Genomic DNA, 144,179 nt, shown 5'->3' on the forward strand with positions numbered 1-144,179 from the left:
TGCATTTTAGGTTGGGTCTCATTCACTTACTATACACTGACTATACTATAAAGGAAAAAAAGACTCCCAAATAATCTGCTTTAAGTAGGATGTGAGGGGTCTAACTAGGTGTTTATAATTATTCTGAATCTAATGCAAGCATTTTTTTTGCACAAAAAAACCTTCCTTGGGCTAAAAACACTCCCCACAAAACTGAAAAGTGATGACCCATCGGGGACTGCCCCATAGGTCGAACTCCCGTTCGACCTCGGTCGAACAGCGACGGCAGGTTAGATAATCACCCGCGAGCATCGGCAGGTTAGATAATCACCTGCGTCACGGTTACTGAGGTTAAGTTTAGGGTTAGGGTTAGAGTTAGGCATAGTTTTACTGAGGTTAGGATTAGGGTTTGGGTTAGAGTTTGGTGGTCGATCTAAAGGGTGTTCGACCTAATGACATGTTACCGACCCATCACTAAACTATCGTTCTGTGGGGCCGAACGATGGTTTATAACAAATCCATCAGTTTTCTGGTAATGTGGAATCTGTTGCTGGTTCTTCTTGCTATTATGTTGCAAACTGTCTGTTAGCGGGCTAAATAACATTGACAGCTATGCTCAAGCTTGCCCTGGACAAGCTGGCAGTTTAGCAACAGTTACTAAGCTATTATCGGACAATCGATTTTGGGGAGCGGCTTAGCGATGGGTCAATTGCACCTTTCTAATTAGTGTGGTTGCTTGTTCTAGGTCTGAGAATGTCTTGCCAGCAAAGTGAACCTGCTTTTTGTTAACCTTTGCATTAAAGAAAGTGAAGCTTTTGGTCATGCTTTTGATTGATTGATTGATTGATTGATTGATTGATTGATTGATTGATTGATGATTGATTGATTGAAGACTTTATTAAAAGTCAAAAGGTACAGTTCAGTCAACTACTGTAAAAGGATAAAAGCCTATGGCTTGTTTCAATTTGGGTCCTTTTCTAACTCATCAATCGTGACTCACGTCAGCACAAACCACACTCGCAATTTCCCAGAATTGCACCTCTCTAGTTGCCTAGATCTAGTTGTCTCAGCCAATCAGAATGCTTGTTGCATTCAAACTCATTGACTGCCCCTAAAAACGCAGTGGTCCGTTCCTGAATACAAAAGGCCCCATCTTAATCCATGTTAGCTTTGCTGCGCTTGCAGCTGAAAGTAGCCACAGAGAAATGTGTTGTCCCGCCCCCAAAAATGCATATCCAGTTCCGCTGTCAGGCCCAGAACAGAAGCACTGTCTCTAGGTTACTTAGTAAACCTGCAGCGGTGATGTGCTTTTGTATTGTTTTTAATCAAATCTAATTGATTAATAGCTCGGGAAACTCGGGCCTGGCCATGCAGAGACATCGGGAATAACTCTGGGAAACTCAGGCTTGGGCTGTAAATGTGTTAAAATGACTTAGACAGAACGTAAACAAGCATTCTGATGGACACAGGCAACGCGGCACAATGAAGCAAGCAGTGTTATGAGAGTAGCGTTAGACCGACATGTCAGTAGTTTTGGAAATGATGCAGTGAGGCTGACGTGGTGCTTTGTGTGGTGCACAGAGGAGGTCCTGAAGACACACGTGGCCCACTGGTGGTCCCCCGACGGAGAGAGGCTGGCCTTCCTGCAGCTCAACGACAGCCTGGTGCCCACCATGGCTCTGCCACGCTTCACTGGCAGCGCCTACCCTAGAGGGAAGCAGTACCCCTACCCCAAGGTACTGTACCCAACAATCAGTACCCCTATCCCAAGGTACCCCTACCCCAAACTGTACCCAACCGCGCCTTGCGGATCCCCAAGCTTGTACAAGTTCCTGTCCCCGCCGAGCCCCCTGTGATTGGCTGAACCGGACGTAGGGAGCGCTCCGTTGTAGTCACTTGGACCGCGCGAGGTGCACCAAAACCCAATTATCATTGCGTTTATCGTGCGCTTGCCCAGGCCTTACGGCCTGGGCATAAATATAACGATTGCATTCACCACGGCTTTGTAACTATAAAGGAAAAAAAGGCACTCCTCGCACTCCTCGCATCAGTTCATCAGTATCCCTACCCCAAGGTACTGTACCCAACCATCAGTACCCCTACCCCAAGGTAATTACCCACCATCAGTGCATCAGTACCCCTACCACAAGGTACTGTACCAAACCATCAGTACCCCTACCCCAAGGTACTGTACCTAACCATCAGTAACCTTAGGAGTAGTTCACCTGCAAAATGCCCTTTTCTTCTATTGATTACTCTGGCTCTGATTACAAGGTCAACTAAAAGGATACGCCCCCCCAAAAAGCCTTTGGCTTGTTTCAATTGAGATCTCATATTTTAACTCATTCAGTGCAGTTTTAAAGGAAGGAAGGGATTTCGGTACAAACCATCAGTACCCATAACCCAACGTACTGTCAAACTCTATATGCCATCAGTACCCATACCCCAATGTTTTGACGTGTTGTGAGCTTGTAGATCTACTATTTTCAGAGTTATTTAGCAGTTGCCGTTTTGTTGCTCAGTTGCCGTGTATGTGTGTGTGTGTGTGTGTGTGTGTGTGTGTGTGTGTGTGTGTGTGTGTGTGTGTGTGTGTGTGTGTGTGTGTGTGTGTGTGTGTGTGTGTGTGTGTGTGTGTGTGTGCGTGCTTGCAGGCAGGTCAAGCCAACCCCATGGTGAAGCTCAAAGTGGTCAATCTGTTTGAACCAATACACACACAGGAACTCAGCCCACCGGACAGCCTGAAACTGAGGTGAGTCAGAGGTCCTAGATGGGGTTCCAGGGGGTAACCCCAGAGAACACTACGTAATAAGGGTGTAACGATACATTTAATAGCTAAACAATACGCATCACGATACATGGTTGACAATACGATACATGGACAATATGGGTTAATTCATGGCGATACAATACGAATTAAATGATTTAAAATCGATATCGTAACTACAAAGAAACTAAATCTGTGTGAGAGGGAAAAATGTATTATTACGGATAACTAAAAACTGTGATTCTCCAGCAAATACATGGACATTATATTTCAACACATACCGGTATGGACAAACCTGCACCTTGACATGAACACAGAGATTACACACATTTATCAATAGACCAAGAGTAGCCATATGGAATTTTTCTTCTTAAAATTGCTAAATACAAGGCACAAATACTTAGTTTCCATACAATCAATTATGTGCATTGCAAAACAATTCGATACACATTATTTGCATTGTAAAACGACACGATACAAAGCCAAATGGTACAATATTTTGCTGTTTGCATATCGATATAGTAGATTTTTTTTAAATTAAAATGAATTTTTCGATTCAGTTACTGTATCGTTACACCCCTACTGCGTAACCATGGTGACTAGGTTGTTGTTGTTTACAGAGAACACTACGTAACCATGGTGAAGTGGATGAGTAAGACAGAGCTGAGCGTCAGGTGGATGAATCGAGCCCAGAACGTCTCCATCCTGACCGTGTGTGACATCACCAGGGGGGCGTGTGTGAAGGTAGAGTGTGTACACACTCTGTGTGCGTGTGCACGTGTGCATCTCAGAGACGTAGCGATACCATTTTGGAGCGACGTCCGACCGCTCCAACATTTGACCCAGTGTGTATGTCTGTTCGTATGGCTATACGTATGTATCAGTGTGTGTCAGTATGACAACACCAGCTGCAGCCATGCAGGGGTGCTGCTGAGCAGCCTGCACCACTCACTTTTTTTTATTTATATATAACGATACCCATAACGTGCATGTCAGGCGATACCGATGCCTGTACAGTATGTGTGAAAAAAAAGAAAAAATCACAACTAGTGTGAAGTGAACAGTGCTATTTCGATTGCCATAATTTTGCCATAACTAATGTAGATTAACTGCCAAGTCTTTTTCCTATTACCTGATTTTCGATGGCTCCGTGCATGCGGCGTGTGCACATTGTGCGCACAGCGGCTCCCATTCACGGCCGCGAAAGTCTTTTCTTTCACGCCGAGAAGAAAAAATACAGCCACGTTGATCCGTGTATAAGTTAAGGTCCATAGAAAACTGTCCGTTTTGACTAAATGGGAAAAGAAGCGGAGATATATATAAATTTTTCTGCAGCCAGGATGAATACAAGTGAATGGCCGAACTGAAGTTGCCAGAAGTGGCTTTCGCGAGGCATTTTAGAAAAAACTAAATTTAGAAATTTAGTTTTTTCCTTCGCTCCCGCCTGATCTACATGCATGTAGATCGGCTATTTTCACAATTTCTGTCTCTAATATTTCACAATTTGGCCAAGGTTTAAATTGTAATTATAGAAGTATTAAAAAGCCCTTAAATTGTCACTTTAGAAATATGCATAGGCCTATACCCTCTATAGTCTATACCAGGGGTCCTCAATAGGCGGACCGTGGTCAACGTCTGGACCGCGAGGCACCGCCGTCCTGACCCAGGACGAATTATATATAAAAAATATCTCCACATTTTGTTCCCACTTCTCGCTGTATTCATTCACTTCATTGCATGCGCTCTGAAGTCTGTGTGTGAGAGAGAGAGAGAGAACGGCACGCTGATTGGCTGATGCCGGGCCATAGAGTATTATGGGTTGTCATCTCTATGACAACGACGCGCTGACAACGACGCGCTGATTACTGTTACCACCTCTGTTCATTTCACAGACTGCGGAGTGCAGTCTGTGAAATAACTCTGAGTGGCCGTAACGCATGTTACTGCCAAGATAAGAAGGTGCCGCTGATCTGTCAGCGGCTTCTCCCTTTATCATCCCATTACTTGGGCTCTTATCACTTCTTATCAACCCATTGCAATGGCGCTACCCGGCGAGCGCTCGCCTACCTCGCTTCCTCCTTTACTGGCCAACCGCGGGGCTCCTCGCGTCCAAATAAAAAGAGGCAGAGTTCAATTGTCGCCAATGGAAGATCTCCCCCGCGGTGGTTTCTTTCCAATCAGAACGCCTCCCGTCGCACGTCCGTCCGTCTGCCAATAAAATCGCCGCAGTCCTTTTTCATTTCTCCTCCCCTCCCTCTCTCCCCCCCGATCAAAACACAACGTCCCTTGCTGGATTCCAACCAATCACACTCCGTCTTTTCGGGTCGCTGTTCCGGTCTGGGGCCAGAGCGGATATGGAAACGCTACTTGCTTTAATGTGGGCTTACACATTACCGGATACAGTAGGCGGGCTCTAGACCGCATCTGAGCACAGAGCAGCAAATAGAAACCACACGGGAGGGCTATGAACAGCGGTTGAAAGTTGAAAGCCACATTCTCTTAATGCAGCGTCCGACGTTAAAAACAAACAATTGTCACTCAGAGACCTTTGGATGAATGGACACTTGCTGACACTGGCTTTGTTATCCTAACACTCAAGGTAAGTTTCGTGACTTCTATAAATTACTATGGTAATGGTCTGGTCATCTGCAGACTGCAGGAAATGCATTACCATAAATACAATAACAAGTAGGCAATAGGCATGGTGATGGTGTCTGCTACTGTCTTTCATTTGATCCTTGGCTGGCCAATACTATCTAGTTAATGCTTTATTTGTAAAGACAGTTTAATAGATCATATGGATTACATAGCTAAGTTACTGTCCTGCTATTGCAATATTAGGCTATTATTATATATTTTTTTTAAGGTAGGCTATTTTCAGTGTCATTGAAACATTAATGATAAGGAGTTATATACAACTTTACATGTAGTAGCCTAGTATGTTAATGAAAGTGAAAAGGGGACTACATTTGGCTCATCAACAAAGCATAACAAACATATTATTTGTTTATATAGATCTATGTGTTTCTCTTATGAATTTTGTACAAAAGGACCCACATGTAAACAAGCCATTGTGCTTTCTTGGGTTTAAATCCTATTAGTAGACCTTGGATCTGATTCTGAACTGTACTGTGCTTTTCCTATGTGAACTGCTAACAAAGTATTCAATCAAACCCAGAAACATAAAGACACTCAGAGTTAAGGGTCTGTGCAAATAAAACATTTGAGAACCAGTATATCAGTGTCATACATATTCCGAAGAAAACCTGCATGGAGACTTGACATTCTGTAATTGGATCTTATGATCAAAATAAGAACATTATAATAGTGTGTAAATCTTTGCCACATACAAATGTCTGTGTACAGACATAGATGGCCCCTGCATGATGGCTGCTAAAAAAAGATAATGCCATGGTGGGATCTGATGTGTGATGGGCATACTGTATTATCACATAGGCAAACATAAACTGTGACACTGTGACAATGAATTTGTATTGATTATACATATTTCTCTCTATTTCTCCTTTGCTGTCTCCCAGACCTCAGCTGTTCTCTCTGCACCTCTTCACCAAAGGCGATGTGCCTCCACGGCCAGATTCAACAAGCGGACAGTGCAGGCAAATTCATGCAGAAAGTGGCCAGTTCAGAACACAGGAACCAGGACACAATACTGTAAACTGCCCAAAAATACAGACACCATATCAAAGGAGGAGTCGCTAGCAGGCAACAAAAAAATAAATGAGCAGATGTTTGCCTTTCCCTTACTTAAATTTGTGATGTCGTTGAGACTTGTTTTATTATTCTTGTGCAAAGTGTGATGCCACCAGAGCCATCAACATATTGTCGCTGTCAGGCAGAAACCATGTCCCATTCCTTTTATTTTATTGTAAATGAATGCCCTACTTTATCATACATGAGTGTTGCTTAAAAGTAGTGAAAATAGCAGATCTACAAGCCCACAACACATCAAAGTGTTGTCAGCGTGTAGATTTGTCACCATGCGTTGTATGTGGGATTAATACCCTGTTGTATTTGAATCTTTTAGATTAAAATTGTATTTACCTTTCATGCAGTTGCATTTTTTTACTTAATGAAATATGTTGTGCTTTTACCTCAATGGTTGACTTTGTTGATCCCCATTGGAAATAAGTCCAGATGTCATAATATTGTTGATGTTTGTTTGTTTGTTGTAACTCATACAGAGTAAGATTTTAAAAGAAATGTGTGTAGATGTCAGCAGCATTAGAATGAAATACAAGGTACTTCTAAGTGAATTTGTTTCAAACCAAGATGAATTAATAGATACATTGAAATACTGATCTGCATTTGCAGTGGATCTCTGAATAAGAGAAAATAATTATTATGTTATATAATTATATAAAATAATAATAATTATAAGGGTAACAATACATAAAATGTACAGTGAATATATAATACATATATACTGTGTACATCTATCACCAGTGAATATAAATAGATGTACAATACATCTATGAATGAAGTACAGTCGCACAAGGGTTATACTTAACAGGCATCTGTCAATATGTGCCAATGTACCGTAGGCCTACATGTTGTATTGTAGTAATACAATAGTACAAATAGGTTAGATGATGGTGAGAAAATTGATTTTGTGGTCCATTTAGAGATGGTTAAAACAATGAGGACGTTTCTTTCATTCATTGAGTTTTATTTTTGCATGGCGTAGGTGGGAATCGAACACCTGACCCGGCGTAGGTGGGAATCAAACCCACGACCTTCGGATCCTCACCAACCATACCTAAAATCGACAAAAGTCACAATTTTCATGAATCTATCATATATACTCATAAACTACTTGGACAGATCACTGGGGAGATGCACACGAAGACTGGCCTGTTGCATTTTTCATCCCTTCCACGCTCGTTTTCTCTTTCCTTTTCTCTTTCTCCCTTCTTCCCCCTTCTCCCCCTCTCCCCCTAGGTAGGCAATTGTTCCCCAGCCCTGGCGCAGGAGGGCCATGCTCTGCCTACTGAGTCAGTCAGAGTGCTAATATTTACACTTTTACTATCTCCCCAGTGGGAGGCGAACCCGGGTCTTGGTTTTAGTAGCCACCCTGCTCTACTCACTGAGCTACCAAGCAGCTGACCAAACACTTTTTTTTTGTGCTTTTATCTTTTATCTTTATCTCTAACTCTAACCCTAACCCTAACCCTAACCCTAAACCTAAACCTAACCCTAACCCTAACCCTAACCCTAACCCTAAACCTAACCCTAACCTTAACCTCAGTAAAACTATGGCTAAATCTAAAGCAAATCCTAATTTCCATCATGGATCCTGTGGAGTGAGCTGTAGTGTTGGGTGGCTGGGGAACACAAGGTTATGGGTTCGATTCCTACTCAATTCCCTTTTCTTCTTCTTTTTTCTTTTCTTTGACCACCAGAGGATGCAATTGCATCCCTTTTCTTCTTCTTTTTTCTTTTCTTTGACCACTAGAGGGTGCAATTGTGTCAGCAGTCTGCAGAGCATGGCCCTTCTGGCCCCATTCCTATGGGCTGATAATACATGATAACTGGCCATTGTATAACATGATAACATCAGAAGCGGGTGGATCTGTGAGCTTACAGATGGGATATTTTCCAGGCACCGAAACTAGCTGGATGTAAAGTCATGAATAAACATGACATCCATTGGAGACACAGGCTGGCAATAATGCAATTAAAACCAGGATAATATAGTTTTTTATGCCTCCAATTGGATCAATCATTTCTATCTCACAGGTTAACAGATGTCAGCAATCTGTCATCCTACCAACGACTACTTGGATTAAACTGTTACCCTCATCAGTGCCAAATGAGAGGCATTCAATTAAAACAATTAGCCGCTCTATTGTGTATAATTGCTTTAGGTGGCGTCGCTGAGCAAAGAGGAGGTTATTAAAAGGGGTTGCCATGGTGTCATTGTGTTTATTATCTCCCCAATTTATTTTCACCAGTCCATTATAACTTCATGCTCAGATAGTCTGGACTTTAGAACAGTGATTTATTGTTGCAGTCAGCTCGTTATTCAGCTTATTGACACATTGTTCATACTATCAAATTGTATACCATTTATTGATTGATTTATTCAGCTTATAACGCGTGGTTTATGCCAACAAATTGCATATTATTTATTGATTCATTAAAATCACACCTTGTGAACTGAGTGGTGGTCAAATAAAAAGAGTCAAATACATGTATTGCAAGGTTGTTGGGGTGTGTGTGTGTGTGTGTGTGTGTGTGTGTGTGTGTGTGTGTGTGTGTGTGTGTGTGTGTGTGTGTGTGTGTGTGTGTGTGTGTGTGTGTGTGTGTGTGGTCTGTGGTCTGTGTGTCCCTCTCCTGGTCAGGAGAGGTATGGCAGGCAAGTGAGGCGACAGACATACACTTGAGGCGGCGACAGACATACACGGCCAGCCAGTAACATCGTGAAAGCGAATCACAGGAGTGGTGAGACCACCACTCAAAAATAGACAATCTACAGTATATACATTTCGGCCATTTGAAAATATCTGATCTACAAGCATTGTGAGCTTGTAAATCTGCTATTTTCAGCTATTTTATACATTTGGGGAAAAAAATGCAATAAAATGCAAAATGCAATAAAACAAAAAACACAAGGGTCTTCAAAATAAGGTACAATCAATGGGGAGAGACACTGGCAAGGTCTACCGAACTAAATTAATACATACCTGGTATTGATTGTGTTCACTTTTTCCCTGCCAGATTATTTATTTATTTATTGGGTCTGGTGCCATCAAAAAGCTTTGCGACGTTATAGTAGATAGATAGACATTCTTTTTTTTTTTTTTCTTTTTTTTTGAAGTGCCTGGTCTGCACTTTCGCAGACCAGGCAGCAGAGGGCGGCGTCATGCCATTAATGTGAATTTGGCCGGTCTCGCTTGCCATACATTGAGAGCACTCACTGGCCACAGAGCCTCAGGGCCAGAGAAAATGAACACGGAAGAGAATTGGTATCCGTTGATGTTAACGCATAATGGATTTTTAAGACCATCACTGCGGACGATGTGATTACAGTACACGGCGGCGCGACCCCTCATCAGCTTAAGGACATCAACAAGGTAAACGAACGAACGGCCGTATTGGCGCGGCGCGACCTCGAGAATTGGGGCGAACGGGAACGTCCAAAGCAGTATAAGAGTTAATAATCAATACATCTAGTGATTCAGTGTCTAACAATGTGTTTTCTTTTCGTTTCAGAGACACGAAGAGACCTCTGAACTGTGGCTTTCAAAACAGGTACACTCGTTTCTCCTCCCAGTCAGTGTGTTTGTGAAGCCAACACCACTTATTACAATGCTTGATACTGATTGGTCAAAATCGCTGAACTCAGCGGTGTGTGTTATTTAAGCAATATTACACGAGAGGGTGTGTCGTATGCAATATCATCACGCCTGCGTTGTCTCAGGAACTTGTATGCCCCCTCTTTGTTCTGTGCTTGCTCCCAACTGTGACTCACGCTGAAGCAGGGACGTGCTGGGCCTCTGATTCAGCCCGGGAAAAAGAGTTGGAGAGGCCCTCATTGCGCGCTATAGAGAGAGATCTCTCTCTATAGTGCCATGCTGCTACTCAAAGATTTGCCATTTCAGATCATGACAAGTGACAAGCCAGTGGGCCACATGAGTTATATTTCGTCGTTGTCGGGTGGAAACCCTGTATGTCCAAAACCGTTAGTTTTGTATTTATCATTTAAAAAATTAATTAAACTAGTGAAAACAGCTGATCTACAAGCACACAACGCCTCGCACCGCGAGGCGTTGTGTGCTTGTAGATCTGCTGTTTTCACTACTTTTGTGCGACGGCCTTGTATGATGAAGCAGGGCTTTGCTTTGCGAAAAAAATGCACATTTGAAACTTGGAAATACAAGGTTTCTGCCCGACAGTGACGATTTACTTTGTTGGCCGCCTAGCCCCCAAAATGGAACGAAGGCCGACATTTTTTTATTTTTTTTCCCCAATGGCCAGCATGTCCCTGCGCTGAAGGCTCCAGTCGCTCCTCCCACGCATGTTTATTGTGTGCCTGTCAGATGAAACCAACGGCAAGTAAGCAGCTGTAAGTAACGCAGATGAATTGCAGCAGATTTGTCCAATGACGTTGATACGAAACTTAATTTAGCGAGTTAAATGAGTTAATAAAGAAGAGCAGAATTGACGGGTATCATGCACTTTGCACTGCGTGTAATGGGCATGTTTGATGTCAGCAAGGCTCAAAGGAAAGGTAAAACACAACAGCGTGCTTTGACTGACAGGCAATGACTCAATGTGAGAACTGCAGGTTTTCCTCCTCTCTTCCTCCTCAAGTCTCCCCCTCTCTTCCCCACTCTCCGTTTTATTATTTCTGATTACATATCAATTGGGACAATTTAACTCAGTTTAATAATTGCAAAAAATATATGTACAGTGTATAATAAAATACAATAATTCATGAAGGGTCTTTGGTTGCATGATAAATGAAAGGGGTACCCATACCCAGTCTTAGTTTAAACCACTTTAAACCTATTTACACTATATTTGAAAATACACAAACTAAAATCTATCTTTTTCAAAAATCTGGAATAAGCTTGGCGTTCTATATGGGTCCCTAGCTGGCACAAAAGAAGGGGGTCCGTGATTAAATAGGCTTACATATCAATTTGGGGGTCCCATTCAGCGTGCCCGGAAAAGTGTCCTCCTTTCTGAGGTCGTGCTGGTGGCCACCCTAGTCTGGTTTCATAGTAAACTGTGACCTACTGTCGCAAATTAATAATAATAATAATAATATAGGCATTGCTTACATATTATGAATTACTAATATAGGCTACTAAATAACTATGAAACATATTAAAATAATATTATGTATACATAACATGACTGAAGCAGACAGAAGCTACTGTAGCTTACTGAACCCGCCAGGCTGCTATCAGTGTCCATGCTGCTTCAACATGCTGAAATGAAATCAGCTGAACGGCTTGTTAGTTTTTGAATAGCAGTCAAGGTGAAGGACACTTCAGGGCAGCTCATCTGTTACTGTCTAACTATTTCTGTTATGGTCCACGAGTGTCCTTGAATTCCAACCAATATAGAAGGCATGCGTTCCATCTTAGCCAGACACATGACGGCTTCACAATGACTCCAAGGGTCTTCAGCATTAACCACTTGAACCCTTGCGTCCTTCTTCTGGTGAGAACATTCAGAGTAAAAAATAACTACGGCAACAGTAAGCTACACAGGGCCACTGCAACCCATTTTGTGTGTTTGTCGGCTGTTTTCACTAGTTTGAATCATTTTTAAAAAGTGGTTAACATGTCTCAGAAACAGACGCACGCACGTACGTGTGTGTGTTATTTGCGCGTGTGCGAGTGTGTGTTTGCACGTGTGCTTGTTCCTGCGCGTGCATGCACGTGTGTGTCGGCTCTCAGCGTTTTGTCAGATGCAAGAAGAGAGGTAAAGAAAAAAGGTTGGGACCCACTGTGGCCTAAGTGGTTGTGGTTCACAGGCCTCTTAATCTGTTCTGCATGAAAGGCAGTGCGTTCAAGCCTCTCTTCCTCTCTTCACGTAGACTATATGTTCAAAGCCAGCATCCTCGCCATGTGGATTAAAACTCACTGTCGTGGACATGACAGCTGATGGCGCCAGTGGCGTGACCACCTGTCACAGGCCTAAACGTGTGCGTTGACGCGAGGCGGGCGGATCGATTAGCTGCCAGTCTCCATTAACCACAGCACTGAACACAACCCAAACCGCTGGCTGTGACAGGGCTGAGCGCTAAATGTAAAAGACAATTACAACATGCGTGGGTTTGTTTTGATACCTTTTCTCTCTCTCTCTCTCTCTCTCTCTCTCTCTCTCTCTCTCTCTCTCTCGCTCTCTCTCTCTCTCTCTCTCTCTCTCTCTCTGTCCCTCTCTCTCTCTCTCTCTAGCTTTCATGCCAGCAAAAATAATAAATGTTTTATAGAACTGGAGAACATTTCCAGACACAATATGCATGCACAATAAGCATAATAAAGCATAATTAAATATGATAAACAGCACAGAGAAAGAACCTTTGTACATGGATAGTGGAGTCAGGAGTGATTCAATTCTTAAGTGGTTTTAAGAAGAGTTTGATCAAAACACAATCACATGTATTGTGTTCATTTGGGTTTATTGTTAACCGCTTAGATTTAAATAAACCTTCCTAACGAGGTCTACACGTAACAAGAAGCCATTGTATTAATTTGTATATCTTTTTGCATGTGTTTGTGCAGAACCAGGAGCCGGTGTTCTCCAGAGACGGTACCAGTTTCTTCCTGACGGTCCCGGTGAAACAGGGCGGCCGCGGAGAGTTCCACCACATCGCCATGTTCACCGCACAGGTACACAAGTTTAGTTTTAGTTGACTAAAGATTAAGAGTCGACTAAATCTGTTGATTTTGTTAACAAAAACAAAGACATTTTGTCGGACCTTGATGGCATTGTAATGGCGTAATTTTACACTGCATGCTGAAAATAGCCGATCTTAAAACATAAAATGACTTTTATGGTACAAGAATTATAGGAATTAACCTAGGACAAAAACCAACAGAAACCTTTTTTGTTTCTAAATATTTTGGTAACAACATATCAAAAGTCCTAAGAAATCCCAGTGGTGGGACATTGAAAAAGCTTCTGAAAGTTTGGGTCCCATTAACTTTAGTGGCATGTGAAGGGTCTAACTAGGGTTTTTTTTTTTGTGATTCTGAATTCATTGCAAACTATGAAAAGTGATGACTCATCACTAAACCATAGTTTTGTGTTTTAGCAGCATGAATGTTTTTCGTGCAAGACAAATGCTTTCAATGGATTCAGAATCATAGCTCTGTTTCCACAATGCTGTACCCCATCCAACTGTATATGTCCCGCCTTTTCAACAGTTTTAACTATATTTTGACACTTTCTTTGGCAATGCAAACATATGTTTTCTGACGCCAATAAAGCTCCATTGAATTGAATTGAATTGAATTGAATTGAATTGAATTGAATTGAATAGAATTCATTTCATTTCATTTCATTTCATTTCAATTGAATTGAATTGAATTCAATTCAATTCAATTCAATTCAATTCAATTCAATTCAATTCAATTCAATTCAATTCAATTCAATTGGATCGCCGATGGTTCTCTTGGTTTCCCGTTTTCCTCCCAGTTCAGAGCGGACCAGGACGAGGTTCGCCATCTGACGTCAGGGAACTGGGAGGTGACCCGGATCGTGGCGTACGACGAACACAACGACAAACTGTGAGTCATTCTGCACGGGAAAAAGTGTCGTTGTTTTTTTACTGTATATACTGTAGGTAGTTTTAGTCCTAGTCTTTCATTTAGTTTTCGTCATAATTTAAGTTGAGTAGCCCTGCTCTAGCTTATGTCTAGTCTCTCTGTCTGTCTGTCTGTCTGTCTGTCTGTCTGTCAGTGATTCATACTCCAAAAGTTCCAACCAAAAGTTATTTCTCAATCCTTTTTTATGTCGTGACATACTTTATTAAAGGGATTAACAAATTAATCCCTTTTGTGTGCGTGCGTGTGTGTGTGTGTGCGTGTGTTTGCATGCGTGTGAGTGAGTGCGCGCGCGCGCGTGTGTGTGTGTGTGTGTGTGTGTGTGTGTGTGTGTGTGTGTGTGTGTGTGTGTGTGTGTGTGTGTGTGTGTGTGTGTGTGTGTGTGTGTGTGCGTGCGTGTTTGCGTGCGTGTGAGTGAGTGCGTGTGTGTGTGTGCGTGTGTGTGTGTGCGTGCGTGCGTGTGTGTTTGTCTTCTTGTCTTCTCAGCTACTTCCTCAGTACAGAGGGTTCCCCTCGCAGACGGCATCTCTTCAGGTGATTCATTACCAGGGTCGCAGACAGCTTGTTTTCCTATACGTCTTGTGCCTATCAGCGCTTTTCCAAAACATGTTTTTCTCTTCTTTTTTTTTATGTTTTCGTTGCTCTCAGAATGAATCTGTCTCCGTACCATATGCCCGCTGTGATGGTTGATAAGCCCTGTTGTTCAGTCAATTCAGAATAATTATTCGGCATCGTGCACTGATGATTATTATATATATTTCTTTATACAGTATATATAATTTTATCCCACAATGTAACCCATTTTTCACCCAGTGCCAATTGCTTAAGCTGTAATCCTGGGCTCTGCTCTCCCCGCGTGGAAGGAACACGTTATTCCAATCAGTTCATTTCCCCTCCTTCAGGTGGCACTGATTAAGTTTTAACTAACTTTTAACACATTCAAAAAAAAAAAAAATATATATATATATATATATATATATATTATATATATATACCGGTGTGTGTATATATATATATATATATATATATACACAAACTGTACACATCGTAAAAAATGTACAGACCTTCCAGCATAAAGTGATTTATTATCAGCACGCCGTGTTTTCGCCAGGTGCTAAGTCACAGGCCGGCGAATGCCATCGATGACGATACTGTCTGACACATTTACCTTTTGTTCCTGTCGTTGTTTTGTTTTTGTTTTTTTATCTTGACTCTTGTTTTCAGCGTGAAGACTGTGGGTCGTTTCCAGCGTCACTGTTTAACATGCGAACTCCACAAGACTCACTGTCAGTTCTTCGACGCTGACATCAGCCCCACCAATCAGCACGTCCTCCTACACTGTAAAGGTAAGCTCCGCCCAGTGCTGGAACATTCGGGGTGTCATCAGGCACATGCACACATAGACATCAAAGGGGGCTTGAGCCCCTGCCCTTTTATCCGTCTGTAAAAAGTGCTCTCGAGAACCATGAATGCCCTTTTTACTATGGTGAAAGAAATGCAAATGCCCTTTTTCCATGCCATACCTGAAGGCAGCATTCAAGAGAATATACTGTAGATAGGGTTTTAGTGGTTAATGTATGTTTTGTAATAATAATCAAAATCTACAAAGTAACTACAAATAATTGTAGTGGAGTAAAAAGTACAACATTTGCCTTTTGGAGATGTAGTGGAGTAGAAGTAAATGTAGGTAGGTATTGGAAATTGGAAATACTCGAGTAAAGCGAAAAATACCTAAAGAATTGTACTTTAGTACAGTACTTGAGTAAATGTACTTAGTTACTTTGCAGCACTGGCCCCACCAATCAACACATCATCCTCCATATGGTAAAGGTAAGCCGGCGGAGCGCGACAGACAGCGTCTGGGGGAAGTGTGTCATCTCATCTCAAACCTGCAGCAGCAACACCACCAGATCTCTGTCTCTTTATTGTGTCTTTTAAGTATCAGAGAGTGTCACTGCGGAATCTGCTGCTGTCATGATGTCCCCTTAAACAAACAGACAACTACACAGACAAGACACTCTGCATTCACCTAGAGAGATGTTACGTTGGCAGAACATGCAGGGGGAATAAAAGCAGACATGAGGAGGCTGACAGTTGATGTCATGCCGTGTATATTTCTTTCAGTTGTTTTTGATGTAATAGTACTCACAATAATCATGCGACACGAACGTGTTTTTTTTACGTCTCTAAACAAAATTTCTAGTCACGTGTGTCCCCCAAAACCAGCAAGTCTGTACCGGAAATGATTTATTTAAAAGTAAATACTTAGCCTACCATTACTGATATCGTTGTATTTTTTTATTTTATTTTTCTCCACAATATCCTCAACACTAAGACCCCGCTGTGTTCCATTTGTAGTGGTATACTTTTATTTTTTTAATGTATCCACAACTTTCCAACGTCCCATCGTGCATTGTGCAGAAGGTGTGCGGCAGCTTCCGGCACCGCAGCCGAGTGTGATCTACAAGCTCACATGCGGCTGAATCTGCGACGCGACGTGAGCTTGTTGTCTGCTGTTAACCGGAAGTGTCCCACAGATAATGCTACAGTAAATTCTCACAGAAACAGGTGGATACATAAATTTAGGCCTATTTAGTTTTTTGTTCAAACTGAATTCTGAGAAACAGACAACGGAGTAAAAAAAGACTACTAAATTAATGTCACCAAAAACAGCTACATCTACATGCTATTTTCAATAAATCTATAAATAATATACAATTTGATGGCATGAACCAAACGTTGTAAGCTGAATAAATCAATAAATCGTATACAATTTGATAGTATAAACCAGACGTTATAAGATGATTAAACCAATAAATATTATACAATTTGATAGTATGAACAATGTGTCAATAAGCTGAATAACGAGCTGACTGCACCAATAAATCACTGTTCTAAAGTCCAGACTATCTGAGCATGAAGTCATAATGGCCTGGTGAAAATAAATTGAGGCAATAATAAACAAAATGACGCTAAGGCAACCCCTTTTAATAACCTCCTCTTTGCTCAGCGACGCCACCTAAAGCAATTATACACAATAGAGCGGCTAATTGTTTTAATTTAATGCCTCTCATTTGGCACTGATGAGGGTAACAGTTTAATCCAAGTAGTCGTTGGTAGGATGACAGATTGCTGAGGGCCCGATAGAGACCTCCTGACATCTGTTAACCTGTGAGACAGAAATGATTGATCCAATTGGAGGCATAAAAAACTATATTATCCTGGTTTTAATTGCATTATTGCCAGCCTGTGTCTCCAATGGATGTCATGTTTATTCACCGCCATCATGTGAACTGACTCATCGCACACGCACGTGAGCGGGCACACGCACACACCTGAGCAGAGGAAACTGTATCTGTGTGTTATGGGATGTCAATGGTCTTTTTGATTAATTGACTGATTTATTGGAGAATGTATTAGAAGTTTGCATTGGAAAAGGTACAGTTTCATGAAAGTACAGTTCACTGGTAAAAGGTCACTTAAAAGGATGCGCTCAAGATGGCTTATTTAAATTGAGATCCTTTTTAAACTCATATAACATTGAATAGCAGACAGATAGAACACAGTGCTATGCAGTAGATATCATCTGAAAATACAGTCGTAAAAAAACACAATGCAAAAATAGATGGTATTTACAACAGAAAGATCAGGGGAAGGTAAGGATATCCTATGTCTGCGTTACAATTTACAATTTAGGCATTTAGCAGATGCTCTTATCCAGAGTGACTTACTGCAAGGTAAACACATACTGTATAGAATGCAGAGAGACAGTGTAGAGTCTCAGTAAACTATAGGAACATAGAATGGAGAGAGAGTAGACATTGTAGTGTCTCAGTAAACTATAGGATCATAGAATGCAGAGAGACAGTGTAGAGTCTCAGTAAACTATAGGAACATAGAATGCAGAGAGATAGTGTAGTGTCTCGGGAAACTATAGGATCATAGAATGCAGAGAGACAGTGTAGTGTCTCAGTAAACTATAGGATCATAGAATGCAGAGAGGCAGTGTAGAGTCTCTGTAAACTATAGGATCATAGAACGCAGAGAGACATTGTAGTGTCTCAGTAAACTATAGGATCATAGAATGCAGAGAGGCAGCATAGTGTCTCAGTGACAGTGTAGTGTCTAAGGCTACTGAACAGTTAAAGTAGTGTTGTGTTAAAGTGGTGACCATTCTCAAGATGCACCGCAATCTTTCATGGGCAGATGTGAATTATGGGGACTAGTAGTGTTACTGTAAATGGTAGTAAAGAAATTGCCGTCTTATTGTGTCTAAAATTACATATTTAGCCACTTGTACGCATGCCCTCACCCACTGAAATCAAAATATTCTAAAGGTGCTAAAACGATAGAACAAAGTAAACGAGGACACTCACCTTTTCTTTAATCTAATTACAATCTAAAATATGAATCATAAAAAAAAGTTGCCCTTTAAGGCCCCAAAAGAAAAATAAATATGTTGTTGTTGTTGTTGTTTCAGGTCCAGCAGCTCCGTCTGTGATTCTTCACTCCCTCAACACTACCAGTAAGAACAACATTTATCTGATTTTTCTTTTTTTAAATAATACAAATAAATATACATTTATTATAACATTAGTGTGTATGTGCATGTTGGATTAGAACCCTCCGCTGGTGGCTCCGTAATGAGACATTTATTGATTCTGTGGTTTCTCCATGAGAAAATGTCATTTAGCCTAAGCTCCTCACTTGGTCCTGAATGGGAGAAGAAAAGAGGTCGTTGTTCACCGTGTGTTGAGGAAAATAGCACAGGGGGACGGACGGACAGATCGTTTTCAGAAGTGATCAAAAACAGATTTTTGGCTCCCCGTGGGTGTCAATCACTTTGGAGAAGTAGTTCAACAGGTATCGAGGGCACTGTCCCTTTGACTATCTATACCAATCCCAGTGATATTTGCTTAACCCTTCTTCTACCCTGAAGTCACCAGCTTGAAGTCTTGTGTTGTCTGTCCTTTAACACATCTACTGCCAAACCTGACCCATGCGTTTACTGCTGAACCCGACTTAAGTCAGGTTCTTTTATACCGGTATATTTCAGCTCAGAATAACCACACATACAGTACTTAGACTTACCATACTATTTATTGTAATGTTATTACCATGCAATTATATTGCATTTTAGTTTGGCGGTGTGGCTCAGCTGTGATGATGCAGATTATCTGCTCGAACATGAGACATACAGTAATCTCTGATATCACAACCCTCCAAGTAATATACAGACATAACATGCATGAATATGAACAAATTGCAGATCACGAACAATAATCATAGACACACAGAGTCGGACTGATCCATAATAACAATACATATCAACCTGAACTGCCTTCACAGGAGGAGGCGCGGAGAGGTGGAGGGAATTTTAAACACTGACAGCTGTCTGGTCAGTGAGGCAGCACACATAGACTAAACAGACCAAAGTGAAACTGCTTAACTCATTTGTAGCCGATCCCGAGTATACTCGTGAAATATACTCAAGTATTTATAGTGCCGATCCCGCGAATACTCACGAAATATACTGTATATACAGTAAAGCTGGCAAGGGCTACGTACCATCCGTTGGAAAGTGCTGGCACGGGTGGACTCGCTGATTCATCATCATTGTGCATCCACGTGCACACAATAGTGATCCCTTAACATGGAAGCCAACGGTCTTTCTCATCTTTGATGTCCATTTTCTCCAAAAAACACTTTTGATGCCAAGGATGGCATTGGATTCTCGCTAAAATAGTACAAGCTGAAAGGCATCGATCCGCCATTACTGTTTACGCTTTGGATGACAAGACTTCTGTCAAGTAAGGAAACATCGTCAAGTAAGGAATTGTGAGCGCGATCTACTTCCGGCCTTCAAAATCCGCTGTCAAAATAAGAGACTGGCCGCGGACGGAGCAGGCGAACGGCAGCTTGGACTTTTAACCCGTTCATGTCTGGAGCACTAAATGGGTTTTAAATGTACCGCCTGAGATGTCCCCACGTCAAGGCGTTGTGTGCTTGTAGATCTACTATTTTAACTATATTTAACTGTGGAGCCGAGTCAAATGCCTATTTTTCAATAGCAAAAATAATTCCAGATCTTAATGGGTAAATATCATTCCATCTTTGTTCCAGATTATTACTTCCTGGAGAACAACGCTCCACTGAGGGCAGCACTGTCGTACAAGAGGATTCAGCAGACAGAGTTCACCAGCGTCCACATGGAGAGTTTTGGTGAGCTCACAGCTCAGAGCTATGTCCGTTCACAGACAAATGTGTCCATGGCAAAGACCTGGCCTTGTCTGTGGCATATTACACACCATTATAATGTTCTTATTTTGATCATAGGACTGAATGTCCCCAGGTTTTCTTCAGAATACGAATGACACTATGACACTGGTTCTCAAACATTTTATTTGTAAGGATCACAATAACTATCGTTTTCACTTTTTTTTACCCAGAAAAGTAACAGTTTTGAAAAGAATGATTTTTTACAGAGTCAATTTGCATTTAATTGGATTAATTGGATTGAGGGACATATGGACAGACAGAGAGACAAATGGAGGAACAGACATGTACAGAAAGACACATATAGTATAATAATAATAATAATAATAATAATAATGATAATCTATGTTTCCTTTCACAGACTTGCCTCTGAAGATTTCTTATCCGCCAGATTTCTCTGAATCACGTAACTACGGTCTTCTGCTGATGGTGTAAGTACTGCCCTCTACTCGATGATCAATCAATCAATCAATCTTACTTAATCATTTCTTTCCATCAATGTGGAGTTCAGAAGAAAAATGCCTTGAATCGTATTTTTTTCCTCAAGCTCCCTTCAAGCCTAATGAACAAATCTAATCCATAGAGTCTTAATATTGGCCAAGTTAGGCCTACTTAACCCCTGCCTGTCGTTCTCTGGTAAAACGTTAAGTAGAATAGACACTGAATAATAATATAATTTGGTTTTCTAGTTTTGTTGATATACTACCAATCAAAATGGTTTGCAGACCTACCTAGCATAGAAACGGAATTGTGATTCGTGGCACATTTTGTGTTGCTTGTAGAGACGGCGCCCCCGGTGGCCAGACGGTGAGCGACCGCTTCTCTCTGGACTGGGACTCGGTTCTGGTCAGCTCAGACCATGTGATCGTGGCTCGTCTGGACGGGCGGGGCAGCGGCTTCCAGGGCCAGAGGATTCTGCATGAGCTCTACCAGAGACTGGGCTCTGTGGATGTCCAGGACCACATCACTGCACTGGAGTAGGCTCTGTTCCATTCATAACATCACTGCACTGGAGTAGGCTCTGTTCCATTCATAACATCATGCACTGGAGTAGGCTCTGTTCCATTCATAACATCACTGCACTGGAGTAGGCTCTGTTCCATTCATAACACCACTGCACTGGAGTAGGCTCTGTTCCATTCATAACATCACTGCACTGGAGTAGGCTCTGTTCCATTCATAACATCACTGCACTGGAGTAGGCTCTGTTCCATTCATAACATCATGCACTGGAGTAGGTTCAGGCTCTGTTCCATTCATAACATCACTGCACTGGAGTAGGCTCTGTTCCATTCATAACATCATGCTCTGGAGTAGGTTCTGTTCCATTCATAACATCATGCACTGGAGTAGGTTCTGTTCCATTCATAACATCACTGCACTGGAGTAGGTTCTGTTCCATTCATAACATCACTGCACTGGAGTAGGCTCTGTTCCATTCATAACATCATGCACTGGAATAGTTTCTACTTTCTACTAGAAAATGCAATTCCGTGAAATTGCGAGTGTGGTTGCCTATTTATAGTCTACATAGCCACAATGTCACGTGAAGCTTGACCGATCCTCAAGCTGGTGACGACACCGAGAATGTGGCTTCCTCATTGGTCAAAAAGTTTATCTAGAAATAAATCAAGTAGCACTAGTACTATAGTGTGTTGCCCTGTTGGGCAACCATACTAATTAAATGTAAAATACCACAAGATGTCCTGGTCAAAACACCTGACCAAAAATCTCCATCTGGGCCAGTCAGAAGCTGGCATCACTGAGGAGAGTAGCCAGTAAACTCACCCCGAGAGCCGAACAGTTTCGACAGTTTAGACAGTTTCTAAAGCTACAGGTCTACAGCGTCATGGAGTAACTGTCTACAAGCTACAGTGTCATGGAGTAACTGTCTATAAGCTACAGTCTACAGTGTCATGGAGTAACTGTCTATAAGCTACAGTCTACAGTGTAGAGGATGACATTTGACAGGAATTCTCGTGGGTCCCGTGGGATTCCCGCAGGACAGGAGTCAAATGGGCAGGAGCGGGAATCATCCCAGACCAGTTCATCAAATCGCAAATTGCACAGGAAAGTGAGGTCTTTGAACTGCGAACATTATAAAATTATACATTATATAATAATAAACATGATATCAAATATAATATGGATCAAAATAGAACAAAATCTGCGCGATTTTATTTTTTTATTTTTTTCCGGGAGCGGGATGTGAACGGGAGTGATTTTGACCAGGAGCGGGATGGGACCAGGAGTCATTGTACAGGAGTGGGACAGGACAGGATTTTTTTTTTTACTCTGGCCCAGGATTGGAATGGGACAGGATTTTTTCCGCGGGAATGGGATGGGACAGGAGTGAAAATCCACTCCTGTGTCATCCTCTACTACAGTGTCATAGAGTACGCCTCAGGATGAGCGCTCCACCTATACATCTTGGTCTACTTGACAATAAGGCCTTCAAAATAATTGGTGTTGACACCAGAACATGCTCTCAGCCTCCCAGGCTCCAATACGCACACTGGACAGAAGCTTTCTCCACACTGCTGTCCAGGTGTGGAAGAGCCTACCAGAGCATGTGGTCGATTCCATCACAGACAATGACCTCAAAGCCTTTAAGCACGTAGTTCATAGTTTAGTTCTCCTGACCAGCCCTTACACTGACTGTTGAACTGCAGTTAATGGATAGTGGATACATTATCTTATTTGGCTATTGTTCACAATTGCATAAAAATAAAAATAAAATAAACAATAGAGTAGGTTATTTTAATCCATTAAAACCAGGAAAACGGCCTGTCAAGATGCTTCAAAGAGCAGTTTAAAAAAACAAAACAACAAGAAACAACAAAAATAACATGTTACCTTTTTTTCTTTCTTTCTTTCTTTGCTTTTCAGATACATGATGAAATTTCCATACATTGATCAAACAAGGATAGCAGTGTTTGGAAAGGTAGGTTGGTTATGTTGCTAGGTGGTTGCAAGGTGGTTGCTATAGGTGCAGGGCGTCTTTAAAAGTGACATGTAAATGTTTGCTTGGTGTGTCTGTGACGCAGGGCTACGGAGCGTACGTCGCACTCATGATGCTGAAGTCGACAGACAGCCTGTTCAAGTGTTCCTGTGCCATGACGCCTGTGACTGACTGGAGGCTGTATTGTGAGTCCTCACAGCTAGAGTTTAAATCATAGCCAGGCCAAACTATTTATTGTTTAGTGGCACACACGCACGCACGCCTGGGCTGAATACGTTTTTATTTTCATTTTCTCCGGGGAACAAACATCATGTAAATAATATTACATCTAATGACAAACTAAATGCAGAGTCGAGCAGGTAAATAAAACCAAGCATCACATTTTACCAACACAGAAATACAAATACAAAAGAATGTTCTGTTTTCCAAAACTGATATTCTTTTAGATATGATAGAAAGACATCAAGTACAATTGTCTTTGCATGAGAGGAGAGACCTTTCTTTCTTTCTTTCTTTCTTTCTTTCTTTCTTTCTTTCTTTCTTTCTTTCTATATATTTGTGCATGCTAGCTAGTCTCTGTGTTTATTAACAGCAGGGAAGTAGCGAAAAAGTGGATTTTAAAGCGAGTTTTGCGTAATGCCCACTGCTGCCGTTGTGGGCTGTCGAATTGGACAATAATGCTTTTTTGGATAAAAAAACAACAAAAAAAACACCTAGACCAATTTTTTGAAGACTAAATAAGAAAACAAGGTAAAAAAGCGATTTACCATCAAATTCTCCTTTAAGCCCTGTGAATGTGAAGCCTCCATCTTGTCTTCCCCCCCAGCGTCGGCGCTTTCTGAGAGGTACCTGGGAGTTCCCACGCGGGACGACAGTCGATATCAGGTGCGTCGAGTTTGTTTGTTTGTTTGTTTTCCCTCACATGCTCTCGTCTTCCCGTGCGTCGCTCTTGTTTACAGGCTCTTTGAGCGAAACACCGATAACATCTTCGCCCGACACCTTCCACTCGTTTAAGCTCCCGCTGGTGGAGTAGCTGTCGCAGAGTCATGAAGCAGCCATCCAGGTGTTTTCGCTTTTTTCCCTCCTCGTAGTAGATGAGGAGACTCCTCAGCAAAAGGGATTTGTCAGTCATGCTTCTTCTCCTGTACGATGGATCTTTTTTTTTCTTTCTTTCTTATTTAAAAAAAAAAATACTGTCTACTGTCTGAATTCTCCTGTCTTCAACACTGTGTGTGTGTGTGTGTGTGTGTGTGTGTGTGTGTGTGTGTGTGTGTGTGTGTGCGTGCGTGCGTGCGTGCGTGCGTGCGTGCGTGCGTGCGTGCGTGCGTGCGTGCGTGTGTGTGTGTGTGTTTTGTAACGCTGGCTCTTTGCTATCTCTTTGCTATAAGGTTCTTTTATATGTTTTTTCCAAGGCCTCGTACAGACATTTAAGACACATGCTTTATGCTTTACTGGGGGGAGGCATATTTTTTTACCATCTAATGCGGTTCGCAGGTCATTTTGACCCAGGGGATATTTGGTTTCAAAAACAATACTAAAATAAAATGTAACCTAACAAATCATCATCATAAATTGACTTTGTCTCAATTCCAAACAATCTATACTGTATATGGTAAAATAAACAGTGCACTTAGAGTTGATGCATCTGGCAAGAGAAAGTGCTGTCCAAAAATGATGTCCTGTAATAACAGTAAAAATGCCTATAGCTCTTTCAGTGTTTAATGTGATATACCAAAGCACAAATGCAAACATTTACCATATATATCATATCAATTGTCTGGAATTGAGACAAAGTCAATGTATGATGATGATTTGTTAAGTTACATTTTATATTAGTATTGTTTTTAAACCAAAAATCCCTGGGTCAAAATGACCCACAAACCCAACTAAGGTGAAGTGAATCCGAACCACATTTAAGGGTGAAGCATGTCACTGACTGTTAGGATGGCTGAAGTAATTTGATGTGAAACCCATAGCGTTTTAGCTAATAGTCTGTGAACGTGTGTCTCCATTCTCTCCACAGTTCTCCAGTGTGCTGCAGAACACTCAGTCTCTCCGAGAACAGACACTCATGTTGGTGCACGGCACAGCTGACGGTGAGAGAGAGAGAGAGAGAGAGAGAGAGAGAGAGAGAGAGGGAGAAAAATAGGCTATATGGGAGGGAGAGAGAGAGCGATAATGGAATTATTAGTGGTATTACTGAGTGTGTGTGTGTGTGTATGTGTGTGTGTATGTGTGTGTGTGTGTGTGTGTGTGTGTGTGTGTGTGTGTGTGTGTGTGTGTGTGTGTGTGTGTGTGTGTGTGTGTGTGTGTGTGCGTGCGTGCGTGCGTGCGTGCGTGCGTGCGTGCGTGCGTGCGTGTGTGCTGCTCTGCCACCCATGCGATTGTCAAAGGTAATGAAGCAAAATGGGATTTCAGATTTTAATCAAAAAGATCAAAAAAGAGGGAGTGTGGGTTTGTCACTGTGTTCACTGGAAGAAGAAGAAAGGATTCCCCGATGAATCACGTATAGAAATGGTTTGGAGGTATATTTCTAGTCAGAAATGTGAATTGTACTTTCTTTCTGGTGTAACGTTAGTGCTGCCACCACGTTTCTGCTGTCTTTTCTTCCAGCTAACATTCACTTCCAGCACACCGCCGAGCTGGTCAAGAACCTGGTCAAGGTGGGAGCCAACTACTCCATGCAGGTTTGTCAACTCGCGTGTTTTCATCAGGCCATTCAGACCGGGAACCAGAGCCCTGCACGGGTCCAATTTTGACAACCCTCGCCCGCCCCGCCCGTCATTAATCAGCTCCGCGGACCGACCTGTTACCCATCATTTTATAAAAATCAAAACCGGATCCGTCCCGCCCGTCAAAAAATTGACCCGTTGCCCACCCGTCTACCCGTGAATACATGCAGTAAAGCAAATAGCCTACAGCCGCGCGTGGTGCTTCCAAATGGCATCGCACTCAATCGTCCCTCCACGCCGTCCTCAGTGTTTGCAACGCAATATACAGTATTTACATAAACGCCAGGTCGGCTGACACTCTCATAATTATAACCATTATCAAAATAGATGGGTGTGTTGCCAAATTTAGGAGAGCAATTAGCTGCCAGGTCTATGAAAACAAGGCCACAATAAGCTCACCATCGCAACCACCATTATTCACAAGCAACTCTGCATAAAATCTCGTCTCATTGTGTAAAGAGCACTCCATGTTTCTCCATACAACGGTATGTAGCCGAGAGTGCTACTGTATATATCGCCGTCCAACGGTGTGTAACTGAGAGAATGCTAGATGCTTCACATGAGCGTCACATATTGTGAAAACATATCCCCCTATTTTTTTTTCTTTGATTCGCGGGACAGACGGTCCAAATTTGGGACTGTCCCTTGAGATGCGGGACAGGTGGTCACCCTAATGTATGTATGTATGTATGCACATTTGGCTCATTGGCCAAGATAACTCATGAAAGCCACCACACACTTCACTTCATACTGGGTGTGATTTCTATGCACCTGTGGTTCTACAGATCTACCGGTATATTGCTTAATGTATTACTAGTAAAGGCCTCAGGGCGACCTCGCCCTAAAGGGGCCCTAAAGGGGCCCTAAAGGGCGAGGTCGCGCCAATTCTTGGCCATCTGGCCAGTGATGTATATCGGACCAGTTACCCATATACTGTATGGAGACCCCTGGTACCCATATATGGAGAACCATGTACTGTATATGGTACATACCTTTTATGCCCATACATGGAGATCCCTGTCTGAACCAGCCACACAGATATGGGCTGTTTTCCTCCATATATGGGCATTCGCAAATGAAGTCCTGTTAGATATGGGCTTAATATTGATGACATCAGGGATCTCCATATATGGGCATAAAAGGGATTCATGTTAGAGTGGTTCCCATGACATCCCAACATACAATCCCTTTTACAGTATGTCCATACATGGAGATCGCTATCTGAACCAGCCACACAGATATGGGCCATTGAGTTCAATGGGGGAGTGGTGCTAGCTTGAGGAGTGGTCAAGCTCCACATGACCCAGACAATAAATAGGCAACCACACTTGCAATTTCCCAGAATTGCATCTTTCTAGTTTTTGTATGTACCTGTGTGGTTCCTACAGATCTTAACGCCTCTAACCCTTAACCCTGTGTGGTTCCTGATCTTAACACATCTAACCCTTAAAGGAGTAGTTCACCCCCAAAATGACTTTTTTTCTATTGATTACTCATGCCATGGAGACTAGAGTTCAATAATATTTTTTGGTTTTTGTCACATTCCTAAGACAAAAATATGATTTGAGTACCCCCATTGATTCCGGATGGGGACCCGTTTCGAAACGGGTGCCCATCCGGAACGAATGGGGGTAAATTTATTGTTATCACATTTTTGTCTTAGGAATGTGACAAAAAACTAAAAATAATATTGAACTCTAGTCTCCATGGCATGAGTAATCAATAGGAAAAAAAGTCATTTTGGGGGTGAACTACTCCTTTAACCCTGTGTGGTTCCTACAGATCTTAACACATCTAACCCTTAACCCTGTGTGGTCCTACAGATCTACCCAGACGAAGGTCACGACCTGTCGGCGTCCAGCCGCCAGCACCTGTCCTCCACGCTGACCAGCTTCTACCGGGCGTGTCTCCAGGAGAAGCCCTTCCCCCTGGCCGAGGAGGAGGAGGAGGAGGAAGAGTAGGACACCCAGGAACGCTGGTGGACAGGACACACCCCTTTGTCTCCAGCAGAGGAGCTTTTAATGAATGCTTTAGGTTTGGAAGAGTTGAACCCCCCACACCCCCCCGTCCCAAAACCGATCAAGGCCCTCTGGCCTGGCAGGACCAAGTGGTGATTATACCCCCCCTCCCCCGAAGAGGAGAGACTGGTGCTCTAAGACGTGTGTGTGTGTGTGTGTGTGTGTGTGTGTGTGTGTGTGTGCGTGCGTGCGTGCGTGCGTGCGTGCGTGCGTGCGTGCGTGCGAGCGAGCGAGCGCACCACTGTGCTGTATGTGTATGTTAACATTGTGCGTGAGAGGCGAGAGCGCACGCCGTGTGGTGTGTATAAATGCGCTCAGAAGGACACCATGGGAGGACACATATCAACGTGGACAGACAGTGGACAGACAAACCATGCGTTACTGCAGGGGACTCAAAAAGGCAGAAAAAAAAGAAAAATCCTTCCACACATCGCCGACTCTGAGACGAAAGGAGGAAGCCTCCTCTGGGCTGAAGCACATCCCAGACTGCCTTCTTCATCACGGGCCAGTAGTTAGTAGTCATCCTCACTTTACAAAAAAGAAATACAAATAAATAAAAATAATGCATGGTTCTTTTTCTCTCCTCCCCCACCTTTTGGCCTCACTGGTTTTGCCATGTTAGTCTCTGTTGTGGTAGATATGTCGGGCAGAACCGAAACACACCTCTCGTCCTCTCCCCTTTGGTTATTGGAGTCGGTCACGCGAAGGGATAACGCTCCACATGGCCTGTGGGAGGCGCAGAGTCGCGCGGCGCTTCCCTATACAAACCCCAAAGGTGTCGTTGTTATGGACAAAGTGCGGTTCCTACTCGACGTCCTTCGTCCCTCGACGGAACACAGTCTTTGGGGTGACATTTTATTGGTTGTAGACACGTGCTGTACCGTACACTGCGCTGCCTTGTGGGGGCTGGGCGCTGGCCTCGGTGAAGTCGTCCGTCCATTAGGGCCGATTCATACGGTGATATATCGCTATTTCTATGTGTCATTACTACGACTACAGGAGGGTCACCAGCGTCGGCAGGTTAGCTACTCACCAGCGTCTGGGTTACTGAGGTTAGGGTTAGGGTTTGGATTAAGGTTTAGGCATAGAGGTTAACATTCACCAGTGTCGGCAGGTTAGCTACTCACCAGCGTCGACAGCTTAGCATTTCACCAGGTTAACATTCACCCGCGTCGAAATACTGGGACGTAGAACAAATGTAATGTTGAAATATCGACACGCACCCGATTCATACTCCACTTTTAGAGGTGAATTTATTTCGTTTTGGCTCTGTCCAAACTACAATATGACGTCATTCAGAGGTTCGGGGGGTGGGTACCGACATCAATTCGGCTGTTTGGTGCCACCGATATTTTGTGACTCCCCGAACCGAACCAAAATAAATTTGGCTCTAAAAGTGGAGTATGAATCGGCCCTTAGCCGTTTCACGCTAGCCGCTGCTGGTGCCAACTCAGGTCCTCCAGACGTTGCATAATAGTTATTTTAATCCCAGAACAGCTGTGAGATTAAGTCATGGATAAGTTATTAATCCTGCATATGATAAAGAATGGAACGTAGGGACACGATATCAGTCATTTTGAAAGATTCTCAGTAAACTTTGCCCATCTTTAAAAAGCATCGATCCGTTATTTTTTTTAAAACACAAAAAAACGACCGCTTCCTGGTCAGACATTCGCAGTGGTGAAAAAGTACTATTTTTCAAGTCAAATTATCAATACTGGTCACACAGCAGTTTTATTCTACCTATGAGGGCAGATCATTTCAATGGGAATGGAGTGTTTTTTTGTTTGTACTTTCTTTTTTTCTTTTTTTTCCACAAATGGCAGCAAACCGCTCCATCCCCATTGAAATGCATGAATCCGCCCTAATAGGTAGAATACATTCATTGTAAGCTTGTAGTTCCAAATGGCCGGAACGTATTCAGAGCTGAAGTTGTTATGTTTTGTAATAACAATGAAAATCTACTACCGGTAAGTAACTAGTAACTACAGTTTTCAAATAAATGTAGTGGATTAAAAGTAATATGTTTCCTTCTTAGTGGAGTAGAAGTAAACGTATAGAAAATTGGTAATACTCCAGTTAAAGGTCCGCTGTCAGGGGGAAAAGGTGTCAAGCCCCCCCCCGCATTTAGAGCCCCACGGCTCGGCGAGCAGCAACATCTCCTCTCGGTGAAAACATCGTGTTTCCCATTTCAACAATTAAACATAAACAAGCATATTCACATGAACAATGGTGAAGTAACAACCAGATTTGGGGGGAAATATAATTTTTATATGCACAGATTTATATATAAATTTGTGTCTTTAGCTTTAGCTTTAGTGCTAGCCCAGTAGCCCTGTAGGAGCAGAGAAGTTGCTTTCTGGGGGCTGCGAGAGCGGCCCTGCGGGCAATGGGAAGAGAATGTACATTGTACAGACATACAGTAAGTAACAGTCAATTAAGTATTGATTGGCTTATCGTGCATTCCCACAATGACATCAAAAAAATATTAACTTGTTTTTAAGATGATTTCTTAAGGTGACAGTACCCCTTTTGGTGACATAGCCCCTTTAAGTACTGGAGTACCACCTCAACATTGTACTTTAGTTCAGTGCTTGAGTAAAGTAATTAGTTACTTTACACCACTGTACATGTGTATGGCCGTTTCAGCTCCACTTCAATTATGTGCTTTTTTTTTTTTTTTTTTCATATTTGTCAAGATATGTCAAACTTATATGATATGTCCCAATTATTGTCTAAAATTGTGTCACTGTTGTTATTATTATTATTATTAATTGTCATCATTATTGGAGCTTAAGTGGTTAAAAAGATTATATTACAAATGGAACCGTGGCAGCAGATTGATTTTCACTAGTCTTACAAATAAATCAATACTTTTCTACAATCTAGGAACTAAATAAATGATGTTGATTTTATTATTTAACAATCATGATTACACTGGGAAACCGTTTATGAATTATTCACCATTTCTCACGTTGTTTCAAGCAAAACAAACAGGATGTTGGAATCGAAGATCGAAGGGGTTTGTTTCAGATGTATACATTTTCTAACAGTGTAAGTACAGTTCAAGGGTGTTTGCATGTCTACATAGAGAGCACATCAAGTGTCGCCACATTTTGTACAGTAGGATACAGCAGAGTGTGTATATACATATATTTTTGAGATAATGTTACATCTCAGAGAGGTTAGTGTATCGGGGTGGGGGGGTGGGTTGATTTGATGTCTTGTACATTACTTTTTATTTTTTTTGCTTTCTTTCCTGGTTTTGTGTTGTGGGATGGATTTTGTAAAAATGCTTGTTGTTGATTTTGCTGTTTTTAAAAAGGGAAGGGGAGGGGGTTAAGGTTTGAGGTTATTGTTACTGTCCTCTAGTGATGATATGAATAATAAAAAAACACAAGAGACAATGCATATCTTTGTGATGTATACTGTTGACTTTGGACTCGCCTAGCCTCGCCTGAGACAGACTCACACAGTGAGATCACACAGTCTTATCAAGCGATTATGCAGATGTTAAGCCTCCTCCCTGCTTCGGTTTCATCTTCACAGTCACGCAAATGTATCCAAACATAAATCGATATCATCTAAGCATAATTATACAGCTTGCTATTTATGTTAAGATATTTTAAGATATAATACATTTTAAAATATCTTAACATAAATATTATTTTTGTGAACGGAAATGACGAACAGGTGACAGCTTCCTCTGTCACTTTTCAGGAGGTAAGTAATTTGACATTCAGGAGGTGTAGTTCCAGACTCTATATACTGTAACATTCAGGAGGTGTAGTTGCAGACTCTATATAATAAGGAGGTGTGGTTCCAGACTTTATATAACATTCAGGAGGTGTAGTTTCAGACTTTATATAAAAGAAGTCTTTATCTTTATCCTTATATACAATTTAGAAGTTAGCCACTCCCTGAGAAGTTAATCACGCCCCGTGTACTGTATCCCGCTGCTACACTGCAGCTATGTTAGCACAGACCCACGGCCCAATTCCCAAAACCATTTAACTAACAGCACAATCATACCTCTCGCTTTTGGACCGTCGCTATGCATTCTCTTTGCCCCGCTTTTCTGCCTCAGCCGCGAACGGTGCTACGTCACATATCTTTCTTCCTGAAAGGTCTGTCCTTCTTCCTGAGACGACAATCACTTATCCTTTACAGTCTCTCCTTCTTCCGTGTCTCTCAAGTAAACGTCCCTGACGTATGCGGATGCGACGTGCCTTTGCGCAAGTGGAACCTATACTTCTCTGCCGGAGCCGCCGCTACGTCACTGACTCCACCTTTGCCTTCAGAACCCATGTCGCCTCTCGCGACCGAGTTTTTCCCGGTGAACCTAAGCGCAACGGTGGGGGCTTGGGAGTGTGGGGAACACGCACCACTGACTACTATTGCTGATGATGGAGAGCTGATATAGCTTAGCCTTTGTATTGAAAATGAGAGGCACTCTTGCCGATTTATTAAGAGTCGAGACTCGTCGCCAATTGCAAGATATTTAAAAGTTATTTGGGGCCATGATGATGATGATATCCTTTTCTTCCCACAACTAGACTAAGGATTTATGTGCGAACACTAGGATTCGCCCGCCAAAGGCGGGCGATATTCTAGTATTGAACATGTAAAAAAAAGGTTAAAATAAAATGCAAAATTAAACAAAACTAGAAAAGAAAATTCCTACGAAATTTTAAGTGTGCCTGCAGCTCGCTAAGTGTATGCATTAGCATTTTTAATATTAGCATTTGTAGCATTAGCAGTAACATTTTTTACATTAGCATTATCATTTTAGCATTGGTATTTTTAGCATTAGCATTAGCGGAAGTAGAGGTTAGCATTAGCGGTTAGCCGTTAGGTCTGTCGGACCACCCACCGAGTTGGCAACTGGAGTTATGATTGTTTAAAGGCCAGCCAATAGGAAGCCGGGGGGGGGGGGGGGGGGGGGGGGGTTATCAATTACAGCTCGTCCCTATTGGTCATCTAAGTACACACACCAGGTTTCGAGACACTACCATGCTGCAAACTGGAGTAATAGCTGTTTAAATCCCAGCCAATAGGAAGACAGGGCAGGTCTTACAAGGGGCGGGGCTTAAGTCCCTATTGGCCGTTAAGTCCGGACACCGAGTTTAAAGCTCAGCCAATAGGAAGACAGAGGGGCGGGGCTTATCAATTACAGCTCGTCCCTATTGGTCATCTAAGTACTCACACCAAGTTTCGAGACAATACCATGCTGCAAACTAGAGTTATAGGTGTTTAAAGCTCAGCCTATAGGAATACAGGAGTGGGGCTTAAGAGGGGCGGGGCTTGAATAATAAGTCCGTATTGGCTGTTAAAGTCCAGACACCAAGTTTCAAGGTGATACCATGCTGTGAACTGGAGTTATGGATGTTTAAAGCCCAACCAATAGGAATACAGAAGGACAGGGCTTAATCAATATACCGTTTGTCAGCCTTCTGATTGGTCCCTGAGACTCCCTGACTGGCCAACCAGAAAAAATCATTCACTTTTTGCTATCGGGGGTGGAGTTGTGCAGTGAGAGAATGTTGCTTCAGGCTTTCAACAACGGTCCGTTCTGCACGGCACAGCGAGCGTGCAGTACGGCGGCGCGAGGTGATAGCGATTTCGCTCATTATAATGAATAAGCTTCAACAAACTAGTTCACATGTAACTAAGAGTTTTGATTGGGTACATATATTTTAAATGGGCAGAATTACGAAAGCCAGCCTATTATGTGAGGAGAACTATAGGCTGGCTGTCATTTTCCTACCCAAAATGCACTGCGCTTTCTCTTTCTATTTATCTCCTGTCTGATCCAGAGGATTAAACTAATTAAAACATATATTTTCGGGGGAAAACTACTGTTTTGCTATGTAACTACTGTACTTTTTTCTTCCCTTTTTATTAATATCACGAAGATGTGTTTTTTTTTTGGTACTTTATATAGCTGTAATGAGGCTATGAACAATCTTTTTTCCCCATCCACTTCCACTATAAAATAATCTGCAATGGTGATTCTGTCCCACTGGGATTAAACAAATTGAAACATATATTTTCGGGGGAAACCCCCTGTTTTGCAATGTAACTACTGTACCTTTGTCTTCCCTTTTTATTAATATCACCTAGATGTTTTTCCTTTGGTACTTTAAATTGCAATAATGAGGCAATGAAAATACCCTCTCCCCCCATTCACTGCCACTATAAAAACATTCTGCCCAGGGTCATTTGTACCACCATAGTAACAGGGCAGAATGGGGCGGGATTTGCAAATGAGAGAATTACAGCTTGTCCCTATTGGCCGGAAAAAGTGCAAAGTCGTGTGAGCATTTTAAAGTTTAAATCATGTTGCTAGGCAAAAGTATGCCAGAGTAATGTGGCGCCAAAGTTTCTGGGTTTTCTTTTTCGGAGTCCCCCATTCAAAGTCAATGGGGTTTTTGGGCATAGTTTTTTATGAATTACGTCGCCATGATAATGCGGATAGGAAAGAAAAGTAATAGCACATAGGCCGAGCCGCATGTTTTGATGTAGATATTGCGGGGGTTTTGCCATTGCATGGCAGGCACTTAATAAGTATGGCGGTTTTGCCATTGCATGGCAGGCACAATTAACTAAGTATGGCGGATTACAATAAGGTAAAAAATATGTATATATATATATATATTAATACATCTTTATTCAAAAGTCATGACATACAAGACAAGACAGACAGTGAAAGATATAAAATGCTTTTCACTGGTCTTGAACCACCAACCTTTATTTCTCAGGGCAAAGTTATTTCCTCTGTGCTATAGAGCCATAGTACGTCTACAGGGGACTACAAATAGGATTCAGAAGCCTAAGCTTTCTTTTCATAATTTAAAGTTTTTTTGTTTCCTTTTAGGTGGACAGTGAGTGAAAGACAGAAAATGTTCATAAAGGTGTTAAACGAGATTAATTTTTACCCCTGTAGACTTACTAAGGCTCTATAGCACAGAGGAAAGAACTTTGCCTAGAGAACCAAAGGTTGGTGGTTCAAAACCAGTGTAAAGCATTTTAGTTTTGAACAAAATGCCTCAAATCATGAACACAGCGTGCAATTTTCGTGAAATTGTGCACGCACATTCAAAAACAAATGCCACGCTATAACAGGCCAATTCGTGTTTACTGATCAGTCTAAAATTTTGTATGGGCACTCCCAGTATCTCTATAGTGTTATGCTCAAGACGGATTTGTCAGATATTTCATATTCTATCCTGATTGTCTACCATTGGATTTTGATTCCAAAGATTGGAGGATTTGTTTAGAAGAAAATGTCTCAAATCACGAACACAGCCAGCGATTTGCGTGAAATCTTCCATGCACATTCCTACTAGGTCAAGGAACAAGGTCGACTTTTGCTAAACACATCTTTGGAACAAAATGCCCCAAATCATGCATGCAGCGTCCGATTGCTTGGAATGCCCAAGAACACATGGTACACTTTTCACATTGGCCTATTATAGGGCAACCAGGAGGCCACAATAACCTGACCTGGTGGAGACTTGTGCTCGGAAGAGCTCTGCTTCTAGTTTTTACATGTTTTGGACCCTTGCCTGTACCTGGATTTTCCCTTGCCTACTGTATACGCCTTTGTGTTTGGATAGACCGCCTGTGTTTGGGACCTGGATCGAACCCACGGAAAACGGCTAAGCTTAACCCCTCTCAACAGACACCACGCAGCCTCCGTCCTACTTTTAGGTCCTATTTTGTTTGGTGCCTGACAGGCAGTCCCCACTCTGGTTCTGGTGAGATAACTCAGCTTTCACGAAACTGATTCATGGGTGATCCTGGATAAATTAATCCAGGACAGATGATAAATTCCGGCTTAAACACCAATGTAGGTTTTGTGAAACAGCCCCCAGGTAATTAATTCAGTCAAAGAAAACAGTACAGTATAAAATGCTGTATAATTTAATCGTTTTATTTCAATGTACAAAGTTTTACCCACATATACAAAGGGAGGACATATTGGAATGATAATGTGTACCTGGAGCTGGTGAACCGTATGGTAGAAGCTAGAGATTGGTAGAACAATAGTATCTCTTTATGTCAGGGTCACAATTATGGCATTCAATGTTTTGACAGAGTGAAAACAATAGAACCGTCATGACGAGGTGAATGGAATGGTCTTAATAACGAATTCATGTACAAAGTCTTACACTATTAACATACCAATGAAACCTGGTTTATTTACCCTCCTTTCTCCCATTAAGTATTTTCTGCCTTTTAAAATAAAATAAATAATTATGTATTTCTTACTTCACATTTTCTGGGATGTTTGTTGAAATGTATACAAGTTTCTTTTTTTCGTTCTCAGCAGCAATGGAATCATATTTCCAGGTGAAATATTGATGTTTGAGTCTTTAGAAGGACACAACATTGGTTATCAAAAGACCTAGATAATAAACTCATGCAATGTCTGGACACTATATATAGTCTCTGGCATATTCTTATTCCCTGATGGTCACAGATGCTATACCTCCCTGTGCATACAGAATTAAAAACAAAAAACAGACCACTAAAGTCACTATTCATTTTTATTTTCTAGATGTAGCATCTGCAAATAATTGCTTAAACATTTATTATGAACACCATTCTCTTGTGTTACCGTGGGGAGAGGGCTCTATGCATATAGAACCTACCCCTGGGTGGGATTCCAATATAAATGTAAAGAGGATTTGTGTCTCTTGAATCAAAGTGTCCTATAATAAAAAGTTATCTTCCTTTCTCTGTGTGTGTTCAAATTATCAAGCTGTGAGTTGGTATGTGTGTGATTCAGCAGCAACACTGTGCTGCATTCGGGTTCAGTGGTGTAAACAAAGTAACTAGTAAATGTACTCAAGTACTGTATTTAAGTAAAACTTTGAGGTACTTTTACTTTCCTGGAGTATTAGCAATGTTTAGAGACGGAGACAAATATTGCACTTTTTACTCAACTACAATTATTTGATGCAGCTTTAGTTACTATATTACTTTATTTTACTATAATTGTGTAAAATAGATCTATTTTCACCTATTTAAAAAAAATGCACTTCATAATTTGCACTTTTGAATAATAGAATATTGACTTGATCCACCACTATGTATATGGCGTTATAACTGGTTAATCTGCATCTAATGTATATCAATTCACCCTTTGTCAAGTCCCGCCCATTGTCCTGCCCCTCTCCACACCCATTGGTTGCTTTGACTTGGAGGGACATTCAGTGGGACATTCCATCCACTGCCATGTTAATTCAGTTGCTTCATATTGTTATTCTGTGTGCTCAATTCTAATTTCAAACTTTGTTTCAGTCAATTGGAGCTGCTCAGTGGCAGCATAGTGAATCAGCATGTTTTTAAATGTTTTTATTTCTCCAAGAATTATGTTTTAGCTAATTCAACATAAAAAAGGCGGAACCAGGGCGGGACAAGGCAGATAGAGCCTGCTGGTTGGTCAGTCAGGGACCAACCAGGAGGCTAACAAAGGGTGAATTTACACATAGTGGTTGAATCATGATGCGGAGATGATGTCAAGGCACCTGCAGATATGGTTTGGTGATGCACTATAAACATGGAGTGGTGTCTACACATCTGAGAGATCACAGCAGATGATCTACACAGCTGGGTAGATCACAGTAGATGATCTACATTATCTGAGGAGATCACAGTAGATTGCGGCAGTTCTTGTCTTTCGATATGTAAAAATAAAAAACTATGTTTTAAAACTACGTATAATTCCCTGACTTATACCCTGTATATACAACATATAATGACGACACAATGTGACATAGCTCTGTTTAAAGGAGTAGTTCCCCCCTTAAAATGATTTTTCTTTTCTGTTGATTACTCACGCCATGAGGACTGAGTTGAATACTATTTTTTGAGTTTATGTCGCATTCCGAAGACAATAATTTGATAACAATAAATGTATTCCCTTTGATTCTGGATGGGGACCAATAATGCATTTCCCTCCTTTAACTCCTTTTCAACAGTTTTTATTACATTTTGACACTTGCTTTGGCAATGTAAACGTATGTTTTCTCATGCCAATAGAGGGTATGCATCATGCCACTCAGTCATAGAGCAGCATGAAGCATTAGAGTTTAGAAGCACTCGTTGGGAAACTCCTCATGACTCCTGCTGACTCCTGCTGACTTCTACTGACTCCTCATGACTCCTGCTGACTCCTACCGACTCCTCATGACTCCTGCTGACTCCTCATGACTCCTGCTGACTCTGTTTTTTTCCACTCAGTGGGTGTTCCCGCATAACTTCCAGGTAAGATGATGCCATATATGGCTCCTTTGAATTGAAATTGAATTGAAATCAGAGCTGAAATGATAAGGACCCCTTGGTCCTTAGGGTTAGGTAAATGATAAGGACCCCTTGGTCCTTAGGGTTAGGGTTAGGTAAATGATAAGGACCCCTTGGTCCTTAGGGTTAGGGTTAGGTAAATGATAAGGACCCCTTGGTCCTTAGGGTTAGGTAAATGATAAGGACCCCTTGGTCCTTAGGGTTAGGGTTAGGTAAATTATAAGGACCCCTTGGTCCTTAGGGTTAGGGTTAGGTAAATGATAAGGACCCCTTGGTCCTTCCGTCTAACAGAAAAAGGCTAGTCGTCTTCCTGTCCGTCTAACAGAACAAAGGCTAGTCGTCATCCTGTCTGTCCGTCCGTCCGTCTAACAGTACAAAGGCTAGTCATCTTCCTGTCTGTCTGTCTGTCCGTCCATCTAACAGAACAAAAGCTAGTCGTCTTCCTGTCCGTCCGTCCATCTAACAGAACAAAGGCTAGTCATCTTCCTGTCTGTCCGTCCGTCCGACCATCTAACAGAACAAAGCCTAGTTGTCTTCCTTGGGGGTGGCCGGGACGGGCAGCTCCTCCAGGAAGCAGGACCTGTAGAAGTTGAGCAGTGAAGTCAGCATGTAGTACCGGCTCTGGACTGAAGACATGTCGTGGTTTTCATCCGGGAAGATCTGAAGAACAGGAGGCAGGAGGACAAAGACACAAACACAGCATTGTTTTTGTATTTCATTATTTTCTATGAACTGAGTACAAAGGGCCCCAATGGAAACAAGCCATAGTGCTTTCTTGGGTTACATTGCAAACTGCTAATAAAGAATTCAATCAATCAATCAATCAATTGTCATAATTTCTCTTTCTGATATTTCAGTGCACAACCCCTTTGAAGTTCAAAGGGAGCAATTAAGAGCTCCGGCCAGCTCCCCCTGACAAAAACGTCCCTCCAAGGGATGAATATCAACATAAACAGTGGAACAGAAAGTTAGCTAGTTTCCCTTTAATCTAAACACGGAAAATCCGAGCCTTGGCAATCAATACGTTAATTTTACTTTTATTTGCTACCGTTTGAGTTTAAATGGAACACAGAGGAGGAAGGGTGGTTCTGCAGCGCGTAGTTAGTGTTGGCTCATCTGCAGTGTGCAGTTAGCATTAGCTCACCTGCAGCGTGCCGTGTAGTTAGCATTAGCTCAACTGCAGCGTGTAGTTAGCATTAGCTCAACTGCAGCGTGTAGTTAGCATTAGCTCAACTGCAGCGTGTAGTTAGCGCTAGCTAACATGCAGCGTGTAATTAGCGTTAGCTCACCTGCAGTGTGCAGTTAGCGTTTGTTCACCTGCAGCGAGTAGTTAGCATTAGCTCACCTGCAGCGTGTAATTAGCATTAGCGTTGGATGCAGACAGCAGTTTCAGCAGCTCAGCAGTATGCTGGAAGTGAACGGTAGCTGTGGGAACAGAAGACAGTAATTACACTGGATTCATCATAATCATCATGCTCCGGCACCGAGACCCCACTTCTCCTAGCCATGATTTAATTTACCCATTTAGTCCTGGAAAGCATCACTTTAGATTTTAACCACTTTAACCATTATTTGATAATCTATCTCATCTTTTACTGCCTATAAGCGCGCTTGTCAAATCCTGATTTGGTGCAAGACTGACTGCACAGGGGGGAGTGTCTGGGGGTTGGGTCTGGGGTTGCCACAGCAACCACAGTGCCTGTGCCTGAAGTCATGTGCCACGCAAACACAAACACGGTTTGATTTCCTTTAGGTTTCATTCTCACAGCCCTGGATCTGCTTTTCTCTGCTTCAGTGCTGGTGAAAGCAAGGCATAGTCCACTGGCTCCACTGATCTTTGAGACAGTCACACAGGCTGCCAAATACATATAGGCCTAACTGGGGGTCCTTGACAATGTTGACATGAAAACGTTTACCGACTGGTAAGACTTGTACAGTTCAGTGATTTTTTTCTCCTTTCTTTCTTCTTTTCGTGCAGTTGAGGAAGTTTTTACTCAGATTTCTCGTCCTGACTCATGTGTTTTTTTTATTGTAAACATATGAAATAAGCATGTTCTCACCGTCTGCAGTGCCGTGGATGATGAGCAGTCTCCGCTGGGTGGTTGCCACGGTGACGTTACTGAACAGACTGGAGATCTGTGGAGGACACAGGCTTTGACTCTGAAAAAAACACTCAATTCTTCTTCACTCAAGTAAAAGTATCAATACTGCAATGCAGGGACACTCTGTTACAAGTAGAAGTGCTCAGTGCAACGAGTGACTGAGTCCAGAAGAAAGAAAGAAAGAAAGAAAGAAAGAAAGAAAGAAAGAAAGAAAGAAAGCAATGCTAATGTTTTACCTGATATCTGCCATCCTGCTTGCCTGGAAATCCAAAGTATCTTTCAGTGAAAGCTGAGTCTTTACAGGAAGAAACAGAAGAGATGAGTTGCCGGTGTTCATGCTGTTCTGAACCTTTTAGAGGTCATTGTTCACACGTTACTTTCCTACATGTGATGTAATGGTGATTGATTCAAAAGCATGGCATTGAATAATGACATGAATGGAATTCATGAACAGTATTTCATTGGATCAGGGCTGATATTTCCAACTGATGCTAGATGTCTGGGCCTAGCCTGGACCAGGGTTTCTCAAAGTGGGTGCCGTGATGCCAGTCCAGGGGTGCCTCAGAATAATCGGATAATATTTGGATCAATATCACTACATCAATATCACTTCACGATACTTAGTAAACCAGACTTGACCTGCACTGTACTTGACAAGTTCTTTTTCCATCTACAGCCAACCAAAAATAGCCAATCTACAAGCTCACAATGTGTCACAACAGAATAGGGATGCTGGGTTTCAAGTGGTTAAACATCAAGTATAACGTTACTTTCAGTCAGTTCTGATGGAAACGGATAATTCTCTGTGTCATAGCCTGCCGTATCTCAGGTGGAAAGATGTGCATGTTTACGTCATCTGATATGTTAACAGTGTAATTTAGGGATGCCATGGATGAAACGTTATTTACAGGGGTGACCTGAGTCAAAAAGTTTGAAAACCCCTGGTCTAGACAACAGATCACCCACGTTCTGACTGCTTTTTGTAGGAAGCATGAACTTTCAGCATAGTTAGTATAATGCCATATTGTTCATTTTCAGACGTGGAGGGAAGTCAGATTTAAGCTGGTTGCACACTGCAGTTTCTTTTTTTTTTCGTTGCGTTTTGGAAATCCAAAATCCTCAAAAAAGGCCAAGGAGAGAGAGGAGAGAGAGAGAGAGAAAGGGACCCAGTTGAAAATCTGAAAGAAACTCAACCCTGGTCCGAAATGGGCGGTAGTGCGCAAACTTGATTGACATAACGTGAGGTCCATTTTTTTATTTATACAAACGTCCTATTGATTTTACTGTTTGAAGATCCGGATCCAGGTCTTTCTAACAAAAATATTAAAATCATTTAATAATGGTATTTACTAACTATGCTGAAAGTTTCATGATTCTTACAAAAGGTGCATGATGTTAGTGCTAATCCGCTGCACTATACTGGTGTAAGTGTCCTGATACCATAGAGTCTCCAGTCGGTTACAGGAGCCACTGCGACGCCACACTTGAACATGGAGCCACTGGACAAGAGCAACAGCGCGCTGAGGAATCCTCCGTAAGCCTGCAACAACAACACAAATAGAAAGAATACTTTACAGCATGTGTCTTGAAAGGTTTTTAAGCCCAGGGACCCCTTAGCTTAGAGAGATGAAGCAGGGTCCCCTTAGCTGAGAGAGAGAGATGAGGCAGGGACCCCTTTTTGCCCTCTACACCAAACCTCTTTGCCAAAAATAGACGATCTACAAGCTCACAACGCCTCGTGCTGCGAGGCGTAAGTAAGTCACTAAGTGTGTTTGTGTGTTTTTTGAATATTTAGCACAAAGGACCCCAATGGAAACAAGCCGTGGTGTTTTCTTGGGTTTAAAATCCTCTTAACATACCTTGTATTGAACTGTATTTTCCTGTGCTTTTGTTTCTGCAAACTGCTAATAAAGTATTCAATCAATCAATCAATCAATCAATCAATCAATCAATCAATCAACTTTTGTTTCTTCTGTTTTTCCCCTAGAAAGTAACAGTTTTAATCATAGCTACAAGTTTTCCACCCAGCAGTGACAATATTCAGGTTTCTTATGAATCAATATAAAACCTGAACTATTCCTTATTCCTAAATAAGACTCATAGATTCCACACCTAGGACTCCGGAGGCCCCAGAGGTCGCAGGTACGATTCCCCGCTCCAGCTACCACTGCTCCCCTTCCCCCTTGCGCTCCTTGTGGGCATCACTGGGTTGAGTTCAGCTGGGTTAAAGCTGATAAAAAAAGCAGCTGGGTTGGGCTGCGATATCTGAATTTCCCTCGCGGGATGAGTAGGTAACTATCATAACTATCAGATCAGTGTAACGAGCAGCAGCTAGATAAATAAGCTGTGTTACCGTACCTTCCCGTAAACTCCAACTTTATTCCCATCAACATAGGGCAGCGTGAGCAGGTACCTAGGAAATAAGAGAGGACTGGTGGTTTGGGACATAATATTTACAGATACTCTATATTTTCAAAGACCAAATAACCATCGATGGAAGTACTCGAGTTTTCAAATGTATAACAATGTTTTGAAAATAGCAGATCCACAAGCTCACAATGCGTCGCTCCATTTTGCTGGCGGCCGCGTTGCGTCATGGGATATGTAGTGTTTTTGCTCATCAGCGGCCAGAGTGGGAGGTGTTTACCTGGTAACCATGGTAACCAGTTAACTCATTCCTCAACTGAACCTACTCCAGTGCAGTGATGTTATGAATGGAACAGAGCCTACACCAGTGCAGTGATGTTATGAATGGAACAGAGCCTACACCAGTGCAGTGATGTTATGAATGGAACAGAGCCTACACCAGTGCAGTGATGTTATGAATGGAACAGAGTCTACTCCAGTGCAGTGATGTTATGAATGGAACAGAACCTACCGGTACTCCAGTGCAGTGATGTTATGAATGGAACAGAGCCTGAACCTACTCCAGTGCATGATGTTATGAATGGAACAGAACCTACTCCAGTGCATGATGTTATGAATGGAACAGAGCCTACTCCAGTGCATGATGTTATGAATGGAACAGAGCCTACTCCAGTGCATGATGTTATGAATGTAACAGAACCTACTCCAGTACATGATGTTATGAATGGAACAGAGCCTACTCCAGTGCATGATGTTATGAATGGAACAGAACCTACTCCAGTGCAGTGATGTTATGAATGGAACAGAGCCTACTCCAGTGCATGATGTTATGAATGGAACAGAACCTACTCCAGTGCAGTGATGTTATGAATGTAACAGAGCCTACTCCAGTGCATGATGTTATGAATGGAACAGAGCCTACTCCAGTGCATGATGTTATGAATGGAACAGAGCCTACTCCAGTGCAGTGATGTTATGAATGGAACAGAGCCTACTCCAGTGCAGTGATGTGGTCCTGGACATCCACAGAGCCCAGTCTCTGGTAGAGCTCATGCAGAATCCTCTGGCCCTGGAAGCCGCTGCCCCGCCCGTCCAGACGAGCCACGATCACATGGTCTGAGCTGACCAGAACCGAGTCCCAGTCCAGAGAGAAGCGGTCGCTCACCGTCTGGCCACCGGGGGCGGTGTGTCTGTAGAAATAAAGAAAAAGACGTTGCCAGTTTAGATACCTGCCACGTGATTCTGTTTGGTCTTTCTTGTCTTTGCATTAAAGTCACACAACATTCATTTTAGTACTCTGTTAGGAAGGAACATGTTATTCCAACCATTTCCTTTCCACTCCTCTACTTTTGCTTAATAAAACAATTTACACAGAATGACTTCAAATACATTAAGTATTTTGTTTGTTGTTTGATTTTGATAGTTTTATTATTATGCAAATAAAGTGAATCAAAAGGATCGAAATAAACCCAGTGAGTAGATAAAGATGCTCTTGGGAGAATGTGAAGCAACTCATTCTGTGCCACATGACGGTTTTGACGTTTTTTTTCCAATAGCCCTGTGTGCCAATGACGGCTTATGACGGTTTTTGTGTTTTTTACATAGAAAAAAAAAAAAAAAAAAAAACCCTTTTTTTTTTTTTTTTTTTTTTAAAGATGTCAAAATAACCTGAGATCAGAGAGATGCTTTTCTCTGTTTGTGTGTTCGCTCCCTCGTTTAGCTGATTGAGAAAATGTGTGAAAATGTGTGTCCATTCTAGTGGATGGACACTTTTTTTCATTCAAACAGCTCTATCTCTGGAACCATTTGTCCGATTGACAAAATTATTTTTGCCACTGAATCACAACAACTGTGTCTGTTTCTGAAAAATTAATAAAAAAAATCATTTTTTTTCATTGCATAGTAAAGAAAAACATACAAAATCTCGGCACAGCTACCTTGGAGGCATTTTGGCATCTGGCACAGAATGAGTTACAGAGATGACAGATGAAGCATTAATATAGGGATGACAAATGAAGCATTAATATTAGAGATGACAGATGGCTTCCCTAATCTAGCAAATTAAATTATTATGATTGATTATCAAATATTAACCCATTAAGACCTGGAACACATTATCACACATTATTACTTTAACCATTATTTAAACCTATACTGTGTAACTTTTTCAATTAAACAAATCTTAAATTTGATCTAACTATTAAATCGCTAAAGTTTTAGAACATCCACTCCATGAATTTCAGCCCGGAAAGCATTCTCTAAATATGTTTTCTATGAGCCGTGGTGGGGGCCGGATTTCGCGGGAAAATTACATCATCTCCCTTTTTCTGTATCCGCTGTCTCCCGGATCATACCGGCCAATCACAGCGTATCTTGCCGTCTTCTCCGGAAGTAGCTTGCGCCTCAACAACAACAGTGTTTACGCTGGTTGTTATCCTGTTGAAGTCGGAGCTGAACATCAACATGGATAGCAGCAACAAACAAAAAGAAAACGCCCGCAAAAAAAAAAAGAAGAACCACGGAATATTCTACAACAAAGAGATTAATATGCGAAGGCAGAAATCACAGATTTACCTTATCTTTATGCTCGTGAGAGGTGGCAAAAGTTGATAAAAGAACAGAGAGCACAACAGCATCACCAGTGATGTTCAACTGTCTGTTTTTCTTTTGGACTGTTAAGTTTACTAAAAATGAACGTACTAGCTCCTCTAATAATCTAATAATCTAAGATTACTCTAATAGGTCCCCAGGTGTGGTTATAATAAGCAAATACTGTATGTCTTCCCTGTGTGTTTTTGGTTACTTCCTGAAAGCTCAAAGCCTCTGAGTCAAAAGGCCAAATTGAAATACACTGATATATTGACATCATAATTGCATCCCCTCCCCCTTTTTTTTTTACCCCACAACAACACTGTGGGTGTGGGTCACCACCCACCCACTCTAACCTAACGCGGACCAGTTTGTGTAGGCAGATGGGCGGGCGTCTCTGGCCAATAGCATGTGTTCTCTTCCCCCCACCCCCCTCTGCTCCTCTGCTCAGCGCAGAGAACGCTGCTGCGTCATGACGTCAACACATTCGGTGTGACGCTCTCTGCACTCTGATTGGTTAGGGAAATTCTACACTTCCTCCAACAGTGATCATAACGCGATCGCCCAGGCTTCTTTTTCTTCCTATCGCCAAAGAAGCCTGGGTTTCCGAGGCTACCACCCACCTGACAACCAGGCATACTTAATGAGCAGGTGGGTGTGGCCACATAAAAACATATTAACTTCAACACTTCCTGTAGACTTTAAAAAATAAGTATAATCATAATACCTGATGATTATGTTGTAGGAGGGAAAAAATCATGGCACCCCATCTTTAATGATTTGACTGTGTGTGAAAGCTAGAGTTCAGAGAAGAGGATGCTGTGGAAGGTAGAGCTCACGTACAACATCAGGAGCAGAGGATGCTGCTTGCTTTCGTCCAGATGCGCCGGGACACTGATTTCCAGACGGAGAGCTGCAGTGAAAAGAGAAACAAAGCTTTTCAGATGACTTTGTCACTCTGCCATTTCATCCTCTTTCCCTGTAGCGCTGCAGCAGAACACCGTACTGCTTTTTGGAGCGCCGCTCCAACATTAGACTGTGTGTGTGTGTGTGTGTGTGTGTGTGTGTGTGTGTGTGTGTGTGTGTGTGTGTGTGTGTGTGTGTGTGTGTGTGTGTGTGTGTGTGTGTGTGTGTGTGTGTGAGCGCGCGCAAAATCATGTCCGTGTCTCCGGACAACATCAACGCTGATTGGCTGTCAGGACGCGATGGGTGGAATGGGGGTGAAGCGCTTCAGTTGTATTTTTCCAAGTGGGGCGAAGATACAGAAGCGGCCGTTCGCGCCGCCCCGTTCGGATCGTTCACGCCACGCCGGGTTTTGCCGCGCTTGGTCGCGTGTCGTCTCGTCTTTGCATTACTGTATGTAATCGCACCGCTCGAACAATCCAGGTTTGAACCCAGCTTAACACTAAACAATTTCAGAAGACTAAGACTAAAACTAAATGTTTGGTATTCAAAGACTAAGACTAAATAAGAATTTGCTGTCAAAATTAACATTGATTGATATGTATCTTTATCATATTCTAATTAATATATATTACCAAAGTTATTGATGTGTATGGTTCTCCTGACTCTCTTCGGTATCGTCGTGGAAACCAGTGCATCCTTTAAAGCCTCATTCTTCTCCACCATGACACTCTCTGTAAACAAACAACAACAACAACTCCATGACACTCTCTGTAAACAAACAACAACAACAAGATGACACTCTCTGTAAACAAACAACAACACCAACAACACCATGACACTCTCTGTGAACAACAACGCCATGACACTCTCTGTAAACAAACAACAACAAACAACAACACCATGACACTCTCTGTAAACAAACAACAACATGACATGACACTCTCTGTGAACAAACAACACCTTGACACTCTCTGTAAACAAACAACAAACAACAACACCATGACACTCGTAAACAAACAACAACATGACATGACACTCTCTGTGAACAAACAACACCATGACACACTCTGTAAACAAACAACAACAACATGACACTCTCTGTAAACAAACAACAACAACATGACATGACACTCTCTGTGGACAAACAACACAATGACACACTCTGTAAACAAACAACAACACCATGACACTCTCTGTAAACAAACAACAACACCATGACACTCTCTGTGAATAAACAACAACAACATGACACTCTCTGTAAACAAACAACAACACCATGACACTCTCTGTGAACAAACAACAACAACATGACACTCTCTTTAACCCCCAACATTTATGCTGTCTTCCTCCATATATGGTCATTCCCATATGAAGTCCTGTTAGATACGGGCTTAATATTGATGACATCAGGGATCTCCATATATGGGCATAAAAGGGATTCTGTTAGAGTGGTTCCCATGACATCACAACATACAATTCATTGTATGCCCATACATGGAGATCCCTATCTGAACCAGCCACACAGATATGGGCCATGTCTTGGCCATCTGGCCAGTCATAGCGATGACATCAGGGATCTTCATATATGGGCATGCACGAACAAACACGTGCGGGGGGATTTCATTCAAAAATTGTATATTTACTGGTGAAGCAATAAAAATGGATCCCGAACCCAGGGTTTGGGAACCACATTGCCCTAGAGGTTGTAATGATGCGTCTTTAATGGGTGGGATTAATTCATCATCGTCTTTAATGGGTGGATTAATTAATCAACATCTCTCCCTGGTAGTGGGAGGAGAACCCCTGGATGCTGTGTGCTCCTCAGGACCTCTGATCTGTACTTAACTGCATTACTTTAATTATACCAGTGTGTGTGTGTGTGTGTGTGTGTGTGTGCGTGCGTGCGTGCGTGCGTGCGTGCGTGCGTGCGTGCGTGCGTGCGTGCGTGCGTGCGTGCGTGCGTGCGTGCGTGCGTGCGTGTGTGTGTGTGTGTGTGTGTGTGCATAGTTACAGTTGTATAGACAACTGCTGTAGGCTACTGTTTGTTGTGCTGCGCAGTGACTCGCATGTTGTGAGCTTGTAGATCTGCTATTATCAAGTAAAGTCAAATTAATTTATGTAGCACCTTTAAAAACAACAGTGGTTGACCCAAAGTGCTTTCCAGAGACAAAACAACAAGTAGACCTTAGTCTAAAGCAATAACACAGGCTAGGCATATAACGTAGTAAGAAAAAAAAACAAAAAAAAAACAACAACACCAAACATAAACCTCAAACTATGTTAAAAGCAAGGGTGAAAAAGTGGCTCTTCAATTTGGTTTTGAAGATTTCAATGGTGGGGCTAACCTTCATGTGGAGTGGGAGGTTATTCCAAAGTAGCGGCTATACGGAGAAGGCCCGATCACCTTGTTTTGCAAGGTTTGAAGGGGAAACTAAAAGGAGTTTCTGGGTGGATGATCTAAGTAACCTGGTGGCACACGATCATTTAACAGATGGGAAATGTACAAAGAGAGATTTAAAAACAAAAAGCTAGAGCAACATCAACAACCAAAAAGAAAATGTATTTTCTTTTTCTACTGCTGTTCTACTGCTCTGAAAGAGCGCTGACAAGTTACAGACAGAAACAGAAACAGACACAGACACAGACACAGACACAGACAGACACAGACAGAAAGACAGAAAGACACGGACAGACAGACACATACCCGTCACATTGGTCAGTGGGTGTAAAGTTGTTTGTGGAATTCCGGGACCTGAAAAAAGAAAAAAAGATACAGTTTGTAAACAACGAGGAGAGTGGGTGATGATGGTGATGGTGGTGGTGATGATGATGATGATGATGATGATGGTGATGCGATGATGACGATGACGATGATGATGGCGTTGTTGATGATGATGATGATGATGATGATGATGATGGTGATGATGATGATGGTGATGATGATGATGATGATGGTGATTAAGATACGATCTGGTGGGACTTAAATGCCCCCCAAAGACAAGCACTGTGTGTCTGCGGCCAGAGGAGGGCTGTGGACGGTAGAGCTCTCAACGGGCCTGAAAATGAAGGCCCGGCCCTAACTGGGCCCTAACTGGGCAGGCCCGAGGCCCTCCCCGGCCCTACTAGTTAGCATACATGTTAGGCCCTACCCGGCCCGAAAACGTCGGGTCGGAAAAACTAATATTTCATTTTTTCATTGAGACCTGGCCCTACCCGGCCCGACTAATTAGCATACATTTTAGGCCCTACCCTACCCTAAATGTCGGTCGGGTATCAATGGTCGGGTTTCGGGCAGAATTTGAGAACTCTAGTGGACGGTTCAGAATCCTTGCCCACCACTGACATTAAAAGCAGTCTCACCTCTGCAGGTGAGTAGAACATGCTGGTAGTCTGGGCTGAAGAGGGCACTGTAGTATGAGCACTGAGGCGTGAACAGGAAGCAGCTCACACACCGTCTGTGGAACGGATCCACTGTGGACACTCTGGATATAGAGACACACACAATGGATCCACTGTCTGGTTATAGAGACACACAATGGATCCACTGTCTGGTTATAGAGACACACAATGGATCCACTGTGTTTTTCAGTTTTGAACATTGTTTTGGTTAGAGCAGGGGTTAAAGCCAAAAGAAATCCCAAGACTGAAAGTTATTTTCAGACCATGTCCCAATATGTGATGTTAGAAACATGGCGCGCGCAGCGCACACCAATAATTGAGGTGTTTCCCTGAAGTTCTGAACTGCCTTCACTGAATCTGTGTTCCAATCCATGCTTCATTTTATAGAAGTATCTTCTGAAGTTCTGTTGTATTCTATTGCTATTCTGGCCAATTCAAATACTCATATCTTGAAATTATAACTGCTTTTTAGTTTGGAGATCACTAGACTAGCATTTTGACGACTGTCATTCACACCGAAGCCATCGCTACACCTCCCCATTATTCTTATGTTTTTGCAGATCTGCACTGATCTCAGAAATAAACCCTATGCTATCTGAGACAGTATGTATGTAGCCTAGGCTGCCTAACTGTTTGATTGATTATAGCGTTTTCGTGGCAGCGCCGTCCCTTTGGTGGTCCGCCGGGGCCGCGGACCACCACGGCCGCCTGCGCCTTGCCCTCCCGCATCCATAGAGGGGCGGCACGTCCCTCTAGGATCAACCGTTCAAAACAAAAGTAGCCGATCTACAAGCAATCCCAATCCACTGTTTTTGACCCAGTCCACTGGTTCTCTGTACAGCAGAGCAAACACAAGCACGGCAGAGAGCATTTCCCCCATTCCATAGAAGCAGTAACAGTACAAACAGGAGACATCTCACTGAGAAGATCCATATATTATCGATGTATATAAAATAACACGTGGCTGTTGATTATGAAGACTCTGTAAAAGCTTCTATCTGCGCCCCCAAGTGGTCAACATCCGATATTACCGGTTCGGTCCGGCGAACCGGTATAAAAAAAATCAAACTATTTGGAAGTATTAAAATTGTAAGATTTGGAATTGTGGTTCATTTCTTTCAGACACATTTCTACGTAACATGAACATAACCATATAATAACCAATTCAAGTTAAATGCTGCACTTTGTCAAAAATGACATGACGCGTTGAATTTTTGTGGGACCCATAAAATATCCCTGGGACTCATCCGAAAGACCCTTCTTGGGTCCCGGGACTCATTACATTAAAAACCTATCAACATCACTGCCCTATGTAATCCTCGAGACTGAAATCAGTCCCCAGGACTGAGAACTTTAACCCCTGTGGTTAGAGTAGTTAGGTAGGCAGGCTTGTGTTTGTCACTATCGGGCTGTTAAGTCTGACATCATTTTGTAGGCAGAGGAGAACTCTGCCCCCAGCGGCCGTGAATCTTTTTACTATTTTTACTACAAATTTTTCTTCTCTTTGTTGTTGAAAGGAAAGTGGTAGAATTATACTTTAGTCGTTATTTTTGTCTCGGATCTGTTGAAATAGCGAGGGACAGATATTGATAATAAATCTGCTTGGAGGTCTGACTACAAAATGATGTCACGGCTTAAAAGCCCCATACTAGTTACTTGTTAGTTAGTTAGTTAGTTAGTTAGTTAGTTAGTTAGTTTATCTGTCTTTGTTTTACCTAGCTGCTGCTTTTGTTATTTTGGCAATACACATGTCTTGTTTTTGTTTGTATGCCTGTGCATACTTGTGTTTGAACATTTGTAAATATTTGTAAATAACCGTCAGTAAAAAGCACCTACTGTAGCACCTTTCTCACTCAAGACTGTGTTTGAATCCTTTATTTGCACTTTAATGCTCAGCATCTCTGTGTTTCAAATTTAAATATCTTTGTTACAAAACAGGGCTCCTCGCTGAGTCGGTAGGATACAACAGCAGTGACAACACAGAAATGTGTGTCGGGAGGAATCAATTGGCATAAAGACTAAATTGGGGAGAAAAAGGCATACAAAGCAAAACATGGAATGATTGTGTATGTGCGTGCGTGCGTGCGTGCGTGTACCTGTACAGCTGTCTTTGTGTCGGCCCATCCTCTGTACTCAGGAAATAACTGCAAGACACAGCAGTTAGTTAACAACACACACACACACACACACACACACACACACACACACACACACACACACACACACACACACACACACACACACACACACACACACACACACACACACACACACACACACACACACACACACACACACACACACACACCCTCCTGACACGCAGTATTAGGTTAGACTAGTAGCTGAGACCACATGAGACTGACACAATGGGCTCTATTTTGATTGTCTGAAGTATAAGCTCTTGTGCCTTAACTTAAAGGCCTGTCCATACCATCGCCGACCACCAAAACAAAATGATGTCACTCGCATCTTCTGAAAAACATTACCCCTAACAAGTTTGGTGGTCGGAGACAGTATGGACAGGCCTTTAAGTTAAGGCATAAGAGCTCGTACTTAAAACATACAGCCCATGTCCATATACAGGCATTCCCAGATACAGGCTTAATATTGATGACATCAGTGATCTCCAAAAGGGACAAGGACGGCCATATGAAGTGTGACATGAGGACTGACTGACTGACTGACACAAGGCGGAGGTTTTGATAAGTTCTCCCTATGGTCGCAATTAGCCTATGTATTTCATCTTAAACAGAGAAATTATGTCAAATCTGCATCATGACATTAACCCACCTAACACGCAAGATTACGATTAGCAACGTAAAATCTGGTTTCAATTGTGAGTCAATCATCAGCAGCGATAACAGACATTTATAACATCATCACCTGCAGCTATGACATGATGATGATAAAGCGTGCCGGTGTTAAGACGATGAAACTCACACACAGTGGGAGTCGTGATCGTAGGCTAAGATCTCACACACCTCCCAGCTGCCTGAGGTCAGGTGTCGAAGGTTGACCTCTTCACCTTTTGACTGCAGGGGGGAAACATGGAACAGAATCAAAAGTCAACAATGTGGCAGGACGGAACAAGCCTTGCATAGCCAGACAATATCATTGCGTGGATATTAGTCTGGTTCTTCTCAGCGGCTAGAAAAAGATTGGTTAATTGGTTAGACCTACAACCAATTACAGTAGCGCCCTTCATACATTTGCATATTGGTCCCTGGTTGGTGTCAATGATATTTTGTTTCTCCAAGTTGCGTTTAAAAAAAGATTCAAACCTACAACCAATCAGAGTTGTGCAAAGGTGATACGCCCGCCCCACAATTTTCATACTGGGCCCTGGTTGGTTTCTCACAACCTAAAGCCCGACCTACATTTGCATACTGGGCCCCCTGCTCACCACTTGTGAGCCGTGAAATATCTGAATAACTGAGTGGGGCCAGACCTAATCTTCTTTGCAATGGCAGTTTGTCTGGCTACGCGAGGCTGGAACCTCTCTGTCTCCATACTGAGCTGCTTCTCCTGCTTCAAGAGGCTGTTTCAATCTGTCTCCAAAGACACGCTTCTGTCTCCTAAGACATGTTTCAATCTGTCTCCTATCTCCAAAGACACACCTCAAACTGTCTCCAAAGACATGTTTCAATTAGTAATGCTTATCGCCAAAGCACTGAAATGATCGGATCACGTTACCGCTGTGCTAGCGAGAGGCGGATCACGTTACTGTTGTGCATTGCCAAAAAAACGGCATGGTTGGTAGTCCAAGGCTAACCCGCCATCACGGGTGAACACTATAGTGCCGACACTGGTGAACGATAAACTGCCGGTGCAGGTGAATGCTAACCCAAAGCCTAAACCTTAACCCTAACCCTAAACCTACCTAACCAGAGTATTGGGACCTCAAAACAACAACAAGATTTGTGCAATTTTTAGAAGCTCTGACCTGACAGTTGCTACTCGCCATAGGCTTGTTACTTGTCATAGTGATGTCTGTAGTGTCCGTAGTGTCTGTAGTGTCCATAGTGTCTGTAGTGTCTGTAGTGTTACCTGGTGAGTAATCATAGTGATGTGTCTGTAGTGTCTGTAGTGTTACCTGGTGAGTAATCATAGTGATGTCTGTAGTGTCTGTAGTGTTACCTGGTGAGTAATCATAGTGATGTGTCTGTAGTGTCTGTAGTGTTACCTGGTGAGTAACCATAGTGATGTGTCTGTAGTGTCTGTAGTGTCTGTAGTGTTACCTGGTGAGTAATCATAGTGATGTGTCTGTAGTGTCTGTAGTGTTACCTGGTGAGTAATCATAGTGATGTGTCTGAACGCTCCACTTCCACCATGTTTCAGAGGCATGGTGATGAAGAATGTTGATCCATCCTTGGAGAAAACAGGCTCTTCATTCTAAAAATAAATAAATACAATAAAATAAATAAATAAATAAAGACCATACAGGAAACAAGAGCAGCATCAGACAAGAGAAATGCAAATTCCCACAAAGAATGATGGGATAGATGGATTAGCAGGAGAACAGACATACTATCTCTGAATGTGTGACATTCAAATGGTGATTTCGCTGCGGATTCACAGCCAAATCGCCAAAAATCGCCATTTTGGGGGGGGGCTGAGGCAGCCAGATCGCCAAACGTCGCCTTTCTGATCATTTTCTGATTTTTTGGGTATTTTTTTTACATTTTTAGAGCAAAAACTGACCTTTCTAGGTTCATATAAGCTTAAGCAATGATTTTGCGATGGAAATGACGTCATCGCCGGAAACCGGAAATCGAGCGTTTCTCCAAAGTAAACAACCATATTTTTTTACATTGGAAGCCATTACAGCAACTCCGCTCTATCTCAGCATCAAAACGTCGGATTTTGATCCGGTTTGAAGTGTCTGTGCGTCTATTGCGCATCTAAGGCACATAGTCGCTAAGTTTTTTAGACCATCAAGCGCGCGTATGGCGTGCACGGGTCCCGCGCTGTTCCATGCTAACGCTAATGCTAAGTGGATGGACTGGTTGCTAATTTGAGGCCTTCTAGCAATCGCCAGAGACCTTAATCGTTGGCGACATCTAGTGTACACTATATAGACTACAGCCTACCAAAATGTCATGCATATGAGGGAGATCTACTGTGACTCTGAAAAATTAATAATATTCCTGGCAGTATAGGCGCACAAGCATATTGTAAATGGCTGTGAGTGAGTTAAGGTTTTTAACTTGACTTCAGTTCTATAAGCTGTAGTTTCACATTGTACATTGAACTTAAAATGTTTTTATTTTCACACAGGTCTCACCTGACGATCAAGCCACTTCTCTGAAGTCATCACATGTTTCTGAAATGGAAACATGCACTTTAATAAACAGTATGATTGAATAAACAGGAGCCCACATGTAGACTGATGTGGGAACCATGTGGTCCAGCCCACTTCCATCCCATGCCATTAGCCCTCATGTAGACTGATGTGGGAACCACGTGGGCCAGCCCACTTCCATCCCATGCCATTAGCCCTCATGTAGACGGTTGTGGGAACCACGTGGGCCAGCCCACGTGTAGCCCATGCGGGAACAATGTGGGCCAGCCCACTTCCGTCCCATGCCCAGTTAGCCCACATGTAGCCCATGCGGGAAACACGTGAGCCAGCCCACTTCCAACCTAACCTCGCATCACCAGGCTTTCCGCTGGGGGAAAGCCTGGTCTTCGTTTACTAAACGGGCCGTTTGATCCGGTCGGGAGCGGAAGAGCTCCTACGTTTTTCTGTAGTCCAAAACGGACTACACTTTGGCCGGAAACAACGACCGGAAACAGTTTCAACCCAGTTAGCGCATGCACAAGTAGTTGGCGCATGCGCAAGTACGGGTTAAAACCTGGTTAAAACTGTTTCCGGTCGTTGTTTCCGGCCAAAGTGTAGTCCGTTTTGGACTACAGAAAAACGTAGGAGCCCTTCCGCTCCCGACCGGATCAAAAGCCCGAAATTGGAAGCCAGCCCAGGCTACTTCCAACCCATGCCCACTTGTAGCCCAGGTGAGACAATCGTAATTTTCCCAGTTCAATCCCACACCCACTTGGTACCCAAGTAGCCCACCTTGTAACCATATGTGACCGAGGTGGGCGTGCTGGCTGGGAAGTCATCAAGTTTTGTGTCTTCGTGTTTTGGCATAGACTTCTACCATACTGGCGAGTTACGTAAAAAAAATCTGCATGGTTATCTGCGTGGTTAAGATAATGCCGCGAATACGCTTAAAATGGCGTAAGAAAAGAGAACCAAGAAGGAACCGAAGACCCCACAGCCACAAAATTCTACTTTTGGACATCCATGGACATACAAATATGACCAGAGACCACGCTATAGCCCTAAATGTATACTTAGTGTTGTGGTCCTCAAAGTGGGTTGAGTAGGGACCTTCAGGGTTCCTTGAAGGTGGGTCCATTTGGTTCCATTTGTACACACTCAAGAGTTATGGGGGTTCTTGAAAATATAAAAAGTTTGAGAACCACTGTGGTGGACTCCTAATAGTGCCATAGTGTCTTACATATTCTGAAGAAGCATGGAGACAGTATAATGTTATGTACAAACTAGGGCTGGGACAACAAAAAGAAGAAATCTAATTAGTTAGGGGCTTCGTAATTAATTAATCAAAATTAATCACATGTTTAATCGCTTACAAATATTTGACCTGAGAAGCAATTTTATTTAAATTGAAACACATTTTGGTATACGAGTGAGTTTTTTAAAATCAAAATGTCCCATCATCCGCCGAGCAAATAAGCGATCTGATCGGCGGCTCCTCCCATTTAGTGGACTGGGGTTTGTTGACTGTCAGTTGGTGCACCGCTATGATCGCTATACACCTGAAACTCCTCCAGTGAGAAAGGTTCTGTGGTGCAAAAGCTAAGTATGATTAAAATGTATAATTTTTTTTTATCTGCCCTAGTAAAAACCAAATAAAAAATGTGTCGATGTTGATGATGCCTGCATACAGCCTTGGCCCCTTAACAACAACAACATAATAATAATAATAATAATAAGTATAATAATAATAATGACCTTGATACAGACTCCTCTGATGACATCACACAACGTCAGGATGGACATGTTCTGAGCTCTGTTGACCCAGCGCACCGCAGCATTCTGATTGGTCACCCAGGTCACCATGGTGACGTAGTACTCACTGTGGGGGACAACAGCAGAGTCATCGTTACTTACAGTGTTCAGACAACACTGACAAGTTTAAACAGCAGAGTCAGGGCGCCTGCTGGCCTAGTGGTCCAGGTGCATACCACATTATAGGCTCTGATGCCTGACAGTGTGTCCGTGTCCCGACAATCTTTGCTGCGCGTGTCAATCCGCATCTCTCTTCCCATTTCCTGTCAGTCTACTGTCCTATCAATAAAGGTATAAAACTCCCCAAAAAATCTTTCACAAAAAGCAGGGATGACTTTACAAGGAAAGATCAGCACCTTCTAAATGAGCTGGCATCGCCAGACTGTCCACCTTGGAAAGCCTGGTGTTCCTTTTAAACCGGTGGGCGTCGCATTGTTTTTGTTCCCCTCATAATGCAAATCAATTGCTTTGTTCTCGCTAGTCTCGCTACGAGTTAGAATAAAAGATGAACATACCCTCATTATAATACCAAAAGAAACAAAATGATTATTACTAGGGTTTTCAGGCCAAGGAGAGAGAGAGAGGAGAGAGAGAGCAAGGGACCCAGTGGTGACACCCTGGTCCGAAAATAAATACCAAACAGGTGTGCAAACGTGACTGACATGAAGTGAAGTTGATTTATTTATTTACGTGCTCCGAAATTCGCTCTGATATTCGTCTGAAAAAAAAAAAAAACATTTTGGTACGAGTGAATCAATGAGTGCGTTTTTTAAATGTAAATTTTCCAACCACTGGGCCAAGCAAAGCCTTCAAGCACTAAAGTTCAGACATCGTTACCTTTTGTCAAAGCTGTCAGGAGGGGGCAGTTCAGTGGTCAGAGAGCTTCCATCCAGACTGACCACATACAGCCTGACCTCAGGATTCACCTGACCCATCTGCAACACACACACACACACACACACACACACACACACACACACACACACACACACACACACACACGTATGTACACACGCATGCACACATGCACACACACACACGCGCGCGCACCGTGGCTTTTGAACCGTGGAGATAACCTACGCATCACACAAAGTCTGACCTCACCAGCCCATACTTGGGCATGGACGACTTATATCTCCATATACGGAGATGGCCATATATGGAGATACGATGACATCACAGAGTCCACAGCTGATGATGTGGCGTGATGTCATACAATACACAAACAAGCCCTATATAAAGGGGCAATTCTCACCAGGGAAGAGAGCATTGCCTGGAATGTTGAATCTCCATATATGGAGATAACCTACGCATCACACAAAGTCTGACCTCACCAGCCCATACTTGGGCATGGACGACTTATATACGGAGATGGCCATATATGGAGATACGATGACATCACAGAGTCCACAGCTGATGATGTGGCGTGATGTCATACAATAAACAAACAAGCCCTATATACTGATGCGATACGATGACATCACAGAGTCCACAGCTGATGATGTGGCGTGATGTCATACAATAAACAAACAAGCCCTATATACTGATGCGGAGATATGAGCAGGGCAAAGGTGTGACGTGTGACGTGTGACCGACCGACCGACCGACCGACGGACGGACGGCCGGTGGAGGTTTTCATAGTAAACTGCTCCCTGACGGTCGCAATTAAGCCCATAGATTGGAATGCCCATATATGGGCATATTGTGTGAGTCTCATGTAGTCTATAACATAGATGTCAGACGTCAGTCATATCCACAACCGACCGCAACTCGAATCAAACTTGCAAATGAATTCCGTCCTGTGCGAATTCCGCTTTTCGACCTTAGACGTCTTACTGGTATTATATGATGTTGGATATTGTGCTTCATCAATGTTGTGAGAAGAAAAATGGAAGGAGGGTGCAATTAAATCCTTGCTTCATTTACTCTTTCAATATTGATTCTGCCTCTCAAGGGCATGGGCAACATTATCCTAACGTGTGCGTGCGTGTGTGCGTGCGTGCGTGTGTGTGTGTGCGTGCCTGCCTGCAAATTCGACTTAATCCCTACTCTTGTTACAATGAAGCCGTCTCTACGCGGCCCATCGCCAGGTCCAGTAATAGAGCTGTCGTCCGCTGAAGGTTTTTGAAGAAAAACCGAGGGGACATTTTTTGCTGTGTAGAGATCTGGCACCCATACCAAGCTGATGTACAGCCTGCCTACCCATGGCCAAGAACGCTGCGAGTGAGAGTGTTGTCAAGAGGGGCCATAACTCTCACCACAGGGAAATATTCTGCTTGGTTTACCTCAATAAAAGTAAATGGTAAAAGGTGCATTTATACAACCTTTATCCAAGGCCACTTGGCAACGTAGTAAAAGTCCAGTATTCAAAAATGTACTTGAGTAAAAAGTACAAATTGTTGGCATCAATATGTAACCTACTTAAAGTACCAACAGTAAAAGTACTCTTTATGCAGACCCAGAACCGACCCACCAAGTGGCCGGCGTGAGGTCGGCGAAAAAATAATAATAGGGCGAGCGTGTTTTAAGGCGATCATTCCGGTTACCATAATAGTAAGGCGGCGTCCAGACGAAAATTAATTTGGGTGATTCCGCAATAGTTCTTTATCGTTTAGACCTTTGTGCCACCCGGAGACGGCATCTTGGGTGCCCGGAGACACACATCTTTGAAACTGGCGATTCACCCAGAGCGAATCGATCTGAAGACGGTGCCGCAGCGTCTCCGTGTGTACAGCCAAATACGCATAATTCCTGAAGCTATGACGTTGCAGTACAACCTCTCCCTAACCAGCATGCGCCGAGCTCCGCCCTCCCCTCCCAACAACATCAAACATGTTGTGTTTCTTGTGCTACTGAGTGTGATAGAGCTTTTACAGCAAACCGTACTCCTCCCTCCTTCCCACAGCAACTCCGTCAGCAATAAGTAGACATGATAATAAGAAAGGCAAAAAAACAAAAAGAAAAAAACATTGTTCTCTCTTTTTGGTGCTTTGTAGCAGTTTTACAGCGCCACTCATGGGCCGGGCGTATGTACTACAACATTTTCAGTGGTTTTGTTGCGTTCTAAGTGGATTCATGTAGGCTGCGTTTTGGAAACATTTTGGAAACAACTCAAGTGTATGTATTTGTGTATATGGGGCCTAAGTCTGACCTTTGGGTAGGGTACAGGTAGCTGTGCCCCTTGGGGTACAGTTTGGGTAGGGGTAGCTGTGCCTCTTGAGGTACAGGGCTCCTACCTTTGGGTAGGGGTAGCTGTGGCCCTTGGGGTACAGGGTTCCAGTGAAGCGAGCCAGCAGCATGCTGGGCACCAGGCTGTCGTTGACAGACAGGTAGGCCAGCCTGGATCCGTCTGGGGACCACCAGTGGGCCACCTGGGTGTGGAGAACCTCCTCTGGAAGAGACAAACACAGCGGATGAGATTTACAGGGTTCGACGCCGGCTTGTGGGACATTTTTTGTCAAACTTCCACGTGTTCCATGAACATACAAATATGACCAGAGACCAGAGCTATCCACAAGTTTCCCAAGGAGCTAACTGTGGAAAGGGGGTTTGTTAAGGTGTGCTTCACTTCCTCCACACAGCTGATACAAATCACTTAACAAAGCACCAAGTAATCACCATGCAGAGATTCAGGTGTCACAGGCTCACAGCAGCAACAGCAACCAGTCACAATGAAACAGCTAAAAGGAACAGGAATTGATGCCCACCTTTCACGCAAGGGCTCATGGGACACAGGAAACTTGTGGATAGGCCTAAATGTATACTACTAGTGCTGTGGTCCCCAATTTGGTCGAGGGACCCACACCTGCGGGTCTATAAGAGTAATATTAACTCCATAGACACATACAAAACAGGAAAAGTACAACATTATGGCTCCACCTCTTTAAGAGTGGGGGCACGTCTGAAAGAGAAAGACGGAAAGTCAGGAAACACAGATCTTAATTAATTCATCTATCTTCGCATCCCGACAACCCCAGATATGGACAAATTCACTACTGCTCTACAGGATGCGAAACTAGATATATTCTGACGGGGATCAAAAGGACTACAGGAAGGGAAAAGCTGGACTTTCACAAATACATAAACTTGACTAATGATATCCTTCAACTTACTTTGGAGTACAGTACAGTAAAGGGGATGGTGACACACTTAAACAGCTACTCCAAATTGAAACATTTTGGATAATTACACTAAAAGTGACAACATTCCCTGGTCTCAATGATGATATTGACTTCTCTCCCTTTCTCTAATAGCAGTCTACTTAGCCTTTATAGTGTATTGTTACTGTTGCTATTTAGATTCTAGACATACATAATATATGTTTAGTCAGGAACACTCACGTCAAAGTAGATTTAACCATTTATTGCAACAAATGGAATACAGTTAAACTTGACGTTAAAGGGCGCCGCGTTCGGAGATGTTCCCTGAAATGTGTGCATGCTTGCTGTGCAAAATCATAGGGATACAATAGTAGTACCAGTAAGACTCCCTAATCGGGAGATAAGCGACCGTTGGTCGCTTATCTCCACAAATAGGCCAAAAGTTTGTTTTACCAATTATCAAGACATACAGGCAGTTGACAGTTTGCCATGGTTACACCTACGCATCACACTAAGTCTGACCTCACCAGCCCATATTTGGGCATGAGCAACTTATGTCTCCATATATGGAGATATGATGACATCACACAGTCCTCAGCCGATGATGTGGCGTGATGTCATACAATACACAAACGAGCCCTACAGTATAAAGGGGCAATTCTTGCCAGGAAAGAAGCATTTCTTCGACTCAGACCTTATCGCCAGGGTTGGCTTATAGCAGCTGTCGGTAGGACCATATATGGATTCTGTTAGTGTGGATCTCCTAACAGGGCATCATCTGGGATACAATCCCTTTTATGCCCATATATGGAGATCCCTAACATAATCCCTTTCATGCCCATATATGGAGATCCCTAACAGGATCCCTTTTATGCCCATATATGGAGATCCCTAACAGCATCCCTTTTATGCCCATATATGGAGATCACTAACAGCTAACAGAATCCCTTTTATGCCCATATATGGAGATCCCTAACAGAATCCCTTTTATGCCCATATATGGAGATCCCTAACAGAATCCCTTTTATGCCCATATATGGAGATCCCTAACAGAATCCCTTTTATGCCCATATATGGAGATCCCTAACAGAATCCCTTTTATGCCCATATATGGAGATCCCTAACAGAATCCCTTGTATGCCCATATATGGAGATCCCTAACAGAATCCCTTTTGTGCCCATATATGGAGATCCCTAACAGAATCCCTTTTATGCCCATATATTATGAAGAAATCCCTGCTCTGAGTATCTGACATCAGTGTGATGTCACCTGTTTATGCCCATATATGGAGATCCCTGCTCTGCGTATCTGGTTGCTATGGTAAACAGTTGGTTGCTAGGGTAAAAAAACATGGTTGCTATGGTAAACAGTTGGTTGCTAGGGTAAACAGTTGGTTGCTAGGGTAAAACCATGGTTGCTAAGGTGGTTGCTAACGTACACTAACAAACCAGCAACAACAGACTGTTGCCACAGCAACGTACACAAAGGTTTGTGTACACATGTGGTGTGATGTCATACTGATGCGGAGATATGAGCAGGGCAAAGGTGTGACGTGTGACGTGTGACGGACGGACGGCCGGTGGAGGTTTTCATAGTAAACTGCTCCCTTACGGTCGCAACAATAGCAAACATTGACATATTAGCTTGAATTAGCAGACAGAACACTATTATTATTTGAGCCTATGCCAGACTCATCAAAAGTTGGAGGCTGGGGTGGAGGAGGCAGCTAAGCAGCATGCAGAGGAACTGAGGCTTCAGTTCAAAGACAAGCAGACCTATAGTGAATGCAAGCCATATTTAAAGGAGCGTGAGCTCTGATTGGATTATGACAGTGTGATAGGGATGGAGCTCGAAACAAGGTTCCGCTACAAACTCGATAACACATTATTGAGTACTCAGGATCAATACGCTTTGGGTTTATCAAGCTTGTCATCGAGCATAGCAGCCCATGACGTCATGTTTAAACAATCAAGACAAGAGGCGATCAAGAAATTATTGCGACCGTAGGTCGCATTTACTATCAAAAGCTCCACCGGCTGTCCGTGCGTCAGTCAGTGAGTCCGTCACACTTTTGCCCTGCTCATATCTCCACAACCGTTGCCCCGATCCATGCCAGATTTTGCACACACACTCCTTGACTGCCAAACTACAACCTCCAAGGACCCCCGGAGCCCCAGGGACCCCCAGGTCCCTGGGGGACCCCCAGATGTAAAAAATGACCAAATGTGCTCACACGTCACACGTCACACTTTTTTCCTGCTTATATCTCCGCACCCGTTGACCCGATCCATGCCAGATTTTACACACACACTCCTTGCCTGCCAAACTACAACCTCCAAGGACCCCCGGAGCCCCAGGGACCCCCAGGTCCCTGGGGGACCCCCAGATGTAAAAAATGACCAAATGTGCAAAAATGACCAAATGACCACCCCAACGGGGCTGCTCACGGGGAATTCCCGGGGACCACCGACTCCTGGTGCTCCAGAACGGATGCAAAAGTGGTGGCGCCCCCAGTGGAGGACCCCCTGCCACTGCAGCGCACATACAATGCCGTAACTTGGGCTAGGAGCGACCGGGAGAGCCGGGGCCGGTACCTATTCGTCCGCCTCGGCGGCGCGGAGACCCCACCCCTCATTTCTCACATGGCCCTCTTCTAGCGCCACCATGAGGCCGATTCTTGCAAAACACATTTTTGGACACTGCTCCTACAATTTTGCCCCTAAAATCACTCAAATCGGTACACAGTATGTCTACACTCATGTCATCAACATGGATCTGTCCCATATAGCGCCACCTTCAGGCCGATTTTTGAAAGCACATTTTTGGACACTGCTCCTCCAATTTTTCCCCTATTATCACGAAACTCGCTACACAGTATGTCTACACTCATGTCATCAACATGGATCCCTCCACATTTTTTGGGGACACTGCTCCCTACTCTTTGTGTATACATGTGACCTACGGTCGCTTATCTCCCGATTAGGGAGTCTTACTGGTTATATTACTATTCATAATATAAAGCCGTTTAACACTTATTGCACAATAATGAATGATTGTTTTAATGATATTTAATGATAATATGTCACTGTCATCTTCATCGATAGTTGTCAGCCACAAACTCACAGTCACAACAACTGGCCAATAAAAAACAATTGCAGAATTTGTCGTCTCACGACTTTTCACAAAATGTTAGAAAACGCTCAATAGTGGGCTCGATAAAAGCCCGGCTAAATAAGCAGGATCGATAAGGTGCTCATTATCAATAAAAATAAAACAATAACAAATTAACAATAGTAATAAACTCGCAGACCTCACAAACGTTGATATGTGAGGGGTGCTGTCTGCCGCTGAGTGCTTCCCTTCACAAGTGCTGTGTGTGACAGTGTGAGTCTCCGCCTCGTTATACTTCGTCGTATGACGTGTGTTGCATGCCAAAAATAGCTGATCTGCAAGCACACAATGTGTTGCATGTAGATCAGCTATTTTAACCAACGCGGAAACATGCAGTCTGCACAGCCGTTAGAAACCTCTGCCTTCACAATAATGGTGCAGAAAGACTGGGCACCTAAATATTGTGGGCACCTTAATGTTAAGTTGGATGAAATAATTGCTGTGTGTGGTTCTATATTGGCTGTGTCAATAATTTTGACAAATAATAGCTTGCAGCAACGTCTAAAAAATAAATTTGAAAAGCCCAAAGTATAAAAAAATATATGGTTAAAAAAATAACTAAAAATAATTACATTTGTTCATTTGGGGGAACCATGAACTTTAGTTAAAAATGTCCAATTATGAACTATGAAATGAACCAGTTCATTTTAGATGTTTTGAACTTGAACTAGTTCATGTTTTAAGTGAATTTTCCCAACACTGGGAGTAGGAAAGGATCTGTCTGACAGCTGATTACAGCTGAGACGGGCGACACTCACGTGTCCTGCATAAACTAACGCTATATGCTTCATCTACTGTAGCAGACATTGCTATAACATAGTCATTGTACACTGACACTGCTCCAGCATCCAAACCCATCATTTCAGCACCAATTCCACGACAGAAATGAGCGCTGTGGTCCCTCAGAACTGGTGTGTGTGTGTGTGTGTGTGTGTGTGTGTGTGTGTGTGTGTGTGTGTGTGTGTGTGTGTGTGTGTGTGTGTGTGTGTGTGTGTGTGTGTGCGCGTGCGTATGTGTGTGTGTGTGTGTGTGTGTGTGTGTTGCGCGCGCGTATGTGTATCCACAATGAGCCGCGGAGGAAGGCACTGAAAACGTTTTCAGCTGACACGACTTTAATGCTACCAATTATTTTCCTCAGGAATGTCCTATTTTTCACATCCAAAAGAAAAGGCTGCCTGAATTGCTGTCTCTATACAATAGCAAACTGAATCAAATAGAAACCTCACATCTCCCCCCCAAAAATGAAAACTTTGGATTTTCCTCATTTAATGACCTACTTCTTCACACAAGGGTGTCAAGCAAAATTAACGGAAATAGCAGATCCACAAGCTAGACAATGTGTCGCGGCGCAGTGCATTGTGTAGCTTGTAGGTCGGCTATTTTCACTATTTCTGAAAATGTAGACATCTGTGATCTCTGTGAGCTCAGTCGGTAGAGCTTCTCGCCTCTTTGGACACCGCCAACTAAGCGTATAAGTAGCCCGGCGTGGGTGGGGCAAGTAGGCTACTGGGAACTGATGGTAGGGGTTGTTGTAAGTACTGGGAGCTGATGGTAGGGGGTGTTGTAAGTACTGGGAGCTGATGGTAGTGTTGTAAGTACTGGGAGCTGATGGTAGGGGTTGTTGTAAGTACTGGGAGCTGATGGTAGGGGGTGTTGTAAGTACTGGGAGCTGATGGCAGGGGTTGTTATAAGTACTGGGAGCTGATAGTAGGTGTTGTAAGTACTGGGAGCTGATGGTAGGTGTGGCGCTCCATCTCCCATGGGTCTAGTACAGTGGTTCTTAACCACCAGTGGTCCCAGGTTTCCAGGTGGCCCCGCCTCCAATGAAAGCCAGGGTGAATAACAGTCAGACCTGGGGAAGTAGTTCTGCTGGATTCGTCCACAACCCTCAACAATCTTAAAATGTTATAATATGGGGATAAGAGGTTTCTGCCCCACAGGAACAATATGAAAAGCCTCCCATACTTATATATATTATATAGAAACATTTTTTATTTGCCATTATGCTGTTTTAACATATTGGCATTGGAACTTTTGATGTAAATGTTTTATGCAAAATGCTGTAGTCAGGGGAAGGGGGTACTTGGCTTCAGAAATCAGTATAACGGGGTTGATAAATAGGTTTCTGTTTAAACAAATGTATGTATTTTGATTTATATTAATATGAACTGTGAAACTATATTTTGGACAAGACCATCTGTCACTCTGCAATCTGCTGTGACTGGCCTGAGGATGTCACACCTAGATGTAAACTTCTCTTAATCTATTGTTGTCTTCCTGTGTCCTTTGATCAACGTCCTGTTCGAACCATCTGTCTGTCTGTAGGCCATGATTTGTTTATTGGAAATACTGTATTTAAAGGTACTGTAAATTGACATGAAGACAGTATTCTGCGGTTCCACCGCTGAGGTGAGGTCAGGCCTGCGTGCTCTGATTCTCTACTTGATTCTATACTTGCCATTCCTGGACTATGTTTTTGATGCTTCTCTGAATAAAGCTGCAAGGAACGACTACCTCATTACCTCCGGATTCCATATTCTTTTAGTAGAAGTTCTATTTCTTTTATCTTTATTTAGTTTGTATTTCTTATTTATCAGGGGTACTGCAACCAAAAAGGTTTTAGAACCAGTGCTCTATAGAGTCAGTCATGTACAGATGTACCATTTCAACTATTCAGTATGTACTGCTCTTTTCCTGCAAATGCATTTTTCCACAGGTTCCTTTGACTGTTTTGCCAGTCAGTCAGAGATGTGTCAGAGTGTTGACTCGTACCTTCATAGAGCCAGTCAGAGATGTGTCAGAGTGTTGACTCGTACCTTCATAGAGCCAGTCAGAGATGCCGTTGAAGACGAGACCCTCCTGTCCACTAGAGGTCAGTCTCCACGAGCTGCTGCTGACGTCCGTCTGGTAGTAGATGTTGTTCTCAAAGATGTACATCTGCAACCAAACAAGGTCAGACAGCAGTGTTGACTTATTCAACTAAAAACTATGACGAGACACATTATATATATATATATATATATATATATATATATATATATATATATATATATATATATACATGATATATATGCATGCATCATCTCCCACCCATGCATTGTGCTATCGTTTATTTTTTATATATACTGTACTTGGTGAACTATGGAAAGTATTCTAAATATGTGCGTGTGTGTGTGTGTGTGTGTGTGTGTGTGTGTGTGTGTGTGTGTGTGTGTGTGTGTGTGTGTGTGTGTGTGTGGTGTGCGTGCATGCACGTGTGTGCGTACACGTGTGTGCACGCATAGATTAAGTGTGCCGCATTGGGCTTGCATGCATGCAGCCAGACAGTGAATAATATGAATATATTTCACTCATAACAGCCTGTTTTCAAATTCAAAATGATAAATTGATGTGTATGTGTGTGTGTGTGTGTGTGTGTGTGTGTGTGTGTGTGTGTGTGTGTGTGTGTGTGTGTGTGTGTGTGTGTGTATGTGTGTGTGCTGTGCTGTGCTTACACAAGCCACATACAGATATCATGCTGAGACTCTGCTATATCATATTAAAATGCTAACAATGTGTTTAATTACCCACCAGTCTCTCTTGCAGCTCTATATGGCCTTGAAAACCATGCTCTATCTAATTAATTTATAGGCTATGTCTGTATATGTGTTTATGTGTCTACATTGTCTGTGTGTGTGTGTGTGTGTGTGTGTGTGTGTGTGTGTGTGCGTGCGTGCGTGCGTGCGTGCGTGCGTGCGTGCGTGCGTGCGCGTATGTATGTGTGCTTGTACACTAAGCACAATCTTATACCATTGTGTGACAACGTCACGTGCCTGAAATAGCTCACCACGTGTCACATTCAGTGTCTGCTTGTTGATCGGCTAGGACAGATGGAATTGTAATGGCAGACCACTGGTGGTCCCTGAACCATTGTACTAAGGTATAGTAAGGCGCCGCTCACTTCACACTGGTTGGGATTTCTTTGTTTTGTTTTTGCGACCGTCAGGTTGCAGTTACAATGAAAGCCTCCAACTCTGTCCATCTGTCACGCTGCTCAGAGTCAGCTGTGTCTGATTTACGCTGCTCAGTCAGCTGTGTTTGTTTGGGGGGAACATCTGTCAGAACAGTTCATTACCTCCAACAGATGGTGCCAGAGCGCCACTGGAGGAAAGGCATGGGTGGGAAAGATGACAGCGCAGGTTTTCTTCATTCCCCAGTAACTTTGGAACCATTTGTCCAAATGAACACACTGATCCATGTTGATCACATGACTGTACAGATACTGTCTACCGATCGGTGTGATTTTTGGACATCTGTAGGAGTACTGGCCAAAAGTTAGTTTTGCAAACATCGGCCTCCTGGTGGGGTGCCATGGCATTGGTCCAAAGGTTCATTAGTCCAAATTTGTTAAGAATACTATGCCTAACCCTAACCCTAACCCTAACCTCGCCTACCAGGCTTTCAGAGAGAAAGCCTGGTGTTCGTTCACAACAGGCCGTTTGGTTTCCGCCTAAAGCGCGGAAACCACTAGAAGAAGCGGTGTCGCTTTGATTTGGTTTCCCCCCGTTTGTTTCCCCAATCCCTTTTAAAATGCTGGAGTAGCCTAGTGTAGTCTTGCCAGTCGCTAAACAGTTGGACTAAAAGATGCATATAGCAAACAAATTTTTCAAAAGCAAAACTACTCCGCATCAAGATGTTTATTAGGTAGGCCCTAAAAGTATGTCCTTGAGCGCAGGGGAATATTTTGGGTTAAAACTGTTTCCGGTGGATAGTTCCGGCCAAATTGTAGTCCTTTGAGTACTACAACATGACGTTTTGTGGTTTCCGCTCCAGACCGGTTACAAGCCCGAAAAGTGAAGTGATCCCAGACTACCCTAACCCTAACCCCAGTAACCCTAACTAAATTCCGACTAATGAACCTTCTGACTAATGAACCTTTGGACTTAATGGGCAGTCCCCCCTGGTGGCGCTATAGAACAGCTGCCCCAAATGTGCCCCAAATGTGAAACATTTGGGGCTGGGAATGGTTATTGTTCACCTTTGAATCGATACGATACCTTTTTCGATACCTGGGAATCGATACGATACCCTTTTCGATACCCTTTTCAATACTTTTTATTAAGTTTAACACGGAGCAGAGGTGATGATGATGATCACACAGTGTGGCGGAGCGGAGAGTATAGACGTTGGATAATCATCATAATAATAAACATTATAGGCTATTGCAATGTCGGCTATTTTCCACAGTAACGAGTGTAGCCTACTAAAGCAGTCATTAAACTCGTTTTTACGTGAACCGATACCCGATAGTATCAACGTCATGCAATCGATACCATTAAAAGTATCGCAGACGATACCCATCCCTAATTGGGGCAGAGGTTCTGAATTGGTATCCAGGGAGTGTGTGTGCACAGTTTGGCAGCGACCGGGCCAACAGTGCCGGAGATTAGCTAGTAACAAACTGGATGGACGGATGGACGGACGGACGGACGGACGGACGGACGGACGGACAGACGGACAGGGGTCAAAACATAGTCTCCGCATACCTTCGGCCTGTGGAGACAATAAGCCATGTGCTTTCCTGAGCGTATCCTATTAGATGACCTTGTACCTGTGAACTGTACTGTCATGAAACGGTACTTTTTCCTATGCAAACTTAAAAATTCTTCAATCAATCAATCAAACAATCAATCAATCAATCAATCAAATTGTAATAGTCAAAATATTGTACTAAAGTAGTAAGCTATGTGTACTTAGTTACTTTCCACCTCTGGCCAGCAGCCCGCCGCGGCGTGAAGACAAAATATGCAGTGGGAAGCGCATTAATAATGAAGACCACTTTGTCATCAGTGTCGGCGACGCACTGCCGCAGGGGATTCTGGGAAAATGGATCCCACTTGGGAGAAAAAAAGCAAACAAATATGCCATGGAACGGTTAATTACTTTCCCTGTCTAGACTCGGGGTAAATAATCGCGTTATTATTCAGTGCTTAGCACTCTGTTAGTGCGCGGAGGCATTCTTCACGCAGAAAGATTCGGTCCTCTAAACATTCATGTCTTCCAGCAGAATAGAAACCCTTGATTACTGGCTCTTTTGTTTGTTAGTTTGTTTTTCTTCCTTCACCGCAATCGTTTTTCTTTTTTTCTCAGCGTTGCCAGATTTTGCGAGATAAATGAGCGACCAGGCCTATGAAAACAAGCCCACAGGAGCACTTTATGACTTTACACCTAATCTATCTATAAATGCGACAAATCTCTGTCTGTTTGTTTGTTTGTTTGTAATCCGCGTATCTCGAGAACCGTTCGTCCCACCGGCTTCAGATTCGGCACGCGCGTTCCCCACCGCCGCGCGGAGTGCAGTGCCAGGCCTCGACCCGACTCGCGGTTTTCCGAAACCGGCGCGAAACGTTCGGAATCTCCTTATGCGGAGCTGATTGTTGACATCAGGCTGTTCCGGAGGAAATCGGCGCAAGCGCTGAGTCATTGTGACATCACTTCATAAAAGGCTCTGACATCACGTACGCCACATGAGTCAACACAAAATCTCTGTGAATGTGTATGTATGTATGTAATCCGCGTATCTCGAGAACCCTTCTTCCCACCGGCACGCGCGTTCTCCAGATATGGGCATAAAGTCTGACATCAGAGTTTTCCGCAACCGGTACTGTGTGTGCAGAGATCTTCATATATGGGCATAAGTGGACAAAGACAAACAGATGGTCAAAACGGGTCCTATGACAACAGGTATATTGGGGTTTGCATTAAAGGGTGGGGCATTCATGGGGTTTGCATTAAAGGGTGGGGCATTCATTCCCTATTTCAAATTCGGCACGTGCGTTCCCCACCGCAGCAGGTAGTGCAGTGCTCGGCCTCAACCCGACCCGACCCACGATTGTTTGAAAAAGCGACAGAAATCTCATATATGGGCATAAAATGGACGCAGATAAACAGATATCTCCATATATGGCATATATGGGCATACAATGGATGCAGAATCACAAAGATCTCCATATACGGGCATAAAAGGGACACAGACAGACAGATACAGAGATCTCCATATATGGGCATAAAATGGTTGCAGATAGACAGATATCTCCATATATGGGCATATATGGGCATAAAATGGACCCAGAACTATAACTGCAGTGATCTCCATATATGGACATAAAATGGACACCGACAGACAGATACAGATATCTCCATATATGGGCAAAAATGGACACAGGCAGACAAATGGTCAAAACGGGTCCTATGAAAACAGGTATAATGGGGTTTGCATTCCCTATTTACATTGTTCCGAGTTGGCCAGGTCGCCGACTAGACTAGTATACTAAATAGGGCATAGCAGTGGGCGTGGTTTTCTGGAGCCACTGAAAAATTGATTCTTCCCATAGAGATTTACACAATTATTTTAAGCCTAGAATCAAGCCATCCAGGATCCTGGTGAATCATGAACATAAAACCTTTGATTCTAACCTCATGTACATACAGATGTGCGATTTCAAAACTTCAGACTTCCTGCCATTGGCAAGACAGTAGATTTCCAGTGGCTTTGCAGAACATTGAGCTTGTAGATCAGCTATTTTTGCAATTTTCATGACCTTCTCTGACTTTGAAGTTTAAATCTAGCTATGAAGGTGGATTCTGCTTTTCAATGGGAATGGAGTGGTTTCTTGGGGACTGCCCATAAATCCGACCTCAACGCGAGGCGTTGTGAGCATGTAGATCGGCTATTTTCCCAATACTGTGTTATACAAAATGCAGGTCCCCCAGTCTCGGCCTGAAAAGGTTGAGAACCAGTGGATTATAAGGTTAATTCACAGGGGTGAACCTGAGACCAAAAAAACAAGGTTTGAGAACCCCTTGCTTTACTCACCAGCTGTTGACCCTGGACGCCCCACGATGCAAACTGAAGCACCGAGTCTGACACTTCTGGAGGGTTCAGCTCCTTCACCTCTCTGATGACGATTTACACATTTACAATTTAGCAGACGCTCTTAATCCAGAGCGATTTACAATAAGCAAGGACAGCACATGGTAATACATAAACATTAAAGGTAGGGTAAGTTCACTAAAAAATCACTTTAATACATCAAATAGTCTTCTAAAAATGTAGGTAGACCAAGAACCTATTCACTAAAATCAATAAAACAAAACAAAAGCCTGTTAACATTACTCTAATAAGAGGGCCTGGGGGAAAACGGGATGGGAAGAACAATTTAAGAATTGAAGAAATGAACTTACTTATTTACTCAATGTCATTTATTGTACAAATGTTGAAGGTACAAGGTACAATGTAACGTATGCAAATGATTAATTGTATGTGAAAAATGTGTGGGATAAAATGTATATGTATATATAAAAAAAAAACATTACTCTAATAGAATGCAGGGTGGGGTTATACTGTGCAAATTTGCCTTCCCTTTGTATTGTTGGATACTTCCTGGAAGCTGAAACTCTGAGTCAAAAGGCCCAACTGAAAAAACACTGAGTTATTAAAATGACATCATATAATCAACCCCTCCCCCTTTACCATACACCCAACACTGTGGGTGTGGCTAACTTCAGCTGGGTCACAACACACCAGGCATACACTTTCTGTACACTTTTTTGGAGAAAAAAGAAATATTCTTACTAGTATAATCAATACCTGATAATCATGTTTTGTGTTCTAAGTAAAAAAAAAAAAGAAAAAAAAGAAAAAGAAAACACTTTTCCCAAAGTCAACATACTAAACATTGGGTGTTTAGTTTACTCACCTGGTATGCAGGTTATAAATCAGATATGATGCCAGAAAGGAGTGTCTGTAGACCTACAGTAAACACAAAACACATTAAAATGTATCACACCGAGTAACGCTCATTTTAGTAGTCTTTTCATCGACATCTCTGATTGGTTTTAGGTCTAACCAATAGATTCCATTTGAAGGTTTTGTAACTGTTCCCGGAAAACTTTTTTGAATGGCTATGAGCACCAGACTATATTCACACAGTATGAAATTGTCTGGCTATGCGAGGCTAGTGCTGTGGCGGACGGACAAGCAAATTATCATAGCGATTTTGATAATTATGATTAATAAGCATAAACCAACTTTACGTGAACGATATCGATGTAACGAAGATATTAGATTGGGTACATATATTTTATATGCGCAGAATTACAATTAAAATACATTTTATGTTGAGCCCACTTCCACAATTTCTCTGTAAGTGCGAGTTCGCCAGAGGCGCTGCTCTCTGCTCTCTAGAGAGACCACGTGACATACTGCCTCATAATGTTAATTTTCCAGTGCATAAAAAGAAAAGAAAAGAAAGGGAAAATGCATGTATACACAAACACGTGTACGTAGGCCTACAACGTAAGAATATTTGAGTTCTTACCGGTCTGACATGGTATCCCAGCAGCACAAAGTTCAGATCTGGAGAAACCGCAAACTTTGTCGCCTTGAAGGTGGCCTGTGGATGTGGAAGACATGGAAACGAGGTCACATGACTTGTGGGAGACATTGTGGAAACGAGGTCACATGACTTGTGGGAGACATGGAAACGAGGTATCCCGGGGGTGTTGTGGGGAAGGGTGTTCCTCATTAAATCAGATGAAATGAAAGAATCCTTGTGCTGTAAAGATACCTCTCTAAGAGTTAACTATGGTTCAATAAGCAAGGGATAATCGACGCCCAGCCCATCAACTACCACGCTTATTACGCGGCTGCTTAATAAATTAACCCCAAAGTAACAACAAAACAAAGTGTTTCCTTAAAGATGGGGTGCCATGATTTATTTTCCCCCCAACACATGATGATCAGGTATTATGATTATACTAGGAGGAAGATTTGTTCCAAAAAGAATACAACGGCGAGTATCCGTGAGTGAGCTACAGTCCACAGAAAATGGGGCTGTCGAGCAATGTGGGGGAAAAGTAGCCAGAAGTAGCCAAAAAAAGCCAGATCTGGCTGCGAATGAGGAAGAAAGTCGGCTGTGGTGCATCATGGGATATGTATTTTCGGCCGGTCTGTGGACAGACACCACTCTCCTCCGTCGTAGCAGCAGCAGCGCTGAGGGACAGTTGACTCAACACTGCTGCAATGAGGGCGCGCTCCACCGGGCAGCGCTCAGGAAATCAGTCTATAGACGCTCGACAAAGCCGGACAAAGTGGTGGCCAGGCACTTTACCACCGTGCCACCCGAGCAAACGTTTCTGCCAATTTCCAAAAAATGTACTTCTTATCTACAAGCTCACAGCGCATCACAGCCGAGATTGTAGATCGGCTATATTTTCTGCATTCAATCAACCAAGTGCAAAATCAGGCATTACGACGCCATCAACTTCCGCCGAAAGTACATTTTAGTACATGTAGATTTACTCGACTAAAACTAGACTAACACTAAATCCTTTCAGGTGACTAAAATGTGACTAAAGCTAAATGGAATTTTATTAAAAAGACTATGATTAAAACGACATCAAAATCTGGCCGATGGGAAGGTTTAGAACTCACAAAGGTGGTGTTTTTCAGGAGGACGTCTGTGTGGTTGCTCTGCGTGTTGGCTTTCACAACATCTCCGTCCCAAGTCCGAAAAATGAACTCCTCATCTGAACACAGAGAGCGAGAGAGAAAGAGAGAGAGAGAGAGAGAGAGAGAGAGAGAGAGAGAGAGAGAGAGAGAGATAGAGTGAGAGAGAGAGAGAGAGAGAGAGAGAGAGAGAGAGAGATGTATTTTTTTTTATTTTCACATTTCTATATCATTTCTATATCATCTAGTTTATCTATATCATGAGTTTATCATCACGTTAATCAGATTGGACTTTTTTGTTTGTACCGGTATGTATGGGCTGTCAAGGCCAGAAGTTTTTTGCCACTGAGTAGGCGTTCCCGCAAAACATCCGGGTATGATGATGATGTCACGCGCATACCCTCTATTGTTGTTACCGCAGGGAGCAGTTACTGTGAAAACCTGCAGCAGTTGTGTCATGCGTTACTATTGCCTGTCACACTGTAATGCTTGCCTGTAACGGCACACACACGTGCACACGCACACGCACGCACACACACACACACACACACACACACACACACACACACACACACAACTCTATCTGTCTCGTTTGCGCTGCTCCACACTGATTGCAAAAAGTAGAATTATGAACCATGAACTGATTGTGTCATGGCACACACTATGTGGCCTTCAGAAATGATGCTCTTTTACACCTGCTGCTCCACTTGCTGTAACTAGACCTGTAATTAGTGTTAAGCCAGTCAAGTCGTGATGTCCAGCACACCTGGAACTCTGATCAGTTTACAGTTCAGTGTTCAGATCTCCTCTGCCCTTTTCGTCCTCACATGTGCTTGCCAGGAGAGGGAACACTGGAAATCTCTGTTGGAACTGTTACCCCCGCGACTCGATTCTAAGTGTTTTTGAAGATGGATGGATATAAGTCTTAAAGTTAAGTGTGATGAAAAATGGAGATACAAGGTCTCTTCCCGTCAAGAGACGATAAACTCCATGATAGGTCGCCTGTGTGGAAAGTATCTAAGCTTCAACCCTCTACAGAGAAGAGGCAGTGCTAACTATTTGATCACAGAACTTATAACAATCTGACAAGGTCTGAATCTCATTAACTGTAGTCGACAGAAGTGAACAATTTTAAAGGGATCTCCATCTCCGTCTCGGGAGGGGGAGGGGGGTTACAGACAGTATGTATAAGACTGGCAAACACTTTGAAGCACAATGACAGGCGAATAAACATGAGTCAGATGAGCTGCTTGTGAGCGATTCGGCGTTCCAACAGCGCTTTGATCTCTTAGATCTGCCGTGCAGCTGTCAGCCAAATCACAGCATGTCTGGTTTATTTTTTTCTTCTCAGTTTAAGTCTTCAATTAAATAATTCAGGAGTTGTGGGTCATGACCAGCAGTAAAGGTAGGATTATCCTTTACAATGTCCGCCAGGAGAAGCACTCAGGATGAAGGTGAAACACAGTTGATTAAAGGTGTTATTTTGCAAGCCAGTGCCCCCCTGGCCCTTTTTGAATTATTTTACAAACCACCTTGCATTTCTCACTGCTGCTTGCCAAAGCAGTAACACAGTCATAAAACCTGCATGAAAATGAGGAGCAGGTAAGGCCCTGTTTATTCTACTGTCTGGACATTGGAGACAGAACAGAACCCAGACACCATGTTATTTAACTTCAATGTGAGGAATTTTAAGATGAGCTTGCCTAGTCTGACCTTGATCTAACAAGGTTCACTTCAGTAAGTTGCCATCTGAAGGCCTTATCATATAGTCCAAGGTGATGGCTCATCACCCCACCCTGGTGTAGTTTTCAGGCTATCACCTACCGGTAGATAGCTCTTCACCTGTTTAGGTGATAGCTAGAAAACTACACCAGGGTGGGGTGAGCTATCACCTTGGACTATGATAAGGCCTTAACTCCCTACCTGAGCAACAAACAAAGCCATTAATGAGCAAAGACAAAGGCCTGTCCATACTGTCTCCGACCACCAGACTTTTCGTCGGAGAGTTCTGACTTTCCAAACTCTAATTCGGGTTAATGCTTTTCAGAAGATGCGAGTGATGTCATTTTGTAGTTGAACCGGACCTTTCCGGAAATGTCTTTGGTCTGAGACAGTATGGACAGGCCTTTAAGTTAAGGCATAAGAGCTGGTACTTAGGACAATCAAAATAGAGCCCTATTTTATGTGTTATTTATACATTTTTGAATAATTATATATTTATTTTATTTTTTGCAGACAAGCATCTGACCTCTGACTCTGTGTCTGGGGCCTCAAAGCAGGAAAAATCTCCATATTCTGAGGTCCCGTTCTTTCGAGGTCCCAGTAGTTCGGTTAGGGTTAGGGTTAGCATTCACCAGGTTAACATTCACCAGCGTCGGCAGGTTAGCCTCGGACTACTGGGACCTCGAAACAACAGGACCTCGGAATAGCGCTACGCGCCCCCAAAGCCGACATGAAGCTTCACCTGGAGAGTTGTATCTGCTACCTCCTGGCAATTATACACCAGCTGCCATTATGTATTGACGTCCATTACGGGTTCGCTGAAAGAGAGACCAGTATGTTCTCCCCAATATTTACATAGTAGGCTAAGGTTATTCTCCTCAAAACTGTCTGACAGTACAAAGAAGGTGCAGCGTTCTTGGTGACATCACCACCAACAAGTGTGACCTGATATACATAACAACAACACCCACATGAAATCTTTTGTAGTTTTTGAAGTATTTAGTTTTAAGCACCCAATGCATTTGACATGGGAAATGAGTCTGGAGAGAGAGGAAGAGAGACCCATTGAATGTAGGAGTCTCAGAAGTAATGTTGGAGTGCCCGTTGGGTAGATATTTATGCCCATACATGGTGTTCCAATGCGAGCCCACACTGTTTCATAGGAACAGTATTTCTAGTTTTATATGTTTCTTTATACCACGTACTGACAAGAAACTAATAAAATAAATAAATGGCCGATCTACAAGCTCCCAACGTGACTTCCAATTGTGATAGATAAAAATCTATATAATGTATATAAAGTATTATTCGTTAATAATCTCAATCTCAACCAATTCCAGGAGTTTTACTCACAAGGCATTATTTATGTTTGCCATCTGTAAGCTTGAGTAAATCAGTAATGGTTACTTTTGATCTACACAGCGTAGATGTTATAAAAAGCGTTTTGGGAGTAAACTTGAGGAACACGTACCATATCAGACCCTTGCGCTTCTAACATCATCAATAACACATGAAGTATTTTTTTTATTTTTTTGGATCAGACTTCAGGGGCTCTCTGGTGAGTGTTTACACTGGAGCTGTCTGGCTGTCTCGCCCTTATGTCTTTCCACTGTTACTTGAGTAATAAAAATATACTTTTCCCACCGCTGTCGACAGGACTACCACCTCCTCCCAGTGGCGGGAGGGGCCGGGTCTCTTCTCAAATTAACATGTCCCAAAATGCTTCTCTACAGTGCTGATTTTGTTGAGTAAAACTATGACGAAAAATGTTTATCGACTAGCCTGTCTTTATTCACTGACACTGACTATATACTAACACTATGATGCTATGATGGCTAAAACTAAGAGTAAATATGTTGACGTTTTGTTCCGTCAGCAAATAAAGTCTAGTCTAAAATGTTAGGGAGGGATAGTGGAGAAGAGATCCGGTAGAACTAAAAGACAAGTCATTATGTTTGTTTGCGCTCTGAAAATAGCAGATCTACACGCTCACAACGCTCCACGCTCCGACGTGTTGTGAGCTTGTAGATCAGCTATTTTAAGCCTACAATCAAGTGTAAAATCAGGCATTAGGAAGCCATCAAGTCACTGTCAAAATCAAAATCAACTGTACATAGTGAAGTAAGAAGATTCTCTTCGGGTTTTCTCCTAACTACATCTGTGTCATACTTTGTTCAGTCTGTACGCATGTCTGAGTCTAACTTCATACCCAAAGTGGGGTTTCACTTTAACATTTGCAAAGAAATGAAAGTGTCCTTATATAACAGTATTGGAAAGAGTATCTGAGTGGCTCAGCGGTAAAGTTAGAAAGAGACGTGGCAAAAATCAAGATATCTACTAAGAGACACTTATAATCCAACCGGTACAGTATTGTAACGACCCTGGGTCGTTACAATACTGTATGTATTATGCAGTATGTACATGATCATGTAGTATGTACATGATATGATGAATAAATATAGCAGCAAGTATGCACTGTACAGATGTGCCGTTTTGACCAATTTCGCATGGCTAAAATATGACTAAAACTACAAAATGAAATCGTATTCAGGAGACGATGACTAAAAGTAAGAACTGGTACGTACCACTGATCCACCGCGCCTCAGGGTCATGCACCTGGAAACCTCTCTGAAAGAGGTTGTCCAAGGTCAAGTGGGAGCCACCGTTTTTGGAGCCGTCATCTATGAAAGAAAAATAAGAAAAAAGCAGATGATTACATTATTTTATTATGTTTAATTTATATCACTTTATGCAGTGCATGGTGGAAAGTAACTAAGTATATTTAGTTCTTCAGCCATGTATACGTTTCGGCCATTTATTGTGAGCTTGTAGATCGGCTATTTTCAAAAGATTGTTATACATTTGAAAACTTGAAATGGGACATTCTGCATAATGAGTACTTTTACTTTTGGTACTTTTGAACTTTTACTCAATTGAAAATGTTATTCTGGACTTTTACTTGTAAGGGCACAGTCACACCAAAGTATGGCTGCCGGCTGATTAACACTTTTTGTATGCTTTTTGGTGTGCAAGAACCACCAATCCAATCGATATACCCATAAAAGGGTCAAGGACTGACAGATACAGAGATCTCCATATATGGGCACATATGCGATTTAGGCCTAGGTCACACTGACATGCACAGTCTTAGTCCTACTGATGCCATCAGGGATCACTGACACCCTCTGGAACCACCACTGATCATAACCTCAAGCTGAAAGAAAGCGCACAAGTCATGCTGCTTAAAAACCTACACTCTCAATAATGGATAAAGTAATTGAGTGTGAGATTGCAGTAGACACAAACAGGGGTGAAACAATCTTCCTCCCAAGAATACCTCACTATATGACCGAAGTGATGAGCTTCCCTTCACCTTCATTAGACGACAGTTCCCTATCCGCTTAGCTTTCTTTGTTGCCATCAATAAGGGTCAGGGCCAAGATAATGAACGAGTTGGCATCTACTTGCCTCTCTACACAGCCTTCTCCAGGTGCAAGAGAGTCAGCGCTGTAAAAGTTTTCATTGTGAAGCGGCCTGAACTTCTAGTTTATAATGTATCGGTATTTATGCCAAATATTTTGATATCGATCATATTCAACATTTTAAGTGTTGCAACAGTGAAAACTACCGAAGCACTTGCCTACCCTCAATGAGCATTTATTTAAATACTTTTTAGTTTTTTCATTACGTTTTTTTTTGCTTGGTCTACCTACAGTAAGTTTTTTTCTTAGATAACTTTTTCTATGCATTCGGTGTATTGATGTTGTCGATACATTGATGTAAATTGCTCTGGATTAAGAGCGTCTGCTAATTAATGCCTAAATTGTGGTAAACTGCATTGCGTCATAGTTTTTTGCTCTTTTTTTGCTTGTTTGTCATACAAAGTAGTAGGCTATAGTACTTCAAGTGGTTGAGATTATTATTTTTTGTTCTTCTACGAATGGAACCCGGATGGTGATAAATAACTGGAGATCTCCGAGCTCCGCTGAGCAGCTGTCAGAGTGTACTCCACATCCACAGACATCAGAGGAGGCTTGCATCACACTCCATAGGCTCCATCCAACAGCCTCATTCTGGCTTTTTATGCTCTCTCTCTCTCTCTCTCTCTCTCTCTCTCTCTCTCTCTCTCTCTCTCTGTTTGTCTGACAGCAATTATAAGCTGACAGTGATTTCCCTGCTAAAACCTCGATGGATCAATGGATTTGTTGAACTGAGCGCGAGCAGCCATTCAATTAGAGAGTGTGTTTTTATGAGTGTCAGCAGGATGTAATAATAAGTAATACATGAGATGAGAAAAAGATATATCTCTTTGGCTCTTGAGCCTCCAAATAATTGGTTGCCTTAAAATAACCTCTCTTTTTTAACCCCTCTACTTTAGTGCCTTCAGAGACATAGAAGATCTACTATGCAAGCTCATAAAGCATTGCAACGTGTTGAGAGCTTGTCGGCTAACAGATGTGCCATTTCAAAAGTTCACACGTCCTGCCATTGGGAAGATAGATTTCCAGGGGATTTGCAGAACATTGAGCTTGTAGATCAGCTATTTGTTCTGTTTGTATGACCTTCTCTGACTTCGAAGTTTAAATCTACGTACAAGGTAGATTCTGCTTTTCAATAGACTGTGTAGCAGTGGGTAAGGAGAAGTCTGCGCGCTTCAGCCACAGTAGGTACTGTATAAGGGGCAGCATTGGCTCAGGGGTAGAGAAACCGTCATTAGAACACGGAGGGTTCCCGTTTTCCTCCTGACATAGCCTATACCAGTGGTTCTCAAATGGGTCTACGCCCTAGTGGTACACAGAGGTACTACAGGGGTACGTCAAAGTGGACACATTTTAAACTAAATGTGCTGCAGGATGCTCTAAGTTCAAGTCTTCCACTGCTTTTCTTATGTGTAATGTTATATTCTTCAAAAGGTGGCTTATTGTTCATTCATAGCATTGGATGGATACCTCTATGTCAAAAAACGATACTTTTCAGTATTTAAATTCAAATTGCAGATCTAAAAGCTAAAAATTCAATGTGTTTTGAATCTACCCCGAAAAAAGTTAAAAATATGGAGATATGACTTTTCTAAGCAGCATGCAGTCGGGTAAAGGAGGTACTTTGATCCAGAAATCAGGGAAATGGACTACTGAAACCAAAACAGTTTGAGAACCACTGAACTGTATCTTAGGGAAATATATTTACAATTTATATATTTAATCAATCAATCAATCAATCAATCAATCAATCAATCAATCAAGTACGGTTAATATGACATAAGGTGCAAAGTAACAGTGTGTTACTGTGTGCGTGTGCGTGTGCTTGTGTGCGTGCGTGCGTGGTGTGTGTTGCCAGAGCAAATCACCGCCACACAGTCCACACTTAAGGGCTCAATTTGATGTCACGTGAGTACAGTGCATGTGTGGTGTGTGTGTGTGTGTGTGTGTGTGTGTGTGTGTGTGTGTGTGTGTGTGTGTGTGTGTGTGTGTGTGTGTGTGTGTGTGTGTGTGTGTCACGTGAGTACAATGTGAGTACAATGGTGCATGTGTGTGTGTGTGTGTGTGTGTGTGTGTGTGTGTGTGTGTGTGTGTGTGTGTGTGTGTGTGTGTGTGTGTGTGTGTGTGTGTGTGTGTGTGTGTGTGTGTGTGTGTGTGTGTGCGCGCGCGTGTGCGTGTGAGTAGATACATATGCTTCAACCAAATGAATTTCCTCTACTAACAGGTCTTGATCAACTCCTATTCCCATAAAGCACCAAAGATGACACCATGATCACACACACATAAACCGCCCGTTCCCACTAATCTTAACTGACACATTTCCAGTGGTTGAAAAGTACTCAAACGTTTTCCTTAAGAAAAACATCAATACTGCAATGTACAAGTAGAAGTCCATAATTCAAAATGTACTTGAGTAAAAGTACAAAAGTATTGTCGTCAAAATGTAGTTATTTCCAAAGCCACAAACATTAGGCTACCAAAAAGAATGACATAGTGAGGGGGCATGCACGGCAGAGCGGCTGTTTATTTGTGATGGGTCTGAGGGCCTAACCCTAAAAGTAATTTCCTTTTATCTTGACGGTCTGAGCACGGACACGTATTCATCATATCTTGCTAAAGTACATTACTAACCTCAATGTGTCATCATGGCATCAGGCCCTACAGTATAAGTCTATATGGACATAAAAGGCGACCGACAGATAAGAGATTTCCATATAAGGACTGATATATAGAGATCTCCATATATGGCCATATCAGTTGGATCACCCGTGCAACGTATACTGTTTGGGCCCGCCCGTACAGTATACTCCGCCTCCCATTCAATATTTGCATTGTTAAAATGTTTCAAAAATATCCTAAATGTGTCATATTTTCCAAAATCATATTATGTATATTGTAGCAGATCAGATATTTCCAAATCCGACACATTGAGTTAAAGTGATGTTGATGCTTATCAACTTGTTTTTCTGGGGACCCCCTGGAACCCCCTCTAGGGCCCCACCTTGAGGATCACTGGTGTACAGGGCAGTGATTGGCTCACCTTTGGACAGCAGGACGATGGACAGACCAATGAGAGAGAGCACCACGACGATCACCAGCAGAGATATGCCAATGCCCTTCCAGTTCCTATCTGGTCCAATGTCTATGTCCTGTAGGACGGAAAGACAGACAGACAGACAGACAGACAGACAGACAGACAGACAGACAGACAGACAGACAGACAGACAGACAGAAAGACAGACAGACAGACAGACAGACAGACAGACATAGTTACTGTAATACCCTCATTTACAGTGAAGTTGATTGAACTAAATAAAAACAGCATTGAGGAAAAAATGAAACAGACCATGAATGCAGTTTTTACTATGGTGAAAGAAATGCAAATGCCCTCTTTCCATGCCATACTTGAAGGTGTCATTCAAGAGAATTGCCTTGACAAACTCCTGAATTTGAACACAGCATCTTATGTTGAAAGAATTGCCCTCGCTATGTAGAAATCCATGCCATAAACGCCACATCTCCAGTATTGGCTTGATTATGCTTATTCAGTGTGGTATTAAGCACAGAAAATAAAGAGCTTGGAGGTCTGCTATTTTCAATATTTTCACCAAAAGGCCCCCCTGCCTCTCTAACATTCTCTGCACGCGTGCCTGTCATGTTGTAGTTTGTTGTAGTCATCAGGCGGCAGGTACCACAAGCCATAACGTGCTGTGCACCTCCAAAATGATTCCCCTAGTTTAAAACTAACCTGGCGTCACCAGACTTCCCACACAGGCTGTGTGATCCGGTCTAGGCGCGGCCTAAACCGGCAACAGGCAGAAGAAGCGGCGTCGCTTTGTTTTGGTCCCCCCTGTTTGTTTCCCCAATCCCTATTTAAATGCTCGAGAAGTGTAGTCTTGCCAGTCACTACGAGGGGACGGACTAAAAGATGGATTTACCAAACACAGTTAAAAAAAAAATAAGCAAAACTACGTTGCATCAAGCCTATAATTATGCCCTTGAGCGTGGGGAATTGTTTTAGGTTAAAACTGTTTTGGTATGTTCATCTTTTATTCTAACTCGTAGCGTGACTATAGAGAGAATAAACTGTTTGAAACAAAAATAATGTGACACCAATCGGAACCAACCACCGGAACCATTGTTCTTTTCTCTCTCTCTCTCTCTCTCTCTCTCTCTCTCTCTCTCTCTCTCTTTTTTTTCATTTTTTTTTTGGTTTAGAATGAATACCAGGCTTTCTTCCGGAGTGAAAAGCCTGGTGACGCCTAGTTACAGGATGGCACATAAAAACAATAACTTATAAATGAGCTAGATTCTCCATAATTCAGTCGTCATGCAAATACTAAGCACTGTCTTAAACAGATACACAACAATGGAGTGTGATCAAGGATTTGAACTTATGTGCAAACACCGGCGTTAGAAACAAACCTACACGCGCATCATAAGCATATACCCGTATCTGTCAACGCAGTTATGGGATGCTATTATTGTATCCGTAGGTAGATGCAAGGGAAAGGGTTCTTCCTCTGAGGACCCCGGCGTTTGTGTCCCCCCTATCCTCCATAATTCATCTTAATTTGATTTCCAATGTCAGAGCTGCGTTATAAATAAATCCATCTTATTTACACAGCCCTGAGTCAAAAAAAAAAAAAGGGGAAAAAAAAGAAAAGGAAAAACCATCTGTTTATTCGTGGAGCTATTTGCCTTCGCCCAGCCTTTTAATTGGGAGTATAATTCAAAGATAAATATCCCAGAGGGAACCCCCCCCCCCCCCCCCCCCCCATTTCCCTGTGCACCACTACCCCCCGTAGCGGTGGCACATTAGCACTCAGGATGAATCACAGGGGAAAGAGAGGGAGTGATTGGAGGAGATTGTTGAGGGATGACGCTCTTCTCCCCTCCTGTGCTGAGAACACAAAAAAAACATCTCTTCCTTGTGTTGTTTTGCCTTTTCTTTTGCTCTGTGGTTGTGCAGCCTCGCTACGCCCTATAGGGAACACTCCCCCGGTGGTGGAAGTTGTACTCACATGTTGTACTTAAGTAAAAGTATCGATTACCACCATAGTTACAGGTATCCGGGTATTACAAATTTACCTTTATCCCACTAATTTGCAACCCAGGGGTAGGCAACCTTAGGCACGGGTGCCAACATTGGCACAGAGGAGGGTGATCACTGGCACACTGGCATAAGTGTGATACAGAGGTCTTTTCTTTTTAAATAACGGGTAATAATTAAAATAAGTCCCCTCACATCTGTATGCAAATGGACTCCTGCACATAATTCTACATGCATTCAACATGCATTGAACTCTGACTGCAGTCTGGGAGGTAGGTGGGTCTAATGATCATTACCCGGTGGAAGGAACACGTTATTCCAACCACTTCCTTTCCCCTCCACCAGGTGCCCTGGCTGGCCAGGGGGAGGCAGCATGTTTTTGTGAGAGTACCTAACCCTAGGAGACACGGGGAGAACATGTAAACTCCACATAGAAAGGCCCTTTCACCAACCCCACCTAGGTTGTGGGCGCTGTTGATGCGGAGGAGAGAACACACCAAAGTTTGCAGGATTAGTCCGATTAGCTCGGAAGAACACTGATTCTAGTTTTAAATATGTGTCACACGTTTTGCGGATTCACCCTTTTTTGCCCGGTTACATGAAGACACGAGGCGGAGCGTCTTCAAAGATCTCCACTCTGGAAGGTGGTTTCATTTGTTGCGGATTCAACCCCCCGGAAACGACTGACATTTTACTGTTTTTTTAAAGACGCAGCATCACTGTGTAAACGACGCCTCAGTCCACCTTCTTATTCATCCCCTTGACCAAAACCTGCTACTCATGTGCTCCTGTGTATGTTGGTGCATGAGTAGAACTTACTGACACCTTTCAAAAGCATCACACAATACCTTTAAAAACAGTCATGTTTCCACCTCTGTTGGGTGGAAACCTTAGTTCATGACATCCCAAAATGTTAGTTTTCAGGATTCAGGAGGATTCAAAAATGGCAAAAGTGGAAGATCGACAAGCAGGGAATGCGTCGCTCCGAGGCCGCATTTCAAGGCTTGCGGATCTGCTCCTTTTGATCATTTTGAGTGCGACGTTGGATCACGTAGGGGCGATTTGCGGAGAGAAAAACACAGAAAAGTTAGGATTTGGAGATAAGAGGTTTCTGCTCGACAGCAACGATATACCGCACACAGACACATCCGTAGTGAGCCAGTGATTCAGTCGATCACTGAAATGACAACAGATTTTGATTTCAAAAGGACAGGGAGGTGAAGCGGCAACTACGACGCAGTGAAACAATAGACGGGTAAACATCAGGTAGACATGAGAGCTTACACACCCAGGTGAAATCTTAATCACTCAGAGAAAAAGAAACATAATCTTCTTATCTTGTCTTCACTGCTAAGCCGCTTGTCCTTGGATCAGACACGGAGGGGTGTGCGTTTTGCATGCGTGCGTGCATGCGTGCGTGCGACAGGGGAAGTGTCTTGTTTCTGGGACTGGGACCTGAGTAAAGGCTGTATCATAGTCTGAGGTGAAGGGTGACACCTAAAAATGAGATAACAAGTGGAGGCCATCATAGTCATAAACTGCCAGTGGAATATAAGGGGACCGCCAACCCAGCTTCTAGACCAATCAGTGAACGGAGGTGAAGCCGTGATTGTCGGATAGTAAAAACAGAGGAGAGATGTCTAGGTTTGCGGTGATGGCTCTTCACCGTGGCTAATGACGTGATGGTTTGGTCCCAGACTGTACTATGATAGGGCCTTGAGAGGGTCAGGGCTAGCCTGACACTTCAGTCCGCACATCACCCCCCCCTGATGTCTGGCGCTCGCAGTCAGGCAAGGTCAGGGCGGCCATGTGGAGCTAAACTGTAGCAGACTGACCAATCAACACCTGCTACACTGTAGCAGACTGACCATTCACCATCTGCTACACTGTAGCAGACTGACCAAACACCATCTGCTCTGCCAGCGTGATGCCAGTCTACTGAACCAGTGGTTTCCAAAATGGCTGCTATGCATAGAGCCTATGCATAGCATAGTAGCTAGTAACTAAAGCTGTCGAATTGTAGTGGAGAAAAAGTACAATATTTGCCTCTGAGATGTAATGAAGTAGAAGTAAAAGGTATAGGAAATGATACATAGGCCTACATAGCTACACTACACCACTGCGTCTGCTATAGCGAATCATTCACAACCACTATAATACCCACAACTACAGAATGGACATCTGCCAAGACAAGCTGCCCAGGCTCTCACCCCTTCCAACCCTGTCTCAATTCCATAAAAAAAGACTCCCTGTAGCATTCAAAGAAGAAAGGACCCGAAGAAAATAAAAATAAAGATTGGTTCAGCTGTAGTTATTAGGCCTGTAGTTCAAAGTCTGGGCTGGATTCTCTGACAATTCGGAGCGGAGTGGAGTCAATGTAATGCACGACCAATCCCCACTTAACCTGGCGTCACCAGACTTTCCAGCTCGGAGGAAAGCCTGGTATTCGTTCTAAACCGACCTGCGTGATCAGGTTTAGAAAAGAAATAAAAGAAGAAGAAAATGACGATTCCGGGTTGGTTAGTTTAGTCATGCTATAGTCGCGCTACGAGTTAGAATAAAAGATGAACCATTATTATACCAAAAGTGCCTCTAGCTTGCCTCTAGCTTTAAGGCAAGCTAGAGGCAACCGTAAGAGCGATCCGCGGTTGCTAAGAGACCGCATGCACGCTAAGATAACCCGGAAATTAATATCACTTCTCCATTGGGGTTCAACACTCTTCTTCTGCAGGGAAATGTGATTATCTATGGTTTAATTGGTTACATGTCTAAAAATGTGTAGGTGCGTGTGTGCGTGTATTCATGTTACGCTCTGAGTGATTTGGTTGTCACAAATGCAGCTCTGGAATTTTCCCATTGCATGTTTTATGATCGGCATAATTAGAAATGAAGGAGTGATTCCTCATAAAATAAATTGCCATGGCTTCTCAGTACAATATTGTACGTTAAAAGCATGAGTTTTAATTAGCCTTTAATCTATTGAATCAACAGCATTTAATGAAGACAACCCTCACAATGGAGTCTATGTAAGCATTTAGTCTGTTTTTTTTTTTTTTTTTCTTTCTCACGTTTAAAGCATTATGGCTGTTTAAGCGCCACACTATTTCACACTCCTATCTTTGGTTCGTTATAGTTTCCATTATAGAGGTTCCATTCCCTGAAGATTACCTTTTGTTTAGCTGGAATTTTTAAAGTAGCTCTGGCAAAATAATGGGCTATTAAAACCCTTGTTTTAATGTAAGACCATGAAAGCAAAGGGAAAGAGATACATTCAGCACATTATTACCACTATAAGCAATATAACCGCGCAAATCGCCAGATCAGGTATTATGTAACCTTCCTTTTAAGAGAGACTTTGTTCCAAACATTATTACTGCTGGAATGGTTAGAGAAGTCTGATTAAAGAGGTGGTGCCATAGTTTTGTACTTTGTGTCTATGGAGTTACTAGTGTGTCTATGGAGTCTATTAGGTCTAATAGCCTTAATAGATCAATTATTTTAAGCCTAGAACCAAGCCATCCAGGATCCTGGTGAATGATTCTGTGAAAAAAAATAAAAAAATAAATAAACGCTAAACAAAGGGTATCCCCCCCCCCTCCACAGGATCAAAGGTTTAATGGCTTGATTCTAGGCTTAAAGGTGTGATGTCATGCCCCGAAGGTTAACATTATCATACAGTAGGTCACGTGATTCTCAACCTTATTTATTATTACCTTTACCTTACTCTATTTTCACAATTTCTGCTTCTAATATTTGACAATTTGGCCAATGTTTAACTTGTCATTGTAGAGGTATTAAAAAGTCCTTACATTTTCACTTAGAAATATGTAGATACCCTTTATACACTTACATGTTTTGTTGGTTTGTTTACTGTTGAGTGAGAAAACAATGTTGCACATTAAGTTAATCCTCTGGGGACCCCCCAAAATAATTTGGGGACCCGGCCCCCTGGGGGTCCCGACCCACAGGTTGAGAACCACTGCTTTAGGCTACTACTGTACATGTGTACTGTACGTCATCTGATGACAAACGCCTTCTGCTTTATTGCCGCACTTCTGCCAATAGCTTGTGAACACATTAGAGCGAGGCCGTTGCATGCGGTCAGATGATTTATGGCGTTCTTCACACCGCCGCGGCAACTAGCGTGTTAAACCCAGTGATCCTCTATTCCTCTTACTGACACTGCTGGCTGAAAACATTTACTCATAAAGTACCTGTGTGTAAAGGACCTACTGTATGTTAAAAAAGAGATCTGGCCACTCACATTTTAAAAGGAGGGAGGGAACAGCTTTTATCATGTGATGCATTTTAACAATGCATTACATAATTTAATTTAAGAGGTCTATACACACAATTAGAAAATGAAGAATAATTGATTGATTTTGATCATCGTTTGCCTGTTATTTATCTCTCCTATGGCACCAACATCAATACAATACAGAATGGAATTGTGGACAAAATACATATTCTAAGTTTTGGGTGTGAGAGGCTAAATCTCATCAAATGTTGGTGCCATGGCTCAAATGCTCAATAAATAATGGACCTTGATGTGAATATTGAGACATTACATTTTTTCGACGTTCCATTTGTTCGACACTGGTGAATGTTAACCTGGTGAAATGCTAACATGCTGAAGCTGGTGAATGCTAACCTGGTGAATGTTAACCACAATGCCTAAACCTAACCCAAACCCTAACCTCAGTAAAACTATGCCTAAACCTAACCCTAAAACCTAACCCTAAACCTAACCCGTCCCTTAGTCGAACTAATGAAACGTAGAAATATTGAGATTTCCCCGCTTGTTCACTACTTTTGTGCGACACTCTGGTGTGACGAAGTAGGGTGCGTTAATTTACGACAAAACGAAAGATTTCTGGTTTGGGATATTTTTTGATGTACAAAATGTAAATGTATTTTGTCAATTGTATTTTCCCAATAAAATAATTGATAATAATAAAAAGAGACTGGCCGTCAGAGAGAGATGTTGGAGAGTGGTTTTACCAACAGTTGCTCGAATATTGCTAAATAAAGAATAATGGTAAATAGACTTAAAAAGGACACGCACACCCCATAATAACCCGCTGGGCTGCAGGGTTCTGGATTCAAACCCTAGATGAAAACTAATAGGATTTTCTCAGCAGGATTATTCTGCTCCCAGAGTTGTGGAATCCATTCAGTAACGTCTCCTCAGACCTTTAGACTACTGATACACAGACAGCTTCAATTCAGAGTGACGGCCGTTCATCCATCCAAGGCACTCATAAAGAAGCCTTTAGTAGACTGGCTAATGCTTGGCAAGAATAACAAACAAAACACATCTGAGTGCTGTGACAACAGTGTCAGTGGGATTAAACGAGATTCACACAACATTGCAACACAACATTGTGGGGCGGCAGCAGCTCAGGGGCAGAGTTGCCGCCTTAGAGCACGAAGGGTTCCCAAAGGGTTCCCAGTTCGATCCAGGGCTCCCCCAGAGTTAGTGTTGAAGAGTCCTTGAGTAAGACTCTGAACCCCTAGTTGCTCCCGGTGAGCAGGTTGGTGCCTTGCATGGTTCCCTCCACCATCGGTGTATGAATGTGTGTGTGAATGGGTGAATGTAATGCACAATTTCTGTAAAGCGCCTTGGATAAAGGCACAATATACACGCTCCATTGCTAATATATAATGTACTACAATGCAGCAGAATCTTATTACCCAGACTGTTTAAACAAGGGGTCGGGCTGTATAATCATCAATGCTTCCTAGAGGTCGCCTCATGTTTACTGTATAAGGAAAGTAAAAAACAGGAAAAGACAAGAAGATATTCTATGCTATGTCAAGGAGAGACTCTTGTGAGCTTGTCTGCTATTTTCGAAAGATGTCTTTTTATACATGTTATACATTTTGAAATGGGACATTCTGCTTCGTGAGTACTTTCTACTTTTGGTACGTTAAGTACATTTTCATGTGTGTGTTTGTGCGACGTGCGTGCGTGTGTGTGTGTGTGTGTGTGTGCGCGTGTGTGCGGACCGGGAATGCATTATTACGCATTATTACTTTAACCATTATTTATGCTTTAAATACTAGTGAAAAATAGCCGCGCTGCGAGCTTGGAGATCTGCTCTTTTTGAAAGATTGTGAAAATTTGTGTAAGATTTTCTGAAATGTTTTTATATCAGTGGTGCTCAAACTTTTTAATTTCAAGGACCCCCAAAATGTTATGTATTTGGCCACGGACCCCCATCTCAAAATATTTAGTTCCAGGGACCCCCCAAAGCCAAAATTTGAGTTACAAATGTTCACTTTAACATTCAAAGATTTGTACATATTTTCATGATTTTTCAAAAATAGCAGATCTACAAGCTCGCAGTGCGGCACTCGGTGCCGCGATAATAATAATTCCAAGCCTAAATGGGTTAAAATGATGTCTGTAGCTCATAAATAACTGCTGTTTCTGGCAGGCTGGTGTCAGATGCGTGGCTGACAGCTCAGAGCCTGCGTGATGCAGTGCTTTCACATTCCTCCGGGTGTCAGATGTGTGGCTGACAGCGTGATCCAGTGCTTTCACATTCCTCCGTGTCTGCATGCCGCCTATATAAAGGACAGATGGTGGTGGAAGGGGCGAACAGGCAGTGTTTGCACAGCCAGCCGCAGAACATACAAGCATCATCTCATCCCACCAGCGTTTCATCATGAGCTGCAGCCCGGAGAGGATCTCCTCCTACCGCCGCCACTTTCACGGCAGCACATCGTCCTTGGTCAAAGTGCGGGTGTCCAGTCCGTCGCCCGTTCGCATCAGCGCCCGTTCGGCCAGCTACAGCAGCAGCGCGGCCAAGGGGCGAACAAGCCGCGCCGCCTCTGGCGCCCGCCGGCTCCCCGTCGTGGCAGCGAACGTGGGGGCGTTCCGCGGAAACGGCGGCCCAATGGCTGACTTGGACGCGGCCGCCGCGGAAAACCGGGAGTTCCTGAGCACGCGCAGCGGCGAGCGGCAGGAGATGATCGTCCTCAACGACCGCCTGGCCGTCTACATCGAGAAGGTACACTCGCTGGAGCAGCAGAACACGCTGCTGGAGTCCGAGATTGAGGCGCTGCTCAACCGCTTCGTGAAGCCCACGGGCATGAGGCGGCTGTATGAGGAGCAGCTGAAGGAGCTCCTGAGGACGGCGGACCGGGCCCGGGTCCAGCGGGACCTGGCTCTGGCCGCCAGAGACGCCATGGCCGGTCAGCTGGAGGAGATCAGACGCAGGTACGAGGAGGCGCTGGAGCAGCGGAAGCAGGCGGAGATGGAGCTGGTGGCTCTGCGTCCGGACGTGGACCGGGCCACGTCGGCTCGCATCGCCTTGGAGAAGCAGCTGGAGCAGCTGGAAGCGGAGATAGAGTTCCTCAAGAGGATCCAGAAGGAGGAGATCGAGGAACTGATGCAGCAGATCTATGCGGCCGTGGCTACGGCCCAGAGCTCGTTCGCGCTCCCCGACCTCTCCTCCGCTCTCAAGCAGATCCAGACTCAGTACGAGGACATCGCGGCTAAGAACCTACAGGAGATGGACAACTGGTATGGCAGTAAGTTTGAAGACATGGGCAACAAGTCGACGAAAAACATTGAGAAGCTCAGGAGCGCAAGGGAGGAGATGAACAACATGAAGAAGGAAATCCAAAACAAGCAACAAGACCTAGAAGACCTACAGTCCAAGAACGACGCTCTCGAAGCTCAACTCCGTGAGGCACAGGAGAGGCATAGGGCAGAATTAGAGGCTCTAAAAGCAAGGATCGAGGCACTTCAGACTGAGCTCAAGTCCACCAAGCAGAAGACTGCCAAGCTCCTTCACGAATACCAGGAACTTCTTAACGTCAAGATGGCTTTGGAGGTCGAGATCATAACTTACAGGAAGTTGATTGAAGGCGAGGACATGCGGCTCTCGGTGACGCAGCTGTCTCTGGGGAGTGGCATCGCCCTGGGAGCCTCCAGTGTCACTAAAAACACAGTTACCGCAGGCGGAAGTGTCTCTGCAGAGAGCGGAGGTGGAAGTGTAAAAGCAAAGAACGGAGATGGGAGTGTTGCGGTAAAGAACGGAGATGGAAGTGTCGCGGTAAAGAATGGTGATGCAAGTATCACAGCAGGCAACAGCTGCCCGGGCAGCAGTTCGGACGAGAGTGGCAGCGACACAAATACCGCCAACGGCCCAGAAGGGAACGGTGTCGGACAGAATGGCCATGGCGTGAACGGCGGCAGCGCAAATACAGGAGTCGGCGAGGAAGACGCGAACAACGACGGCGGCGCGAACGACACGGACGAGAGCGGCGCGGTGGGAAGATGCTGCCACTGCGGTGTCACGAGTCGCGGGACGGCCCACGATAGCGGCCGCGCAGAGGGCGAGGAGGTGGAGTTGATGGAGAGGAAGACGCTGCTCATCAGAACGGTCCGGGTGGACGAGGACCTCCTGGAGAGAGGTGTCATGGAGAAGACCTTCACCATCAACGGAGCCGCCGCTGATGACAACGTGTAGGAGACTCGGGGAACGCGTCGTGTTATAGAGTCCGATTCTACAAAATTTCTTCTAAATCCTTCTGAGGTTTTTGAAAAACGTATGTTTCTACGATCAGTGGTTCTCAAACTTTTTCATGTCAAGGACACCCCAAAAATGATATGTGTATCAACATTGTTCCAGGGACCCCCCAGAAGCAAAGATTTGAGTTACAGAAGTATATATATATATATATATATATATAGCTGATCTGCAGTCTCACAGCGCGGCACTCTATGCAGCACGCTATGAGCTTGTAGATCTGCTATTTTTTAATTGCTAAAGTATAAAATAATGGTTAAAGTGGTGGTTTAAGAAACACCCTTTAAATCCTAACCTCAGTTTTATGAAAAACGTCTGTTTCTGATTCAAATTAATGAAATTAATTAAAACGTACCCATTCTGCCGGACACAACGTGTAGGTTTTCTAGGACTAAATGGTTTGATGCTTAACATTTATTCATGCTGTTTTGTTCACTAACTGTCTTGCATCCCACTGAGGCACGTGTCACAGCCCACCGTGCGCTAAATGAATGAGGCTGTCTTTTGCTTTGATTGCTTAACCTGAACTTTTAATTATGTTATCAATCAGGCCTATATTCTGCAAATAAATGTTTGACTGCATCCAGAACACGGCGATCTCCTCATTATTCTGTTTTCATGTGAACAAAACAAACAATGGTGTGCTTGATGGAGCTGTTATACGGTACGTCTGCAAGAGCCCCGATTAAACATGTAAGATAAGGAACAGAGAGGAATAGTTGTGTGATGGACAAGATAATGCTGCTGCTGCTGCTGCTGCTGCTGCTGCTGATGATGATGATGAGTGTTGAGGTAATCCACACAGTTTTACAAGAAGTACTCAGAATCTACTTTACTTTAGTAAAATTAATGTATCAATACCACAATGTAGAAATACTCTGTTCCGGTATTCAACATTTGCTTAAAGGACAACTTCACATAATTGGTGCTCACTAATGTTCACAATAAAATTGCCATGGCAGGCGGTTTTCTGAACTCCCCAGAGCCCTCCTATGAGACACAGACCGAGTAGGAAAACATTGTGCTATTTGTATTGTGAACATTAAAGTTAGTAGACAAATTATTATGAAGATAGGTTGAAACTTTTTGCAATTTTATCTATTTTGATTTCAGTGGGTGCCATAGGAGAGACTAGAAAGATGCTATTCTGGGAAATCGCAAGTGTGATGCTATTATTGAACTCAAAGTTCCCCCCCGATTTTTTGTTTTTCTATTGATTACTCACGATATGGAGACTTGAATTCATGGATATTTTTTTGTTTTTGTTTTTGTCGCATTCCTAAGACGAAAATGTTATTACAATAAATGTACCCCCATTAATTGAACTCAAGTCTCCATGAAGTGAGTAATCAATAGGGGAAGAAAAGTCATTAAAGTCATTTTGGGGTGAACTAGGGCTGTAATCTAGCCCTGTTTTAGGGATTCGAACTTCGGGGGGATTTTCCGAACGAACCATCGAACCTTAGATGGTTCGTTCAATTGAATAAAAACCGAACGTTCGGACAATCGAACCATCGAACGTACTGTACCTTTAACCAGCTAAAACAGTGTAGGAAATGTTTTAAATGCGCTGTTTTATCCATTGAAAACGCGTGGATGCGTGGCCGCATTAACACGTAGGCTAACACTTGGAAAATCCAACCCAATCGGAGAAAATGTTGCGCAGTTTGTTGACCAACAGGCTCAATGTATGGCGGAGTTGCACGGATGATTAGACTTGGTGACAGCGTCGGAGCGCGTCACGTTCGGGCTGAACTGGTCTCGATGTAACAACCCCAGAAATCGCATTATAGATCCTTTAGGGGGTTGCAATAAAATCCATCTTTGCTCATGCTTAGGAGAACGGCTGTTTAATCTTTGGGTGCATGGATGGGTGTTCGCTGTTCAGAGCACACACACGTCTGTCTCTGCCCAGCTCGGCTACTCTCACTCTACTGTAATCAAGCGTGTGTCAGCGAGGTTCACACAGCGTGGTTCGCGGCCCCAAACAGGAGCGGAATTGGAGCGAAGCACGGTCCTTGATCGCTCCAAGCTGTTCTGGTGCATTTTATAACTACTATAACGGTCACCATTAACTGTTAGTGTTTACCGGTAGGCCTAACTTATTTCGTATTTGGCTATCTCTACTACTGTGATATTCTGAATAGGCCTATCACATTCTGATAATTATTTTTCGTGTAAAAAAAAGAAGAAAAAAAAAGAAAAAAACCTGAACCCATTAATTTCGAACTTCGATTGCCAACGTAACGAACGAACGTTCGAATCCCCGAAGGTTCGCTTGCAGCCCTAGGGTGAACTACTCCCTTAAAGATCTATAGGGGTCCATTTGGTTACCAACTCTCCATCATTTAGCTGGGGACCACCTGGAACCCCTTCAAGGACCACCGGTGACATTGTTTAAGTAATAATCCACGTGGTGTCCGTTAACATCTGAGTTGCAACAAGTAGCCAATAACAACAAACATACGTATTTCCTCTCAAATGGTGGATTTCAAAATAAGAGCGTCTCGTAATATGATTAGTCAACTGGGTTTATTTTTTTAAGTCTACTTACAGGAAGTAGGCCTAAAATGGACTGAATTAGAATTACATGACACACCAGCTGGCAGCCTCCACATGTAACTGTCTTTAGGGGACAGCTACCGGTATGCAGAGTGGCTCATTCTAGCCACTTTGGCTGAGCATATAGGGAAGGACCCTTTCTGCACGATATATTATTATTTGAACTGCCCCATCCCGCCCCACCAATAAAGTTAAACATTCTCGACTTGGCCCAGTCTCGATCACTATTGAGAACCACTGGGTTAAACAAATAAATATACGCCACACATGGACGTCAACAGCTCTGATAAAAAGAATATCAAATCTCAAAATACTGAATCGAAATACTGAAACTGTCCAGTGTGAAACAATAAAGCATGAATGATACCATATTTCTTTTGTGAAAGTGAAATCTTTACTCCACTTTAAATAATAAGACCATCGCTAAGTAGGCTACCAGCTAGGGGTTACAATATGTCTTTTAAACATCATATCGTCATATAGGCCTACTGTATGTGTTCCTGTTATGGAAAAATAATGTTCTTTTGGTAGACACACTAATTAATTATGTGCATGCAAAGTCATCAAAATAATTGGTGTTGTGGGCTACCATGCTGCATTATGATTGATCTCTAAAGTTTTCACAAATACATCACTGTAGTTTTATATACAGTAAGGACGTTAAGTCCTACTTATGGATTAGAAATAAAGCAACCGGTGTATGAAAACAAGGCCAAAACAAGCAACTATTAGACCTATTAAACTTACACGTATACTCTATATAGCCTATACGTAAACTATTTGAACATAGACGATCTACAAGCTCCCTATACGGGTGGCGATGTGACTCGTTGTGAACTTGCACATGTGCAGGTGCACATGCACGCACGCACGCACACACGCACACGCACACACACACACACACACACACACACACACACACACACACACACACACACACACACACACACACACACACACACACACACACACACACACAGAGAGAGAGAGAGAGAGAGAGCTTTAACCTGCTCATTAAGCCACTGCTTCTCCACTAACCACATTGTTCTCCGGTGTCAGAGTGCCCTCTGGTGGCCATGCAGTATCATTACACCCTGACTCCCAACAAGACATGTGAGTTGAGTTGAGCCATGAGATGAGATGGAGTTAGCCTAATAAACTAAAGTCCTCCTGCATTCTGATTCGAATTCAAGGAGAGTCTGGTTTACGAGGCTATAGGATGGAGGTGACAACACCTGAATAAATGCTCATAGGCCTACAGCGTATCAGTCAGTACACTACAGAATAGGCTATCACACACATTGATATTATGTAAAATGTAACTCTGAGAGTATAGCAAATGGAACCAAATGGACCCTTACAGGTCTGTAACTCTGAGATTGTACAAGTGGAACCAAATGGACCCTTACAGGTCTTTAACTTTTTTTTTTTTTCTTTTTTTTTACAAGGGTTCATATTTTAGATTGAAGAAAATAAAAGATGGGGGTTAAAATGTTTTCATTAACTCCTTTCTATTGTTTTAGAGTTTTTAATTATTTTGATTTCAGAGGCTGGGGGCATGCGAACAAGTGGCTAAATATGTCCTTTTAGGCTTTTACACACAATAAGACCATTCCCAAGATGCACTGCAATTTTTCATGGGCAGTCTAGTAGTGTTACTGTAAATAGTAATAAAGAAATCGCTGGCTTATTGTGTCTAAAAAGACATATTTAGCTAGTTGCATGCCCCCACCCACTGAAATCAAGATTGCTAAATGTGCCAAAACGATAGAACAAAATAAAGGAAAACATTTTAACACTCACCTTTTCATTTCTCTAATTATAATCAAGAGTGTACAAATTGAACCAAATGGACCCTTACAGGTCTGTAACTCTGAGAGTGTACAAATGGAACCAAATGGACCCTTACAGGTCTTTAACTTTTAGAGTGTACAAATGGAACCAAATGGACCCTTACAGGTCTTTAACTTTAAAGGAAAACTTATTATTTATTTATTTTTTACAACAAGGGTTCATATTTTAGATTGAAGAAAATAAAAGATGAGGTTTAAAATGTTTTCATTAACTCCTTTCTATTGTTTTAGAGTTTTTAATTATGTTGATTTCAGAGGCTGGGGGCATGCGAACAAGTGGCTAAATATGTCCTTTTACACACAATAAGCCCATTCCCAAGATGCACTGCAATCTTTCATGGGCAGTCTAGTAGTGTTACTGTAAATAGTAATAAAGAAATCGCTGGCTTATTGTCTAAAAAGACATATTTAGCCAGGGGCGCTGGAACTCCCAAATCCCAAGGGGAGCTGAGCCTGGAGGAGTTCATGCGTGCGGCCAAAGGCCGCACGCCGAAAAATTCACGTTTTTTATCCGGTTTTGGGTTATTTTTATTACGGTTTCGGGTGCTTATTCCCCGCACAACGGTGTAACAAGGAGCTATATAGTTACTAGTTACACAGTGCAACACACAGCACGCATGCACACACACAGTCACTCACGCACACACTACAAAATCGGGTATTATTTTTGTAACAGTTTTCTACAGTTTTTTATTCCCCATATACAACGGTGTTAGTTTGCAACAATGAGCCTATAGACAGTTTCTAGTTCTCAAATAAATAGACTTTGGTGTGCCGTCAAAGCGGGATTTAAATTTGACTTCCCTTCTGACCGGAAGTGGCAAGGTGGCCATGTGATTAGGTCACCATGTGATAATCAAATACCTTTTTTCAACATATTTTATTCCCCAAAGTCAAATACATTATTGTTTTAATATAGCTCTGTGTGTGAGTATATATAGGCTTACTTAAAAAAAAAAAGAAAAAAAAATCTCCCCACCACCAGGGGAGCTGCAGCTCCCTCAGCACCCCACTTCCAGCGCCCCTGTATTTAGCTACTTGCATGCCCCCACCCACTGAAATCAAGATTGCTAAATGTGCCAAAACGATAGAACAAAATAAAGGAAAACATTTTAACACTCACCTTTTCATTTCTCTAATTATAATCAAGAGTGTACAAATTGAACCAAATGGACCCATACAGGTCTGTAACTCTGAGAGTGTACAAATGGAACCAAATGGACCCTTACAGGTCTTTAACTTTTAGAGTGTACGAATGGAACCAAATGGACCCTTACAGGTCTGTAACTCTGAGAGTCTACAAGTGGAACCAAATGGACCCTTACAGGTCTGTAACTCTGAGAGTACAAATGGAACCAAATGGACCCTTACAGGTCTGTAACTCTGAGAGTACAAATGGAACCAAATGGACCCTTACAGGTCTGTAACTCTGAGAGTACAAATGGAACCAAATGGACCCTTACATGTCTGTAACTCTGAGAGTACAAATGGAACCAAATGGACCCTTACAGGTCTGTAATTTTGACAGTGTAACACATGGAACCAAATGGAGGTTCCACCAGAACCACCAAAGGTTCTAGTAGGTTCTGTTCTGGCTGTTGCAGGTCATCACAATTCACACCATGTAGGACTGCTGCTAGGTTGACAAATGATGCATTCCCCACTAACACCACATGAGGGCAGTGTTCCTACTCTTGTAAGTATAGTAGACTATGCTGTAGAACAGGGGTCTTCAACGTTTTCAGGCCAATGACCCCTTAGCTGAGAGAGAGATGAAGCAGGGACCCCCACAACGTTTCATGGATTCCTAGTTTCATTGTTTGACAGCGCGATCATCAGTGTATTTTGGATTCATGTCAATTTGTGTTTTCAGATATTTAACCACTTGAACCGGCAATACTTAACTCTCCTACTGCCAGATTATTTATTTATTTATTGGGTCTGGCGCCATCAAAAAGCGGCTTACCTTTGCGACGTTATAGTAGATAGACAGACAGACATTTATTTATTTATTTATTTATTTTTTGGTTGTGCAATAGTGCACTTTGGTCTGCCAGGCAGCAGAGGGCGGCGTCATGCGAGAATGAATGTGAATTGTCCTGCTATGTGTTGCCGTACATTCAGAGCAGTCACTGGCTACAGAGCCTCCGGGCCAGAGGAAATCAACAAGGAAGTGAATTGTTCTCCGTTGATCTAACGCATAATGGATTTTTTACACCATCACAGCGGAAAATGTGTTTACAGTAAACGGCCGCGCGACCCCTCATCAGCTTACAGTCATCAGACGAACGAACCGAACGAGCGCCGTATTGGCATCGAGGTTCTGTAAAAAATGGGGCGAGCGTTATCGTTCAAAGCGTGGGGAGAGTTAATAAACTTGACATTTCACTCTGTACTTGTTCTGCTCTTTTTCCCCTCTACACCAAACCTCTTTGCCGAAAATAGCCGATCTACAAGCTCACAACGCCTGTGAGCTTGTAGATCTGCTATTTTTGGCAAAAGTTCTCAGAATATGGACACTACAGGATTCAAGTGGTTAATATAAAAAAGGAGAAAATAACTTTCTATCACTCAAAGATTTGGAGAACCCCCTGTGGTAACTCTGAGGACCCCCTTGGGGTCCCGGACCCCCTGTTGAAGACCCCTGCCGTAGAATTTGAGAAATAGACATTGGGACAATTTCCCATGGTCCACACAAGATACATGGTCGTTTCGTGTCAGGCTATGATTCCACATTTAGAGATTAGGTTTAGATTTTTCTGTCAAGCCAATTGGTGCTGATCTGATTATCTGATGATAATATAGATATAGAGTGGCACACTGCCACACTGGCATGGGCATAATAGGTCCTATAGGCCTACATAAAACCACATCAAAGCCAACTGATTTTTACACATGTCCAACACGCTATAATATAGTAGGTTATATTGCAACGTCTTACTTTGGGCACGCAGAGCAACATGTCCCATTTATTGCGCACATACTGAACTCACACAGACAACTCAACACAGTAGCCTACATTTTCCCCTATACTGGCTATGCGTGTGTCTACTGTTTGTGTTGTGTTGCTGCATTCCTTTTGAGAAAGAACACTCAGAAAACCAAGAAAATAGTTGACGTTTGAAGACAACAGGAGTGACAACGTGATGTTGTTGAATTGCATTGTATCGTATTACTCCATGACACTGCAAACGAGTTCAACCCATTAACCCTTGAGTTCTGTTCGGGTCATTTTGACCCGTTTTAAATTTTCATTTGAAAAAAGAAGGTAGAAGTTTTCCCCCTGAAACTCACTGGCCTTAAAGATTCTTCTGTTATTAACATGTAAACATGTATTAACCGTTATTTTATGCTTCAACTATTACAAAAATTGCAGATATACAAGCTCACTGTGTGGCACCGAGTGCTGCACTGCTTTAGCTATTTTTCAATAGGCCTAGCTAAAGCATACAATAATTCCAGGTCTAAATGGGTTAACTAGGCCTACAGTGTAATTTCGAGAATAAATAAATAAAACGACTGAAAGCATAAAGTCGTAATGACAATGTTCATTTAGCTCCATGGTCACTGTACTAAATATTGGGCTTGATCGTCACAATTAGCCACACAATATCCCCAAGATTTTCATTCTAAAAAGACAATGGAAAAAGGAGTTGGAGAGGCCAGATTCTCTTGCCTTCCGGACATGCCGTGAGGCCCAAATACTAACCAATGAGTGGTTACTGTGATTTTTAGGCCGCTCAGCACCTAAAATGGAACGAAGGTGGTTACCGTAATAATCTGCAGCCGGCATTTTGTTTTAATCGTCGGCCTGGACCGGCCGGGAATGGACCGGTCGTTCGGGAGTTGTCCCGCTTTTCCCAATGGCCAGCAGGTCCCTGCTTTACGTATATTTTGATGCCAACACTTTGGTATTTTTACTCAAGTAACATTTTCAACACTTGCCTGTTTCTACATTGTGGTAACTCTACTTTTACTTAAGTAAAATATCTGAGTACTTGTTTAACCGTGGCGTACCTCGTGACATTGTCCGTGCAGCAGCCAGACCATCAGAGTGCATCGAACAGAACAAAGCCTGTCCTCTTTGAACTGACGCTGAACTTGATATCAATCCAAAAGAATGATTTCTCATGCATGATGACAAACACTTGGCACGGCCATGGGCACATCTGTGGCCCCGAGACATACTTTGCACGCGTACCGTGACTGCTGAGGCCTGTGTGTCTGTCTGTCTGTCTGTGTGTCTGTCTGTGTGTCTTTCTGTCTGTCTCACTGTCTGTCTGTCTGTCTGTCTGTCTGTCTGTCTGTCCGTCCACTAGCAGAGCACTGGACCCCATCATCCTGACAAGTGTTGATTTTGCCGACTAAAACTATGACGGAAAATGTTTGCGGACTGGGGACTGCCCATAAGTCCGATATCTCATTAGTCCGAAATCTCATTAGTCCGAATTTAGTTAGGGTTAGGTTTAGGCACAGTTTTACCGAGGTTAGGGTTAGGGTTTGGGTTAGGTTTAGGCATAGTTTTACTGAGGTTAGGGTTAGGGTTAGGTTTAGGTTTAGGTTTAGGCATAGTTTTTTCACCAGGTTAACATCAATAGATTCTGACTAATGGGAGTAGGAACAATGAGAAAAATTAAGCGCCTTTCAGACGGGGCGCCGTTGCCGCATCCTAGTGATTAATTTTCAACGAGAGGCGGGCAATCATTTGGGACGCACAGAGAAGTTGAAGCGCGGAGAGGTGAGCGGGCACGGTTCCGTGAAATTCTTGTGCGTGTGCTCGTCCGTGCATGCGCTCGCAGGCGTCAAGAGCCGGATTGTGGTCATCTTTGTAAATACCGCCCGCCATTTACTCGCGGAGCGATTGTGTTTGTTTCTCCACCGCGGCGTGATCCCCGCTGATCCAAGCCGTCAACCGCGCTCTGTCTGTAAGACACTTTAAGCTATGATGACTAAAACTATGACTAAATACATATTGATGATTTCGTCAACGAATGAAAATGCAACTAAAATGTTTGAGAGGGACTAGTGGAGAGATCCAGAACTAGAACTCATAATAATAATTACCTATATTCTCCCACAGGGGAGATTCAGTTTCAGCTTCGACACATAGCTGGAGCTGGAATCGTACCTCCGGAGTCCTAGGCATGGACATTAACCATTCAGCTATGGCTTAACTAAGACAAGTCATCATGGGAGCTGATCTACTGTCCATAGTTCTACATCAGAGCTGTTCTACTGAAGCACACACACGAGCGCACACACACACACACAGTGTGTGTGTGCGTGTGCGCGTGCATGCATGCATGCGCGTGTTTTTTAGAACCCCTGACAGACAAAGTGTTCTATTTTAACACAGCCATGACAAGCTTTTCATTTCTCAAGTGTTCACGGTTAAAACCTTTCGTCAGTTTCCTTTCTTTTTTTCCTTTTCTTTTTTTCTCCTTCTTTCTCGTCATTCTTCATTTAGCTCAATATCCTGCTTTAGGTTTTATTTCTTGCTACCTCTTTAAGAGAGCAAACCGTTATCTCCAGCCTTCCTGCTTTCAGAGCTCATTAATGTATCTCCAGCCAGCAGGGAGGATGAGGGAGATAAAATGTCTGAAAGTTTATTTTATTTTTTATTTTAAGCACTCACAGAGTCTCCAAAGTGGGTCACTGGGGTCAAAGCCGTTTTGAGCTCAACTTGAAAGCAGTTATTTTTAAAAGTCTCTATAATCCCTGCCATGCGTTTGTGGCATTGATCGCAGAACGGGAACCAAAGCTCTCATCGAGGAGCTGGAGGTGAACACGACCCCAACAAGGCCCAGATCTCCTAGTTCATCATTTATGCCAGTGGTGGAAGAAGTACTCAGATATTTACTTAAAGGTGAGAACCATCCATTTTCAATATTGAACTATGTCATTAATATACCTTTAGTTGGTTGATTTTGGAGTTTGGCTTGCAAAGAACACCGTGATAACATCATCACGGTGTACTTCATGTCATCACGCCACGGTGTGATTGGCTTGGCTTGGCTTGTTATGTTTAAATGCCTTATTTCCACACAACAAAGGTATATTAATGACAGTTAGTTCAATGTTGAAAATGGGTGGTTCTTCCCTTTAACTCTTTTACTGTCTTATTTATTATGTATGTATTTGTGTTACTGCCATCAAAGTAGCTTAAAAGTACCTTACCTTTGCGAAGTTATAGAAAATTATCTATGCAGTATTTCCAAACTAAATCTTTTAAAATTCACAATAGCTGTAATCGAGTCAAACTGACTGCAGGGGGCAGCCACATGCAATGAATGACGCTGCAATTGTATATAGTTTACTGCCTGTCAGCATTGAGCAATTTCGTTTATAGGGGGTAAAAGTTTGGGGCCCTTCACTTACTACGTATACACTATACTATAAAGGAAAAAATACCCCCCAAAAAGAACTGCTTTAAGTAGTATGTTGAGGGGTCAAACTAGGGTTTTTTAATGATTCTGAATCCATTGCAATCATTTGTTTTGCATGAAAAACATTCCTTGGGCTAAAAACAGCCCCACAAAACTATGGTTTAGTGATGAGTCATCACTTTTCACAATTTTGTAGGGGCGCTTTTAGCCCAAGGAATGTTTTTCATGCAAAACGAATGCTTGCAATGGATTCAGAATAAAAAAGGAGGGTGGTATTTTTTTCCTTTATAGTAAGTGAATGGGCCCAAAGTTTTACCCCCTATAAAAAATTGCTCAATGCTGACAGGCGGTCAGCACGTGGTTTCATGAATGTATATCAAAATACATTTTAGAGGGGGAAAAAAGGACCACTTCACCTCTGGGACAACCAGATCTTATTTTATTGTTGTTTGGGACACGATCAACACAATCCTGAGTTATTTTGTGTGTTCAATCTGTGTTTTTAGATATTTTAGTATTTCAGCATGCTACAACTGGTCATATGATGCATTTTGCATCATGTGAAGTGGTCCTGTAAGCCAAAAAATCAAACCTCGGTTCGAAGTGGAGCGGTGAATCTGAGCAGCTATACCCTGTGTGTGTTGCTAAATGCCTAAACTGTAAACTGTAAACTGTGCCTGTGAGTGAGTGGTGAGTGTGCCTGGCCTGCACAAAACAGCGCCCCTCCTTTAACTAGTGTGTTGTGTGTGGCCACTCAAGGTATTGCCAGGCTACGGACACGGCCAGCCAGCCACCCAGCCAGCCACCCAGCCACATACCCACGGACATACCTGTCTATTGGGAGCGCTTTCACCGCTCCAAAAAGGCCTGACTATAAAATGCAATTGACAGAAGGGGCTCGGTGGTGCAGTTGGTATAGTGCTGTTGCCTCACAGCTAGAAGTCCTGGGTTTGATTCCCACTGGGGGAAGGAAGGAAGGAAGGAAGGAAGGAAGGAAGGAGTTTTTATAGTATGTTTCTGTAACAAGAGTTACAAGGTCCTATAAATCAATTGTGAAAAGATTCAAGTAATTGTGAAAAATTGGGAATTTACTCTTACTTAAGTATATTCAAAAGCATGTACTCTTGACTTCTTAAAGGAGTAGTTCGATCACCCCCAAAATGATTTTTTTTCTATTGATTACTAATGCCATGGAGACTTGAGTTCAATAATATATATATATATATATATATATATATATATATATATATATATATATATATATATTGTATTTGTCGCATTCCTAAGACAAAAATGTGATTATAGTAAATTTACCTTGACTCCAGATGGGGATCTGCATGGCTCTGGATGGGGACCCAAATGCATGGCACTGGATGGGGAAACCATCAAGGTAAGTTTACTATAATCACATTTTTGTCTTAGGAATGCGACAAAAAAATAAAAAATCAAACCTCGGTTCGAAGTGAAGCGGTGAATCTTAGTATAGAATTGTCTGGAGAGCCGGTATGACAGCCGGTATAATAGGTTTTAAAAAAATATATAACAAATCCTGCTTGCTGGTCTCTTAGTTGTTTGTCAACTGCATCCCTCTATAATTATTTCAGTTTCTGTTATCTTTGTGGCCTACTACATTTTTCAACTTCTGCTAGATTTTCAATGTATTTACTCTTGTCTGCCTTAATGCTCCTTTTTACCATTCTGTTAGCATCTGTATATTCTTATTGTGCCTTTACTTTTGCTCTTATGCGGCTATTTGTCATGCAATAGGTGAGACCTATTGCATGTACAAGACAGATAAACCCTGAAGGCCAAATTATCATGTGAAGCTTGACCAATCCTCAACGTATCCATTCATCTGCCCGGGAGGGACACCGCACCATTCATCTGACCGGGAGGGACACTGCACACATATTCTGGACGTACAGGACATATAAAGCCTATTCATTCTGAACTGAAATGACCATATATGGACATGGGACACACATTTTGCTTTTTGAAAATGCCTATTCATTCTGGACTGATATTTTGCACGTACAGGACAGAAAAAACCTGTTCATTCTGGCCTGGAGTGACAATATATGGACATGAGGTGACATACATTGTGTTTTTGAAAAAGCCTGTTCATTCTGGACTGAAATGACCATATATGGGCGTGATACACACAAAGCCATTCATTGGAAGCGGTTTTCACCGCTTCAAAAATATTATTGAACTCAAGTCTCCATGGCGTGAGTAATCAATAGTAAAAAAAAATAATTTTGGGGGTGAACTACTACTTTAAGTACATTTAAAATCCATCAATCCAAAGTCCATCTCTGAGTGTAGCTGATTATTTGTTTCCTTAAACCAGTGGTTCTCCTCGGATTGACACACATTGTGAGCTTGTACTGTAGATCTGTTATTTTCGAGTATCCATTAATGCCCATGTGGCCTACGGTTGCTTCTTTTGAGTTTGTTTTCATACGTCGCTCGTTTCTCAAGCCTCTTAAACTCAGCTTGATTTGCACACTGTTGCTCCTGCGTGTTTCTGATAATCAAAAACACTGTCTAACCTCTATGGCAGGCAGGATAAATATTAAGCATGAATTACGCATTCGTGCCTCTGGCAAAACTTCAGCCTTGTTTTATTTTATTTATTTATTCATATATTCATTTATTTATTTATTTCACAATTCGCCAAGGCTCAAAATGATCAATAAATCATCGACTGAAAGAGTTTTTTTTTTTTTCTTTTTTTAAAGAGCCACTAGATATATGCACTCTATATGAGATGAATAGACATTGAATGAGCCTCGCACACTAACACTACGTTTTCAAAATAAAAGCCATTTGGAGCAGTGGTGAAGCGTCTGACCACCAGCCCAGAGAATGCGGGTTCGAATCTGCCGCCATCACACTAGAATACGGTAGGCTATTAGCCTACTATTATTCGTCATGAAGCGTAATTTCTAGCAGCTCGACGCACGCGATGTTTGTTGCCATTGCGTGTCCGAATGGGCAGCAATGTTTTTTTTTTTCTTCATAAGGCTGGACTCACACATATGCGTGAAACATCTTCTCCGTATCGTCTGAGAATGGCCACTGGGGGCGCCGTACTAATGCATTGTCAATGGAAGGTTGTTTGTTTTTTTGTCGTTGCCGTGTCTCAAGCTCAACCGCAGCCTGTCTTTTGGCCAAGAGACACGGCAACGACAAAACACCAAACAACCTTCCATTGACAATGCATTAGTACGGCGCCCCCAGTGGCCATTCTCAGACGATACAGAGAAGATGTTTCACGCAAATGTCTGTACGGCACTTTAGACATCCGGTGAAATTACCCACACACACACACACACACACACACACACACACACACACACACACACACACACACACACACACACACACACACACACAAACACGTGCAATGTTGAGAGACACGGAGACATAGCCTTCATAGTTACACTGCGAAAGTGTCGGCTGGACTGTAGACACCGCCTCCCCGCCGCGGGCAATAGTCCCCGCCCCTGGCCATATCCTGGGGGATGGTCCCATAGCCTGGGAGGCTATAGCCATGTCACCATGGCGACGGCTCCTAGCCAATGAATATGTATATGACCTAGCGTTATCTACCGATACCGGTCTACTACCTATGACTGTGGCTCGGTCTGCGGCTCTGAATGGGGGCGTGGAATTGGGCATGGAATTAAGCCCTTTGTATAAGAGAAGATTGGCCTCACTGGCAGGTGAGTCAGTACGTAGGATTCAGTAGTCAGTAGGAACAGCAGTGACAAAACAGAAATATGTGTGCAGGAATTCATTGGCATAATAATGACTAAATTGGGGAGAAAAAGCAGTAAAATGAAGCTATTCAACACAGCCAGGGATCGATACCATTATCGTTTCTGATCCCGTCGGGAGCGGAAATAACTTTTTTTACGTCATTTTGTAGTCATCAGGCGGCCGGAACCACTGACCGGAACCACCGGTGCTGTGCGTGCACTTCCAAAATGATTCCCCTGGCCAACCCTCTAAGTGAGAAAGTAGGTCTCATTGTCGTTGGTATCGGCCAGAGCGCGGCCGATACGGCTTGCAGATCTGCTACTTTTGCTGCTGCTCAATTTGACTCCAACAGTTTTGGAGATATGAGTTTTCCACTTTCTCCACATGTATAAAATAAATGAATCAAATAAAATGGGAACCCAGAGTTATGCAGGGGGGGACCGGAGAGACCGGCAATCACAATCATCTCCTTTCATAGAGAGCCTGGGGAAAAAATGGCATTCCAGCTGTTTGACTATCGCTGCCATGCTGCTCCCCTGGCACTGAGAGAGACGACAGTCGTATAAAAATAGATCCAACTGCAAAGCGCACAAAGAAATGTCTTCAAAGCAGATTTCTTTTTATTTATTTTTTACCCCCACCAAAGCATTATGACAAGGCATTATTAACTGTCTCGGACAACTGAATTTGTTGGAGTTTTAGCCACACAAGAAGCAGGGGGCTTTAAAGGAAATACCAGAATGCTCGCCCCAAAACACAGTCGCCTCGGGCGTGAATCCGGTAGAACGGTCTCTGCCTGGTGATCCTGAACGTAACCTCGGTAAACTATGTCTAAAGGGTTAAACCTAACATTATTCCTAACCTTATCCTCAGTAAAACAAACCAAGAATACAGGAACCGGCCCACCAAGCGGATCATGCTTTTACTTCTACTCCACTACATCTCAGAGGCAAATATATATAAAATAAAATAAAATAAAATAAAATAAAATAAAAGTTAGTTATTTGTTATTTGATAGTTATTTGGAAACTTTAGTCAAAGTTTGTTTGCAGATAGACCACTTCATCCCTACAAGTGTGTATTTTTATCAATTTGAAAATCTATTTTCAATTGACGATCTACGTGAGCTCACATCACATCGCAGATGTTTATCTTTATCTTTATATTATTGTGACCGTCAGTTCGCAGTTACTATGAAAAGCTCCACCGGCTGTCCCTCCGTCAGTCAGTCAGTCTATCCGTCACGTCACACTTTGCACACACACTCCTTGGATGGCAAATCACAACCTCTGCGCCTGATTTCTCACATGGCCCTCTTCTAGCACCACCATCAGATTTTTGCAAAACACATTTTTGGACACTGCTCCTACAGTTTTGGCCTAAAATCACGCAAAGTGGCACACAGTATCTCTAAAGTAATGTCATCAACATGGATCTGTCCCATTTCCCGTACTCCTGATTACGATTGCCTTCTAAAGTTTGTGTATGCGACATGACGGTCGATTATCTCCCGTCCCGATTAGGGAGTCTTATACTGGTACATTTTTATGCCAAAACTTTAGTACATTTTGAACACTGGGCTTTTAATTTTTGTTTCAGAGACACCCAGAAGCAAGGATTTGAAATGAGAATATTTGAGAAGGCTGTATACATGGGAGTGCAGAATGCTTTAAAAAGTGCACACTTGACAGGACCCATATTTTGATCTTACCGGCATTTAGGACAATTCCAAAGTTAGGGGTCAGATTCAGCAATGTTGTTTTTTTTTTGTCTGGGATTTTGAAGGGGTTTTGAAGGTACTGTAAAACAGAAATATAAGCCAGATTTAGTCACTTTATTTACAATATATTTACGACCAGATTGATGAATGCATCTATCAAGCAGTTTCTGCTTGAGAAGCATCAATAAAGCATAGGAAGACAGTGGAATTATGGCTACTGTAGCTGGAGATCATTTATTTAAGTGCAAAGATATAGGTCTGTGCCATGTTTCTTTTTTAATCCAAACTGATTATCTGCAGTTAAGACACACATTTGAAGACGTTCCAACAGGATTCTTTCCAATACTTTGGAGAGGATACTGATCAAAGCGATAGCTCTATAGTTATCAATGCTGTTTAGTTTACCTGCCTTGTCTTTAAGGACAGACACTAGGCCTAGGCCAGACGGAGCTGGATATTTCATATATCCCATGGTTTTTCAGATATCCACATAGAAAAATATCTAGGTCCACATGACCACATAACCCTAGGTCTAAAATAATCTGAGTCCCCAGACCTCCACTAGTGGGACAAGCACACACACAGTAAAGTCTTCAGAGATATCCGGGTAACATGTCTACACGGATCCAGTGAAATCGGATATTTTTCAATGTCTTCACTTATTTATCCGGTTTCAAAAATATCCAGTTTTGAGGCCGAAATATCCAGCTTTGTGTGGCTGCAAGCCCCAACCGCACCAAAAAATGTCTTCAGAAATATCCAGCTCTGTGTAGCCGGCACCTAAATTGTACAGAGATGATAGACTCTAGCTTAGTAAACTGACTCCTCCCATCTTCTGTTCGAATCGGAAGGCAGGAGGAGCCTGGTTTACCAGGCTAGATAGACTCTGGAAGGACTCCATGCACATGCTCCTGTGTGAAACACATGACCAGTAGAGGGCAGATTTTCTTGCTTGCATATTTGACGTGTTCAGCTGTGATGTGATCAATGCCACTTGCCTTGTTGTTATCTAGCATTCTAATGGCATCAGAAAGGATCAGTACATTTTTAGTGGGGTCAACACGATCAACAGCCACATAACCACTATTTACACAGTTGAATAACTTACCAGTAAAACGTCTCAGGGCGACATGCAACCTCGCCCTGAGGCTCCATGTACACACACGGAGACAAGCTGTGACATTTCTCATGGTAAACTGCGACCTTCGGTCGCAATAATAGTGTTTTCGCCATACCTCAGCAATCTCAACCGGGCCACACACACGCTCAATGTTAGCAGGTAGGGATGTTTTACTGTTGTTCATGACTTAACCTCGTTCCAAAATCATAAAGGTCTTTGCTTTGCAGCTTACTAGCAAGTGAGTCTGCTCTCATAGTGTTCTCCTGTCTTTTAAGAGAGGTAACAGCACATTTCAATTTAGCATTGGTGAGTTTTTTTTTCTCCCCAAACAATGAACCCTATATCTAGGCCTACCTGAGTCATTCCATCGTTTGAGTCCTGCCCTGTCCTGTTTGAGTCCAGCCACACAGACATGCCAAACAGGCTTAATGTGTTTCACCTTTTTCACCCCTCTTTTACAGAACTGCCTACCAGAGGCATTAAGAGCATTAAGAATGTTGTCGTACATGACACAGAGCTTGATGCCATGGTAAGGGTTTTTACAATTAAAATTAGTAAAATGCAAAGTATCATTTGGCAAGTCAATATTATCAAACAGATTATCAGATATAAATGAGTAACATCAATATCCTCAGTGGTAAGATTAGCCCAGTCTATCTTCCCAGGCATATTACCAATGTCAATATTGATCGAGGTGGGTACCTTACCAGCATTAAGATTCGTTACTAATAATGGCATATGATCCGAGGTGGCCAGACCATTATGCTATCTATATATAGGCATGAGCATCAGCTATACTTAGACAGTGATCAAGCCAATAAGACGTAGTGTGCCATGCATCACTAAATAATTGTCAGGCAACAGTATTTTACTCGTTAGGATTATGTTAGAATCAATACAAAACTGAGACAGGTGCTTAGCAAACTATCCCTTTAATGGGCTAAGAATCTCCGATCCCGGCTCCATCTCCAGTCCTTTCACTCCTCCAGTGCTCTAATTGAGCCTCTACTCCGCTCCGGTCCTCTGGGATCAACTAGAGCCATGATTTGCACAACACAGAGGTTTCTATTCCGGGACACATGAGCGATTTGTGTTCATTATGCGGTACCCTATACTCTTTCACTGCCGGTGACGAGTATGTCGGTCAAACCGTTCGAGGTCCACAGCGCCATTTGGCAAGCGTGCGTCAAAGTTGTGTGTTTCATTGGTTTGCGATAGCGACCGCTGCTCTCCCACACCCGTCAGTGATCCCAGGACTACAATTCCCATGATGCAACAGGAAATTACCTCATCCGCAAATCCTCCTTTCCACCCAGACCAATGTTGAAATTCAGAAAAATGGACGCATCTCGGATTCCGCTCCCAGATCTAGTTTTTTGGTCAAAAAAGCCCTTTTCCACGGATCATAACTAAAGCACGGATGATCGCTGTCATTTTTTTCTTTCCCGGGTAAAAGAAACGATGATCGCCGCCGACAGCTTGTGTTTATGGGTATTTCACTTTCTTTTTTCTATTATTATTATTATTATTATTTTTTACATTTTATCATCTGATAATCTGTTTAGATACATTTTTCCCCCATTTTGCCTCCTTCCTATACAAACCCCAAGCTCCATTTTAACCACGATAGATTCAATGAAAACACCCGTCCATTTTTCAGGTGACTCCCAGTCCTGACACCCTCCGAATACATGAGCAGGCTGTTTTTTTTTTTTTTTATAACTTTTTTTTATTTTATTTTTTATGAAATTATTCAAAATAAATGAAAGATTTATCGGGAAAAACTCGGCCTGCTGCACGTATTCAGGATGTCAGGAGTCACCAGAAAAACAGGACGGGTGTTTTCACCGGATCTATCATGGTTAAAATAGAGTTTGAAGTTACAATGGGTTTGTATAGGAAGGAAGGGGGCAAATGGGGAGAAATTAATATCAAATATCTAAATACTGAATTAAGCAACTTAAAAACTGTCCGGGGTGTTCCCAAAATCCCGATTAGACGATAAAATGACCAAAGGCTGTTTTGAAAGTGAATATCCCTTTAAATTCATGTGCTTAGGTCTAGTGTTGCTGAAAACAGATGTTTATAGAACATCCCCTCTCCTCAAATGTGTCAGAGCAGTGGGAGGAGGGGAGGGGAGGGGTCTTAGAAGACAGATCGTTATAGCTCTGAGCCATGCATGCACTTTCATTTCTCTGTCAAATCCCAGGGGTGCTTCACTCATTCTGCCATTCTTTTTAAACAACATCTGTCCTTGTATGGATCTGCATCATGTGATGATGAAACAATAAGCCACGTGTCATTTATTAATTTGATAATAACTGGACTGACTATGTTACGGTTACAGTAATAAGTAATGTGATGATAAATGCTTATTCAGTGAGGAAGATGTATATTGAGTGGACGGACGGACCCCATCATTTTTCAGACATTAGGCTCACAATGACATTGTACGTTGACGGTGCCCTTGCACGCCCACACATACGCACATGAACGCACGCATGCATGCATGCGCACGCACGCACGCGCACGCACGCACGCGCACGCACGCATGCACGCACACACGCACGCACGCACGCACGCACGCACACTTTCTTCTGTAAAAGAAATGTATGTTTTAAACTTTCATATATTCTAAATTCATTGTGCATGCAGTGAAATATATTTTTGTGATGTTCCTTTTTTGACTGTACTTGTGCTGTACTACATTTGTTGTTTTGACTGTACTCTTCTTCATTTTTGTCAATCAATCAATCAATATCAATACAAACTAGAAGCAGTGCTCTTCCGAGCACAGGTCTCCACCAGGCCACACAAATCGGCCTGTTATAGCGCCACCATGAGGCTGATTTAAAAAATGTGGGGCAGAGGTTCTGAATTAGCATCCAGGGAGTGTGTGTGCTCAGTTTGGCAGCGATCGGGCCAACGGCGCCGGAGATTAGCTGGTAACAACCAGGCCACACAAATCGGCCTGTTATAGCGCCACCATTAGGCTGATTTGAAAAATGTGGGGCAGAGGTTCTAGATTGGCATCCAGGGAGTGTGTGTGCTCAGTTTGGCAGCAATCGGGCCGACTGAGATTAGCTGCTCACAAACTGCGAGGACGCACGGACGCACGCACGGACGCACGGACGCACGGACGCACGGACGGACGGACGGACGGACGGAGGGGAAAACATACTCTCCCTCAGCCTTCGGCTGGTGGAGACAATTAATTATTAGATAGATAGATAGATAGATAGAGAGAGAGAGAGAGAGAGAGAGAGAGAGAGAGAGAGAGAGAGAGAGAGAGAGAGAGAGAGAGTACTCTGCCGATACCGATGTTCAAAATAACTGATGCTGATACCGATATTTGATTATTTAGATTTTGGTGTTATTATTTCCCCTGGGAAAAACTAAAATCAACATTATAAGAAATAATTGTTCAGAATCTATACTTTCTTGGTAGGCTGCAAATAACTAACACACCAACATAGCCAGCACAAAATGTATAAATATTGGCTACTGCCATCGGTTAATGTCAGCTTTTTTGCCGATGCCGATATTGACCGACAACGGCAAACACCGGCCGATACCATGTGTGGCCAATATATCGGTGCATCCCTAATAGATAGATAGATAGATAGATAGATAGATAGATAGATAGATAGAACAGTTATAAGTCCTACTGTATATAGTTTGAGAGAGAGAGAGAGAGAGAGAGAGAGAGAGAGAGAGAGAGGGAGAGAGAAAAGAGAGAGAGAGAGAACATGGTAGGTTGTGTTAATGTTGCATTCCTATATAGATAGATAAAACATGGTAGGATGACATATAACGTTGCAGCGGTTGCCACATTCCTTCTGGCTCCTCTTCAGAGTCCCATGAATCATTAAAGAAGTGGGGGTGGGGGAGGAGGGGGAGGGGCACTCAAACAGACTGTCCTCAAACACACCGACCATTTGTCCTGCCTGGCACTTAAATCATTTATCCATCCATGATGTGCCTGATGCACGAGAGAGGCAACAAACACACCAATCAGCCAACTCCAAACTGGTAAAAAAAAAAAAAAAAAAAAAAAAAAAGAACTCTCCTTACCTCCCCCTGAACGGCGAAATATCAATTATTAGGTTTTTTTATGATTGTGTTAAGATGTTTTTTAGTTTTTCCCCCTAGGCCTACTGTGTTTATTAAATAAACATGTCTGTGATTTCATGTTTTCATGAATCAAGTACAAAAGGACCCCAAAGCAAACAAGCCATTGTTGAAATCCTTTGAGTAGACCGTGTATCCGAACTGTACTGTCTGGTACTTTTCCTATGCAAACTTCTAATAAAGTATTCGATCAATCAATATCCATCATCTGGATGTGAAACCAAACGCAAGCAACATCACAACAACAAGCCTAACAGCTTTCTTGTGGTCTTTATCCTTGTAGTTGACCTTGTGTCAGTGAACTGTACTGTCCTATCAGTGAACTGTACTGTACTGTACCTTTTCCTATGCAAACTTCTGATAAGTCTTCAATCAATCAATCAAAACACAACACAACACAACACAACACAACACAACACAACACAACACAACACAACACAAGTTGAGCTGATGCAGCAAAAAGAAAGAAAGAAAGAAAGAAAGAAAGAAAGAAAGAAAGAAAGAAATCCACATGGATTTAGCCTGCGCGAAAGAATCCAAACAGTACAGACTTTATTTGATTCTTTATGACGTTCCTAACCACTTCAAACCCCACCGAGCAAATTAAGAATTAAGAAGAAAAAAAAATACAATAGGCCTACAAATACAATAATAACAAAAAAGTAATAAATTCAAACATAGCCTTTTTTTTTTGTTCATAGATAAGAAGGGTTTGAGTGGCTATATGAGCATGGCATGGGGCATGTACTAAAAAACGAGGCACCACCGAGTGGAATGAATGAATGGGTCCGTGGAGAGAAGGCTTGTGACAGGCTCTACTCTGCTTACCTTGGGATCTTCGGAGTATCTCCGAACGCTCTGAGCTGCTCCTGCACTTTGATTCATGGCTTCAGCACCAAGGACAGCTCCTGTTGTGAATGAAACTCCTACACGATATGAGAGAGACAGAGAGAGAGAGGGAGAGGGGGGGGCAGCTAGAGGGGGGGGAGAGAGAGAGAGAGAGAGAGAGAGAGAGAGAGAGGGAGAGGGAGAGGGAGAGAGAGGGAGAGGGAGAGGGAGTGAGAGAGATTGAATCACACGTTGCTTCTTTGCATTCTTATTAAATGATATTAAAACCCAGAGAGAACGCAGAGAGACTAGCTGAGAGCAGTTTAGCAGAGCATATAGTGTTGGCCGCGCGCAAGCACACACACACACACACACACACACACACACACACACACACACACACACACACACACACACACACACACACACACACACACACACACACACACACACGCACCAGCTGTCCTGTCCATTCATCCGACAGTAAAGTCCCCAGCCATGTAAAACAGTGGTTTTCAACCCTTTTCATATCAAGGTTAATTATTTATTGGGCATTTGAGCCATTTGATGACATTTAGCCTCTCAGACCCTTAGAATAATTTGTTATTGTTGGATAAGATTTTGTACACAATTCCATACGGCATTGATGTTGGTGCCATAGGAGAGATGCAGGCAAACGTAACGTTTAGTAAAATGACAGTCCATGTCCATGTCCAGCTTTCCGTTAAGAAGCCCCTTTTAACCTTGACATTTTGCAGTGAAGGCCCTGCACACCAACACGGCTCATTCTGCCAAGAAAAAGGACTTCTACTAACTCCCAAATTAAGCTTTACAGCCCTGCAAGGCCCTCCGTAACAGTGTGTCATCAATTCTCATAACACCTGTCTACACACCAGCTCTCATCCCTGACAGCCCAAATGACCTGCCAGACACGTTTGAGTGCGGTGACATTTGGAGATTATGAGCTCAAATGCTCTGAAATGAACTGGCACTCTACATATCTGGAAAGGTGGGAGTGAGGGGGCGGAGTGAGGGGGTAGGTTCTATGTTCCCCAGGTTCTATGTTCCCCACTTACCCCCCCAAAAGGTTCTATGTTCCCCAGGTTCTATGTTCCCCACTTACCCCCCCAAAAAGGTTCTATGTTCCCCAGGTTCTATGTTCCCCACCCACTCTCCCCACAAAAATGTTCTATATTCCCTCTCAACCAAAAACAGGATCTACTGTATGTTCCCTACAAAAAAATGTATGTTCCCCACTCAAATGCAGGAAATGGTGGGGCATCTTGCCCAGGTGCCCAGATGTCTCCACCCCTAGTTGCCCACTCGTCCAAATGCCCACATGTCCCTATTGCCCAGATGTCCAGGTGCCCACTCGTCCAGATGCCCAGACATTACAAAAGTATGGTGTCCAGATGTCCCTAGTGCCCCCTGTCCCACTATAGTATTCGTAATCTTGCCTCATTGTTGGGTGTTTTGAGTTGTTATTAATACTTATAAAGGAATGTTTCCTGCATTTTTGGATAAGTTGAGCGGGGAACATAGAACCTTTTTTGTGGCGGTAAGTGGGGAACATAGAACCTGGGGAACATAGGACCTTTTTTGGATAAGCGGGGAACATAGAACCTTTTTTTTTTGGGGGGGGGGGGGGTAAATGGGAACATAGAACCTGGGGAACATAGGTACGGTCCCCTTATCACAGTGTTGATTTCGTCGACTAAAACTATGACGGAAAATGTTAGTCAAACACTTTTTTTTTAATATTGTCGACAAATAAAAACTAGATTAAAATGTTGGGGAGGGACTAGTGGAGAAGAGATCTAGTACAGAACTAAAGGAGAAGTCGTTTTATGTTTGGTTGCGCTCGGGTGTTGCGCTCTGAAAATAGCCGATCTACATGCTCACAGCTTGTGAGCTAGTAGATCGGCTATTTTCAGCCATTACGACACCATTAAGTCCCACCAAAATACATTTTAGTCTACTAAATCAACTGTAGATTTAGTCGACTAAAACTAGACAAAAAGTAGAACATGTCAGGTGACTAAAATGTGACTACAACTAATTGGATTTTTATTCAAAAGACTATGACCAAAACAAAATCTAATTTTGCTGTCAAAATCAATACTGGCTCATCACCATTCCGGTGATGGCCTACAGTGGAAGATCCAACAACACAGGTTCAGCATCAATAACTGAAAGACCTTCTCTTCTGTCAGCTCATCATAGGAGGCATTGAAGAGCATCGCCACGCGCACGAGCGAGGAACAACTTTGAGCAACAGAACAGACAACAGTTTGATCTGCGGAAGGTCACGGGGGGGGGTGTCGCTGGTCGCTGCAGAAAATGTCACCTGAAAGGAGAGTGACGCAGGACTGGGAGAACATTATGCTTTGATGTGAACCCATGGCATCTCCGAATATACTGTCTCTTTATGTCTAGGGCTGGAAAAAGTACTCACATTCTTTACTTAAGTAAAAGTATCAATACTGCAATATAGAAATACTCTGTTAGGGTGCCCTCACACCAAAATACCTATGAGAGTGGAATCCACGTTCCGCCAATGCATTTCAATGAGAGTGAAGCGGTTTCATGCCAGCAGAGGATTTCTGCAAAAAACGCTCCCTTATCATTGAAATGCATCGGCAGAAAGCGGATTCCACTCTCATATAGGTATTTTGGGTGAGGGCACCCTTACAAGTAAAAGTCTGGAATTCAAAATGTACTTGAGTAAAGTTACGAAAGTATTGGCATCAAAATGTACTTAAAGTACCTAAAGTAAAAGTACAAAATGTTTGAAAATAGCAGATCTACAAGCTCACATCGGCTATTTTCAAATGGCCAAGGAATAAAATAGGGCTAAAGTGGATTAATGTATCTTTTATAATATGATGGTTTATATCTGCAAAGTAACTAGTAACTAAAGTTTTCAAATAAATGTAGTGGAGTAAAAGTACAATGTTTGCCTCTGAGATGTAGTGGAGTAGAAGTAAAAGTACTGAAAACTGGAAATACGCAAATAAAGTTCAAATACCACAAAACTGTACTTAAGTACAGTACTTAAGTAAAAGTACTTTGTTACTTTACACCACTGTTTATGTCTCTTCACTCTACATCTCTGAATACTGCCTAAATACTGTCTGAATATACTCTCTGAATACTGTCCTTTCATGTTTCATCTTTCTCCACCTCTGAATACTGTGGATAGCTTTAAAGCACAGCTCAAGACCTATTTCTTCATTCTTGCTTTTAGTTGATTTTGAAATCTCTTCGATTTTGATCACAAATGTTTATTGGTTTGTTGGTGGGCGTCGTAATGGCAGACTTTCCACTTGGTTGCAGCTGAAAATAGCAGATCTAAAAGCTCACAACATGTCGCTTGCTGCGACGCGTTATGAGCTTATACATCTGCTTTTTTTTCAGAGTGCACCATCTGGACAGTGAAGCCTGATTAATTCTTCAAGTTATATAAAAGTTGCACGCTGGTGTTGCATGTCGTAAATAGCAGATCTACAACCTCACGACGCCTCACGTTGGCTGCACACAGTGCAGCGATGTCACATGCATGGCTGTCAGGCCGCAGCGCTAATCCCTCAGATTATTTATGTAATCTGTGGCCTGCATAGAATTTGTCATCTTGAGGTTACATAAAAGGTTTTATTTCAGTATTCCTTTTTCTTCCCCCATCTAATTTAAAAGCCAAAGAAACCTGATACGTTATGTTTTGGGTATTTTATTCCAGGTGAGATGCTTTGATAGCCAACTGTATTATATTTATATCTATAGCTGATCATAACGTGTACAACTGTACATGTATGGTATGAGATTTAAAATTTGAAGTCAGAGAAGGTCAGAACAGCAAACAGCATACATGTCCATGTATCTCTCCATGTAGAGTACACATGGAACCAAATGGACCCGGCATCAGTTACCAATGTTCAGTTAAACTATCACTGTCTAACGGAAGGTCGAAACGCTCCGTTATTATAATTAATGTACTGCTCCCTTAAGGCATGCTAATGTAATTATAACATAACATAGCATGCATGATATTGCATTATCATAAGCAGGTTATAATAATTGTAGATCATGTATAACTGAATCGTGTCAGGCTATAATATGTAGAATACAGTAACATGGCAACACAGTATTTTACTGTATAGTATACAGTATACAGTATTATACAGCCTAGCATGTTAAAGGTAATCAGTCACTGTATGGACAGAGTCACCCTGAACTCCTTAAGGAGAGAGAGAGAGAGAGAAGGGGGGGGGATCATGAGTTGAGGGGCGATCCAGTGCATTGGGGATTGACCTCAATGGGGAGATCTCCAAGTATGACAGGAGAATGGTTAATGCAGCGCTCAATTTAAGACTGCAATTACAGAGCGAGAGAGAGAGAGAGAGAGAGAGAGAGAGAGAGAGAGAGAGAGAGAGATAGAGAGGTCCATAAGGAATAGTCCTTCCTCAGTAAGACATGAGTGATGAATAGAGAAGGTTGTCCACATCCACAGAGGAACAGTACGATAATTTAATTATTATTAAAGAAGAGAAGTGTCCACAGAGGAATCATATTTTATTTTATGATATATTATTTCACAGAGAACCTCAAGGACATGAACCCCTCCCCCGCCCCAATCCCCCTTTCAAAATACCATCCTGATTAGACACTTTCAGCACAACGAAAGGATGGATGATTAAGCTAGAAGACATAATTCTTTCTTTTCCATGGATTGGGACATTACAATTTTACAATTCAGGCATTTTTGACAGTTATTTTTGTCAGTTCTTAATCCAGAGCGATTTACAATAAGCAAGCAGTACATCAATACAAGGTAATGCATCAATACTTCAACATGAATAGCCTACATCGAATGCATAGAAATAGTAATCTATGAAAAAATGTAGGTAGACCAAGCATCTATTATTCAGTAAAAAACTTTATAAAAACTAAAAACAAAAAAACATGTTCAAAATTACCATTGAGGGTAGGCAAGTGCTACGGTAAGTGCTATGGGCTCAGGTGGAGTCTGAAGAGGTGAGTCTTCAGACCATGGTGCAAGCTAGGAAGTGAGTCTGCCGTAAGTGCAACTGGGAGGTTATTCCACAGAGCGAAGAGTCTCTAGGACGAGTGGATTGTTGTCAGCATCCCTGTGTTACAGTAGCTGATCTGAGTGAACAGGTGGGGTTCTAGGGATCGATCAGGGTTTGGATTTATGGAGGTGCCATACCTTTGGTTGCTTTAAAGTGTCAAATCATAAGTTATCTCAAGACACTTTACATAAAGAGCAGAGACCCGAGCAGAGACACCCTGAGCAAGCAATTTTGCAATAGTGGCAACAAAAAAAAAAAATAACTGGAAGAAAGGTCAGGCAGACCCAGGCTCTAGGGTGGGCGGCTGACTGCCTCAACCGTGTAGGGGGGGGGGGGGGGGGGGGGAATAGAAAAAGCCAGGCCTCGGGCTCAATGAAAAAAGAAAATATATTACCTTTTTTTTTTTTATTATTTATATTACTTTTATTCTGTGATAGAGTTCTCAAATTCTTCCTGAACCCAACTCTACCCGAGTGGCATGTAGATGCAAAATGTACTGTGACAAAAAACAAGGCGTGGGGCCTATTATCTATTATTATATTATTATGGGAGACGGAAGTTCTGATCATGAGTATTCGGCATGAGAAGCCTTCACCCACTTCTGTTTTGTTTTTACAGTCGCTCACATTTATTCTTATATAAATCAAAATCATCTAAGCATATTTAGCTTTCTGCTTAGCAGAAATTATATTTTTAAATATATTTTCGTGAATGTAAATGTCAGTTTCCGTTACTCGGATTTCAGGGGCCATAGTTCCAGATACCCAGGGGGCAAACCAGCCTTTTTTTAGGAAACCTGCATTTGCCCCGACATAAAAGGTTGTCCACCAGAAATATTATCTATGACCCAGTAGGATCACAACCTATATGGACAACCCGGTCAATTTGTACGGCAAAGTTCCAATATGGCCGCCTCAATATTAGCCCCTATTAGTTTTAATGGGGGGTGAATAGGGAAAAATTTTAAACTGAGGGATATTTCCACGAAACTTCACAGGTTGATCAATGGTATACATATGAACATTTTTTGTATTGCAAGTTTCCATGAAATCCAATATGGCCGCCACAATATGGCCGCCATAATATAGTGATGAATAGAGAAGGTTGTCCACATCCACAGAGGAACAGTACGATAATTTAATAATTATAGAGAAGTGTCCACAGAGGAATCATATTTTATTTTATGATATATTATTTCACAGAGAACCTCAAGGACATGAACCCCTCCCCCGCCCCAATCCCCCTTTCAAAATACCATCCTGATTAGACACTTTCAGCACAACGAAAGGATGGATAATTAAGCTAGAAGACATAATTCTTTCTTTTCCATGGATTGGGACATTACAATTTTACAATTCAGGCATTTTTGACAGCTATTTTTGTCAGTTCTTAATCCAGAGCGATTTACAATAAGCAAGCAGTACATCAATACAAGGTAAAGCATCAATACTTCAACATGAATAGCCTACATCGAATGCATAGAAATAGTAATCTATGAAAAAATGTAGATAGACCAAGCATCTATTATTCAGTAAAAAACGTTATAAAAACAAAAAACTAAAAAACATGTTCAAAATTACCATTGAGGGTAGGCAAGTGCTACGGTAAGTGCTATGGGCTCAGGTGGAGTCTGAAGAGGTGAGTCTTCAGACCATGGTGCAAGCTAGGAAGTGAGTCTGCCGTAAGTGCAACTGGGAGGTTATTCCACAGTGCGAAGAGTCTAGGACGAGTGGATTGTTGTCAGCATCCCTGTGTTACAGTAGCTGATCTGAGTGAACAGGTGGGGTTGTATAGGGATCGATCAGGGTTTGGAGGTATGGAGGTGCCATACCTTTGGTTGCTTTAAAGTGTCAAATCATAAGTTATCTCAAGACACTTTACATAAAGAGCAGAGACCCGAGCAGAGACCCCACCCTTTATTCTGTGATAGAGTTCTCAAATTCTTCCCGAACCCAACTCTACCCGAGTGGCATGTAGATGCAAAATGTACTGTGACAAAAAACAAGGCGTGGGGCCTATTATCTATTATTATATTATTATGGGAGACGGAAGTTCTGATCATGAGTATTCGGCATGAGAAGCCTTCACCCACTTCTGTTTTGTTTTTACAGTCGCTCACATTTATCCTAATATAAATCAAAATCATCTAAGCATATTTAGCTTTCTGCTTAGCAGAAATTATATTTTTAAATATATTTTCTTGAATGTAAATGTCAGTTTCCGTTACTCGGATTTCAGGGGCCATAGTTCCAGACTCTATATAGCATTCAGAGATTGTGGAATTACTTCCTTTGTAAACAACACTGCTCCTAGCTCAGCATTGATTAAGAAGAAGGTCTTTTGTAATCGCGAACGGACCACGGCGTGCACGCGGATCGTGCACGTTCCGCGCACCATCGTGCACAATGGACTCGCAGACGTTGAAAGGTGTGAAGATCACGACAGGCAACCGCGAAAGTCGCCGTATTTTTCTCGGCACATATCACTCCAAGCTCCCCGTCCTTGTGACAGTAGGGAATTTAAGCCAGGATGGTTTTCAGAACGGCTCCGCTATGCGGAAGTACAGCTGCTATGACGCAATTGCCGTAGCAGTCAAAATCACTAAGAAACATCCGTCGGCGACGGGTGCTCCCACCCCTTTTACTGAACTCTTTGGTTCCAATGGTGAAGCGTCTACAGCACCTGTTCGTGACGTAGTAGACACTACGTGGAACGGTAGTTTCCGCCGGAGTAGGATGGGCCAAGCAGATTCCTCTATCGAGCACGGATCTATTTCCGGTTAACGGAGTGGACTGCGGTAGCCGTCCTTGCTTGAATTCCCTGGTGTCGCCACTCTCCTGTGAGGACTGCACAGGCTGCCCTGCTCACCCGGGTAGGATGTGAGGGACAGGCTCTGCATTATTGATGTCCCTCTGATGCTTGGTCAGCATCAATAGAAGTCCCCTCCGGTGCACTGCTGGACACCACAGCTCTTTTCACTGTGTGAGATGATGCAAGTGGACGTCCACTGCAGCTCACAGGCTCCTGCATGCACAGCATGTCGCCCTGCCCTGCTGTCCAACACCGGAGAGGACGGAGCGGGTGCAAGATGCTCACCACAGGGCCAGTTACCAGTGACAGAGGTCAGACGTCATCCAATATGTCCGTACACGGACAAAATGTGTCTGTGGCAAAATCGAGATTTTGTTTTTACACACCATTATAATGTTCTTATTCTTACCATCAAGTCCCACTACTGAATTACAAGTCTGAGAGTGTACAAGTGGAACCATGGACGTGGTTCCATTTGTACACTCTCAGGGTTACAGCCCTGTAAGGGTCCATTTGGTTCCTTTCGTACACTCTCAGAGTTACAGACCTATAAGGGTCCATTTGGTTGCAACACTGAGAGTTACAGACCTGTAAGCAGGGCAGGAATTTCATGGAGGCCATGAAGGCCATGGCCGCCATTGCCCCTCAGTTTGGCCTTTGTGCCCCTCAAACCAATGGCATGCCCTGAGGCCACAGTGGCCTTAATGCCCCAGCTGACTGTACCACTTTCTCCTCTGTCTCTTTCTTGTCAATATGTAGACAGTAGACAAACAGTGTCTCTTTCTTGTCATGTAGACACCAGTGTCTTTTGTTAAGATTCTGAAATATCAACTCCCCATCTTTAAACCAATCCAGTGACTTTGATTGGTGCAGGGCTGAACATGGATCAGAACATCATGTATCTACTTCACTGCAGATTGGGTTATCATCCCTAACCATTAAATTCAACACATTCTTTCAGTGGACTAAAAACTTGTTTTATTTGATGGCCTTCCTGCCCTGGCATTTGGCCTTTGTGCCCTAAAAGATGGACAACACCAAAGGCCAAGTGGCCTTGCCCCTAAAATGACAAAATTCCAGGCCTGCCTATAAGGGTCCATTTGGTTCCATTCGTACACTCTCAGAGTTACAGACCTGTAAGGGTCCATTTGATTGCATTTGCACACTATCAGAGTTATACAGACCTATAAGCGGGAGCAGACCGCTGACCACATAATCAATTCCTGTCCTCTGTATAAACCACCCTCGGAGGCCGGCCTTTTCGATGTGGGACCTGAGACGAGGGCGTGGCTGTAGGCTACTGATGTGGACATCTGATGATGACACACGAAAGAAGAAGACCTTATAGGGGTCCATTTGGTTGTTTTTTAGTTTAGTCATTCCTGTGGCATCATACATTTTTTTTTTGTAGTGAATACAAAGAAAATGTATTCTACAAAATAAAGCCACATTTCTGACCAGAAAGGCATCTAGGCTGAAGCAATGCTTATTATGCCTACCCTTTTACAAAAACAGATTTGAGATGGAGATTTCAAAAATGAAGGGAAAAAAAAGAAAAAAAAAAGAACAAGAGAAAAAAAAGAAAAAGAAGAAAAAAATAGAGAAAAAGAAGCAAGGATCAAGACACTTTTGCTGTACATGTTGGGTGTTCAAAACAGAGGGCAGTGTTTTCTAAGCTTATGCAAGTGGGCTATACATATACACATATATACATACACACATACACATACGTATACATATACATATATATACACACATATACACACACACACACACACACACACACACACACACACACACACACACACACACACACACACACACACACACACACACACATAAATTCACACATATATACACTTATTGTGTATATTTGTTACAGACCTATAGGTGTCCATTTGGTTGTTACACTCAGAGTTACAGAGTTGGTGATTTAGGGCTAGTTCTCTATGCGTCTGAGTCTGAATTCTGACAAAAATGACAAGCCACCAGCTGGGCCAGTAGTTCTTACAATGTGTACATTAAGAAGCTTCAGATTAACCAGCCAAATAAGCCAGTTATTAAACACTGACCAGTATATATATTGCCTGCTGAATAGAAATAACAAAACGTGCTGGCATAGGCAGGGAAGAGTTGACCGTTCTTCTTTAACTTATTTAATCAGCTGCATGGAAGTTCTTGACAGAAAGTAGCTCATAACATGTCTATGGTGGATTTTTATCAAACAAACACTCTCAGATATAAAAGGATTAATTCAAGCTCATGGTGCACCACCGAAAATCAGGTAAATACAATAGGAAAAAGCCTTGGCAGTTAATCAGTTATGACAAAACTATTGCAGCTAAGTGCACACGGTAGAGAATGGGCGCAAACGGACTATTCAATATTCAGTCAACTTGGCAGTTGGCTCTGTACTTGGTCTGCTCTTTTTACCTCTCTCCGAAAATAGACAATCTACAAGCTCACAATTGCAGTGCTGCGAGGCGTTTTGAGCTTGTAGATCAGCTATCTTGGCATCACGCACAAGATTTGTGCGGACCCCTTGTAGTAACTCTGAGGACTCCCAAGGGGTCCCAGACCCCCTGTTGAAGACCCACATCATACTGTGGGGTAGGGTTTGGAACCCAAAGGTTCCCGGCTTCAATTGGGCAGAATTCAATCTGGGTGGGGAAGTGAATCATCACACACAATAAAAAATAAAAAATAAACGTTTTCCCAAATATGGAGACGACTGACATCATAGATGTCTGCCATCATTGATCACATGAGTGTCTCATGTGATCATCATGATTAGACTGACACAGTATGCCCATATATGGGACATATGGGACAAGGACGGATTGGTTTAGCACACACGCTCAAATAGGGACAAGGACTGACAGATACAGAGATATTTATTTGCAATGTGACTCGTGTCGAGGCAACCACACTTCTTTCTAGTAGTACTGCACCGGTAAGCTCCCAGTACAACAGTATTAACACTGTGGTTGTACCGGTAAGCTCCCAGTACAACAGTATTAATAATGTGGTTGTACCGGTAAGCTCCCAGTACACAGTATTAATAATGTGGTTGTACCGGTAAGCTCCCAGTACAACAGTATTAATAATGTGGTTGTACCGGTCAGCTCCCAGTACAACAGTATTAATACTGTGGTTGTACCGGTCAGCTCCCAGTACAACAGTATTAATACTGTGGTTGTACCGGTCAGCTCCCAGTACAACAGTATTAACACTGTGGTTGTACCGGTCAGCTCCCAGTACAACAGTATTAATAATGTGGTTGTACCGGTAAGCTCCCAGTACAACCGTATTAACAATGTGGTTGTACCAGTAAGCTCCCAGTACAACAGTATTAACACTGTGGTTGTACCGGTAAGCTCCCAGTACAACAGTATTAATACTGTGGTTGTACCGGTCAGCTCCCAGTACAACAGTATTAACACTGTGGTTGTACCGGTCAGCTCCCAGTACAACAGTATTAACACTGTGGTTGTACCGGTCAGCTCCCAGTACAACAGTATTAACACTGTGGTTGTACCAGTCAGCTCCCAGTACAACAGTATTAACACCGGTCAGCTCCCAGTACAACAGTCAGACATTAACCATCCGATGCAGAGAACTAACTAATCAAATATATGGACAATACAAGACTTAATATAGGAGGACATGATGAAATGTACCTTAGGCGACCGTGCTGCGTAGCTTTGATCTGCCTGGGATCCTTCTATGTCATGAAAGGAAGACCTACACATACCGGTAGGTCATATGCTAGTATGAGCCAGTATGAGATAGTTTAGAATAGGGCCTGGGACTTTAATGTACGTGATTAAAAAAGTTAACGCATTTTAATCGCGTTTAGTTTTTGCACCATAGAACCTTTCTCACTGGATGAGTTTCAGGTGTACCGATCATACCCATGCACCTAACAGAATCAACAATGCAAAAGCAGCAACAACACATCACAGTATAACAGTAAAAAATAGTATAACTTCATCTCGATTAATTAATTACAAAGCCTCTAATTAATTAGATTATTTGTTTTAATCGAGTCTCATTTTCATTTTGCACAAGATTGGTGGTTGTTGCAATTACCTGCACTGCAATACTTCACCATATGTTGCGCTATATGAAAAACAAATCTTAAATGTAACAATATTGTGTACGTTCTGTAATGCAATCCAATGGGGAAAGCTGTTTGTTTTCACCCAAATAAAAAATGGCATCCTCAAAGAATACTTTCTCCTGCAGCCGTACTGTCTCACCTTGGCATTAAGAAGACCTGGCTTTTATTTTTAGAAGGCTGTGAAGCCACAGTTCCAGCAGGACTCCAGCAATGTGTTGAGACTTTAAATCGAGATTGTATTGAAATGAATGAAACGCTGTCAACGCACAGGTAGTCGCCCCTGAGAAGCGTCACATTTTGCTTCTACATCTCCTGTCTACACCTTTCAGGTCACTATCATATTCTATCTGGACACGCATGGCTGGACTGCTGGGGGGGTGGGAGAGAGAGAGAGAGAGAGAGAGAGAGAGAGAGAGAGACAGACAGACGGAGAGAGAGAGAAGGTTGTCATGCCTCACTGCCTCCAGCACTACTAATCTTAGATTTTTGGTTCTCACAAAAGACAATTTACTGACACTCTCTCTCTCTCTCTCTCTCTCTCTCCTGCCTGATGTATAGGGCCGCGCTCACACATGTGCGTCACGCATCATCATCTTATCGTCTGAGAATGGCCACTGGGAGCGCCGTACTAATGAATTGTCAATGGAAGGTTGATGTTGACGCAGATGTCTGTACGGCGCCTAGGACCTCCTCTAAAGTGAGACGCTATCTCTCAATACATTCTAAGCCAAACATTCTGAGTAACAAGAAGAGAGTTGAAAACGAATGCTGGTATTTGACTTATTCTGATATTGCCCTATGAATCATTTAAATGATGGCTATTGGCTGTAGGTTATCTGGATCATGCTTATACAGTTATGACGCAGATAGGGTGTAGTTATGACCTCACTTGACGAGTACATGAATGAATTAGTGATGAATGCACTCCAGACCTCAGAGAGAGACGGACGGAAAGCCTGAGGAAAACAAAACATTTGTGGCAGGTTGTTGTTGTTGTAACGGGAGACATCATTATGCATTTAGAACCACCTCCATCTGTTGACTCTTAGATTATGTCCAAAAGCCACTTTGAAAAGTGGAAATCCACAGCGTTGCTGAACATGCTGAATACTTTCTCAGTTGACTAATATAGTTGACGGGAAAGAAACAAACAAACAAACAATAAAGAAAGATAAACAAACTTGAAAATCAAATCTGTAAGAGGGCAGCATTTTGACATTTGACACTTCAGCCTCCGATCACCTACCTACAGTCCTCAGATTTGCAGTTGGAATCTGCCTATGATCTGGTCTGTTCAGTTATCGATACCCTGAGCGAGAGATTTTCGTTTGTCGTAAATTAGTATTATTCATTATTGTTTGTTGACAAAATGAATTAGCCCCTGCTCTAAAAAAGTTGACTCCACACTATATCCGTTTTCTGTTACTGTATTAAATCAAAGTCAGCATACAAGAATGTCCAGTGGTTACAATGGATAATTCATTTCACTATAGTTCGAGGAGAACACAGAATGGCTAGGCATGTCACATTCTGATTGGGCAGTTAAAACATAACAAGCATCAGTAGATGGTGTGGTGACTTCAGTAGCAAGGACAAAAGCAATGTTTTGGCTTCTCTTTATCCAAGTATCTGTACATGGAGACATTTCTCCTGGTCCTCACCTCTGTCCTCCCTGGAGTGAACACAAAGTGTGTTTACATGAGCGTTTTCATTCTGAATGAGCAGTCATTCTGAATACAAGGGACCTGCCCATGTAAACACAACAAATGTTACACAGTACTATGTAGTGGGGGGTCTCGTTCTAAAAACAAACCTTGGAAGAGCCCTACTCTACCAGGCCATGTATTGTTTTGGCCATTTTGAGAAGTCATTTACTTTTGAGATAAACCTTGAGAGAGAAAAAAAAGAAAAACTAAAGAGACAACGGAGTAAGATAGACGACAACATTAGTTAACAAGACACAAATCCAATGTTATTATACACACTATCTGCATAGATATTGTCTAATAATACTAGACTTTTCAATGACAGATGGACAAAATCTTAAACAATGCTGCCTTCCAGTGGTGAGTATGTGTCACTGCACAGAATCCCTTTAAAAAACCCTAAGAAGAACAGGTATTTGCACACAAGCTGGCACGCAGGCATGCACACACGCACACACACCTCAGTTACTGTAATAAAAATGTACTTGAGTAAAACGTAAAAGAACAGTATTGACATCAGAATATAGGCCTACTTGGCAGTAGTGGGTGAGATTTATTGGGGTTTTAAAGTTAATCTCGTCTCATTTAACAACAGAAATGGGAAAGTAATCAGAAAAACCAAAAGCAAACACACATTATTTGACAGCATGAACACAACATGGATACACGGTATGAAAGGAAAAGTAGAAAAGGGTTTGTGTGTTGTGCGTGCGTGCGTGCGTGCGTTTATTCAGATTCATGAAAATGGCTGTGCCAACTCCAACCACGATGCCAGGACAGTTTGACCCCACGGATTCCAAAGGCAGAAATGAACAAGTATGAGTAACTGGAGTCAGTCTGCTGCGCAGACTGGCGCAGATGGGCGTGGCGTGTGGTCTTCGAATGGGCGTAGCGTCCGGGGCGTGGCGTGTGGTCTTCGAATGGGCGTGGGAAAAGCTGCCACGAGCCTATAGCCAGCGGCTCGCTGTTCGGCTCCATTCCTACTCTCGCAGTTTCTACCGTAATTACACTACTTAATGCACAGCGAATTTTGGACGGGGGTCGGGGGCTCATTTTACCGGGGGTCCGCTCACTATCCCGAAGGGCCGCGGTTTTGACTAGCGTCGGCAGGTTAGTTACTGAGGTACGGTTACTGAGGTTAAGTTTAGGGTTAGGGGTAGAGTTAGGGTTAGTTTTAGTGTCGGCGACGAGTGGCACGCGTGCCGTGGACCACCTCCAGGGACCCCTGGCTATATAACAGGGGGACATGCGGATATATAGAGAGAGAACCAGGGACACGGGACGGCCGCCGTTCCACTCCTATCCGAAGTGGGCTGCAGTGGCGGCGGTCCTCCGCAGCGGCACGACCACATTCGCGTCCCCCGGAGCGATGGTCCCCGGGCGTCGTCCGTGAGCCACCCCGTTAGAAGGGTCTTTTTTCCGGCTACACAGGGTGTAGCGCAGCGCCACCAGGGGGTCCCCGGAGTTCCGCGATACCTCCAGGTGTCCCCGGAGGGCGGAGGTGGTCCGCGATACGATCCACTCAGCCGTCCCACGCCGATGCTCCAAAGTCGGATAGGAGTGGAACGGCTGCCGCCCGTGCCCCTGGTTCTCTCTCTATATATATATCCCCATATCCCCTGTTATATCGCCAGGGCAGGGGTACCTGGAGGCAGTCCGCGGCCGAGACCCCAAACCCAAAGACGGATGCGAGTGGAGCGGCGAGCCGCTGGTTCTCTCTCCCACACAAGTAACTCCCATTCGACACAAGTAACGCCCAACTCCCAATCTGCGCAGCAGCACAGAATCCGCCGCCATCTTTGCCTCCGGTTACTCCTGTCTCAAAATGAAAGGAAGTGAACTGTTTTCGGCAGTACAGATTTGCTTGCCCAGGAAGTGTCCATCCCCCCTTTTCGTAGACTATAGGTGAGTTGTAAATTAATGAAAATGTCAGAGACAATGCCAGCACTTTGTCCCCATTTTTTTTTCTTTTTTTTGCCATTTTAATTTATTTACTACTCACCTATAGTCTTAGAAAAGAGTGGTGGACAGTTCCTGGCAGGCAAATATCTATTGCCAGTTACTGTACAGTCCGCCTTATTTCATCTCTGTTTTCGGAATCAGTGGGGTCAAATAGTGCTGGCATGGGGTCTTTGGGTTTGTTTGGAGTTGGCATAGCCAATTTTTATTAATTTATAAACCATTCACCTGGTCTGAGAAACACTGAGGTAGGGACATGCTGGGCCCGATTCAGCCCGGGAAAAGGAGTTGGAGAGGCAGTCATTGCCATATTTGTTGCCTTCCGGATGCGCCACGGGGCACCAAATACTAACCGAAACCGATGGATGGGAAAGGACCGGCCGTTCGGTTGTCCCGCTTTTCCCAATGGCCAGCACGTCCCTGCAGTGAGGTCTTGAGGAAATCAGATGAAAATGTGTGGGCGTTGAGCCAAACACTGCAGGAAGGTTGAGGTGAACAGGCATTCTATCTTGATGAGCAAGTATTGGACCATGTGATGCAAGGCATGCTGATGGAACAATGGAACAACAATCCTGAGAGTCAAAACACACGCAGGCCTTCATGATGAGTGATTAGATAAGGAACGACAGACAGACCTGGAACGCATCTGTGTTGCTTTACCATTATTTAACCATTATTTTATTATACTTAAGCTATTCAAAATGGGTTGGAAAAATCATGAACATGGTTTGGCAAGTTATGGCAGCTGCCATACCTTGCCAAACCAATTGACGCCTCTGCTATAAAGTGACAAAATAAGCTTTAGTGGTTTGTCCGGTTCTGTCCTCCTCTGCCTCTGTGTAGCAAACAGCTCCTTATCAGCAGGTCACGTGCCGTGCAGCAGTTTGGACGGTACTGTGTCACTTGCATGCTGCTGTTGACTTAAGTCCTTTCATTGTCTGACTGACTGCGCCTCATTTGAACCATTGTCTTTCAAAACAACAAAATCAAAAGAAGAGGATTTTCTGATTCAAATGAGTAGAAAATGTTTTCTGATTATTTTCTGTACGTTTCTCTATCCATCCTAACTGTGAATCTGCCCATCTGCAGAGGTGGAAAGTAAAGTACATTTACTGTACTCCAGTACTGTACTTAGGTATAATTTTGAGGTACTTTTACTTTACTGTAGTATTTCCAGTTTTCTTTTACTTCTACTCCACTACATCTCAGAGACAAATATTGTATTTTCACTCCAATAGATTTCGACCAGACCTTATAGTAGAGCTACCAGACCTTATAGTCAGTGTTGTAGATCTTCCAAACCTTAAAGTCACACATCAAGATGTTGAAGATCTGGGGGCACGGTGGCGCAGTTGGAAGCGTTGTTGCCTCACAGCTAGAAGGTCCTGGTTCCCGCCAGGGGACGCTGTGGGCGCTGGGGGAGTGTTCTCAACTCTGCGTCATCAGCACCCATACCCTAAGTGGGGTTGGTGAAAGGGCCTTTCTGTGTGGAGATTGCCTGTGTCTCCTAGGGTATACCCTCACAAAAACATGCAGTAATCCTGGACTCTATAATGCCTCCCCCTGGCCAGCCGGTGCGCCTGATGGAGGGGAAAGGAACTGGTTGGAATAGCGTGTTCCTTCCACGTGCTATGTCCAACCGGGGCAAGCTCACCCCTGTCAGGTGATAACATGCGGCCTGCTCACACCTCATGCACTGAAGGAAGCATGAGCTCAGTTTGGGGCCCTCCCCAGGTTGGTAGAGGGAGAGCAGAGCCCAGGATTACAGTTTAGGACTTAGGCAATTGGCACTGTGTGAAAAATGAGTTACAAATCGTGGAATGAAATAAAACATGTTGTAGATGTCCCAGACCTTATAGTCAGTCACACATCAACATGCTGTAGAGCTTCCAGACCAACACACAAACACAATCCCAGTGCAGCTCCCATTGCTTCTTCAACAGGAGCCAGGCAGTCCAGGCACGCCCCACAGCACTGCACCTCTCCTAAAAACATGGATAGATCATATTAGTACAAACCAGTGTTGTTTTTTACAGCAGGTTTTGATGTAGTTTTAGTCATAGTCTTTTGAATAAAATTCCATTGATTTTTAGTGACATTTTAGTCATCAGAAATGTTTTAGTTTTAGTCTAGCTGTAGTCGACTAAATATCTTCTACAGTTGATTTTGTCGACTGAAATGTATTTTGTCAGGCCTTGATGATGTATTTCTTAATAGTAAGAACATAATACAGTATCTTCTGCTGAGAAATAGTTCACTGTAGATTTAGTCATTCATCTGTAGCAAGTAAGAATGCTGACACACACACACACACACACACACGCACACGCACACACGCACGCACGCACACACACACACACACAATTTAGACTTTAACTTACTGTCGGGGCAGTCACAGGAGCAACAGGCTCCCATCTCATCTCAAGGTGAATCTGTCGCAGTCGAGGTACAGTCTGTAGTGATTGTGGAAATGTTTTGCCTAGAACGATGACTTTGAGAACACGCCCCCCTAATTAAAGGGATATTCCACTTTCAACAGGGAGCAGTGGTAGAGCTTCTCTCCACATACACACCCATTGTAACTTCAAACTTCATTTTAACCATGATAGATTCATTAAAAACACCCATTATTTTTTCTGGAGACTCATTTTACCTTCCTGATACGTGAGCAGGCCGTGTTTTCTCGATAACTTTTTTCATTTATTTTTAATAATTATTTGGAAAAATGGAAAAAATTAAATACAAAAAAATAATTATTAAAATTAAATGAAAAATGTTAGCGAAAAAAACACGGCCTGCTCACATATTAGGAGGGTAGTATGAGTCACCAGAAAAAATAATGTGTGTTTTTAATTAATCTATCATGGTTAAAATGAAGTTTGAAGTTACAATGGGTGTGTGTGGGGAGAGGCCCTGGGCCTGGAGGGCCTGGTAACATTTACATCAAATATCTAAATATTCAATCAAGCTAATTAAAAACTGTTCAGGGTGTTCATAAAAGCCTGATTAGATGATAAAATTACCAAAAGTTTTTTTGAAAGTGAAATACCCCTTTAACATATTATTAGCATACCAGATAAGACGAGAAAATGTTGCTGCCGTCACTGAGTTATGATCTCACTGCTGATAATTCATTCTAGTCTCTAAACATCAGTCACCCAATCCTCACAGCTCACACTCAGTCATATCAAAACTCCACTACTCACTGGCCTCCGAGCATGTGCACTTAAAGGACAACTCTGCCCTAAATAACATCTAGGCTGTGTTTCTAACTTGTTTTAGTGGAAAAATACTGTCCATGAGGTCTATTAGGCATAAAAGCCCTGACGTCCAGTTTCAACAGCAGACCCCAGCAGCCTCACAAAGAGTGGCGTTTATATAAGCCTATGGTTTTCACCCTGTTTGTAGCAGTGAAAAGTGTTTTCTCTCTTCATGGATGTATTACTACTTGATATTGTATATGACACTGTGCTTCATTTCTCCCTAACAAGCCCCCCCTTGTCTGTAAAGACCCCAAAGATAACGTCTCGTGAGAATGCGAGATTCTCGCACACATGGCTTTGTGTATAAATAAAGCGCTGGCTGCGTTTTCCAGGACGCCCTGAGAGTCCTGAGATGCGGAAACAAACAGCGCCATCTGCACGGACTCAATGCCTTAAGTGTAAGGGAAAGCGATAACTATATTATCTAATAATGCTATTACCATGCCAAATCAGTGCCAATTTCCCAACTGTTAACAAAAAGACGCCGGCCGGCGTATGATGCAGGAGTTTTCATATACCATCAATGAAGAGCAATTGCAGTTGTGGCTATCTGCACTGCGTATCCACGTACTCCTGCTGACCAGTTGAAACAGCTACGAGTGTCCAGTGACTATTTCGAACATGAACATTTCCATCACAAAAAAGAACCAGAAGCAACGTCGCCAAAGAAGAGAAGTGATCTAAGATATATAGAAGCAAAGATAAAGCGCAAAACGTACTGCTCCCAGTTGATGAGCTACCAGGACATTTATACACTTGAGAGGAATTGCCTTCTTTTTGGGTCTTGTGATATAAAGATGTCCTAAGAAAATACAGTATTTGAAGAACCTCAGTGTTGAGTAGTTATGGCTCTGGAAATCTAAAAACATATTGCACTTTTCAACAGCTTCAACCAGAAATAGAAATGGAAGGGGGAGCGTCGGACACTTGCCCAACGTTAGAGGAAATGGACCATTCAGATGATGACTACGTTCCATCCAGAATTGTCTCTGGTTCAGAGACAATGTCAGACTCTGGGTACACTGCTCGCTCATGACAAAGGGATGGAAAGGAAGGAGGTGGAGAGTTGATGAATCACTTCTCATGGAGCTGTTTAAATTGTGTCCTCAGTGTGGTGCGTCTATATCCAATCTTTATGATCCAATCAAGTGTGGCAGCCGTGTGGAAGTAAAATGGGATTGCCATGACGGATGCATGGGTGCTACCTGGACTTCATGCGCTAGACCAGCAAAATGTGTGGCCGACAATAACCTTCTCATCAGTGCTAGCGCCACATAGATATATTTGACTGGGCAGAACTACTGAACCTTCAAATTACACAAGAAACAATATACAGTACAATGACATCCGAGCAAAGTAGCCCTACCTCATCCCTGCCATACAATCAGTTTAGAGTAGATTAGATTTAGATATTACCTGGACCTGGTCTCCTCCACATCTCACAAGGGTTAATAATGAGAACATTGTACATCCCATCTTAAGATCTGAACTAGGCTATTAACACAATTAGTGCCTCTTAACACGTTGCAGTCCGAAATAGAATGGTGGTTGGTAGATTAGCCGTGAAATTTCTATTATTGTATTGTGATCTGAGACATAATATTATGTTTATAAACATGACCCCGCAGCCCCTCCATCTTGAACAGCGCCGCTGTTTTTTCTTTTTTTTTCCCCCCCAGGCCAGTAACTCACCATGATTTTCTCGATCTCCGTTGGGATAGAATGGGGGTTTTGGCCGATCGTCGATGTCCCCGTGCGTTTCGCGTGCGCGATCCTTTCACGTAAATGTCCCCGCAAATAGTCCATGTGTGACTGAAGAACAGAACTGAAAAGTTTCGCTAGCATAGCCCCAAGCATGGCTGCTGTAGGAGCTCGAGTGTGCAGACAGCAAACGTATGGGCTGGGAGTAGCCTTGGTGAAGGAGAGGCGCTGACGTCACCTCTGCTTCATGCACGGTCTGCATGAGCTATCAGTGCACGAGTGGTGACTAGGGAAGGTTAGACGATCGCCGATTTTCGGATCAAAAGCTTTTATTCCGGTTTTAAAGACAAAGTCCGGGAATGTACGACGTGGCTGAGAGTCCCTGGGGGGATGTGCGATATAGTACGGTTTTAACATTAAGGGGCCCCCCTTGGCTTAGAAGGTGTTAATCTGAAGGTTGCTTGGTGCCTCGGTGCCACGCGGTTTCCTCCATAGGCCGCCGCTATTATTTTGAAGGGCTGGAAGGGGGTTGTTTTTGTTTTTTTGGATTATCACTTGACGGCAACGATTACGTCATCTAGTCACATGACAGTGTGGGACAAGAAGAGGAAGATGGCTGCGCCCTGCCTTGTGCCTTGTTTACATTTAGATCTGCTGCAAAATGTCTCAAAATGGCTATTTTGTTTAAATGAAGTTTCTTTATGGGCCTCTCCATTTACTTAACATTGAGGAGCTTCACTTCGCGTGCACGCCCAACGTGCGTTGTAAACAAATCGCCGACATTACCGATGCGAGCGGGACCGGAGCGACATTAAGTAAGTAATAATATCTTTACTGTATATACAGTAAGATTCACAGTCCTCACCGTCAACGGCGCCATGGTATTAACCCTTTCAATGACGGTGAGGACTGTCAACGGCGGCAGAACAGTTAAGACCTATTTCCTATTATGTTCTTTAGGATTACATATTCCTGCTTTATTTATTCATTTATTTATTCTTCATCCCACAATTTTGTAACCCATTTTTCACCCAGTGTCAATAATCTAATGTAATCCTGAGCGCTACACTCCCAAAAAAAGAAAAAAAGAAAAAGAAAACCTCGGGAGAGCAACGGACTGACCTCATGCTTCCTTCTATGCATGAGGAGTTCAAGTTGCTTCTTTTCACCTGACGGGGTAGTATCCCCGGTTGGACGTAGCGCGTGGAAGGAACACGTTATTCCAACCAGTCCCAGGCATCCCGGCAGGCCAGGGGGAGGCAGTAATAGAGGTGTCAGTCCCTTGGACTGAATTACCATTGTTGAATATGATTCAGTGTGAATCTGTGTCTCTCTTCTAGGTGGAAATGCTGATGTGACCTGTGGGTGGATAGTCTTTCTAATCCATGTCATGTACATTTCCAGTGAATAAAATGGGGAAACTCAAGCATTCCTCGTGGATTGCTTGAGTCCGGCTTGTGTTTTGCAACTGCTGCTTTTCAGACTTTGATTTAACTTGCATCATTTGCTTGCGCTACAGCATGAATAAAGTTGTAAAGCATTGTCACATCTTTGAATATTGGTAACAACTTTTTTTGTTGTGTAATTCAATTGTAGGCCACAAGAGGTGCCCCTTGTGCCACAGGTTGGTTGTACAAATCATAAATCCCATCTATGGAATTCTTACATTGGGGTTTGAACAAATTAAGAAAATTATGAAAATAGCAGATCTACAAGCTCACAACGCGTAGCTTCACGTCACATTGAGAGCTTGTAGATCGGCTATTTTCACAACGTCTTAATTATCATTATATTTTATTCCTTGGCTTGTTTGTTTGAAAATGTACACAATTATAAAAGAAAAAATAAACTTTTCTAAAAAATAAGATTATATATTTCCAAAGGTTTCCCATCTTTTGACATAAATTACATTTTTTTGTATGAAAAGAAAATGGGATTTTTACTCGAGTCGTGACCCATAAAAATTGGTCCGTGACCCACAAATAGGTCATGACCCATTGTTTGGGATTCAGTATTCTAAATCATTAGTTCTCAAACTCTTTCATGCCAAATTCCCGCAAACACTTTCAAGATATTTCAAATGTGTTAGAAAAAACACAAAAAAAACAGCAGATGTATAAGTGTGTGTATCTGCTATTTTTGAATCTACTATTGCGTCAACTGGGAAGATGTTCTTTCCACTACGGCTTCGGGGTGATCACTAACTGCCACCACGTTTCGGGAACTCCAGCGCAGGATGACGGACGGCCATGGCATTGGTCCGACATTTCATTGTTCCTTCATCCCATTAGTCTGAATCTGGTGAATGTTAACCTGGTAATAATACTATGCCTAAACCCTAACCTAACCTCAGTAAAACTATGCCTAAACCTAACCTCAGTAAAACTATGCCTAATCCTAACCAAAGTAGGACTAATGAGATATGTAAAGTAGGACTAATGAGATGAAATAAAACTAAACTACTGACGCAATCAACTTTAAATACTGAACTGAAAACAAGTCTAAATCTATACTATACCTAAATACTACAACAACTACTACTACTAGCTTGAGCTTCTAACAACTAAAAAACATTCAAAATATAGGTGTAAACTGCTGTGAATCCGGCCCACTCTCTCTCTGGCACCTACTAAATTTGTGCAGTGATAACTACAGTCCAAACAGCATAGAACACATTGAACAGCTACAGAAATCTAACAGCTTGTCAGAACTTTATTGTAGAATTATTGCATACATACACTCATGAAAATAATAACGAATTACATCTTAATATACATTTCGCAACTGGACTTTAGGTCATTGTTGGGTCGTTCACGTCATCTATATCCCTAACAAAAATTATTTGCCACGTTATAGGCTTGAAGTCACCATGTAAACAGCATGCTGCAGTGTGCGTCTACAGAAGATGTCGGGCCGGTGTGCATCTATAGAGCACAAAGTCTGAAATAATACAATTCCATAAATATGCCTTCACAAAGTTGATTTTTTTCATATTATGCAATTCCTCTGCTTTAGTACCGGTATATATAACTTGTCATTGTCATCCTGGAAATGTCAACTTCTTCAAAGAAAGGAGGAAAAACATTTGTTACTATTCAACTAACAAGATATCCCCAATTTGAATAAAGCATTTGCAGCCAAATGAACTATATGGTTTTTACCTTATGTGTTGTCTCGTGTTTATTCAGATTACGCCTTTGACTGAAGCCTTTGCCATTTGCAAGTGAAGCACTTTTCCCCGTTATGATTCTCTGCGTGCATCTTAAAAATTTCAATACAACTAAAGCATTTACCACAAACTGTTGTCATTGTCATCCTGAAAATGTCAACTTCTTCAAAGAAAGGAGGAAAAACATTTGCTACTATTCAACTAACAAGATAGCCCCAATTTGAATAAAGCATTTAACTATATGGTTTTTACCTTATGTGTCGTCTCGTGTTTATTCAGATTACGCCTTTGACTGAAGCCTTTGCCACAATATTTGCAAGTGAAGCACTTTTCCCTGTCATGATTCTTTGCGTGCATCTTAAAATTGTCCATACAACTAAAGCATTTACCACAAACTGTACACGTATAGGGCTTTTCCCCCGTATGAGTCCTCATGTGGTTTTTTAGAACATCCTTTCGACTACAGCTTTTACCACACACTGTACAGGTAAAGGGCTTTTCTCCTGTATGAATCATCATGTGTTGTTTAAGATTACTCATACAACTAAAGCAATTGCCACAAACCGTACAAGCGTAGGGCTTATCCCCTGTATGAGTCCTCATGTGATTTTTTAGAACATGCATTCGACTACAGCATTTACCACAAACTGTACAAATAAATGATTTTTCACCTGTATGAATCTTCATATGTGTTTTGAGATGTTCAGTTCGACGAAAGGTTTTGCCACAATCTTTACATGTAAAGGGCTTTTCCCCTGTATGTGTCATCATGTGTATTTTAAGTTGCCTTGTGTTTACAAAGCCTTTCCCACAATTTCTACAAGTAAAGGACTTTTCCCCTGTATGCCACCGCATGTGTTTTTTAAGTTCACCCTTTCCACTAAAGCCTTTGCCACAAATTGTACAAGGGAATGGTTTTTCCCCTGTATGAATCATCATGTGTCTTTTTAAATCACCATTGCTACGACAGCCTCTACCACAAACTGTACAGCTTGCAGGTTTTTCCCCTGTATGAGTCTTCAGGTGATTCCTAAGACCTGAGGATATTTTAAAGCCTTTGCCACACACTGAACAGGTAAAGGGTCTTTCGTCTGAATGTGTTTTCATGTGTTCTTGCAATACGAACTTTGATCCAAAGCATTTGGCACAAACTGAACAGGTAAAGGACCTTTCCCCAGTATGAATCCTCATGTGCTTTGAAAGAGCACTCTTTTGAGTGAAGACGTTGCCACAAACGTCACAATCAAAGGGCTTTTCCCCTGTATGAGTCCGCATGTGATTATTTAGATGACTCCTTCCACCAAATCCTTTGCCACAAACGGTACAATTAAAAGGATATATTCCTGTATGAATCATTGTGTGAGCGTTAAGTTGTGACTTTTGATTAAACACTTTGCCACACTCCGTACAACTCAAGCTTTTCTTCTCTGTATGAATCCTAGTGTGCTTCTCCAGACTTGCCTGCCTTTGATACATTTTGCCACAATCTGTACAACTAAAGCTTTTCTTCTCTGCAGGAATCCTTGCATGAATCCTAGTGTGCATGTTCAAATTTGACTTATGATTAAACATTTTCCCACACTCTGTACAACCAAACCTTCTCTTCCCTATGGGACTCCTCATGGATTTAGTCTGTTTTGATGATTTCTGGTCCTGGGACAGCTGTCCTTCCACATCTTGACTATTGTGTGATTTCAGTGTGTTTAAGGCTGACTGGCCTTCCATGGAATGCTCCGACTCATCATTATCTGCAATCACAGAATTGTGTGAATAGGGTATATGGTCATCACTAGTTGGTTGTGATGTTCCACAGTCCTTTAAATCAGCTTCTGTTGTCATGTGTTGAGTTGAGGTGCTGGCTCCAGGCTCTGTCTCTGTGTTGTCATCGTCATCTTCACTTTCCACTGCTAGTAATGTCAAAGTTGACCCATCAACCTCCTCTAGTCTATCTTTTATTGGTGGAGGCTCCGGTTGCTCCTGGACCAGACTGGAGCTCCTCTCCTTTTCAGGGTAAAGCTCTTTAGTCAAAGGGAGGTGCAGGAAGTCTAGGCAAAATATAAAATGAGAAGAAAACATTGAACATTGGATTTTGGCCATCATAAAGCTCTGTTCAGAATCCCATGGTTTGATTGATTGATTTTGATTGAAGACTTAATTAGAAGTTTACATAGAAAAAAAGTACAGTTTCATGACGGTACAGTTCACTGGTACAAGGTTAACTAAAAGGAGATCCTAGGAAAGCACTTGGCTTATTTACACAGGAAACCATTGAAGTATCTCATATAACATTGAATGACAGACGGATAGAACACAATACTATGCAGTAGATATAGTCAGGAGAAAAAAAAAGAGACTAAAAACACAGTGCAATAATATACAAAGAAGGGTCAGGGGAGGGTAAGGCTGGGCTAGGTTTGTTATTACCAGTTGCGAACGGCTGCCGCCTGTTAGTGGTTTTTCAGGGCGATTTTAAAGGATGCTAGGGAACCACACTCCTTTAAGGACTTCGGTAAGGCGTTCCACATTTTGGTGGTAGAGCAGAAGAACGAGTTTGACCCTTTGTTTTATTTGACTCTGGGTTGAACACTAAGTATGGGACAATGATCGTCATTATTGTTTGTGCCAAAGAAATACTCACAATCACATCCTGTACTTTTCTGTCTAAACCAAATCTCTTCTCCAAAAATTGCAGATTGCAACACGTTGTGAGCAATCACCTCCCCTGACCTTTCTATTGTAAATGTTGCATTGTTTTTCTGACGATGTCTTCTGTATATTAGCCATTTCTGGCTTTTCTCACAGATATAAAAAGCTAGATATCTCATCCGCCGCTGCCGCTTCATTGGCGTGACTGGTAAAACAGGACTGGGGGAAGTGCAGAACAGTGGAAGCCACTCTGCCCCCTGCAGTGGGAAAGAGGGAGTCCCGCATCTGATTGGCTTACCGAGCATCCCATTCTGTGACGCACACGGAAGTGTCCTTCAGAATTCCGGAAGCTTGCCAGTCCTCTTTTACCAACGCCCCAGAGACTGAGGAGGCGTCTACCTTTTTATGTCTATGATTCTACTGCTGCTGGTAGCTTGCATGAGTAAACGAGGAAGTGAGCCGCAGTGATAAATCATAGTGATTTTGATGATTACAATGAATAAGCATAAACAAACCAGTTCACAAGAAAAATATTGATGTACAATAAGATATCTGAACGGCTACATGTATTTTATATGCGCAAAATTACAATTAAAATGTTGTAATTAAAAACAGGCACATAGAAAATAGACGATTTACAAGCTCACAAAACAACACACATTGTGTCCGTAGGCGATGCCTTGACGGCCGCGGCTGGTGCCAAGTAATGGCTGTCATCTTTGGTGGAAATGTACACAGATTCCCTCACATTATGCCTTATAGCACCTTTAGCAAGAAGGTTGCCGCAGCTTCGTCGATTGTAACAACTGAATGTCTCAATGTATGAATACTGCCAGTAGAAAACAAAAGAAGTGTAATGGGCTGGTAATTGCAGTAAACCTGGTTTACTTGACTACTTTTTAGTGGGTTATACAGCTTTCTATGTTTCTGTAGCTAAAAAGTGCATGTGATGGAATGTAGTGGCTTATATAACTTTCTTCTTTTTAGCTGTAGCAAAAGAATGTGGTTCTTTAGCCTCTCCATGTCTGTATTCCTGTGAGAGTAACACATGCCTACAAAGAGTGGCCACAACTCATAGTATTTAAATAGACTGCTAACAGGTTATCAGCAGGACAGTTATCAGCAGCTCATACTCATTCTGAGTATGAGCTTGCTTTGGATAAGAGCATCTTCTAAACCAGGGGTTTTCAAACTTTTTTGACTCAGGGCACCACTGTAAATAACTTTTTCATCCACGGCACCCCTGAATTAAGTTAATTTTTAGAATCTTACATCATATTGGAGAAATATCCGTTTGCATCAGAACTGAATGAAAATAACGTTATACTTGACGTTTAACCACTTGAACCCCAGCATGCCTATTCTGGGGGGAAGTTTCACCAAAAATAGTCGATCTACAAGCTCACAACGCATCACAACATGACACGTTGTGAGCTTATAGATTGGCTATTTTTGGTGAAGAGAGTTGTCGTAGATGGAACAAGAACTCATAAAGTACAGTGCAAATCAGGTATTTTTACTAACATAGTGAAGTGATATTGATGAATTCCAAATATTATCAAATTATCTCGTGGCACCCCTGGACTGGCATCACGGCACCCCAGGGTGCCCCGTCACCCACTTTGAAAACCCCTGTTCTAAACGCCTAAATTGTAATTGTAAAATATAAAACAAATTAAGAGTTTGAAACTTACTCAGATCCAGATGGTCTTCATGTTCCTGTTCAATAGAAACGGCCTTGGCTGGAGAAATCATCTTCACCTGCAGGCTGGACTCCACAGACTGGTCTGGAATGAAGAAGAAGAGTGAGTACTTTCTAGTTATTATAATTATAGTCCAGCCAGGTTGTGTTAGACGTAGAAAATCACAAACACATCAGTTCAATATCATTGTATTCTATATGCATTCAAATTCAGTCAGATTTAGCTACTATGTCTAATTGTATATGAACCTCCCATGAAAACGGCCAGCCTAGCAACATAGCCTTCCA

At 42.6% G+C, this 144,179-nt stretch overlaps 3 protein-coding genes across 3 annotated transcripts in view; 2 read left to right on the forward strand and 1 right to left on the reverse strand.

Annotated features, from left to right (window-relative positions):
* The window catches only part of dpp10 (dipeptidyl peptidase like 10), a gene marked incomplete at both ends in the record, with an annotated part of 261,000 nt that extends 233,023 nt beyond the window's left edge, over positions 1–27,977 (forward strand). Inside the window, 18 exons of the mRNA XM_080752963.1 lie at positions 1,561–1,715; positions 2,631–2,728; positions 3,364–3,487; positions 9,977–10,015; positions 13,003–13,110; positions 13,919–14,010; positions 14,533–14,580; positions 15,271–15,392; positions 18,527–18,571; positions 20,170–20,268; positions 20,684–20,753; positions 21,105–21,299; positions 23,212–23,266; positions 23,370–23,469; positions 24,111–24,169; positions 25,308–25,380; positions 25,898–25,971; positions 27,840–27,977. Coding sequence (XP_080609089.1) covers positions 1,561–1,715; positions 2,631–2,728; positions 3,364–3,487; positions 9,977–10,015; positions 13,003–13,110; positions 13,919–14,010; positions 14,533–14,580; positions 15,271–15,392; positions 18,527–18,571; positions 20,170–20,268; positions 20,684–20,753; positions 21,105–21,299; positions 23,212–23,266; positions 23,370–23,469; positions 24,111–24,169; positions 25,308–25,380; positions 25,898–25,971; positions 27,840–27,977 — 1,694 coding nt within the window. The remainder of the gene's footprint in view (positions 1–1,560; positions 1,716–2,630; positions 2,729–3,363; positions 3,488–9,976; positions 10,016–13,002; positions 13,111–13,918; positions 14,011–14,532; positions 14,581–15,270; positions 15,393–18,526; positions 18,572–20,169; positions 20,269–20,683; positions 20,754–21,104; positions 21,300–23,211; positions 23,267–23,369; positions 23,470–24,110; positions 24,170–25,307; positions 25,381–25,897; positions 25,972–27,839) is intronic.
* A 10,893-nt stretch (positions 27,978–38,870) lies between these two features.
* On the reverse strand, positions 38,871–115,781 carry LOC308307451 (inactive dipeptidyl peptidase 10-like; the record flags this gene model as incomplete). The annotated part of the gene is made up of 25 exons (XM_080752714.1): positions 38,871–39,005; positions 39,691–39,770; positions 40,406–40,481; positions 40,684–40,742; positions 41,888–41,987; positions 42,806–42,860; positions 43,810–44,004; positions 46,247–46,316; positions 49,014–49,061; positions 49,670–49,791; positions 51,805–51,852; positions 52,649–52,740; positions 53,993–54,100; positions 54,993–55,031; positions 56,745–56,868; positions 57,639–57,736; positions 60,038–60,192; positions 66,890–67,010; positions 71,929–72,010; positions 72,812–72,864; positions 73,433–73,507; positions 74,548–74,642; positions 78,870–78,965; positions 82,804–82,912; positions 115,725–115,781. The coding sequence occupies 25 exons, from the start codon at positions 115,779–115,781 to the stop codon at positions 38,871–38,873; spliced, it is 2,292 nt and encodes a 763-aa protein (XP_080608840.1).
* On the forward strand, positions 91,488–93,299 carry LOC308308078 (desmin-like; the record flags this gene model as incomplete). Its single annotated transcript, XM_080753447.1, has 1 exon — positions 91,488–93,299. The coding sequence occupies one exon, from the start codon at positions 91,488–91,490 to the stop codon at positions 93,297–93,299; it is 1,812 nt and encodes a 603-aa protein (XP_080609573.1).
* Positions 115,782–144,179: the final 28,398 nt, after the last annotated feature.

Source organism: Nannobrachium achirus (assembly GCF_963921795.1).
Source record: "Nannobrachium achirus genome assembly, chromosome: 22".
In the NCBI taxonomy this organism is placed as follows: Eukaryota; Metazoa; Chordata; class Actinopteri; order Myctophiformes; family Myctophidae; genus Nannobrachium; species Nannobrachium achirus.